The sequence below is a fragment of the Mesoplodon mirus genome, assembly GCF_964341445.2.
Source record: "Mesoplodon mirus genome assembly, chromosome: 11".
NCBI classification, from domain to species: domain Eukaryota; kingdom Metazoa; phylum Chordata; class Mammalia; order Artiodactyla; family Ziphiidae; genus Mesoplodon; species Mesoplodon mirus.
In genome coordinates, this window is record NC_138987.1 from 52,637,773 (window position 1) to 52,781,951 (window position 144,179).

A 144,179-nucleotide genomic window follows, 5' to 3' on the forward strand; every position below is an offset into this window, starting at 1 on the left:
CTACTCCTACTCAGCTTGAAGGTTCTTAGCCCTTATCAGGTTGTCCAAGGACCATTGGTCCTGATGTTTCTCAGAACAGGCTTCTTTAATGCTTCCAAGCTGCTCTGGGGTTTCTGAAAGGTGTTTCCTCACATCAGCTCACTTTAGCTGGTAAACATTCCAACAGATGCGGACACTTTTCTCCTGCCTGCCGCCTTCCTACTCTGACTTAATCTTTCTATATTCCTTCCAGTATCCCCCTACTATTTGTTCTAGGTCAGTTTCTTGAGAGAGTAAACCTTCAGTCACCTGTCAGAGTGCAGAAGAGGTAGCCAGCCAACTATACCAGGTGGAAAGGAACCCAGGTCTAAATACTTCTCATGTAAACGTTCACTAATCCTCCTGGGTCAGCCCTGCCCTTCACCTCTATGTCAGTGGTACCAGGGTCCCTCTGGTTCTAAGCCCTGCTCTGTTCCCATGATTCCTTTTGGTTATCTCCCTCCATAAAATTTTCATTTTCAGTTGTCCCTCTTCTGTTAGATTAATTACAGTGTTTTCACTTACTTTTTATCTTCTAAGATTTTATTGAATCTCTCATCTGTTCTTTTCTCCTCTTCTGTTGTCTTGGTCCTTATGTGCTTGCACTTTTTAAAATTTCTTTGTTGACATTTTGATGTTGTTTAGGGAACAAATGTTCAATCCAACATGTTTTTCTTCACCCTGGAGAACATGCTCTTTCTCTACTCTGATTGTCCTCATAAATACTCCTTCCCTTCTCTTTTTGCCCTGCAAAGCATTCCTTCTCTTTCCTCTTTATCCAATATACCCAGCACAATTTCTTAAATAAGCTCAGGTTTTTACAAAGGCAAGAATTTCCATGACTTCAAGCAGTTTCTGTGTCACCAGCCTGTCCTGGTCCACTCCTGCCTACCCTGCAACGATCCCCAAGGTAAGAAAACCCTAAGGACCAGGCTGCCTATTTAAAGCAGGGGAAAAGGAAAATGTTGGGAGAGGAATATATATATAATCTAAATTCTACAGAGCCCTTAGTTGGACTGCAATACTAGGCTGCATCTAGGCTCTTAATTCTACCATTACAAAAGATCTCACTGCATTTCATACACCCCAGAGAATTAGTTTTATATGCCAGGGATAGGACATGGCATCACAAGAACACCCTCCAGTTATACCTCATAGGTGATTTGTTCGGATCACAGTCAAGAAATTTCAAAGACACCCAAAATCCACTTCCCAGACTGCATACCACTTAAAAAGCTTTCCAGTCTCACAACTGTGATGGCCTCTTTATAAACCATCACCGTTTTTTCCAAATTACTTATCTCGATTACTATTAGGTTTCTGTGTTTAAGGGTTGGAAAGTGATGGAAGTAGTTGCAAAGAAACAAGACTACACACATATCTTGACATTTCAGACAATTTAATCTCAAAAAGGGAGTACTTAATCTGGTTTTCCTGTTGCCATATTAACTGTTGACATCAAATCAGAGACATCTCAACTTTCCTAGAGGCTCTTAGTCCCAGTGTTACATGAATGACAACGAAGCTTCTCTGCTTTGCTGCAGAGACTAAAATAACCTCAGTAGAGTTTTCATCCTAAACATTACAAGCCACTTTGTGAGACACTGAGTATAATAGAAAAATGTGCCAAAATAGTTCCCAAATATCCTAAAAATTCTCCTTAAAGAATAATAAAACTTTGGTGTTAAGGTCATATGTCAGCTTAAAAAATAATCAAAACTCTCTAATCCTAGAAGGAAGTAAATAATTACAAAAGAAAAGGAAACAAAAACAAGATAAATGGCATCATGGGAAATCCTAAAATTCTTGCATGTATTAGAGAATCACATTAGAAGGTATATTACAATATATGATGACCTTCAACATTAGTCTCAAGCACAAAATATAAATTAGATTCTTTCTTATTCTTATAATTTGATGCTTTCTCAATCTATACAATTACTGCCTTTTTGGTCAATTGACAAAATTTAAGAAAATGGATTCCAGAGAAAAAGAAAAGGAGGTTGTCACCAGTACATGCAAAACAGGCAATATGGACAACTTTATATCACTGTCATAATATTTAGGTGGAACATAATTTTAAAGTCTGAACCTTAATGTTGTTCATAACTGTTTTTTTTTAAAGTCTGACTGTATTTTAAAATACTTCTCTCACAATTCCATTCCCAAGTAATAAAAATAAATCACATTGCGTCTGAGTATCTCTCCATGGCTTTATCTATTTCCCCTGACACAGACCTATCTTCTTCCCACTGATCCTCAGAAGCTCATCTCCAAACCACCTCTTGCAGCATGGGATACAAGTCTTAAAAATCAGTATTATTTCTACATCCTATATTTTATAAAACTTATAAAACATATATGTTAAGGCTGATGGCAAATGCCTTGAACTGTCTCAAGTTCTTCATCTTAATGTAATGATGTAAAACCACATGATCTCTGAAGTTCTTTTAGGCTGAGAAATAGGATATGTCTATGATACCACTTACCACAAACACATTGAAGTAGAGTTAGTATGTATGTATTTCCTATCCATCAAAATTATCTGACATCTCACCTTAAGTATTAGAGACCTTAAAGGATTTGGTCTCTAGAAAGCAAGGTGATTGGTTAGGTTCAGGGCACAGAGCTGAGTTTACCAGGGTCCCGCCCTCACAGTGTAACAGTTTGGTGGAAAAATATTAGCTCCACTATTAATGGTGACTGTTAAAATGTCCCTTGAAGAAAACAAGGTGCTGGTCAGGTCTATACAACCCAAAGTAGGAGCCGTTGCTTTCAAGTTTCTCAGTTAACAATATGGAGGTATGCCTATTTACCCCCTCCCAAAACAAGAAAAGAAAGGAAGAGAGGAAAAGAGATTTCCATTCTGCTGCTACTTCTAAAGGCACTGTCACCTTTGAAGGAGTAAGTGATGGCAGCTGCTGAAGAGTCCCTCGTGCACCAAATCATGCCTCATCTCAGAGCAAGGTCAGTGATGGTTCCCTTACCTTCAGGCAGGAACAATTCTCTGGATGCAAGGAAGGTTAATTTCATATGTGTGCACACAGAGTACTCCTCAATGAGCAAAAAGTCTTCTCTAAGGCAAGGAGGGAAAGGAACATTTTCTCATTACCAATTTCTCTCTATTTGGGAATTTCCAGAGGTTACAGGGTGGTGGCAACTGAAATTATTTGCCATTTCAATAACTAATTTATTAAAGAAATATTTATTGGGTGCTATTATGTGCTAATGATCCTAACATTCTCCTGTGGAATATTTTCCTCCTTAAAAAGAAAAGAAAAGAAAAGTAAAGAAAAGAATGTCATGGGAATTCCCTGGCAGTCCAGGGGTTAGGACTCGGAGCTTTCACTGCCGTGGGCCTGGGTTCAATCCCTGGTCGGGGAAATAAGATCCTGCAAGCCACGTGGTGCGGCCAAAAAAAAGAGAAAAAGATGTCGTGCCTTCTGCAAAAATGTCTCCCACTCAGACAATAAACATATTCCTTACTAATGAAGTGTCTTATTTCAGTATACAAGCTTGTCATTCAGAAATGGCCAACTGACAGAACATGATCTGCTTCAAAGCCACAAGATAATTTATAATACCAACTGGTTTTGCCTCATTAGATTATTATGCCTATTATAAAAACATAGAAATTTCAATAATATCTCAGGTGATGACCAAGTCATGAAACAAGGTGTTAAATCTTTGTGTAGTTCTGAGTAAAAGTTCTTCCTTCACTATATCAAAATAACTCACGTTTCCCTTAATTGCTATACATTGTTCTTAGGGTTGTTATTTGAGGCTACATAGAATATTCAAGTTTTCTACTGTTGAAATCATAATTACACTTGGCATTTATTGGGTGTTTACTATGTATAGTGTCTTGTGCTAAATTCTTTATAGACATTATGTTATCTCCTTCTGTAAACACAGACCCCCACCATCCCCTTTTCCACACAGAAATAAACCAAGATCTTACAACTGTTTTTCATATGATTGTTTCCAGACCTTCCAACATTTTGATTACCCTCCTCTGGTCAGCTCCCCTTTGTCAATGCTCCTCTTAAACTGTGGCACCCCATCTAGTCACAATCTTCCAGATGTGAGTTAACCAATTCCAAATACAGAGGGCTATTATTTCCTTGGTCTGGAAAGGCTATTTCTCTTAGTCTGGCCTGAGAAGAAAGGGGGTTTTAGTTTATTTGTTTTGGGGGGTGTTTTTATGGTAAATCACATGACTTGCTCATGTTGACCTTGTTGATAACTAAAACCCTGAGATCTTTGTATAAACTGCATTTAAGCCCACTCTCCACCATCCTGTGCAGTTGGTTTTTAATGTAAGGGAAATGTTTACTCCATCTGCATTTATCCTTATTAAATTCATAGTCTTCAATTCACTGTTTCTTCCAGGCTATCAAGACCTTTTAAAATCTTACTTACTTACTCAAGACATTAACTTCCTTTATAGCATCTGAAAATGAAGTAAGCATGTCTTCTATGTCTTCATCTAAGCCGATAACTGCACAAGTTGAACGGCCCCGTGTGGCATGCCAGCTAAAATTCTTCCACCTAGTTGATAATCAGTCCATTAGTGGGATACCCTACAGGCCTTCAACCAGTTATTAATCTACTTATTATTTTTATCTTCTAGACCCTTTTCTTCATCTTGTCTTCAGTGATACCCAGCAACTTTGTCAGTTGCTTTGCTAGAATCACAATGCATTCTTCCATCATACCAGTTCGGTAACATGCGAACAAAAAGAATAGCTATTTTAAGTTGTTTTTAGTGAACCCATATTGATTGCTGGTAACTGCAATTTTCTTTCTTAACCTAAAAAACAATCTATTTCAAAATTCACCACAGAATCTTGCCAAAGATCTTTATAATTTAGGTTTTTGTTCCTGGAATTCATATTCTTCCCTGCCCCTATCCATACATGCTTTGTAAATATTGGGACAATAAATTACACATTGTGGTTGGATTCTTACCAGTCCACAGGAATGGAATCCAACATTATCTGTTTCCCTAAATTCATTTAAAGCAGTCCATTACTTTTTTTCATTCTCTCAAGGAGCTCGTCTTTTTTGATATTATTTTATCTAATATTTCTTATTTGAATGTGAATATTTTCACAACAACCCAAGAGGTAGGTGGGTCAATTATTTTTATCCTCCTTTCTTTAGAAGTCATTGAGACTCGAAGGGATTGATTGAGCAGTTACTGAGTGGCAAAGTTAGAACTGAACCCAATGGTCTCACCTCCAAATCCAGTGTTTTTTTAACTATTTTTATTGTCTCCTTTTCTTAACTTCCAGGCAAAATATTCCCCTTGTAAGTGGATCTGTATGTTTTGTGTTTCAGAAAAAATTAAAAAGCTATGTAACCTTAAGTTTATCCCCTTTGTTTTTATTCCAGAACACTTAGATCCAAATTTATTGTCTGGTCCCTCAGCTGTACCCCAGAAAATTATCAATTATTTGTTTCTTTCCTGTTTTACTTTTAAATGTCTTACTTAACATGTGTCTCAATCTTTTTAAAAAAATAGTCCATAAACAAATCTTAAATAATTCATTTAGTTTGGCTTTTTTCCTCAGAGAACCTCACTACAGCTACTAAAACGGCACTCCCATTGTCAACTTCTTCCTTCCTATAACCTCAGAGAGAAATTTTATTCTCTACATAGTTAGGGTTGCTGGAATTGCTACCTTAATCCTCAAGCAGCTGCTTTGGCTACCCCATGAATCTGGTCTGTCATTCCTATTGGAAGAAAAAAATGTTACCATCCCTTAATAAAAGCAAAGAAATTTACCTATAAGCAATCAAGGACTGTGTAAAAATAGATCAGACACAAAACCACAAAAGAAGATAAGCTTTATGAATAGTGGCAATGGCTAAAAATCTAACAAATATTTGCATGCATGTAAATGCATGTAAAGGATTTATGCTTTTAATAACACATTATCTTTGGTTTTCATTGGTTTTTCTTTGTTGTGTGTAGATTAGAATTTTTTTGTATTTACGCTTCTTGTGTTTCCTAGACCTTCGTAAATCAGTTGCTTGATTTCCTTCATTAGTTTTTCAAAATCCTCAGCCATTATCTCTCCAAATATTATTTCTGGCCCATTATCTCTTTCCTCTCTTCAAGCCTTCTGAGATTCCCATAATATATATGTTACCTCTTCTCACTGTATCCTCTATATCTTTTAGCCATCCTTATTTTTCTTGATATTTTCTTCCAACCTTTCTTCTAGTTTTCTAATTCTGTGTCTAATGTACAAACACAGTTATTGAAGTCTTAATTTTTATTTTTGTGTTGCTTCTTGTATTGTGTCATATAGTTTCCAGTTTTATTCTTAAATTCCCTATCTTGTCTTATCTCTTTGAACACAGTAAGCATATTTATTGGGTTGGCCAAAAAGTTGAGTCGGGTTTTTCCGTAACACCGTACAAAAACCCGAACGAACTTTTGGCCAACCCAATATTTAAAGTCTGTGACTGATAACTACAATATCTGAAGCACCTGTGGGCCCTTTCCTGTTGTCTGTTGTTTCTGCTGTATTTTGTTCATAACATTTTATCACCTTGTGCGCCTGGTTATTTTTTATTTTGTGCTACGCAATGTATTTACAGAACTGTTCATAGAACTAAGTAGCATACAAAGATGTTTTCTTTCTCCAAAGAGGTTTTATGTATGCTTGCTTATATTAGGTAGCTGGAGGTATGAGCAATTTGAGATAACTTCAATCCAATTTCAGGCATTGAGATTATTTACAACAAAGCTGAACTCTCTAAGAGTTTTAGTCTACTTTGGGTTTACCCTTGTAGTTTGAGTATGAACTTTCAAGGTACAATCTAATCAAGGCAGCTTCACTAGGACCCCCAACAACTTGGCAAGTCCTGGACTCTAATCCCTACCCTAGCCCCATGAAGATCTCTCAAAGGCTCTGCTCAAATTCTCATCACAAAGAAAAAAAGTTTCTTTTTTATTTTTGTATCTATAATGTACGAGATGATGAATATTAACTAAAATTATTGTGATAATCACTTCACAATATATGTAAGTCAAGTCATTATACTGTATACCTTAAACTACACAGTGTTGTAAGTCAATTATATCTCAATAAAACTGTAAAAATAAATAAGCATTAAAAAAAAAAAAAAAAAAAAACCTCTGCTCAGCTTCTCAGGGTCTCGATGTTTCCCACAGAATTGGCAAATGACCCCAAAGGAAAAGTGGCCCTAGCTGCTGGGCTCACCTCCCTATGCATCTATCTCCTCCATATCCCAGACAATAATTCTTTACTATCTTTTAGCTGTCTGATGTTTTCAAACAGATTTTTAAAAATATTTATACAGAACTTTCTGTCCTTTGCAGAAAGTTCACTGAGATTACTCTGTCAGCCATTACTGGAAACAGAGAGCTCCAGGACTTTTGTTTATACATGGATCATGCTAGTCACTTCTGCAGCCAAACATCAGCAATCAGGCTCATATTTGAGTCAATGACCTTTCCCTTGCCAGTGCAACTACAGTGAGAGAACAGTATTATGTAGGTGTACTAAGTTCAACATAATTGCTGTATGCCTACATTCAGCCCACCTTATTTCAGAGAGGAGTCCCTAAGTTTCATTTCAGTTGGCTTTACTTGGTAACACCTCCTCATTTGCTGCTGCTACAGAAAATATTATTAAAGTCAGGATGGTGTAGCAGAAAGAACACTGGAATTAGAGTTAGCAAACTTGGATTTGAATCCGTTTCTACCATGTGTTTACTGCCTTTGTTCCACAGTTTCTGTCACCCACCCCAAACCCTCTATGAACATGCAAACTAAAAAGGTGAATGAAAGTCAGTCTTCGGCCTCTACTCAGTTTCTATAAGCTTTAATATGTTTATTTATAAATTAGGAATAATATCTATCTCATGTTGTTGTTGTAAGGATTAACTAAGGAAATTTAAGTTATAAGCACTGAATTCACAACTAGGAGGCATATTTGTTGAATGATTTCCATTTTAGACACAGTATTTTATGTAACAGGATTGTTTCTGAAAATTTTGTAAATCATGCTTTAAAAGCACTAAGGAAGCTAAATTTTGAAAGGAAATTTATTGAAGATGTGGGAAGAATCCTTCTATAGAGCATTAAATCCACTTCATTTAATCTCTTGTAATCATATTGATTTTCATAAAATTAATATGATCAGAGTACATTATACCTGCAATAAAGACACAAGCACTTCCTCTATTTGGATGGTCTTGGAAGTGTCACAGCACTGATGGCATCCCTTGCTGGGACTATAAACAGTGACCTGGTTCCATGTGTCTATAAGAGCAAAGTGTTGACCTGAGCAGGCATGGATGATCTTAGTTGAATGTGGAGTGTACACAACAAAAATATCTTATGAGGCCACGAGGTTTAGTAAGCACTAGGAAAAAAGCCTTACAATCAATTTCCTAAGGCCATAATCCCAGATATTAATTCAAACATGATTTTTTGGTTCTAAAGGGTGAAATGTTTTATGACATTATTGCATTTCAGAAGATTTCATCTTTTATTATTTACCACTTTTCAACTGTGTCGAGGGAAATAAACTGACCTTCCTCCAAACTCAATTTTGTCATTTGTAAAATGGGAATAAGAGTAATGGTACTCACCTCATAGCATTTTGTGAGGATTAAATAAGATATGAGATAAGAAGTGATTTGCACTGAGCTGGCACAAAGTAAGCACTCTTTAAGTAGTAGTTATATGTGGTATATACTAAAATATGTATTTAATACATAGTTTATGTTAGGAAGGAACAATGAAAGTAAGGGTAGATAACAGATACATATTTAGTCAATATTCTTCAGTCGTAATGCTCAATACTTATGTGTGTCACTTAGCCAATCCATTATATAATTTCAGCAACCTAAGACTTACCATTCAGTTGATTCGCAAATAGACTTACATAGAAAAATGAGACAAGATAAAAGAGTCAAATTCTATCATCAATGTAATTTTCTGTATGAAATAGACCATAGTCTTATAGAATGTAAAAAAAAAAAAAAACTGTTATGCTGCCTCACGTTTCCAACTTGTTCCATATTTAAGCATCTCTCAGGAATAGAAAAATACTTCCTTAATACGATTTTTAAAAATATCACACACAGAGCCACATTAACAGCCAATAGAGACATTCCTACTAAAATCAGGAAAAAACCGAAAGCACCTAATAACATTATGATTATTTAAAATTGCTCTGGGGCTTCCCTGGTGGCACAGTGGTTGAGAGTCCGCCTGCCGATGCAGGGGACGCAGGTTCGTGCCCCGGTCCAAGAGGATACCACATGCCATGGAGCGGCTAGGCCCGTGAGCCATGGCCGCTGAGCCTGCACGTCCGGAGCCTGTGCTCCGCAACGGGAGAGGCCACAACAGTGAGAGGCCCACATACCGCAAAAATAAATAAATAAATAAAATTGCTCTGAAAGTTCTGGACAATGTAATAAGATATGAAACAGAAATGAGATATAACCATCGGAAGAGTGAATACTTTTATCACATTGTAGATTACAATGTTAAACAATGTCTAACTAGAAGAGAACCAGGAGGAGGTAAGGCTCTCATTTATTCAACAAATACTTCCTGAGTATCTATGCCAGACACTGTGCTAATGCTGGGAATACAGTAGTGACATGGCTCCTGCTTTCATGAAGCTTTCAGTCTAACAAGAAAAATAGAAATTAAATAAACTCAAGAAAACTTTTATTAAGTACAAGTTGCAATAAGGTCTATGGAGGAATAACAGACAAAATGGCAGGGGGTGAGGGAGTAGGAGAGGGTATAAAATTTAGAAAATGAGGGTCAGGCAAGTCTGTCTGAAGAAATAATATTCAAGCTCAGACCTGAGGGACCAAGAAAGAGCTGGTCAGACAAAGAGGTATAGGCAGCAAAAGGCAAAGAGCTGGAAACCAAAGACCAGGGAGTTAGGGGAAGAATAGCAGGAGATGAAGTTAGAAAGACAGGCAAGGTCCAGTTTGTATAAGTTTGGGTGCTTTCTGCTGCTAATAATAGAAAGACTAATTTAAAAGAGCTCCAACAGTAAGAAGTTTATTATCTAACATAACAAGAGGAGCAAAGGCACATTGTTACAGGAGTGGATATGTCAGCTGCTCAACCATGGCACCAAGGATGAAGGTTCTTCCCATGTTGCCTCCTGCCATTCTTGAGCTAGATCCTCTTATGATGCTTAGATGGTTGCTGCAGTTCATTTTTTAAGAGCAAATAAACTCTTCCTAGAAGCATTACCCCATCCCTTCCCACCCCTTCCTCCCCCAGCCAGTTTGTAACCATGTCTCCTTAGTCAAATTTGTGTTGTGCCAATGCCAAAAACTAACAATGGTGAAAGGAGTGGAACTACTGTGACTGTTTTACTGTAATTCACCTACTGAGGCCTGACCACATGCTCCGGGAACAGTGATACCTAAATGAAAGAGTCTTAACCTGGGGCCCATGAACACCTTGGGTAAGATAGTATTCAGGGAGATCTGTAAACTGGGATTGGAAAACATTATATTTTTATTTTTTAATAATCTCTAACTGAAATCTTATTTCTTTCAATTATGAAGGTAGGCAAAAAACCCCACACTAGTAATAGTAGTGTCTGTGACTTTATCACACTAAAAATCACAAATATTTTCATATCACAATACAGTTATGGTTACATTGCTTTCCTGCATTCCCTATTTCACCTGTTTTTTGATCAATACATGGAAGGAGGTGAGCCAAAGACAGCCCTACAATTTAATGTTCTCATTCATGCTAAATAGCAATAGCCTTCACACCGATAGATCTGTTAAAAAGTTAAACTTAATTTTAATGCCTATTTTTTTTTTTTTTTTTTTTTTTTTTGCAGTACGCAGGCCTCTCACTGCTGTGGCCTCTCCCACTGTGGAGCACAGGCTCTGGACGTGCATAATGCCTATATTTTAAATTTATAATCTTTTTATTTCATGCACTAATAAAGGGATACATATATTATTATTCTACAAATTTGTTTTTGATAACTGTATTTCAAAATAATTTGTTTTCTTTATAACCTGATATATTTTATATATTAAAAGAGATTATTCTGAAAAGGGGGTCTATAAGTTATACTAGCCTGTCAATAGGGTCCACCCTGAACTAAACAAAATCAAGAATCTTCCAGAAAGATCAAAGCCTGGAGCAGGGTATAAGGAGAGATTACGGTGGGCAACTAAAAGTATCCATATCAAGGAGTGTGAATTTCATATCCAAGGACAACTGGAAATTAGTGAAGTGTGTCTTTAAAGCAAAACTTTTATTGAAGTTTAACATACAGAGAGGGAAGTCTACCAAGGTGTATTTTTTTTTTTCAAATTTCTACATAGTATTCCATTGAAAGGTTTTAAGAAAGATTTGCTTCTTAGAGAGATTACTCTGGCTCAAGAAATTAGACAGGGAAAAATCAGAGGTAAAAAGATGACTTAGGAAGTTACTATAATGGTCCAGACAAGGGCTGACAGCATTTAGATAGGCTTGTGTTAGTTGAAATGGAGATCAGGAGATATATTTTCTATGGTATTTGGGGATGTTTTTACGTAGGGTTGTAGGCAGGAGCAGATCTAAGTTTTGTAGCCCTGAAATTTATACAATTTGTGAATGCTGTTTTAAAAAATTACAAAATTACAAATACAAAAAATATAAACAAAAGTTAGCTACAGGATTTGAAAGGGTCCTAGGCAAGCTTGAACTTAATTTCCTTCACAGTAAATCTGCTTCTGGCTATAGGGGAGGTGGGTAGAAATCCCACCAAGTGCTGCCATTTGTGGATTACTTACTATGGCCAGATTATTTACCATGGCCAGTGTTCACTTTAACTCACTTAATTCTCACAATAATCCTATGAGGTGTTTTCATCTTCTCCATTTCACAGATGAGCAAACTGAGGCTCAGTGAGGTGAAAAATGTACCCAAGTCAACAACTAGTAAGCAGCAGAGCTCATAGTGAACCAGGCATTCAAGTCCTTGATCAGGATGCTACAGTCAATATATAGAGGTCTCAATATATACCTCTCAGGTTTCAGGACTGAGAAACAAATTAGATGACAATGCCATTTATTCATGTAACAAAAACTGCAAGATGAGCAGTTTGGGGGTACTTGGAGAGCAAGAGTTTGGTTGTGAATAAGTTTAGTTTGCAACACTTAATACTATTTAAATTGTGATGTCAAGTAGGCTGTTGATACACAAGTCTAGGCTTCAGAGAAGAGATGCAAATGGTAGATATACACATGGAAGTGGCCAGCATGGGAATGAATGTGGTAACCTAGGGATAGCACACTGCAGAGGTGGAGAGATGTGAAGGAGAACCAAAAAGAGGGTACAGTTAGACAAGAGGAAAACCAGGAGAGGTCAGTATCACAGAAGCCAAAGGAGAGCATGATGAAATATACATATAGAATAAAAGATTGATGACCTTGACTGCATAGTCAAGTACAGACAGAAATGAGCTTGAGAAGAGAATGCCACTATTTAAGAAAATCCCAAACTCCTACTTTTAGGGACCTTCTTAAATAGCAACCAGCGATAGATTAATGAAAAGAAGCCTCTGAGCAAGCACTCTATAAATATAACAAACAGTTCATGGGATGACCCGGTCACTGGCTAGATATGAGGAAATTTTCAAGTTTATTTCAGGCCCAGCACTATTTCGGGAGAAGACTGGGATTCTGGAAGGTGTAGGGAATGCTAGTATACAACTGATCCCCCTTCTCCCCATTTAGTAGACCTTTTTTAAATTTTAATTTTTCTTTCAGGTGCATAGAATGGGATTTAACACAATTCATGTTCATAATGCATGCATGGCCCCAAATAATTAATTATTTAGTGAGTTAGTCATTTTTAATACTGTAACAAAAGCACTCCAAATCCACCACTGAAAACACTGGTCCATTAACCTTGGAAGAAGCCACTCAGGGAGATCTTCTGAAGAGATCTTGTTGGCACAGGGGAGTGCAACAACTAGAAAATCCCTGACTGGAGTTGCAGTTAACTTCTGGGGCTACAAAAGCAAGCCATCTTAAGTCACATTAATAAGACGGTCTGCACAAGGGCAGTAAAAATCCCACTGTCCCATCAGTGGGCACCATCAGTGGGCACACAGTGTCTGGCCTACTGTAATCACTTCTAGGAGTTCTATTTTAAGGGGAATGTTGACAAATCAGAGTATATCCAGAGAATATAATTCAGGATGGTGAGAGAAGGTGATGAATACTTGAAGACATATTTAACCCGAGGTTGAGGGTGTTGGAGGTGGCTGGGCAGTAGGGCAAGTGCATTAGGTGCTCCAGAGCCATTCCACGTTTGTTCCAGAGGGAAGAAAATGGGCTGAGGTTGGTTTAAGTAGGAAAGTTGATTTTAGCTAAGTAAAATGAAGAACTTCCTAAAAATATCTAGGCTTCTATCAAGAGCTCTGAAAGAATAAGCTTTCTGTCCCCAGTGGTATTCATTCAGAGGCTGAGTGACCGGTAGGAACACTGCAGAAGGAAACACCCATGTTTGGGCTAAGATTGGGCCTGATCCACTGATCTTTAGTTTCTCCAGGCTTAGTTTCTTCATCTGGCTCTGCTCTCAAATCCTCTTCATAACACCCTGCCATAACTAGTTGGCCACCTTCTTTTTTTTTTAATTGAAGTATAACTGATGTACAGTATTATGTATGTTACGTGTGTACAATATAGTTATTCACAGTTTTTAAAGGTTATACTCCACTTATAGTTATTATAAGATATTGGCTATGTTCCCCGTGTTGTAAAATATATCCTCATAGATTATTTTATACATAATAGTTTGTACCTCCTAATCTCTTACTGCCATATTGTCCCTCCCCCTTGCTCCTCCCCACTAGTAACCACGAGTTTGTTCTCTATATCTGTGAATCTGCTTCTTTTTTGTTATATTCACTAGTTTGTTGTATTTTTTAGATTCCACATATAAGTGATATCATACAGTATTTGCCTTTCTCTGTCTGATTTATTTCACTTACCATAACGCCCTCCAAGTCCAACCATGTTGCTGCAATTGACAAAATTTCATTATTTTTTATGCCTGTGTAGTATTCCATTGCATATATATACCACATCTTCTTTATCCATTCATCTGTTGATGTATACCTAGGTTGTTTCCATATCTTCGCAATTGTAAATAATGCTGCTATGAACATTGGGGGGTATGTACCTTTTCGAATTAGTGTTTTTGGGTTTTTTGGATATATATCCAGGAGTGGAATTGCTGGGATATATAATAGTTCTATTTTTAGTTTTTAAGAAACTTCCATATGTTTTCCACAGTAGCTGCACCAATTTACACTCCCACCAAAAGTGTACAAGGGTTTCCTTTCCTCCACATTTGTTATTTGTGTTCTTTTTGAACATAGCCATTCTGATAGGTGCGAGGTGACATCTCCTTGTGGTTTTGATTTGCATTTCCCTGATGATTAGCAATGTTGAGCATATTTTCATGTGCTTGCTGTCCATCTGCACTTCCTCTTTGGAAAAATGTCTATTCAGTACTTTGGCCCATTTTTGAATTGGTTTGTTTGTTTTTGATGTTGAGTTGTATGAGCTGTTTTTGTATGTTGGATATTAATCCCTTATGGGTCATATCATTTGCAAATATGTTCTCCTATTCAGTAGGTTGTCATTTCATTTTGTCAATATTTTCCTTTGCTGTGCAAAAGCTTTTAAGTTTAATTAGGTCCCATTTGTTTATTTTTGCTTTTATTTCCTTTACTTTAGGAGATGGATCCTAAAAAATATTGCTGCCATTTATGTCAAAGAGTATTCTGCCTCTGTTTTCCTCTAGGAGTTTTATAGTATCCGGTCTTACACTCAGGTCTTTAATCCATTTTGAGTTTATTTTTGTATGTGGTGTTAGAGAACGTTCTAATTGCCTTCTTTTACATGTAGGTGTCCAGTTTTCCCAGCACAACTTATTGAACAGACTGCCTTTTCTCCTTTGTATATTCTTGCCTCCTTTGTCATAGATTAATTGACCATAAGTGCATAGGTTTATTTCTGGGCTCTCTATCCTGTTTTGTTGATCTATGTGTCTGTTTTCATGCCAGTACCATACTGTTTTTTATATATTTTTAAAATGTATTATTTTATTTATTTTTGGGTGCATTGGGTCTCTGTTGCTGTATGCAGGCTTTCTCTAGTTGCCATGAGCAGAGGCTATTCTTTGTTGTGGTGTACGGGCTTCTCATTGTGGTGGCTTCTCTTGTTGCAGTGCACAGGCTGTAGGAGTGGGCTTCAGTAGTTGTGGCACGCGGGCTCAGTAGTTATGGTGCATGGGCTTAGTTGCTCCATGGCATGTGGGATCTTCCCAGACCAGGGGTCAAACCCCTGTCCCCTGCATTGGCAGGCAGCTTCTTAACCACTGTGCCATCAAGGAAGTCCCTACCACGCTGTTTTGATGACTGTAGCTTTGTAGTATAGTCTGAAGTCAGGGAACGTGATTCCTCCAGCTAGCTCTGTTCTTCTTTCTCAAGATTTGGGGTCTTCTGTGTTTCCATACAAATTTTAAAATTATTTGTTCTAGTTCTGTGAAAAATGCCATTGGTATTTCGATAGCGATTACACTGAATCTGTAGATTGCCTTGGGTAGTACGGTCATTTTAACAATATTAATTCTTCCAATACAAGAACACAATATATCTTTCCATCTGTTTGTGTTGTCTTCAATTTCTTTCATCAGTGTCTTATAGTTTTCCAAAAGACCTGTACTCGGAAAACTAGGTTTGTTCCTAGGCATCTTATTCTCTTTGACATGATGGTAAATGAGATTGTTTCCTTAATTTCTCTTTCCAATAGTTCATTGGTCACCTTCTTTTAACTGTACCCCACTGCCCCAAATTGAGGGTGCTCATCAACTGGTCATTCAGGGCACTTACTTAAAGAGGAAACTCTGGTGTGCCATTCTTCACTTACCTTTCTGTAAATCTCTCTTTGGACTATCAGGTCATGAAGGTTGTGGTTTCTGATTCCTTCTCACCCCAGCCCATTGGACCTTCTGGGACATCTCTCTGAATCTTCACTCTCCCTGAAAGTTACCATTCGCCCTCACTAATTTGCCTTGAAATATTATAGGTCATATTTGTTAAAAAAATTTTCAGGTTTATTTTACATTACTTGGGTGTTCCAGCCCAAAGTTCGAGGAATTTCTATTTCCTTTTTTCAACCCACTACTTTACTACTTCCCCTCAACTACACTTAACTTTCATTTCTTATTCTTTCTGTCCCTACTGCTTTCCATCCCATCCTAGAACCCTTACTCTTCATCTTCAAGTTATATTTTTAAAAGTAGAAATATAGAAGATAAGAGAGTAAAACAGAAGCAGAGAATGCAAAATGTATTCCCTGCCTCTCTCTCTCCCCCATGTTGTAAAAAGTAGGGTAACACCACAGTGGGTCATCATTCAGGACTTGGTCTCTGGGCTGGATTCCACCCCTTGCTAGCAGAGAGCCTTGGGCAATTTACAGAACCTCTTTGAGCCTTAATTTCACCATTGGTAAAATGAAGATGATAATAATAACATCTACATTGTGGATGAAAAAATGCATTTGAAGTGCTTATATGGTGTCTGGCACACAGTAAGTGACTAATGAATGTTTGTTATTACTAGTATCATGTGAGGAAATTATTCTATGACTAAGTACAGGATATGGTCATCTCTTGATTACACATAGCATATGCATGTATCCATTTCTAAAGAGATTTTCCCTGCCCTTGCCCAGCTAAGAAAATTTATTTATTCATGTATTCAACAACCATCTATTAAGTATATACCAAATTTCATTCCTTGTGCTCAGCAGGTAAAATAAACTCCTGCATAATCACACTGTAGAATATGATGCTGCAGTTAAAGAGAACTAGATATATCTATATGTATCTTCATGGAAAGACCGCCAAAGATGTGTAATTCAGTGGGAGAGAGAAGTTGTTGAACAGTTTATACAGAGTGATACTATTTCTATAAAATTACACAAATACACACACACAAAACTGCATATTTTGTATGGATCTATATCTACACATACACATATATATTGTACATTTATATTATATATGTTCTATATAATGTAAATATGCAGAAGAAGTTCTAGACTGGTAGACACCAAACTGGGAAGGGAACTAGGATATGGAGGCAGGGAGTGGTTTAAGGAAATACTAGCCTTGTTTGTTATGTTCAATTTTTACACGGAGAAGGAGTTCATATAATACCTAGATAATTTTTAAAAATTAAAACAAGTAGAGAATCATATGGCTCCTGCCAGGTTTCCTGTATGTCCTATTGCCCCAGACCCCTGGGCTTAACCACACAGAAGATCCCAGCCCTGTCACCGTGTTCTTCAATGTCTTGAAAAATAAGGCAGAGGCATATTTATATAAGCACATCTACATGTAGTTCTAAATTTATCTACTTGGAAAAGTACGCACACAGACAGACATGTCGCCTCCAGGGAGAACAGGGGTCTGGGGCCGGCGCTGCGGAGCAGTGGTGCTGCCCCCCTCCTCCTGCCTGCCCTGCCCCGCCCGGCTCCGGAGACAGCACCTTCCATTCTTTCATCAGCCTGTGTCTCAACAATATCAGCCTGGAGCAAGCACTGAAAAAAAGTCCTGGATGACAGCTTTCACTTCCAGTATGTGGGGTACTGAAGATCCTAAGTTCTAACCTTCCTTAGGTTTGCTTTGTGGTCCTGGCAAATCAGATTAACTTCCAGGCATCGGTGGAGAGGGGTGGGGAGTGGGAGATGATGCAAAATACTGTCAATCCCTTTAAATAGGAAGCTTGGGATTGGCTGAGTCCATAGAAAGCAGAAGGGGCTTCCACATGGGTACAAAACATGTACCTTTGTGAGTTTTTATACATACACAAGAGGTATGTAATTTGCTAACAAGTGATTACATTTATATAAATTGCATATCCTATATTATATGTCAGAGAGCATAAATACTATGTGTATAATTATATATATAAGGTTTCACATAATTTTGTATATATGAACATTGTATTTTATATATTGTGCCCCTTTTAAATGTCTATTAAATGCATACACTAATATATTCACAAAATTTTCTCTCTTGTTAATGTCCCAAATATAAATTCTAATGGGTGTCCATAATTGATACATAATGGCTATCAGCAGAGCATATAGGTATAAACTGCATAATTTATAATTATCCAGTTATGAAATATTTTTATTTAGAATTAGTAGTGTATGATTAAAAAATCAAGGTCAGGACTAGGGTGAAGCAAATGAGGTGCTTAGGGTGCAAAATATGAAGAGGTCTCACTCTCAGGTTTCTGCAGGACCCCTTGCCTCACCCTAGTTGTTAAAGATGCCTCTGTTTTCTCGAGTCATCCTCATCACCACCAGCAACAACTGCTAATTCCTAAGTGCCAGGCATTGTTTTATGAACTTTATTTACATAAATTAACCTATCTAAAGAAATGTCGTGGGGCTTCCCTGGTGGCGCAGGGGTTAAGAATCCACCTGCCAATGCAGGGAACACGGGTTCAAGCCCTGGTCCGGGAAGATCCCACATGCCACAGAGCAACTAAGCCCGTGCGCCACAACTACTGAGGCTGCGTTCTAGAGCCCTCAAGCCACAACTACGGAGCCCGTGTGCCACAACTACTGAAGCCCGCGCGACTAGAGCCTGTGCTCCGCAACAAGAGAAGTCACCGCAATGAGAAGCCCGCGCACCGCAGCAAAGATTAGCCCCCGCTCATTGCAACTAGAGAGAGCCCGCCTGCAGCAACGAAGACCCAACGCAGCCAAAAATAAATAAATAAAATAAATAAATTTTTTTAATGTAAAAAAAAAGAAATGTCGTGACTACAAATAACAGCATGAATTCTAAGTGAATTGCAAGCAACTGTGCCTAACAAGTAAAATGTTTTGAAAACCTAACTAAAACACCCCAGCTAGACGTGACCTTGGATGAGACCTCTTCAGTCAAGTGGTTAGTCCAGATCTCCCCCAGGAGGTCGTAGCACCTGCATTAAAATCCAGCGCTCTTTCCTCTCCACCAGGCATGGTGAGGTTTTTCTTTGAATAGACACTGCATCAAGCGTCCTTTTACTAATCTCTTTATATGCTGGGGAAGTTTGGCAGGCAGTAGGCTTCAAATCTATCTGCCTCGTTGTAATATGATTGACAGATTTCAAAAGGAAGAAGAATACATATTTTCATTTCCTATATTACTTATTACTACTCCTGCTTTGAAAATTGAAGTGAATAATGGAGTTTATGATAGTCTAACTCTACTTCAACAAGGTAATACATTTATATTTAAACTCACACATAGACCAAGGAAGGGGGATTTACACAACACATTATCTAGTATGTAGCTCCAGGTGATTTACTGCTGTGTACTGAGATGGGTTGAAGTACAAGATGGATAGTAATACTATATTGTGGTGTATATCCTGTTCACATCAGACTTTCATAATAAAAACCAAACAGCAATCTACAGAACCTGTCCTAAATCTGCCATCTGTGGTACTGATTGTAAAATAAGATGATCAAAGTGCAGGTTATCTCTATACTGCCTTCCCCTGAGAGAGTGGTATGCAAAGAACTTCTGACTTTTTATTTATTTACATTCAGTCCACAGAAACATAAATTAAATTAAAAACCTTAGTGTTATGTGGACTGAATAAAGCACACCTAATATGTTGCTAAGTAGTTTTTTAGATATTACAGACCACAGCCTGTATTGTACTTTTATCCAGTGTACCTTTTACTACTTACCAACAATAAAATATGCTTATAAAAATAATAGACTAGAATGAATTTTGCAAACCAGCAATTTCACATGCTATAAACCTGCTGAGAATAAACAATTTTTAGTGGGTCTTTATATGTGACACATGAAATCAAGCATTCCTGCAAATTGATTTCAGTTTAAATAATTTCTTGAGGATGCAACAGAATTAGACCAACACAAACAGGTTAACGTTGCATAGAGAAATCACAAATGAATTTTAAGCAAACCTTTTTGTCTTTATAGGCAAGTAATTGTAAGAACATTAAAGGCCAAACTTCCTTATGAAAAGGGATGTCCCTCTGTGCTGTAGAATGTAGAGGGCAGAAAAGTATGAGGTTTGGAGTAAATCATCCTATCTTGTACATGTGTATACCTACACAGACTCAGGTTAAAGTGAAGGGCAAGAGAATCCCTGGCAAGGAAATTAAATATCAGCACTTTGATCACATTTCTGTTACACCCAGAACACTCTCTTCTCCATGCTTCCCTGGCTCCTGACACAAACAACTACTGTGACCCTTGTCTCGATGCATGACAATAATTTGTTTATTATAGATTTCATTTCTGTATATAAATATATATAATTAATATCAATATTAAATATATATAATTTGTTTATTTGTTGTCTTCCCAACCAGACTGTAAACTTCTTGAGAAGAGAAACTATCTTATCCACCCTGTGTCACCAGCATACAGCCCAGTACTTAGCACTGAGTAGGTGCTCTGAAAATGCCTGGAGAAATTGATATTGGAAACAATAACATGAAAGAGTGAGTGAGGAACACAGAAGGGCAAGGGGAAAATAGAGTCACATTTGATTGACATTGTGGAACTGAGAGCTGGTTATACATAGATTTGACCCATGGAGCTTTTTAGGGTCAACTGTTGAACCAGCTCCTTCTCTTACTTGGGCCATTCATTTCCCCCACTCATTCATTCATTCATTTGACAAATTTCTACTGAGTGCCAACTATGTGCTAGGCAATCACTACTACAGTAGCCTGATATCATGAAACACAAGATCACTGTCATTTGTCATGAGTTTTCATGACAGCTATGCCAACGGCAATTCAGAGGTGGACTTCAGGTTTAAGCTCAAGCTAAGCCATGGTACCTTTTGATTTTACCACTTAAGTATACCTTGCCATTATAACTAAGTCATTCTCCTTAAGACTCAAGGGTTTACTCCAGCATACATTTGACATCATAACCAGACCTTAAGATGCTGGCTTAATTTTCCAATTTTGCAGTCATTTGCTAAGTGCCACATAATTATCCCAAAGTGGGCCTCATTTCTTTCAGCACTTCGTATCAGAATCAGACTGGAGATCTGTGGGCAGGGTACTTATTTTTTTCTGTACTTGATTCTCTGCTGAATGTCTTATTTTCCTTCAACAAATAATACCTACCTCTAATATGGTAAAGAGAAAGTGGGAACAAAATTGGGTTATCTTGCATTCTCAGTCTTAAAAGATCATGTTAAAGTGACCACTCACATAATTTATAAAAACATTTGTGGGCTTCCCTGGTGGCGCAGTGGTTGAGAGTCTGCCTGCCGATGCAGGGGACATGGGTTCGTGCCCCGGTCCGGGAAGATCCCACATGCCACAGAGCGGCTGGGCGCGTGAGCCATGGTCACTGAGCCTGCGTGTCCGGAGCCTGTGCTCCGCAACGGGAGAGGCCACAACAGTGAGAGGTCCGCGTACCAAAAAAAAAAAAAAAAAAAATTTGTCTTCTCAATCAATGACAGAGAAAATCCCAGTAAGTGTTTTTTAAAAATCCTGTCCACTAAAATGAAAGCAGATGTCTTTTAAAACTTTATAAAGCCTTTGAGTTCTTTCTTTCTTTCTCATTTACACATAATTTGGGGATTGGGGGTAGGTCCTTCAGTAAAATGTGAATATAGTAAATGATACTACAGTTTTGCTTAAGATAGGAATAAAGGGCTTTTTTTCTGGCCATTTCCCTTATTAAACTGACAAAAACATCTCTTTTAGAATTCTGTTAAAAGCAAGCTTGTTTGCTTATAGGTCAAAGAAGAGGAACAATGAAATTAGAAGTGAAAGAGGCCCATTTGTTCTATCCATATTACTGCCAGCATGATATTACTCCTTTCAGTGGCCTTTCTGGTTATAAATGTCATAAATGACAGTGGAATCAGCATTCACCTAAAAAAGGTGGTTCATAATTGAGCAGTTCTCCATCAAAATAGATAATGGTCTTCGCATTAGTTCAATCAGCACTGTTTGAAATTTGATCTTATGTTTCCCCTCTTGTTAATGAATTCTCTCCTATTTTATCCTGGTATTTGTTTTCCTTTACATGTCAACACCGAAATATGAAGATAAGTATTGTCACGATTTCCAGACTGTACCATGTTGTCTTTTTGGCCACCACTTAACCACACAATGTACTCCATAAATCTTTCTTCATAAGTCAGTTCCTCCTTTCCATTAATCATGTTCATTATTCATCTCTGGGTTCCCTCCAAGACTGTCAACATCGTTTGTTTATTTAGGTGCTCAAAATTAAGTACAGTTGTCTCAGAATAACTTGAGCCATACTTGTACGAGGGACCACAGTCTTCCTCTGCCTTGTGCCATAACACCACCTTGAACAACCCTGCTCTCTCTGTTTTCATATTCACTGGAAACATGTCTACATTTCTCCCAGCCCTTCCTCCTTCTTAGGCTGCTACTAGCAATCCCACTTCTAGAGATTCTCTTCTCTTCTCCAGTGAATGCTTCTGGTGTGATTTGTGCCAGATATTTGTTTGCCTCTTGCTGAGAGCAATTTCATTTTTTTTAATCCCATATTTCTGACTTGTTTTGGTCTTTTTGAACCATACTGCTGTTCATATCTTGGCCATTTATCAAAGCTTGTAACACCTCCCAATTTAGTCTTCTCAGCAGCTGTCATTAGCATTCTGTTCATTCCCTCCTTTGGATTATTAATAAATACATAAAATTAAACTATGGTGACCCTGTAAGAGACAAACCTTCAGAACTTCACACAATGCCACTGTTGTTACCTTTCACAGGTGGCCTTGCAGCCGCTTTCAGCCTATGTAGCTGTGGTATTATCAAGGCTACTTGGAACTAACATATGCAGGAAAATTGTACAGCCTGCTGAATTAAATGCTTTGCTCAAGTCAGAATATAATGCAGGGAGAGACCTTCAAGATGGTGGAGGAGTAAGACGTGGAGATCACCTTCCTCCACACAAATATATCAGAAATACATCTACATGTGGAACAAGCCCTACAGAACACCTACTGAAAGCTGGCAGAATACCTCAGACTTCCCAAAAGGCAAGAAATTCCCCATGTACCTGGGTAGGGCAAAAGAAAAAAGAAAAAAAAGAGACAAAAGAATAGGGACGGGACCTGCACAAGTGGGAGGGAGCTGTGAAGGAGGAAAGGTTTCCACACACGAGGAAGCCCTAGATACTGCAGGTGGCGGAGGGGGAAGCTTCGGAGCTGCGGAGAAGAGCGCAGCCACAGGGGTGCGGAGGGCAAAGTGGAGAGATTCCCGCACAGAGTATCGGTGCTGACCGGCACTCACCAACCCGAGAGGCTTGTCTGCTCACACGCCGGGGCGGGCGGGGCTGGGAGCTGAGGCTCGGGCTTCGGTTGGATCACAGGGAGAGGACTGGGGTTGGCGGCATGAACACAGCCTGAAGGGGGTTAGTGCGCCACGGCTAGCCGGGAGGGAGTTGGGGAAAAAGTCTGGAGCTGCCTAACAGGCAAGAAATCACTGTTTCAGGCTGTACAAGGAGAGGGGATTCAGAGCACCGCCTAAACGAGCTCCAGAGACGGGCACGAGCTGTGGCTAAAAGCGCGGACCCCAGAGTCGGGCATGAGACGCTAAGGCCGCTGCTGCCGTCACCAAGAAACCTGTGTGCGAGCACAGGTCACTATGCACACTTCCCCTCCAGGGAGCCTGTGCAGCCCACCACTGCCAGGGTCCCGTGATCCAGGGGCAATTTCCCCGGGAGAACACACGGCACGCCTCAGGCTGTTGCAAGGACACCCCAGCCTCTGCCACTGCAGGCTTGCCCTGCATTCCATTCGCCTCCCTCCCCCTGGCCTGAGTGAGCCAGAGCCCCCGAATCAGCTGCTCCTTTAACGCCATCCTGTCTGAGCAAAGAACAGACACCCTCAGGTGACCTACACGCAAAGGCAGGGCCAAATCCAAAGCTGAACCCCGGGAGCTAAGCAAACAAAGAAGAGAAAGGGAAATCTCTCCCAGGAGCCTCAGGAGCAACAGATTAAATCTCCACAATCAACTTGATGTACCCCGCATCTGTGGAATACCTGAATAACAACAAATCATCCCAAAATTGAGACAGTGGACTTTGGGAGCAACTGTAGACTTGGGGTTTGCTGTATGCAACTGACTGTTTTCTGGTTTTATGTTTATCTTAGTTTAGTATTTAGAGTTTATTATCACTGGTAGATTTCTTTACTGATTTGGTTGCTCTCTTCCTTTTTTTATTTATATATAGATATACAATTTTTTTTCCTTTTTCTGTTTTTGTGTGTGTGTCTGTTTATGCTTCTTTGTGTGATTTTGTCTGTATAGCTTTGCTTTTACCATTTCTCCTAGGGTTCTGTCTGTCCGGTTTTCCTTTTTTTTTTGTTTGTTTATTTGTTTTTTAGTATAGTTTTTAGTGCTTGTTATCATTGGTGGACTGTTTTTTTAGTTTGGTTGCTCTCTTCTTTCTTTTTTCTTTTTTGTTACTAAAATTTTTTAATTTTTAATAATTTTTTTATTTTAATAACTTAATTTTATTTATTTATCTCTTTTTTTCCTCCCTTTTCTTCTGAGCTGTGTGGCTGACAGGGTCTTGGTGCTCCAGCTGGGTATCAGGACTGAGCCTCTGAGCTGGGAGAGCTGAGTTCATGACATTGGTCCTCCAGAGACCTCCCAGCCCCAAGTAACACCAAATGGCGAAAGCTCTCCCAGAGATCTCCATCTCAATGCTAAGACCCAGCCCCAATCAATGATCAGCCAGCTACAGTGCTGGACACCCTAGGCCAAATAACTATCAAGAGGGGAACACAACCCTACCCGTTAGCAGAGAGCCTGCCTAAAATCATAATAAGGTCACAGACACCCCAAAACACACCACTGGATGAAGTCCTGCCCACCAGAAAGACAAGATCCAGCTTCATCCACCAGAACAAAGACACTAGTCCCCTCCACCAGGAAACCTACACAACCCACTGAACCAACCTTAGCCACCGGGGTCAGACACCAAAAACAACGGGAACTACAAACCCGCAGCCTGCGAAAAGGAGACTCCAAACACAGTAAGTTAAGCAAAATGAGAAGACACAGAAAAACACAGCAATGAAAGAGCAACCTAAAAACCCACGAGACCAAACAAATGAAGAGGAAATAAACAGTCTACCTGAAAAAGAATTCAGAGTAATGATAGTAAAGATGATCCAAAATCATGGAAATAGAATGGAGAAAATACAAGGAACGTTTAACAAGGACCTAGAAGAACTAAAAAGCAAACAATGATGAACAACACAATAAATGAAATTAAAAATTCACTAGATGGAATCAATAGCAGAAAAAATGAGGGAGAACAACAAATAAGTGACCTGGAAGATTAAAGAGTGGAAATAACTACCACAGAGCAGAATAAAGAAAAAAGAATGAAAAGAACTGAGGACATTCTTAGAGACCTCTGGGACAACATTAAATGCACCAACATTCAAATTATAGGGGTCCCAGAAGAAGAAGAGAAAAAGAAAGGGACTGAGAATATATTTGAAGAGATTATAGTTGAAAACGTCCTTAATATGGGAAAGGAAATAGTCAATCAAGTCCAGGAGGCACAGAGAGTTCCATACAGGATAAATCCCAAGGAGAAACACACCAAGACACATATTAATCAAACTATCAAAAATTAAATACAACCAAAAAATATTAAAAGCAGCAAGGGCAAAACAACAAATAACATACAAGGGAATCCCCATAAGGTTAACAGCTGATCTTTCAGCAAAAACTATGCAAGCCAGAAGGAAATGGCAGGACATACTTAAAGTGATGAAAGGGAAAAACCTACAACCAAGATTACTCTAACCAGCAAGGATCTCATTCGGATTCGATGGACAAATTAAAACCTTTACAGGGACTTTCCTGGTGGCGCAGTGGTTGAGAGTTCGCCTGCCAATGCAGGGGACACAGATTCGTGCCCTGGTCCAGGAAGATCCCACATGCCGTGGAGTGGCTGGGCCCGTGAGCCATGGCCGCTGAGCCTGTGCGTCTGGAGCCTATGCTCCAAAACGGAAGAGGCCACAACAGTGAGAGGCCTGCGTACCAAAAACAAAACAAAACAAAAAAAACCTTTACAGAATGGAAAAGCTAGGAGAATTCAACATCACCAAACCAGGTTTACAAAAAATGCTAAAGGGACTTCTCTAGGGAGGAAATACAAGAGAAGGAAAAGACCTACATTAACAAACCCAAAACAATTAAGAAAATGGTAATAGGAATGTACAGATCGATAATTACCTTAAATGTAAATGGATTAAATGCTCCAACCAAAAGACATAGAGGGCTTCCCTGGTGGCACAGTGGATGAGAGTCCACCTGCCGATGCAGGACACATGGGTTTGTGCCCCGGTCCGGGAAGATCCCACATGCCACAGAGCGGCTGGGCCCGTGAGCCATGGCCTCTGAGCCTGTGCATCCGGAGCCTGTGCTCCGCAACGGGAGAGACCACAACAGTGAGAGGCCTGCGTTCTGCAAAAAAAAAAAAAAAAAAAAAAAAGACATAGACTGGCTGAATGGACACAAAAACAAAACCTGTATATGTGCCATCTACAAGAAACCCACTTCAGACCTAGGGACACATACAGACTGAAAGTGAGGGGAGGGAAAAAGATATTCCATGCAAATGGAAATCAAAAGAAAGCTGGCATAGCAATTCTCATATCAGACAAAATAGATTCTAAAATAAAGACTATTACAAGAGACAAAGAAGGACACTACATACTGATCAAGGAGTCAATCCAAGAAGAAGATATAACAATTGTAAATATTGATGCACCCAACATAGGAGCACCTCAATACATAAGGCAAATGCTAACAGCCATAAAAGGGGAAATCAACAGTAACACAATCATATTAGGGGATTTTAACACCCACTTGCACCAATGGACAGATCATCCAAAATGAAAATAAATAAGGAAACACAAGCTTTAAAGGATACATTAAACAAGATGGATTTAATTGATATTTACAGGACATTCCATCCAAACACAACAGAATACGCTTTCTTCTCAAGTGCTCATGGAACATTCTCCAGGATAGATCATATCTTGGGTCACAAATCAAGCCTTGGTAAGTTTAAGAAAATTGAAATCTTATCAAGTATCTTTTCTGACCACAATGTTATGAGACTAGATATCAATTACAGGAAAAAATCTATAAAAAATACAAACACATGGAGGCTAAACAATACACTACTTAATAACCAAGAGATCATTGAAGAAATCAAAGAGGAAAGCAAAAAATACCTAGAAACAAATGACAATGAAAACACAATGACCCAAAACCTATGGGATGCAGCAAAAGCAGTTCTAAGATGAAAGTTTATAGCAATACAATCCTACCTCAAGAAAGAAGAAAAAGCTCAAATAAACAACCTAAACTTACACCTAAAGCAATTAGAGAAAAAGAACAAAAAATCCCCAAAATTAGCAGAAGGAAAGAAATCATAAAGATCAGGTCAGAAATAAATGAAAAAGAAATGAAGGAAATAATAGCAATGATCAGTAAAATTAAAAGCTGGTTCTTTGAGAAGATAAAATTGATAAACCATTAGCCAGACTCATCAAGAAAAAAAGGGAGAAGGCTCAAATCAATAGAATTAGAAATGAAAAAGGAGAAGTAACAACTGACACTGCAGAAATACAAAGCATCCTAAGAGACTACTACAAGCAACTATATGCCAATAAAATGGACAACATGGAAGAAATGGACAAATTCTTAGAAAAGCACAACCTTCAACAACTGAATCAGGAAGAAATAGAAAATATAAACAGACCAATCACAAGCACTGAAATTGAATCTGTGATTAAAAATCTTCCAACAATGGGAACGCATGAACTGATGAGGATGATTATAATGTTTGTGACTTTCTGTTTGAATAAAAAAAAATCTCACAAGGACTCAGAGGCAAAAAATATACAAATCAATTTTAATTGCAAAGTAAAGGAGCTGTTACAGATTACTGGACTGAATGTCAATATTATGACATAGTATGAGTGTGTTTTGTGTTTGGTAATTGCAATCATTGTTGCTTTTGTTGTGGTCATCCATTTACAAAGCTTCGTGTCAGTCTATTTATCTCTTGTAAAAATAAAATAGAGTGTGTGTGTGTGAAAAAAAAAAAAGAGCCTAGTTTGGGAACTGATGGGATCTCTGGATAGACAAGCGCAAAGACATTCATAGGAACACAGGACTCTCAGTATTGCACTGGAATGGCACTTGGGAGAAAGTCAAACCTATATAAACATTTCTGTATTTTTCCTTAGGATTCATTAAGATCTTAGGTTATATCTCCTTAAAACGTTAGAGGCATTTAGTATATTCTTCAATCATATTTGTTTGTTTCTCCAGGCAGATAATACGCTTGTTATATTTTTCCTTCTATATTCTCCTAATATTGTGTGTGTGTGTGTGTGTGTGTGTGTGTATAAATACACTTACAGAATATCTGTAGAATAGGAAAATATAAAGGTGGAAACCAAAAAAAAAAAAAAATCTTCCAACAAACAAAAGCCCAGGACAAGATGGCTTAACATGCGAATTCTGTAAACCATTTAGAGAAGAACTAACACCTATCCTTCACACTTTGAAAATACAGCCGAGGGAGGAATACCCGCAAACTCATTTTACAAGGCCACCATCACCCTGATACCAAAACCAGACGAAGATGTCACAAAGAGAGAAAACTACAGGCCAATATCACTGATGAACATAGATGCAAAAATCCTCAACAAAATACTAGTGAACAGAATCCAACAGCACATTAAAAGGATCATACACCATGATCAAGTGGGGTTTATGCCAGGAATGCAAGGATTCTTCAATATATGCCAAACAATCAATGTGATACACCATATTAACAAATGGAAGGAGAAAAAGCATATGATCATCTCAATAGATGCAGAAAAAGCCTTTGAGAAAATTCAACACCCATTTATGATAAAAAAAAAAAAACCCTCCAGAAAGTAGGCATAGAGGGAAATTACCTCAACATAATAAAGGCCATATATGACAAACCCACAGGTAACATCATTCTCAATCATGAAAAACTGAACCATTTCCTCTAAGATCAAGAACAAGACAAGGTAGTCCACTCTCACCACTATTATTCAACATAGTTTTGGAAGTTTTAGCCACAGCAATCAGAGAAGAAAAAGAAATAAAAGGAATCCAAATCAGAAAAAAAGAAGTAAAGCTGTCACTGTTTGCAGATGACATGATACTATACATAGAGAATCCTAAAGATGCTACCAGAAATCTACTAGAGCTAATCAATGAATTTGGTTAAGTAGCAGGATACAAAATTAATGCACAGAAATCTCTTGCGTTCCTGTACAATAATGATGAAAACCAGAAAGAGAAATTAAGGAAACACTACCATTTACCATTGCAACAAAAAGAATAAAACGCCTAGGAATAAACCTACCTAAGGAGACAAAAGACCTGTATGCAGAAAACTATAAGACACTGATGAAAGAAATTAAAGATGATACAAACAGCTGGAGAGATATACCCTGTTCTTGGATTGGAAGAATCAACATTGTGAAAATGACTATACTACACAAAGCAATCTACAGATTCAATGCAATCCTTATCAAACTACCAATGGCATTTTTCACAGATCTAGAAGAAGAAATTTCACAATTTGTATGGAAACTCAAAAGACCCTGAATAGCCAAAGCAATCTTGAGAAAGAAAAACGGAGCTGGAGGAATCAGGCTCCTGGACTTCAGACTATACTACAAAGCTACATTAATCAAGACGGTATGGTACTGGCACAAAAACAGAAATATAGATCAATGGAACAGGATAGAAAACCCAAAGATAAACCCACGTACATATGGTCACCTTATCTTTGATAAAGGAGGCAAGAATATACAATGGAGAAAAGACAGGCTCTTCAATAAGTGGTGCTGGGAAAACTTGACAGCTACATGGAAAAGAATGAAATTAGAACAGTCCTTAATGCCATACACAAAACTAAACTCAAAATGGATTAAAGACCTAAATGTAAGGCCAGACACTATCAAACTCTTAGAGGAAAAAGTAGGCAGAACACTCTATGACGTAAATCACAGCAAGATCCTTTTTGACCCACCTACTAGGGAAGTGGAAATAAAAACAAAAATGAACAAATGGAAGCTAATGAAACTTAAAAGCTTTTGCACAGCAAAGGAAACCATAAACAAGACGAAAAGACAACCCTCAGAATGGGAGAAAATATTTGCTAATGAAGCAACTGATGAAGGATTAATCTCCAAAATTTACAAGCAGCCCATGCAGCTCTATATTCAAAAAACAAACAACCCAATCCAAAAATGGACAGAAGACCTAAATAGACATTTCTCCAAAGAAGATACACAGATTGCCAAAAAACACATGAAAGGATGCTCAACAGCATTAATCATTAATGAAATGCAAATCAAAACTACAATGAGATATCATCTCACACCAGTCAGAATGGCCATCATCAAAAAATCTACAAACAATAAATGCTGGAGAGGGTGTGGAGAAAAGGGAACCCTCTTGCACTGTTGGTGGGAATGTAAATTGATACAGCCACTATGGAGAACAGTATGGAGGTTCCTTAAAAAACTAAAAATAGAACTACCATGCAACCCAGCAATCCCACTACTGGGCATATACCCTGAGAAAACCACAATTCCAAAAGAGTCATGTACCACAATGTTCATTACAGCACTATTTACAATAACCAGGACATGGAAGCAACCTAAGTATCCATGGACAGATAAGTGGATAAAGAAGATGTGGCACATATATACAATGGAATATTACTCAGCCATAAAAGAAACGAAATTGAGTTATTTGTAGTGAGGTGGATGCACCTAGAGACTGTATTCAGAGTGAAGTAAGTCAGAAAGAGAAAAACAAATACCGTATGCTAACATATATATATGGAATCTAAAAAAACAAAAAATGTTTCTGAAAAACCTAGGGACAGAACAGGAATAAAGACGCAGACGTAGAGAACGGACTTGAGGACACGGAGGGGGGAAGGGTAAGCTGGGATGAACTGAGAGAGTGGCATGGACATATATACACTACCAAATGTAAAATAGATAGCTAGTGGGAAGCAGCTGCATAACACAGGGAGATCAGCTCTGTGGTTTGTGACCACCTAGAGGGGTGGGATAGGGAGGGTGGGAGGGAGACGAAAGAGGGAGGAGGAGATATGGGGATATGTATATGTATAGCTGATTTACTTTGTTATAAAGCAGAAACTAACACACCATTGTAAAACAATTATACTCCAATAAAGATGTTAAAAAAATAAAAAAGAATATAATGCGTATATCCTATCATGTTCCCATCACTTGCTCATCTCTCCTCCATAGATAAATATCTGTAAAAGCTGACCTTGCTTCATGGGAGTTTAGGGGATGTAAGTTGGGTTTACTTTATAATTTTGTTTAGTCTGGAGTTTGTTTGGGTTAGGTTTTTGAGCACCCCTTCCTCAGTGGATGTTACTACTTGATGTGACACATTTCCCGTGTATCAAATGCACACTCTGGGGAGCTCGTTAGAGTACTAGAAATAGCTCTAAAATGTGTAGCAGTAGGTGCATATTCTGGATGCTCTTGTGGTGTCCATGGTCTTGAGGTCAGCACCTCCTTCAATTGACAGATCGGAAAGCCCCCTGCACAGCTGCTGGGGGTGGGGTTTAGCCCTGTGGCTATTCTTAGTGCTTCTATCCTACCAGTTCTGCTCCCAGGGTTTGCTTCAAGGTTTCAAACTCTCTGGGTTTACCTCCCACACTGTCACAAAAATGGCCAGCTTCACGGAGGAAGAAACCTTTGGGATGGACTATCAACAGCCTCGTGCTCCATCTGCAGGGACATTATTCACACTGTATTTTCTGTGATTGATACCCCTGGTTTAGGCAATCTGGAGATGCTCTGGGTTTTTAGATGTTAAGTCAGTAGCCCTAATTAGATTATGAGGAACAAATTGATATAAATGTATAATATGAATTTAAAACCTTTAAGTAAAAAGAAAAAATATAGCTACTTGTCCCAATTTTCTTTCTTTTTTCTTTTTCTTTTTTTGGCAATTTATGGTATGTGGACAAAGACTGTGTTCTTTCCAGCCTCTACTAATCTATAATCTTTCCTTGAACAAGGAGAATGAAATTATAACTATTCTTCAATATATACTCTAATAATTGATTTCAGAATTTCTTGACAGAATCCCTAATAGTTAAATATCCAGTGACTATTTATTTATGCCTTGTCATTTGGGGCTTTTCATTTTTAATATTTGCCGTGGAATTCTTCCCTTCATTTCTTACCATTCTTGCATATCCTTTTAGATATGTCTATGCCATGTTCCAAGCCAGTAGACAATCACACCTACTAGAAACACAGATAAGAATCAGGAACTAATAAAAATAAGAGCTCTAAGCCACTGAAGTAGATATTACAAAGTCCATCCATTAAGATGCATGTATGCCATTCAAAGGTGAGGCCCAAACTCAGGGCTCATTTACACTTTGTATACTGATATATATTAGATAACTAATAAGGACCTACTGTATAGCACAGGGAGCTCTACTCAATACTCTGTAATGACCTATATGGGAAAAGAATCTAAAAAAGAGTGGATATATTTATATGTATAACTGATTCACTTTGCTATACAGCAGAAAGTAACACAGCATTGTAAATCAACTATACTCCAATACAAATTAAAAATAAAATAAAATTTAAAAATAAGCTTTTTATATTGGAATAATTTTAGATTTACAGAATTTTATAAAGTAAAGAGAGTATATCCTTCAGAAAAATGTTACTTGCTATTTTCTAACTGTAATCAATTGGGCTAGTGAATTTGAAATGGAGCAGTTTCTTCCTCCAGGTCAGCATTCTGAGAGGTGTCAATAATAAAACCTACAGAGGAATCCAGAAAAACAAAACTATTAAAGAGTAAATCACTAAATTTAGGAGTGAAATCACTAAATTTAGGACCAACAGCCCTATGCACCTCAAATGACTCTGAATATACTACTGTGACATGCCACTATGTAGTGAGTAAATGCAGTTCATACTGATGATATTGTATTCATATCATTTCCTGGTGAAGTAGGGAAGACTGTAATACATTTTAGTTGAACTTCCATCTAAAATAATTGTTTAATTTTTGTTGGTTAACATAGCTAAGTTATTTTTAAAAGACTGTCTAGAACAACTCGATCTGCAAAAGACATCCAAGCTTTTCTATAAATGGCAATATAATTCTCATGTCCTCCTTGGCATATACAGACCTATGCCCAACCTTTTGAGAATATAAATCCCTCAATAGCAGGATCTGGTTTTGTTCAACTTAATTTGGATATAGAATGGCTATCTGAGCACACAACAAGAGTTTAGAATCCTAGACTTTTAGAGTGAAAGGAACCTTGGAGAGCATTCTGTTCCAATCCATTTTTTTTTTTACAGAAGTGTTAACTATATGCACTAATATTTTCTTAAAGTTGATTTGCCACTTTCCTCCAAAGTTGGACAAAAATGTATGCAGCAAAAATGTCTCCCTCCCAAACAGAATCCCCAGTGCCCCAGTTTTCCTCTTCTAAAACAGCTACTGTTACAAGTTTCTTCTGCAAAAACACTCTGTGTAAATAAAAGTACATACTTAGAGTTTTATAAAATACAAATGATAGCATAAGATAAAGACTGCTTTACAGCTTGCTTTTTTTCATTTGAAATACTTCATATATTCTTAAAAATAATGAATCTGCATGCAGTAATAATTATATAGTAGACACTAGAATTAAGCTCATAATATTACCTAAAGTTTATTACTAATGAGTCATTAGTAAACACGGTGTATACCTAAAGAGTCACTTCAGGCTATACAAGTATTTCCTTTCAATTTGAGGAATGGAATAATCTCCAGAAGGAAGGGAAGAATATATAAAGAGCAAATGTTTCCCTATTAGAATACCCCTAAACCCATGGTCCTTTAACACTTTAAGATGAAGGGTGGGGGGCAGAGACTGTCAAAGTTATATTCTTAATATTATGGTTATTAAAGCTTATTATAGTGTCAGAACTAAGGAAGAAATCCTAAGATCCATTTAATATGGTGTTTGTAAACTGCAGGTCACAACAGATGAGTGGGTCCTAAAATGCATTTAGTGGTTTACAACTGGTATTTTTTAAATGAAATAAAATAAAGAGAAAATATCAGAATGCATTCCATTTAGTAAGGGTAAAAATTGTTTTATAAAAATTCACTGTGTGTGTGTGTGTGTGTGTGTGTGTGTGTGTGTATACTGGGTTGTGATTCCTCGCTGTGGATCAAGGGTGCAAAAGGTTGAAACTCCCTGATCTGATCTAGCCTCTGGCTTCTAATGAGGTATAACTATAAGTGTTCTCAAAAAGTGGCATCTGTGCATTCCTTCCTGTCTTAAAACAAGCCTCTCCCAAAGAACCGTCTTCACTTTGGCTCATTATTTGAAGTACAGTGTCAAGTTCTCTTTTCGTCAAGATTATTGCAGGGAAGGCTTAATTCCAAACTTATTCTCTTTGCAACAAACATTGACCTACTCAAGGGACTGATTAAGACTCCATATAAATCCATCTTAACCATTAGTCATCATATTTATTTCAATTATAGGAGCACAGGGATAACAGGAAATATTTAGCTACATCTGCAAATGGATCTCACATTCTTTGACCAAGTTCCTTTCTTCTCAGAGTCAGTAAGGCAGAGCTTGCTGACCCATTCACAAACCCTGAGGCATGTCCAGAGCACTGACAGTCTCAATTTGGTTAAACCAATGGAATAGTACGATTGTACTTAAAGTCTTAATGAAGAATACATTTTTCTTTGCCACAATCCTTCCTCTTTCTGACAGAAGTAGGATGCAGAAATAGTAATGGAGAGAAAGAAGATATGTCCAGAAACTTCTATACTTTACTGGCTTCTTATTCAAATGAGGAGGCAGTGGAGTTGAGGTGAGGGTCAGGAAATGTGTGTTCTGGGTTGAAGCTGACTTTGGTTGCAATCTGAACAAGTCTTTGAATTGCTTTGGACCTTCATGTCTTCATTTCTAAAATGAGGGACAGTGCCACAGGAGTTTAGCCAGAATAATAATCAAAGCTACACTTCACATGGCACTTACTATATCACAGTCTCTGCTTCAAGCATTTTACACAATTGACTAATATAATCCTTACAACAACATTAATACACAGAAATTTTTTCTTATTTTACAGATGGATATAGATGGATGAGTAGCAGAGAGGTTAAGTAACTTGTCCAAAGTTAGAGAGTTAGACAATGGTGGAACTGGGATTCAAACTCCAGTTCCAGATGCTGTGCTCTTAACATCATGCAATATTGCATCAGTCAAGACTTTTTTTTGTCACCAGTTCTATCCCCAACTACTCTCAAAAGACCATGTTATTAAAGATATTTTCTACTAAATAAACTAGTTACTAAGTAATATTTCATTCATTTTCCCTTTTTATTAATCAAAGATATATTGAATGGTGTAGCCACTTTGGAGAACAGTTTGGCAATTCTTCCAAAAGTTAAACATAGACATACCATATGATCCAGCAAGTCCACTCCTAGATATATACCCAAGAGAATTAAAAACATGTTCCCATAAAAACCTGTAGATAGATGTTCATAGCAGCATTATTTATAATAGCCCCAAACTGGAAATAACCCAAATGTCCAACAACGGACGAATGAATAAACAAATTGTGGTGTCTATATACAGTGGACTATTATTCAGCCACAAAAGGAATGAAGTACTGCTACAGGCTACGACATGCATGAACCATGAAAACATCATGCTAAGTGAAAGAATCCAGTCACAAGAGGTCATCTATCATATGATTCTATTTATATGGAATGTCAAGAATAGGCAAATCCACAGAGGACCACAGGTAGATGCGTGGTTGCCAGGGGCTGGGGGGAAAGGAGAATGAGAGTGACTATAAGGTATATGACATTTCATTTTGGGGTGGTGAAAATATTTTGGAATTAGACAGTGGTGATAGTTGTACAACTTTGTCAATATACTAAAAACCACTAAAATGGTGAATTTTATGGTATGTGAATTATATCTCAAAATTTTAAAATTCAATCTTGATACCGTAGAGGAGGAAAAAGTTTTCCTAGACCTTCTTAGGGTCTGAAAAATAAACTGAGAAAGACTGACAGAAGAAAAGCATACAACTTTATTAAATATAAGTTTTACGTGATAGGGAAGACTTCATAAGAAAATGAAGACCCAACGAAAGAGTTAGACCTATGTTCCTTTATGCTGGGTTCAGTGAAGAGTGGACAGTCTCAGAAGAATATGATAGGTTACAGAGTATGAGTAACTGTAGTAAACTTGGGAAACATGTCCTGTTTGTTAGGATTCTTCTTAATGTCCCTTTGTTTTCAGAGATAAGGATGCTCCTTTCCTCAAAAAAAAAAAAAAAAAAAAGGTGGATTTGTAGTCTCCAGAGGCTGGTGGTCAGGGAAAAACGGGAAGTAACTGTTAATTGGTTTATTTTTGGTGATGAAAATGTTCTGGACTTAGTGGTAATAGTTGCACAACTCCGTGAATATCTTAAAAACCACTGAACTGGACACTTTAGAAAGGGTAAATGTTATAGTATGTGGATTAAATCTCAATAAAGCTGTTATTTTTTTAAAATATGTACCATTTTGCTACCTTGTGGCAGACACCCTTCTAGGCACTGAGGGGATTCAGCAGAGGACAAAGTAGACAAAACACTTGATCTCACAGAATTTGCAATTCTAGAAAATGAATAAACAAATGAAAGTGAACTTCAGGCTTCTGCCAACTGAACCCCGGAGCCAGCCGGAGGCACTGGCAGTATTCAGTTCCCACTCCTGTGGACTCCTGGCAACCTCACCCCCTGACTGCCCTACGCCCCAGCCTCCACCCTCCACCCCCAACACAGCTTCCAGGTGCTCTAATGGGCCCCTGCACGGCACTCCACTCAGGACCTTCCACTCAGGAACTCACTCCTGGCTCAAGGTATTGGAGTTCTTCCCTGACCGACGCTCCTCTCTCCTCCCAGCCTCACTGGCTTTCTTCCAACTCAATTTTACCCTTATTCATTCATTTAACAATGTATTTAACAAACATTTACTGAGAGCTAGATTAGTTAGAATGCTTTGGGCCAAAAGATACAGAAAACTGACTCAAAACTTTTTAAACAATGAGGAAAATTATTACTTCCTGTAACAGGATGTCCAAACTCCAGGCACGGGGCTCCGGCTCTGTTTCTCTGGTGTTCCTTTGGCTCTGCCCTCATCAAGCAGTTCATTGTCATCGTCCTTGGGCAGCCGCTAGGGAAACTAGCTACAACGGGGCAACATGCTTTCTTGGTTACATCTAGCAAGAAAGAGAGAGCGGAAAAAACTATACTCCAACTAGGGGATAAAAATCCATCTGATATGCATAGGTATGAGTTTATCAAAGCCAACTTAGATCAAGTCTCCTTAGATCAAGCTGGCCGTGAAATGTCGTGTGATGATTGACTTAAGCTGCACTCCTAGACCAGTCACTACCAAGGAGACTGGAGTTCCCACAATGGATTTAGGACTGAACCCTGGAGCTGGAGGAGGGGTCAGCATCCCCTTAATCACGTGAACTACATTGGAAGGAGGAAGGGGTTCATTACAAACTGTAATTTACTGTTCATTACAAACTATGTAACCATCTGTTCCTTAAACTCAGACCAGGTACTAAGTGCTTCTCTGTGTGCTAGGAGTAGAGGTAGTATACTTTTTATTTGGTGAGAGACTGTTTTCATAGCTAAAGCTGCCTCTAAATCTCCCCCAAGGAACCATGTGTTACCTCTCCAAGTGGTGGCATTTTAAGATCTATTTCACAGGGGTGGTGTGATGCTTGAGAGCAAATACCCGACACTCCCAATATCACATCCTATAAGCAGCCCATCATTCTTCTATGCTTATGGCCACCCCTACACACATCTCACGAGATCTTCCTAGGCATATGTGCTGTCTAAGGGAAGGTTCTTTCACTTCTGTCCCCATCCATGCAATGTGCTATAAAACAGATGCCAGATTTACTGCTAGGAAGTTCTATACTTCATTCCTGAAAAGCTGAGTCGAGGATAGGTCAAATTATCCGTCTAACAGACCTACTAGAGAATGGACTTGAGGATATGGGGAGGGGGAAGGGTAAGCTGTGACAAAGTGAAAGAGCGGCATGGACATATATACACTACCAAACGTAAGGTAGATAGCTAGTGGGAAGCAGCCGCATAGCACAGGGAGATCAGCTCGGTGCTTTGTGACCGCCTGGAGGGATGCGATAGGGAGGGTGGGAGGGAGACGCAAAAGGGAGGGGATATGGGAACATATGTATATGTATAACTGATTAAATTTGTTATAAAGCAAAAAATAAAAAAAATAAAAAAATAAAAAATAAAAATAAAAAAAAAGAATATAAGCATTAATTCTCAAGTCCATGTGTGCTTAATCCAAATCACAATCTTGTTTTACAATCTTGTAAATGCAAGACAAAGAGACTTGCCAATGTAGCAGGAAGGAGAAAGGCCAGCCGGTTGGAAAAGACCCATAATTCATTGATTAAATTTATAAGCAGCAAATACAGAAACACTGATCTCTTTGGAAAGAAGTTTTCAAAATAATACTGAGACCTAAATCCAACTGAGTCATTATCTGAAATAATGCCCAAGACTGAGAATAAAAGTATTCCAGGTGTTATGCAGCCACCAAAAAACCCCACAACAAACAAACAAAAACAGAGGTGAATAGCTCTGCCCTCCAGAAGTTTAAATTGTAATGAAAATGGAAAAGGAAAGCAGACCCAGCCATATGTTTGGTAGATCATTAGCTAGGCTCTAGAGGATGAGGTGGCATCAGGAAGACAAACAGGTTACTTTTCATAAAAAGTTTGAAACCCAGGTTCCTTGACAGGTAAATGCTGCCCACCCCCTGTAGCCTGGTTCGTGAGCTCTTCAGCAGATGGCTGATTTACCTTTCTTATTTCACTCGTGCAGTTAACCTAAAAGAGGGAGAATTCTCTGTTTCCAAGCCTGATGTGCATGAGTGTTTAACTCCAGGAAAATACACAGAGAAACAGCTGGTGACTTTCTCGTTAGTAGGCAGTGTTCTAGAGATGAAGATTGGGATTTCTTTTTGTAGCTAAAAGATATGCATTTATTCCACTGAAAGGCATCGAAGATTACTAACTTGGCTAAAGGAAAGAAGACTGAAGAATACATGCCACAGAACCAAAACATGTTCCTCCCCAATTCACCTGAACCTCCTGTTACTAGAAAGAGCTGTGAGGTGGGGCAGCTCAGAGTGTGGTGGTTTTTCCTTACAGATATGATCTTCCTTCGATAACTTGCATAGGCTTCCCTTCGAAGGAAGAAGATGAATAATAAATTTAATTAGCCAGTCCTTTTCTTGAAATGTATCTGAAAGCAGATGACAGATCTCCATAATGAAACTACCACCCACGCTTGAATTTTACACTATTTTCTCAAAAGGGGAATGTACTGATTTGTAAATGTAGTTGCTTATAAATACATGCAGTTATTTTTATCTTGTTTTCTATGCTGAATGTTGCTTTTGCCTATATATAAATTAGTGAGAAACAGCTGCCTTTGCAAGGGAAAATCTATAATTCATTGCTGATGTGTCCTACTAATCGCACAGAATAAATTCATTTGCATACTATCAACATTGAAAAAGCCTTCTGCTGGCCCAGCATACATAGCATTTTCATTTTTTGCTTCAACCAACAGACTTTACTGTGTAATCCTTTGGAAATACGTCTAATTCATCTGACCACAAACTTTTGAAAATATTTTAAGGATGTTCTGAGTCCAGCACCCCACTACTTTCAATGTCATGCTATGTACAGTATTTCAAATACAGGATTTCATAATAAAGATGTTATCTTCATCCATCCTACTTACTGTGTAGATAGTTTGACTTCCCCTCACACTACTACAGCATTTACTGGGTAGGTACTATGAGCCAGGTACCAGGGATACAAAAATGCTTAAGGCATAATCTCTCCCCCTCTGAGAGCAAAGTCTAGTCAGGGAGACACAGATGTAAACAAGCAATTACAGATTGCTCCAAGATCCCAGAGGGAAAAGTAAAGTATTTTTCTAGAGAAGCATGTGTGAGAACCTTCATGGGGACGGACATTCAAGCAAGGTCCTAAAGATAAAGCAAACATTCAACATGTAAAAGATGGAAAGACAAGTGTGACCAGAGATGTTCTGGGATTGTTGTGTTTGCTGAGGTTAAAACACAAGGTGAAGATGGGTGTTTATTAATGCCATGTCGGATGTATTTATTAAGACACAACTGTACTAGTCTAGGTTACTTAAGCTGTTGACTATGTCTTCCTTTCCTAAGGAGACTTTACTAATAAAGCACTACACACAAAATAAAAACTTTATTAACAGTCAAAAGGCAGTAAAGAACAGTTAGAAAAGGTAAGTGTTCAATTCAACAAATATTGGTAAGCTGTTAGTATTTTTATTAATTCGGTTGTTTATATAAATAATTTTATATATTTGTGTCTATATATTTACAATATTTAAATGTATGTATGTAATGTATATTCACTGTATAATTTATATATTTCTAATAAATCATAAAGATAAATATATAATAATATATAATGTACATAACAACATAACTATGTAACAAATAATACATAATAAATAAAAGCTGGGTCTGTTTTATTTGGCACCTACTGTATTCCAGGCTATTTCCTAGTCATTAGGGACACAGAGGTAAGCAAGGCAGATGAAACATCTGCCCTCATAAGACATTACAGGGGGATGTGGGCAACGAATACATGTAAGACAATCAAAATAATGTAATGCTTAAGAGGCTTGGGGAGATATTAAAGTATTAATTACAGTAAGAAGTGGGTACATTTGTACTTCCTGCTGCTAGCTTTCCCTATAAAACCAGCCTAATCATTATAAACTTTAAAAACACTGTGTGTGATAGATTTATAATTTCTATAGTTTTCATGGTAAATACATTTTTCTGTATTTATCATGTAAAATTTAATAGCAGTATTAATGATTTTCTTAAAGAAGGGCAGTAATCTGCCATGTGGTGAAGAGCAAATCTAGAAATGAACCATCTCGGCTTATATCTCATAGCTGAGTGGCCCCGAGCAAGTTAATGAACCTCTCTGCATCTCAGGTCCCTCATCTGTAAAATAATAATAATAATAATGATAATCACACCATGGCGTTGCTCTAGTATTAAATGATTTAATACATGTCAATTACTTAGAATAGTACTAAGCACATAATAATCACTCAATAAATTCCACCTACGACTGTTATCAAAACATTAACAAACCTGTGTTAAACAGGCCAGTGTTCGAAATAAGTTTGGGTCTTAAAAAAAAAGTCATGAAAAATTATGTCGTGGAAGACTTTCTCTTGAGTCACAGTATATATGATGAATGGCCATAATGTTAAAAAATAAAAATAAAGAAAGAAAAGGGGAAAAAAACCTCCCAGATGTAGGAAAGGGACATCTTGTCTCCTTTCTAGAGATTTAGAGGTTAGTTGACCAGACTTTGGGAGTTCTTTCCATGCCACTTCTCTGGGCAGATGAGCAAAATCATTCATCTTTATGGTAATAAGCAAAGCAAACTATTTCCTTCTTTCATCCACATTGCAGCTTTTCAAATGGATTTAAACTAGCCCTCTGCAATTAGTAATTGTTTCTCTAGTGGTTTCAAAGCTACTTGATCCTCTTACAGTACTTTATTTCTGTACATTATTCATACATATGTTGAGAAGCCAGCATAATAAGGTAATTGTTCCATTAAGCTTTCACTTAGTCAACTTTACTCATTCAAGTCAATGATTATTTAGTTTTTTCTCTTCCTGGGGGAGTTGGAAAGGTTTCACAGAGGAGATGATATTTGAGTTGGAACTTGAGAGAGATAGGATATAGGAATAAATCTTGCAGAGAAGGGCAGAACATGCAAGTTCAGGAAGTGGTGATAAGTTTGGGGTGTAACATTTACAAGGTTTAAGGCCATATTTCACTTTGAAATGAACAATTAATATCATGGGTCATCTTTTGCTGGCTGTTGCTAATGTAGATAACTTTTCTTCTCTCTTGCCACTGCTTCCCGCACCCCAACGTAGATGTGTACAAATGAACATTCGCACATATTCATAAACATGAGAGATGTGCTTTACATTTGAAAGAAGAAAGGCAGTGTTTGGAGAGGAAGGGGCAGAAAGTGGAGAAGAAAAAAACAAGTAAAAGAATCTAATCCTTTTTAGCAGATGCAAACTATTATATATATTATATAGAATCAATAACCAACAAGGTCCTACTGTATAGCACAAGGAACTGTATTCAATATCCTGTGATAAACCATAATGGAAAAGAATATGAAAAAGAATATATATATATATATATATATATATATATGTATATGTATATGTATAACTGAGTCACTTTGTTGTACAGCAGAAATTAACACAACATTGTAAATCAACTATACCTCAATAATTATTTTTAAAATAATCTAATCCTTTTAAAACTAGTTTTGTGCCCTCCATAGACATGGGAGTGAAGATAATAATCTTATGAATTTATTCAAGAGTGACCTGGGAGATTCTGGACACAAAGATGGACCCTAGAGTCGGGCAACAAAGCATGGCAGAGGACTACAGCCACTCCTTCTTCCCCACTGTTAAGACCTCAGTATGGGGACTTCCCTTGTGGCCCAGTGGTTAAGACTCTGTGTTCCCGATGCAGGGGGCCTGGGTTCAATCCCTGGTTAGGGAACTAGATCCCACATACTGCAACTAAGCCCTGGCACAGCCAAATTAATTAATTAATTAAAAAAAAATTTTAAAGGGGAAAAAAAGACCTCAGTACCAACTGGTACCCAGGGCTGGAAGCTTTGGGAGCTTCTAGCCACTGCAAATAAACAGGACATCTCAGTAAGAGGGATGCTTGCTGTGCAGATGTAGCTCAAGACCATCTCCTGGCCCTCTTCCACCTCAGAGAGCCACCATAATGCCTCTCCTACAAAGAAAGTCCGGGGAAGAAAACAATCTGCGAAGCACGCAGCACAGACAGAACATTGCTCTTTCCCAAAGGCCTTGTTAGCAAGGTGGTTTCCCATGAGCAACGAGTGAGAGGAAAAACAGGCCAGATGCTGAGTGGTGACCACAGCTGGCAAAGTGGCCTGCATGGTGTGAGCACTTGTGAGTCAGTGCATTGGAAACTCCTAGAAACAAATGGGGGTGCACTTTGGCACGTTTTCAGATGAAATGGCTGATGAAGAGCTTGTACGAAGCGTGGGAAGAGTGTTGGTGCTGCAATTTTCTTACCTCTACTCTTATCCTTACACGATTGGTGTAATCTTCAGTATTTTAAGTGATTTGAATATTTTACCAAGTTTGCTTTAACTGAATATAGAAAATATAACCTATATTGTATGCTTATCCAGGCATACATAAATTGCAATCCTTTTGCAATAAACTGAAAATAAACAAAGAATGAGGATGCCACTGTCCTCCCCTTCCACCTGGTGGAACTATCATTCTTGCTTCAGATACATCACATATTATATATGCTCCATGACATCACATCAAGTGTGAGTGTTAGGGTCAATTCATAAGTTGATATTAATAACACTTAATTTCTTATTTTTCATTAGAATAAAATATAAATATTAATGCAAATTCAAATACATTCTTCCAGCCTACCCATAGCTGCTGCTCGCTGAATCTCATGCACCACTGAGAAAGATGCCCTAGCTATGGTACCTCTGTCCTAGAGAAGCAGGGACTGATGGTCCCCACTCAGGCTGGGGTGTGAGTCCTGGGAAGCCTCTTCTGGACTCCACTGAAGGAAGGACTTGCCTAGAATTACAGAGGATGGGGGCCAGAAAAGTGACACAAAGGGTGCTATCCTAGAAAGAAATTAAAACACAAAATAGGGCAGTATGTTCCAAAGAAACTGCCAGTCCAAAGGATCAGGGCAAACATGGAAACATGCAGAAAGAGGTAATGATACAGAAACTGAAAGTAGGATCAATTCTTTGCTGTGCATTTTGAAAAATATCGAATCCCTGAAAGATTTATAGTGTAAAGTTCATGCCAGAAACCCAAGATTTTTGAAGAATTCTTATCAATCAGAGCCAGTTTTCCCCTTCACCACTCATGCCACTCCCACTCCCAGATAAGGTAACCAGTGCACACCTGTGTGCCCCATACTTGCCCAGTTTTGGCTGTGAAGTCCCACATCCCAGGAACCCCCTCAATCTCAGGAAAACCAAGGCAGTTGGTCACCCTACTTCCAGATGAAATAAAAGGTTCACAGACTTGGAATATAGGAGGAGCATCAGAAGGGCAGCAAAAGAATTTGATGCTCATGTGGGTCTGGAAGAGCTGGTCTCTGTAGAGGAAGGATAATGGAAACCTAAACTAGGTTTGGAAAATCCTAGAGCAAAGGGGACTTATGCCCTCACTCCAAGGTAGAACCTAAGGAAGTGACAAGGTGCCTGGGTAATGCAAGGCAACACGGTACAGAACAGTAGTAGAAGTGGGTTTGTGGTAAGTTCATGCTAAGAAAACCTGAGACCACCTGAAAGGGTTTTCTGCTTCCTGCATGACACAGGAGGAAAGCCATATGTTTTCTGCTTGCCCAAAAGGAGCTTGAAGAGTCAGATCCAAGAAGCCTTGAAATTGAGCATAAGAAGGGCACCACAGCACCCTGCATGGACCAGATGGCCAGTGATGTCTCAACAACCTGAATGAATAACCAAGAGCTAGCTGGGTAAATGATGCATGACCCAGGACCCCCTCAGCCCCTTCCCCCACCCTCCAAATCCTGGAATTTAAATGCAAGCCTCGGTGAAGGCAGAGCAGTAGGGGTGTGGGGTGTGTGTGACTCAGTTGACCGAGATTTCTTTTCCCATCATCTGGCATAAAGGGACTTAAAATACAAATTAAATTCAATTATATAAAAATAAAATTATATTTCCTACACACTTGAGTCTGTGGCCTGAAATTTATAATTTTCCTATTTCCCTAAACACACACACACACGCACACACACAGATCTGGAAGAATACACACAAAATGATATTATTTATTTAATTAAACAGTTGTTTATTAGTAAACTCTGGAGAGAGGAGTATTTGTTCATTTTGAGGACAATGTAACTTTTTTGTTTAATGGATTTTTAAAAATTATTTATTTATTTTATTTGGCTATGCCGGGTCTTAGTTGTGGCAGGCGGGCTCCTTAGTTGTGGCATGTGAACTCTTAGTTGCAGCATGCATGTGGGATCTAGTTTCCTGACCAGGGATCGAACCCAGGCTGCCTGCATTGGGAGCACGGAGTCTTAACCACTGTGCCACCAGGGAAGTCTCACAATATAACTCTTTACTCTTTATGATTCTGAATTGTTTAAATTTTTAACAAGAAGAATTTATTTGTCACCTGTATAATTTAAAAATAAACAAAAGAAAGAAAATAGTATGGGTTTTTCCTGCAAGGAAAAATGGCACATACTTATTTTATTACCATTGTACTAATGCACAGATCAGTAAAAGATAAATAGAAAATGAGGTTATATACAGAAGACTCAAACTGAGAAAAGGGGAAAATACAATGAAGAAGGATTGTTAGACTGTGACATGGACTGTAGAAATAGAGAAAAACTGAATTTTTTTGTTTGTTGTGTTGTGTTTTAGGAAACACTTCTGCAGGCTGATAGACTAGAAAGAAAACATAGAAAACTTTTATAGCAGAGAAAAGAATGAGGTTTAAAAAGCAGAGAATGATATGATTCAAAAACAACGTTCAATGGCCCTTAATCAGCTTCATCCTCAGCAGCCTTGGGACAGCATCTCTCCTTCCTGAACTGCTCCTCTCCTGGCTTGCTTGGGGTCCATCTCATCCTTTTCTCTCTCTGGGCTCTCTCCTGTGGCAGCTTCCTTTCAGTCCCACGAGTTTAATGAACACTTTCATGTAGACAATTCCCCAAGCAGTATCTCCAGGGCTGACTTCTCTCCTGTTCACATTCCTCATATATCATACCCTGCTAACATCCCATCCTAGTATATATAATTATAATAGCATATGTAATCCACTTCACCCTCCTGGTTTCCATTCCTGTTAATAATACTGCTATCACCCCCCATCCATGTCATTTTGGGTCAAAATCTCTTTTCTCCTCTTCATCTCTTTCCCCTTCATACAATCAGTTGCTCAGATCTATTGATTCTCCCTTGTGCATCTCTCTCCTCCTTTCCATTTGAGCTGGGCCTGAAATGGTCCCTATAACCTCTCACCTAGACTACTGCAATAGTAGTCTTATTCCAACTTCTGGTTGGTTCCCTCTCCAGGAACAGCCAGAATTCATTTCGCACAATGCCAGAAATCTCCTGGAAGGAAATGAATTTATTCAACACAAACTTATCAAGCACCTGCCTAAGCACCGGGCACTATTCTAGGTCAAGGTGAGTCAGAAGTAATTAAGACAATGATCGTACTCCCTTAGAGCTTGCATTCTTGTGGGAGGCAACAGATAATAAGTGAATGACCAAATAAGTAAACAAGACTTCAGAAACTAAGTGCTATGAAAGAACAGACTAGGATGGTGCATTGGGGATGGAATCGACAACTCCATGTAGAGTGGTCAAGACAAACTTCTCTGAAGAAACTACCATGGGCTGAGACCTAACTGAGCTGAGACTTGTCTCTCAGAATGAAATATTTCAGGAAGAAGAGCTAGAAAGTGGGAGAGGAGTAGCCAAAGACCAGCTCACAAGGGCCTTTTGGGAATCTGGATTTTATTCTTAATGTAAAGAAAATCCATTGGACAGTTTCTGCAGTTTCGTTTGTTTGTTTGTTTGTTTAGGTGAAACTAAGTTTACCTTTACTGCTAAAAATTTCCCCTAAATTGACTACCCACAGTTCCTTCTATTCCACATGTCTCTATTTACAATTACTATGATATTGCACAGATTTCCCACATATTCTTTTCCTATCCCAATTGTTGTTCATTGTGGCTAAGAGAAAATTAAAGAACTCTGCCACAACAGTCTGACATGAGACAGATTTCGAGTGAGTCAACAGAACACGTGCAGTTCCTGAATCTGACACTTCATCTTCCTCACAGACTTTTCTCACTTACCCATCTGAGGCTTTCCCAAGGAATCAAAAACATGTCCAAGGCAACAGGCCACATTCAATGATATTTACTTCTAAAGTTAGCCTACTTTGTAGGACTCAAAATGCCTAAAGGCTCAGGATTGCTTCCACATGTCACCCACTCACAGGCCACCTTCTCCTTTGGAGCTCTTGGTGGGGGCTTTCTATGGCACTGTCTGGTGTCTTTGATGCCTGTTTCAGAGCCCACCACCAGATTATCCAAAAGACCTCCACTCCCCATCCTACTCCTTCAACCAGTCCAGTACTACCTGGCCACTCATTAAGAAGCCAGTGACTGTGTCTTCACTTCCCACAGGTATGCCGTTAGAGAGTTTTCAAAGGTGGACAGATCTGATCCAACTTTGTTTCTTAAAAGGTTATTCTAGGAGGAGTGAGTGCACAGACGTGAGCAGAGGCAGGTGCGAGGGCTGCGTTGCTGAGATGCTGGAGCTCCTTGAAGACCCCCCGTCCTGAGGAAAGGGAAGTTGGAGACTGAGTTGGTCCCCACATTGTGAAACTCCCAGCGGGGGAGCAGCACAGAGACAAACCAGCCAGAAGAACCTAGAAGGGTAGAAAGCACTTTCTTCCTACCCAACAGCTGGGATGAGAATAGGATGCAACTTTACTGGCTGGACACTACTTGCCCCAAAGCAGATGAAGTAAGAGATGCTGGAACACCTGACAGAAGCCAGCAGAATGTGAGAATTCCTACCACATCAGTCAGTCTCCTGGATCTCTGCAAGCAGGGTCTGTTGGAAACAAGAGTGCTGTGTGGCTGGCAGGGTCTTGGTGTTCCAGTCGGGTGTCAGGCCTGAGCCTCCAAGGTAGGAGAGCTGAGTCCAGGAAATTGGACCACCAGAGACCCCCTAGCCCCATGTAATATCAGTTGGTGAGAGTTCTCCCAGAGATTTCTGTCTCATCACTAAGACCCAGCTCCACCCAATGGCCAGCAAGCTCCAGTGCTAGACGCCCCATGCCAAACAACTAGCAAGACAGGAAAACAACCCACACATTAGCAGAGAAGCTGCCTAAAATCATACTAAGTTCACAGACACCCCAAAACAAACCACTGGACGTGGCCCTGCCCACCCGCAAGACAAGATCCAGTCCCACCCACCAGAACACAGTCACCAGTCCCCTCCAATAAGAAGCCTACACAAGCCACTGAACCAACCTTAGCCACTGCAGGCAGACACAAAAAACAATGGGAACTACGAACCTGCAGCCTACAAAAAGAAGACCCCAAACACAGTAAGTTAAATAAAATGAGAAGACAGAGAAATCTGCAGCAGATGAAGGAGCAAGGTAAAAACCCTCCAGACCAAAAAACTGAAGAGGAAATGGGCAGCCTACCTGAAAAAGAATTCAGAGTAATGATAGTAAAGATGATCCAAAATCTTGAAAATAGAATGGAGAAAATATAAGAAACATTTAACAAGGACCTAGAAGAACTAAAGACCAAACAAACAATGATAAACAACACAACAGATGAAATTAAAAACTCTCTACAGGGAATCAATAGCAGAATAGCTGAGGGAGAGGAATGGAGAAGTGACCTGGAAGATAAAATAGTGGAAATAACTGCTGCAGAGCAGAATAAAGAAAAAAGAATGAAAAGAATTGAGGACAGTCTTAGGGACTTCTGGGACATTAAGTGCACCACCATTTGAATTATAGGGGTCCCAGAAGGAGAAGAGGAAAAGAAAGGGACTGAGAAAATATTTGAAGAGATTATAGTTGAAAACTTCCCTAACATGGGAAAGGAAATAGTCAACCAAGTGCACGAAGCACAGAGAGTTCCACACAGTATAAATCCAAGGAAAAACAGGCCAAGACACATATTAATCAAACTACCAAAAATTAAATACAAAGAAAAAGTATTAAAAGTAGCAAGGGATTAGTTGATCATAGGTGTGTGGGTTTTCTCTGGGCTTTCTATTCTGTTCCATTGATCTATATTTCTGTTTTTGTGGCAGTACCATATTGTCTTGATTACTGTAGTAATCAAGTAAACTTTGTAGTATAATCTGAAGTCAGGGAGTCTGATGTTTCCAGCTCCGTTTTTCTCCCTCAAGACTGCTTTGGCTATTCGGGGTCTTTTGTGTCTCCATACAAATTTTAAGTTTTTTTGTTCTACTTCTGTAAAAACTGCCACTGGTAATTTGATAACTATTGCATTGAATCTGTAGATTGTTTTGGGAGTATAATCATTTTCACAATACTGATTCTTCCAATCCAATAACATGGTATATCTCTCCATCTGTTTGTGTCATCTTTTATTTCTTTCATCCGTGTCTTATAGTTTTCTGAGTACAGGTCTTTTACCTCCTTAGGTAGGTTTATCCCTGGGAATTTTATTCTTTTTGTTGCGATGGTGAATGAGGTTGTTTCCTTAATTTATCTTTCTTATCTTTCGTTGTTAGTGTATAGGAATGCAAGTGATTTCTGTGCATTAATTTTGTATCCTGCTACTTTACCACATTCATTGATTAGCTCTAGTAGTTTTCTGGTAGCATCTTTAGGATTCTGTGTATAGTAACATGTCATCTGCAAACAGTGACAGTTTTATGTCTTCTTTTCAAATTTTTATTCCTTTTATTTCTCTTTCTTCTCTGATTGCCATGGGTAGGGCTTCCAAAACTATGTTGAATAAGAGTGGTGAGAATGGACATCCTTGTCTTCTTCCTGATCTTAGTAGATATGCTTTCAGTTTTTACCATTGAGTATGATGCTTGTTGTCAGTTTGTCATATATGGCCTTTATTATGTTGAGATAGGTTCCCTCTATGACCACTTTCCGGAGAGTTTTTATCATAAATGGTTGTTGAATTTTGTCAAAAGCTTCTTCTGCATCTACTGGGATGATCATATGGTTTTTATTCTTCAGTTTGTTAATATGGTGTATCACACTGATTGATTTGTGTATATTGAAGAATCCTTGCATACCCGGGATAAATCCCACTTGATCACAGTGTATGATCCTTTCAATGTGCTGTTGGATTCTGTTTGCTAGTATTTTGTTGAGGATTTTTGCATCTATATTCATCAGTGACAGTGGTCTGTAAGTTTCTTTTTTTGCAGTATCTTTGTCTGGTTTTGGTATGAGAGTGATGGTGGCCTCATAGAATGAGTTTGGGAGTGTTCCTTCCTCTGCAATTTTTTGGAAGAGTTTGAGAAAGTTTGGTGTTAGCTCTTTACTAAATGTTTGATAGAATTCACCTGTGAAGCCATCTGGTCCTGGACTTTCATTTGTTGGAAGATTTTTAATCATAGTTTCAATTTCATTACTTGTAATTGGAGACACAAAAGACCCCAAATAGCCAAAGCAATTATGAGGGAAAAAAACAGAGTTGGAGGGGTGCTTCCCTGGTGGCACAGTGGTTGAGAGTCCACCTGTCAATGCAGGGGACACGGGTTGTGCCCCAGTCCGGGAAGATCCCACATGCCATGGAGCGGCTGGGCCTGTGAGCCATGCCCGCTGAGCCTGCACGTCCGGAGCTTGTGCTCCACAATGAGAGAGGCCACAACAGTGAGAGGCCCGTGTACCGCAAAAAAAAACACACAAAAACCGAGCTGGAGGAATCAGACTCCCTGACTTCAGACTATACCACAAAGATACAGTAATCAAGACAATATGGTATTGGAATAAAAAAGGAAATATAGATCAGTGGAACAGGATACAAAGCTGAGAGATAAATGCACGCTCCTATGGTCAACTAATCTATGACCAAGGAGGCAAGGACATACAATGGAGAAAAGACAGTCTCTTCAATAAGTGGTGCTGGGAAAACTGGACAGCTACATGGAAAATAACGAAATCAGAACACTACAAAGCACCATACACAAAAATAAATTCAAAATGGATTAAAGACCTAAAATGTAACACTGCACACTATAAAACTCTTAGAGGAAAATGTAGGAAGAACACTCTTTGACATAAATCACAGCAAGATCTTTTTTCAACAACCTCCTAGAGTAATGAGAATAAAGACAAAAATAAACAAATGGGACGTAATGAAACTTAAAAGCTTTTGCACAGCAAAGGAAACCATAAGATGAAAAGACAACCCTCAGAATGGGAGAAAATATTTGCAAACAAAGCAACTGACAAAGGATTAATCTCCAAAATATACAAACAGCTCATGCAGCTCAATATCAAAAAAACAAACAAACCAATCAAAAAATGGGTGGAAGACCTAAATAAACATTGCTCCATAGAAGACATACAGGTGCCCAACAAACACATGAAAAGATGCTCAACATCACTAACTATTAGAGAAATGCAAATCAAAACTACAATGAGATATCACTTCACACTGGTCAAAATGGAAATCATCACAAAATCTACAAACAATAAATGCTGGAGAGGGTGTGGAGAAAAGGGAACCCCGTTGCACTGCCAGTGGGAATGTAAATTGATACAGCCACTGTGGAGAGCAGTATGGCGTTTCCTTAAAAAACTAAAAATAGAACTACCATGTGACCCAGCAATCCCACTACTGGGCATATACCCAGAGAAAACCATAATTCAAAAAAACACATGCACCCTAATGTGCATTGTACCACTGTTTACAACAGCCAGGTCATAGAAGCAACCTAAATGCCCATCGACAGACAAATGGATAAAGAAGATGTGGTATATATATATATACCAAAAAAAAAAAAAAAAAAACACACACAATGAGCCAAAACCTATGGGATGCAGCAAAAGCAGTTCTAAGAGGAAAATTTAAAGAAATACACTCCTACCTCAAGAAACAAGAAAAATCTCAAATAAAGAACTTAGTCTTACACCTAAAGCAATCAGAGAAAGAAGAACCAAAAAAACCAAAGTTAGCAGAAAGAAAGAAATCATAAAGATAGGATCAGAAATAAATGAAAAAGAAATGAAGGAAATAATAGCAAAGATCAATAAAACTAAAAGCTGGTTCTTTGAGAAGATAAAATTGATAAACCATTAGCCAGACTCATCAAGAAAAAAAGGGAGAAGGCTCAAATCAATAGAATTAGAAATGAAAAAGGAGAAGTAACAACTGACACTGCAGAAATACAAAGCATCCTAAGAGACTACTACAAGCAACTATATGCCAATAAAATGGACAATGTGGAAGAAATGGACAAATTCTTAGAAAAGCACAACGTTCAACGACTGAACCAGGAAGAAATAGAAAATATAAATAGACCAAGCACAAGCACTGATATTGAAACTGTGATTAAAAACTTCCATCAAACAAAAGCCTAGGGCTTCCCTGGTGGCGCAGTGGTTGAGAGTCTGCCTGCCGATGCAGGGAACACGGGTTTGTGCTCCGTTCCGGGAAGATCCCACATGCCACAGAGCGGCTGGCCCATGAGCCATGGCCACTGAGCCTGCGTGTCCGGAGCCTGTGCTCCGCAGTGGGAGAGGCTACAACAGTGAGAGGCCCACGTACCACAAAAAAAAAAAAAGAAAAGAAAGAAAAAGGAGCCCAGGACCAGATGGCTTCACAGGCAAATTGTATCAAACTTTTAGAGAAGAAATAACACATATTCTACTCAAACTCTTTGAAAATATAGCAGAGGGAGGAACACTCTCAAACTCATTTTACAAGGCCACCATCACCCTGATATCAAAATCGGACAAAGATGTCACAAAGAAAGAAAACGACAGGCCAATATCACTGATGAACATAGATGCAAAAATCCTCAACAAAATACTAGCAAACAGAATCCAACAGCACATTAAAAGGATCATACACCATGATCAAGTGGGGTTTATGCCAGGAGTGCAAGGATTCTTCAATATATGCAAATCAATAAATGTGATACACTATATTAACAAACTGAAGGATAAAATCCATATAATCTCAATAGATGAAGAAAAAGCTTTTGACAAAATTCAACACCCATTTATGATAAAAACGCCCCAGAAAGTAGGCATAGAGGGAACTTTCCTCAATATAATAAAGGCCATATATGACAAACCCACAGCCAACATTGTTCTCAACGGTGAAAAACTGAAACCATTTCCTCTAAGATCAGGAAGAAGACAAGGTTTCCCACTCCCACCACTATTACTCAACATAGTTTTGGAAGTTTTAGCCACAGCAATCAGAGAAGAAAAAGAAATAAAAGGAAGCCAAATTGGAAAAGAAGACATAAAACTGTCACTGTTTGCAGATGACATGATACTATACATAGAGAATCCTAAAGATGCTACCAGAAAACTACTAGAGCTAATCAATAAGTTTGGTAATGTTGCAGGATACAAAATTAATGCACAGAAATCTCTTGCATTCCTATGCACTAATGATGAAAAATCTGAAAGAGAAATTAAGGAAACAATCCCATTTACCACTGCAACTAAAAGAATAAAATACCTAGGTATAAACCTATCTAAGGAGAAAGAAATCCTGTATGCAGAAAACTATAAGATATTGATGAAAGAAATCAAAGACGATACAAACAGATGGAGAGATATACCATGTTTTGCATTGGAAGAATCAACATTGTGAAAATGACTATACTACCCAAAGCAATCTAAAGATTCAGTGCAATCCCTATCAAATTACCAATGGCATTTTTCACAGAACTAGAAGAAAGAATTTCACAATTTTTATGGAAACACAAAAGACCCTGAATAGCCAAAGTAATTTTAAGGAAGAAAAACAGAGCTGGAGGAATCAGGCTCCCTGACTTCAGACTACTACAAAGCTACAGTAATCAACACAGTATGGTACTAGCACAAAAGCAGAAATATAGATCAATGAAACAGGATAGAAACTCAGAGATAAACCCATGTACCTATGGTCACCTTATCTCTGATAAAGGAGGCAAGAATATACAATACAATATATATACTGAGAAAAGACAGCCTCTTCAATAAGTGGTGCTGGACAGCTACATGGAAAGTATGAGATTAGATCACTCCCTAACACCACACACAAAAATAAACTCACAATGTTAATCCATTGTGAGACCTAAATTTAAGGTCAGAAACTATAAAACTCTTAGAGGAAAACATAGTCAGAACACTCTGTGACATAAATCACAAGATCCTTCTGACCCACCTCCTAGAGTAAGGGAAATAAAAACAAAAATAAACAAATGGGACCTAATGAAACTTCAAAGCTTTTGCACAGCAAAGGAAACCATAAACAAGGTGAAAAGACAACCCTCAGAATGGGAGAAAATATTTGCAAACCAAGCAACTGACAAAGAATTAATCTCCAAAATATATAAGCAGCTCATGCAGCTCAGTATCAAAAAAACAAACAACCCAATCCAAAAATGGGCAGAAGACTTAAATAGGCATTTCTCCAAAGAAGATACACAGATTGCCAACAAATACATGAAAATATGCTCAACATCACTAATCATTAGAGAAATGCAAATGAAAACCACAATGAGGTATCACCTCACACCGGTCAGAATGGCCTTCATATCTACAAACAATAAATGCTGAAGTGGGTGTGGAGAAAAAGGAACCCTCTTGCATTGTTTGTGGGAATGTAAATTGATACAGCCACTATGGAGAACAGTATGGAGGTTCCTTGAAAAACTAAAAATTGAACTACCATACGACCCAGCAATCCCACTCCTAGGCATATACCTGAGAAAACCATAATTCAAAAAGAGTCATGTACCACAATGTTCATTGCAGCACTATTTACAATAGCCAGGACATGGAAGCAACTTAAGTGTCCATTGGCAGATGAATGGATATAGAAGTTGTGGCCCATATATACGATGGAATATTACTCAGCCATAAAAGAAATGAAATTGAGTTATTTGTAGTGAGGTGGATGGACCTAGAGTCTGTCAAACAGAGTGAAGTAAGTCAGAAAGAGAAAAACAAATACTGTATGCTAACACATATATATGGAATCTAAAAAAAAAAAATGGTTCTGATGAACATGGGGCAGAACAGGAATAAAGACACGGACGTAGAGAATGGACTTGAGGACATGAGGAGGGGGAAAGGTAAGCTTGGACGAGGTGAGAAAGTAGCATTGACATGTATACATTACCAAATGTAAAATAAATAGCTAGTGGGAAGCAGCTGCATAGCACAGGGAGATCAGCTCGGTGCTTTGTGACCACCTAGAGGGGTGGGATAGGGAGGGTGGGAGGGAAATGCAAGAGGGAGGGGATATGGGGATATATGTATACATATAGCTGATTCACTTTGTTATACAGCAGAAACTAACATAACATTGTAAAGCAATTATACTCCAATAAAAATGTTTTTTTAAAAAAGGTTATTCTAGCAACTATGCAGAGAATGACTTGTAGGGTGCTGGGGTATAGGGAAGACGGAAGCAAAGAGAAATTTAAGAGCTATTGAAGATATGAAGTATTGAAGCAAGCGAGAGATGATGGTGGTTTGGACCAGGGAGACACCAGCAAAAATGCTCAGTGGTTTAGGATGTAGAGCTAAGGGAAATTTGCCAATGGATTTACTGTAGGTATGAAGGAAACCATGGACGTCTCCATGGGTTTGGCCCAAGCAACTGTGTGATGAAGATCTATTAACTAAGGTGATCAAGATTTGATGAGGAAAATGGTTGGAGGGCAAGGACAAGGACATGTAAAGTTTGAGATGAGTATAAGGCATCTGTGGTAAGATATTTTAAGCATGTTTTCATGTAAAATTTCTAATTTTTTATTTTGAAAAATCTAAATATACCCAGAAGAAGAGAGAATAATATAATAGATTCTATGACCTCACCATCTGGCTTCAACAACTATTATTTTTTAGCAAATCATATTTCATCTGTATCCCCACACATACAGTTGCCCCACCTCACACCTCACCCCACTCTACTGATGTCTTTTAGACTACCTTCCAGATATCATAGCATTTTATCCATAAATTCTTTGGTAATATCTAATATTTAAACATTCCTTTCATAACATATACATAAAGCCATTATCAAACTTAAAAAAATTACTATTAATTTCTTTATAACCTCAGCAATCTAGTCATTGTTCAAATTTTTCCAGTTGCTGGAATAGAATAGAGAGCACAGAAATAAACTCTTGCATATGTAGTCAAATGATTTTCAAGAAGGGTTTCAAGAACTTTCAATGGAGAAAGGATAGTCTTTTCAACAAATGGTGCTTGGAAAACTGATATCCACATGCAAAAATATGAGGTTGGACCCTTATTTAACACTATATTCAAAAATTAACTCAAAATGGATGAAAGACCTAAAGATAAGAATTAAAACTGTAAAAATCTTAGAAGAAAACAAAGAAAAGCTTCATGACATTCGATTTGGCAATGATTTCTTAGGTATGACAACAAGAGAAAAATAGATCTATTGGACTTTATCAAAACTTAATGCTTTTGTACGTCAAAAGACTGTATCAACATAGTGAAAAGGCAACTCACAGAATGGGAGAAAATATTTGCAAATCATGTATCTGATAAGGGGTTAATATCCAAAATATATCAATCAAGAACTCATACAACTCAACAACTACAACAAAAAGAAACAATCTGATTAATAAATGGACAAAGGAGTTGAATACATATTTCTCCAAAGAAGATATACAGATGACCAATGAACACAAAGATGCTCAACATCACAAATCAAAACCATAATAAAATAACCATAATGAAATAACACCTCATGCCTATTAGGATGGCAATTATCAAAAACTAGAAAATAACAGTGTTGGGGAGAATGTGGAGAAATTGGAACCTTAATGCTTTGCTGATGGGAAGGTAAAATGGTTCAGCCATTGTAGAAAACAGTATGGCAATTCCTCTAAAAATTAAAAAATAGAGCTACCATATGATCCAGAAATTTCAGTTGTGGTTACATACCCAAAAGAACTGAAAGCAGGAATGCATATTTGTACACCTATGTTCACAGCAGCATTATTCACAATGATCAACTGGTGGAAGCAACTCAAGTGTTTACTGATGGATAAATGGGTAAATAAAATGCGGCTTATTTAGCCTTCAAAAGGAAGTAAGTTCTGACACATGTTACAATACAGATAAACCTTGAAGACATTATGCTAAGTAAAATAACCTGCTCACAAAAAGAAATATTACAACATTTGAAATATTACAATATTACAATAAATATTACAATATATGATTCCACTCATATGAGTAGTCAAATTCGTAGAGACAGAAAGTAGAATAGTAGTTGCCAGGAAGGGGGAGATGAGCAGTCATTTTTTAATAGGTATAGAGTTTCAGTTTGGGAAGATGAAAAATAATTCCGGAGATGGATGGTGGTGATGGTTGCACAACAATGTGAATGTACTTAATGCCCCTGAACCGCACACTTAAAAATGGTTAAAATGGTGATTTTGTAAAAATTGAGCTATAACTAACATATAAAATCAGTTTCAGGTATACAACTAATGATTTGATATTTGTATAAATTGCAAAATGATCACCATAATAGTAAACATCTGTCACTTTACATAGTTCCAAAAATTTTTTTTCTTGTGGTGAGAACTTTTAAGATCTACTCTCTTAGTAACTTTTAAATATGAAATACAGTATTATTAACTATAGTCACCATGTACATTACATCCCCATGACTTATTTATTTTATAACTGAAAGTTTGTACCTTGTGACCCTCGTCACCCATTTTTTCCCACCCTCCTCATTCCTCCCACCTTGCCTCTGGGAACCACCAATCAGTTCTCTGTATCCAGGAGCTTGGTTATTTTGGTTTTTTATTTTTGTTTTTTAGATTCCACATATAAGTGAAATCATATGGTATTTTTCTTTTTCTGTCTGATTCATTTCACTTAGCATAATGTCTTCGAGGTCCATCCATGCTGTCAGAAATGGCAAGAATTCTTTTCTTTTCTTTTTTATTTTTCAAATTCTATTCCCATTTAAGTTGTAACATAATATTGATTAGAGTTCCCTGTGATATACAGTAGGTCCTTGTTGGTGATCCATTTTAAATATAGCAGTGTGTACATGTCAGTCCCAAACTCCCTAACTATCCCTCCACCCCACACCCTTCCCCCTGGTAATCATAAGTTCCTTCTCTAAGTCTGTGAATCTGCTTCTGTTTTGTAAATCAGCTCATTTGTATGATTTTTTAAATTTTAGATTCTGCATATAAGCGATATCTTGTGATATTTTTCTTTCTCTATCTGACTTACGTCACTTACAGTATGACAATCTCTAGGTCCATCCATGTTGCTGCAAATGGCATTATTCCTCATTCTTTTTAATGACTGAGTAATATTCTATTGTATATCTGTACCACATCTTCTTTACCCATTAGAAATGGCAAGGTTTCATTCTTTTTATGGCTGAATAATATTCCATTGTATATATGTGCATTTTCTTTATCCATTCATCCATTAATGGACATTTAGGTTGTTTCCATTAAAATGGTAAATTTTATGTTAAGTGTACACTACCACAATTTTTTAAATTTCCAACTGCTTCATAAATTGTTTGTTTGTTTGAATAAGAATCCAAAGTCCATGCACTGCATTTGATTAACTGGTCTCCTAAGTCTCTATTAACTGATACCAATTCCCTCTCACCTACCCCGTTTTAAAGACACATGAAACAAAAAGGGTAGCCAACAAGGACCTACTGTATAGCATAGGGAACTCTGCTTAATGTTAAGTGGTAACCTGGATGGGAGGGGAGTCTGCGGGAGAATGGATGCATGTATATGTATCGCTGAATCGTTTTCCTGTGCACCTGAAACTATCACAACATTGTTAATCGGCTATACTCCAATATAAAATAAAAAATTTTAAAAAGAGTTACATAAAATAATCTCCTTTGTTATTAAGACACAGATCCACTAATTTGAAATACATGTTTTATTTTGCTTCATTTTGTTTCCAGGTTTTGTGGATTGCCTTATTTGTTGTTTCCATTTTTATCTAATTTTCTTTTAAGATTGGGTGAAAACATTTACATGACTCCAAGGTCAAACTATACAAACTGCATTTAGAGAAGTCTAGCATTAACTTTTCTCCCCACCACCCCAATACCTACCTCCTCACCAGATAACCATTTACAGTAGTTCTTTGTTTATCTTTCCATTGTTTTATTAATATATGCAAATACAAATATATATTCATATACCTTCCCCCTTCTTAGATAAAAACTAGCATATTACAGACAGTGTTCTGCCCTTCATTTTTTTCACCTAATAATTTTTCACAGCATGAAATTGAGATAATTTTCATTCTTTGTAACTACTTCATGGTCCTCCATTGCATGGATGTACCATGGTTTATTTCAACTAGTCTCTTATTGTTGGATGTTTGAGTTGTTTTCTATTTTGCTTTTACAAATTAGTGCCACTAAGAATTGCCTTGTATATATGTCATTCCATGCTTTTCCTGGTGGATCTTTAGGAAAGATTCCTCGAAGTGGGGTTGCTGGGTCAAAGCATAAATACTATGTAATATTGCTAGATATGGACAAGTTTCTTTCACCAGGGCTGTACTCCCATCAGCAAAGTATGGGAGTGCCTATTTTCCCACAGTCTTGCCAACAGAATGCAATTGTTACAGTCTTGGATTTTTGCCAATTTGATAGCTGAGAGATGAAGTTTTAATGTAGTTTTAATTTTCATCCCTCTCATTAAGAGCAAGTTTGAGTACCTTTTTCTATCTTTAAAGTATTATTTGTATTTCTTTTCCTGTGAATTGTGTGTATATAGTTCTTGTCCAGTTGTATAATGTTGTTTGTTTTCTTCTCACTTTGTAGAGTCCTTTAGATATTAGGGATATTAACCCCTTTTCTGCAAGAGAAGTTATAAATATTTCCCCAGATGTCACTTGTATTTTTACTTTGCTTTTAGTGGCTTTTTGCCATGTGGAATTTTTAAAAATATAGCCAAAGTTATCAGACTTTTCACTTAACTTGAGAAATTTTCACTCAGTCACGTGTTATAAAGGATTCACCCATGCTTTCTTCTAGTATTTGTATAGTTTTATTTTTTACATTCAGATCTTTTACCCATTTAGAATTTATACTGTTATATGGTATGCAGATGAATCCATTTTTATCTTTTTCATATGGCTATCCAGATATCCCAACATAGCTTTTTTTAAACTCTGTATTTCTCCACTGATTTCAGACACTGCCTTTATCATGGTCTAAATTTCCATTTGCAGTTAGATTTATTTCTGGATTTTTTTATTTGGTTCTATTAGTTTGTTTGTTTATTCAATTGCCAATATAATATTCTTCTAATTATAGAGATTTTGTAATACGTTTTAATATCTGGTTTAAGATTTCACCCCCCCCCCATTGTTTTCTTTTTTAAAGTTTTCCAGGCTATTTATGTTTAATTGCTTTTCCAAATGAAATATATAATCTATTTGTTTAGCTTCAAGAAAAAAGCCTGATAATGTGTATTATCAGAAAAGATATTTTACAATATTTAGTCTTCCTATTCAAACTGATGGTATGGCTTACTATTTGTTCATGTTTCGTTTCTGTCATTCAGGTATATTTTATAGTTTCTTCATATATGTCTTGGTCATTTCTTATAAATTTATGCTAGGTACTTTTGTTGCTATTTTTGTTGCAATTATGAAAGGGATCTTTATATCTTACAACCAGTTATTTATTTATTTATTTATTTATTTATTTTTGCGGTACGCGGGCCTCTCACTGCTGTGGCCTCTCCCGTTGCGGAGCACAGGCTCCGGACGCACAGGCTCAGCGTCCATGGCTCACGGGCCCAGCCGCTCCACGGCACGTGGGATCCTCCCAGACCGGGGCACGAACCTGCGTCCCCTGCATCGGCAGGCGGACTCTCAACCACTGCGCCACCAGGGAAGCCCCATCAGTTATTATTTTTACATATGAAAACTGTTGCTTTTTATGTATTGATTTTATAACCTGCTATTTTACTAAATTCTCTTAAGTGTATTGGTAGTTTTTTTCAAAGATTTTTTATTTTTCAAATATATAACAATATAATCTATAAATAAAGATTATTTTACCTTTTCTTTTCTAATTCATATGCCTCTCCCTAAGGGCACTGGATGACAATATGAAAATGGTTTTGAATGGTAATAATGATATTGGCCATCCTCGTTGTATTCCTGACTTTGGCAGATGTTTGTTTCCTCATTAAGTAAGGTGCTGGCTTTGGGGATGAGATAACATATAATTTTCTGATGCATTTTTAACTCCTAGTAAATCTCACTCTCTCTTTATTGTGGCTAAAATGATACTTCAGGATTAGAGAAGAAGTCACCAAGAAGAGTCATTTTTCAAATGTTAATGTACATGCAGATCGATCAGCAGGAGATCCTGTTTAAGTACAGATTCTGATTCAGCAGGTATGAGCTGGGAGCTGAGATTCTGTATTTTTAACAAGCTCCCAGGAGAGTCTGGGCTGCTGCTGCCCAAAGTGGACCACACTTAGAGTAGCGATGATCTAAAACAGAGATAAGATTTTCTACTTTGATTTTCAAAATAAACTTTAAAATAATTCAAAGTAGAAGAAATAATCATGAAAATTCTGGCTTTCAATATTAAGAGCCAGACACTTAAAAGAGAATTGAGGGTTTGTTTGTTTTAGAAAATCTCCCAAAGCTGATCTTTTACCTCGCTGTGGACCAAGCCTGGAGAACGAGTGTAGAGGTTTCCTCATTAGACACAGAGTAGACAGATGCAAGATATGACAAAAGGGTGGCTTCCTGCCACATAGGAAGGGGAAGAAAGTACTTTCTGCAGCTGTGGGGAGGAGTCTGAGGAGATAGAGTTGAGATGTGTAGTTCCTGCAGCCTTTGTCAGAAAACCTCCTTAGGGCACCGGGAATAGAAAAGCACAGATAGCTCAAAGGAGAATTCCAGGAAAAGAGGGAATGCAGGATTAGGTCCCGCTTACTAGTACATTACAACAAGAGCCTTACAGGCACAAAGGCCAATGTCCAAAGCCCTCACGGAATGAGACTCTTTCGCAGAGACTAGCCAGGCTCAAAGGACTAAGACCAGACACACCTTTCCCACTGCCAGAAGAAGAATTTACTGTTGGTATTGGGTCTGGATTTCAAACATGAAAAAATATTAAATGAATGTGAAACAGAGAGATTCAATCCATTTATCCATCCATTCATCCACTCTGCAAACTGAGTAATTATTATGTATCAGGCGCTAGGGACAAAATAAATAAGATAGAGCTTTTGACCTCATGGAGCTTAACGTCAATAACATCTAACATCTATTAGCAATGGTACTTTACACAGGGATATATATCTGAAAATCTGCATATCCAAACCTGCTCCTGGCAATCTAATTCGATAGGTCTGGGAAGGACTGGGGGAAGTATATTTTTAAAATGCCCAGGTATTTCTGATGCTCAATTCTAGTTTCAGCACTTATATATCAGTAGAGTATTTAATTTCCCAACTAATCATTTAAAACTACAAATTTAAAGTTATGAGTATGTGGTAGAATATTTTATATTCTTTTTGAGTTCTAACAGACATTTCTGGAATATATGAAAATTATTTTTTAGAAGACTTCTTAAATTAGTCAGACTTTATTTTGAGACAAAACTTCACAATCTTTTAAATTCCTAACAGGCACAAGTCAAGATACAAATATAGAACATTTTTAAATTAACACTGTTTCTTTTAATAATTTAAGCCAATTAGTATTTGTATATTTAGTAATACTGTGAAAAGGAAGTTCTCGGGTTGAAATAGTAATTCTGTGAAAAACTGTTAAGTGTATATATTTTTATATTTGGGGTGTGAATGCATGTGTATGTGTGTATGATTGTCCTATATTTGCAAATTCTAAATCTTGGCATATATTGATGTTCAGAAAATAAAATTATTTATAATATTTTCTTGTATATAAAAATACATATTTTTCCAGTAAAGACATCACTTTAATCCAGACTTCCTCCTGGAATCTTCTCCAAGATCCACTTTCCCATCCACAATCACACCCTAGATTTTGATTGTGCTGACAATGGCAACAATGGTTGTAGCTCTATTGCGTTGCCTCAGCATAATTGCCCAAACAACTCTGAAAGGGAAATTTGATCACAGAGACCTAAATGAAGTCTGATATTTCTAAGACCTTGCTCATATGTTATCCTTCTATTAGTTACCATACCCTATTATACTTCTTGCCACATTACATCATGGCTTACCAGTTTACGAGGCTGTCTCAACTAGACTATAAGGAGAGGTTCTTGATCTTATTTAAGTCTGACACATCAGTAAATCAATAAATGTTTAAGAAATAAATGAATGATTAAACATGCACTTCCCATCTTCCTTAAAGCTGAAATTTAACCACCAGCATTTAGAAAGCCTTCATCTTTTGTGCTCCTAAAATTTGGCTTTATACAAGCTCAATTATATAGGGCTTAGGTCTCTTACTTCCTCTGTGAGCTGTTTCTTTATCCTGGAGGCATAGAACCCACTGGACTAAACAGTGAAAAGGATAGCAGTGGGAAGAAGCCTCTCCACATTCCAGAATCTGCTCTCAGGAAACCAACTAAACCACAGATGTGAAAGCCAGTTAGTGTATCTGTGATATAAGAAAAAAAAATAAAATGGAAACTCTTACAGAGTAGTTGCATCAAGTGTCTTTACAATAGTTCTACACTTACTCATTAAGCCAACATTATACTCTTTTCCCCTGGTCAAGCCTAATGGTTTTGCTTTAAGTTGTCTTTTTTTTTTTTTTTTTTTTTGCAGTACGCGGGCCTCTCACTGTTGTGGCCTCTCCCGTTGCAGAGCACAGGCTCCGGACACGCAGGCTCAGCAGCCATGGCTCACAGGCCCAGCCGCTCCGCGGCATGTGGGATCTTCCCAGACTGGGGCACGAACCCGTGTCCCCTGCATCGGCAGGCAGACTCTCAACCACTGCGCCACCAGGGAAGCCCCAAGTTGTCTCTTTATAATCCAGAGACTAACAACTCTCCTGAGACATCTTTAACTGTTTTTTATCTGAATTGCTTGAGGAAGGAACAATGGAGTTAGGTATACCAAATAAAGTGAAGACCCAAATACTGGAGATATAGAAGGAAAAGAGGCCAAATAGGTGTGCCCAGGTTTTTCCTAAAGCAAATCTTTTCCACAGCCATGAGTAGATTTCCAATTGGTCAGACTCCTTTAACTCAAAATCTTAGAAACAATTAGAGTACTTTTAGAGAGAGTTGAAAAGAAAATGTACATGAGGAAATATTGCCCCAAAAGTCTGAGCAATCCTAGAGGTGTAGGGGGACAAGAATTGAATCCAGAAAAATAAACAAAGGCACGGAAACACAGGAAAGTAAAATTCTCATAACTCTGCACCAAAGTCTGGAAATGCAAAGAGTCAGCAAGAACAACAGAAAATAAAGTTAAATTCTATGCCTTAGGTATGAGCTTGATTCAGCTGGGATTTGGCATCCTTAGACCCTCAGGTGTGCACCATAATAAAAAGAGGGTAGGAGGTGACTGTGGGTGAGCCATTATCCTATTTCAGTACTGGGATCACCAAATGTCACCCCCAAAACATAAGCAACTTAAGAGAGACATCAAGGCTTCTGAGGGTCATGGTAGAGAAGGGATAGTTTAAGTTACAAGAGTGAGTGAAAGATTAATATAATGTATACTGTACAAATACACTTCATTTTTTAGCATTTTTGGCATTTGGTAATGTTTTTTTGTGACATATTTGATATGGAAATATCTCCAGAGCAAAGAAATATTCCTTAGAAACAAATCTGTTTCCATTTTGTGTTTTTATATTGACTGATGTTCTAGAGGAAAACTGTCAGAAAATAACGTTATAGAATATTCTTTGAAGACATTACCTTGGGAAAAGTTTTACAGATGAACTTATTGAAAAAATATTTCTTAGATACAAAAATAGTACCGTATTAACTGGTAAAAAATGAATGTGGAAAGTGTCAGAAAAGAGAGGGAAAGAATTCAATAAGTCAGCTTGATTGGGCCATTGAATGAGAAAAGAATTTGAAGTCTTAAGACTTGGGAACAAGTCCCAGTTCTGCCACTATACTTCTATTTACCCATCCGGGGGAAAATAATGATTATACTACATCACAAAACTTTATGAGAATCAAATAAGATACTCTGTGTGTAGGAGTGATGTCAGCAAGATGGCAAAATAGGAGGTTCTGCCTTCATACTCTCACAGAAACACTAATCTGAAAACCATCAATAGATAAGAGTACCTGCCAAGAGCTCCAGAATCCAGATGAGAGATTACAGCACCATGTAGAGTATAGAAATGAAAAGAGATGCATTGAAGAGGGTAGGAAGGACAGTTGCACTTTACCTGCAACCACTTCTTCAAATGCATCTACACCCACACAAGGTTACAAGGATCATGAAGAATCAGAGAAACCTGAAACCACCTAAGGAACAAAATAAAGCACCAGTAACTGGCCCTAAAGAAATGGAGGTCTATGAACCACTTGACAAATAATTCAGGACACTCATCTTAAAGAAGGTCAGTGATCTACAAGGGAATATAGATAAAGAAGTAAATGAAATCAGAAAAACAATACATGAACAAAATAAGAAGCTTAACAAAGAGACAGAAATCATAAAAAAGAACCAAACAGAAATTCTGGAATTGAAGAACCAATAATTGAACTAAAAAATTCAATAGAGAGCTTCAACAACAGAAGAAAGAATCAATGAACTTGAGAACAAGTCATTTGATATTACCCAGTCAGAGGAACAAAAAGAAAGAAAAGGAGTGAAGAAAGCCTATGGGACTTATGAGACATCATCAACTTAACCAACATATGCATATGGGAGCAGAAACCTTATTTAAAGATATAATGGGGGCTTCCCTGGTGGTGCAGTGGTTAAGAATCTACCTGCTAATGCAGGGGACATGGGTTCAAGCCCTGGTCTGGGAAGATCCCACATGCCACAGATCAATTAAGCCCATGTGCCACAACTACTGAGCCTGTGCTCTAGAGCCCATAAGCCACAAGCACTAAGCCTGCGTGCTACAACTACTGAAGCCCACGCACCTAGAGCCTGTGCTCTGCAACAAGAGAAGCCACTTCAATGAGAAACCTGCACAACAAAATGAAGAGTAACCCCCACTCACCACAACTAGAGAAAGCCCATGCACAGCAACAAAGACCCATTGCAGCCAAAAATAAATAAATATTTTTAAAAAGACATAATGGAAGGGACTTCCCTGGTGGCACAGTTGTTAAGAATCCACCTGCCAATGCAGGGGACATGGGTTTGAGCCCTGGTTTGGGAAGATCCCACATGCCATGGAGCAACTAAGCCCGTGCGCCACAACTACTGAGCCCACGCACCACAGCTACTGAAGCTTATGCACCTAGAGCCTGTGCTCCACAAGAGAAGCCACCACAATGAGAAGCCTGCACACTGCAACAAAGAGTAACCCCTGCTCACTGCAAATGGAGAAAGCGTGCATGCAGCAACGAAGACCCAACACAGCCAAAAACTAAAATAAATACACAATTTTTTTAAAAAAAGAAATAATGGGAAAAATCTACCCAAACTGGGGAGGAAAATGGTTATCTAAATTTGTGAAGCCCAAAAGACCCCAAATAGATTAAACCTAAAGGCACCTACACTGACACTTAACATAATTAAATTGTGAAAAAATCAAAGACAATGAGAATTTTGAAATAAGCAGAAGAAAAGGGACCTTGTCACATACAAGGGAATCCCCATAACACTTTAAGCAGATTTCTTGGCAGAAATTTTGCAGGCTAGGAGAGAATTAGATGATCTATTCAAAGTGATGAAAGAAAAAAACGCTGCCAACCAAGAATACTACACCTGGTAAAACGGTTTTTCAAAAATTAAGGAGAAATGATAACTTTCTGAGACAAAGAAGACCTGTCCTACAAGAAGTGGTAAAGTGAGTTATTTCAAGTTAAAATGAAAGCTAAAGCGCTAAAAAAACAACATGAAAACATATGAAAGTATAAATCTTATAAGTAAAGGTAAATGTATAGACAAATACAGAATAATGTAATTCTGTAAGGGTGGTGCATTAATCACTTTTAACCCTAGTATAAAAGTTAAAAAACAGAAGTATTAAGAGTAACTATGAGCACAAAAATTTGGTTAATGAATATGCAATATAAAAAAAGCAAATTCTGACACCAATAAGATAAATGTGTTGGGGGGGGAATAGAAGCATTGAACTTTTATATGCAATTGAAATTAAGTTGTTATCAGCTCAAAATAAACTATTATAACAATAAGAAGTTGCATGCAAGCCTCGTGGTAGCCACAAAGAAAAACCTACAGCAGATACAAAAAAGATGAGAAGGATCAAAGTATATCACTACAAAAAAATATCATCAAATCAGAGAGAAAGATGGAAAGAAAAGAACAAAAAGAAACTACAAAACAGGAAGCAATCAAGAAAATGGCAATAGTAAGTCCTTATCTATCAATAATTACTCTAAATATAAATGGATTAAACTCAGCAATCAAAAGATAGAGTGGTGGAATGGATTAAAAAATAAGATCCTACTACACACTGTCAAAAAGAGATCCATTTTAGATTTAAGAATATATAATATAGGCCAAAAATGAAGGGATGGAAAATGATATTCCATGCAAATGATAACCAAATGAAAGCAGAGGTGGCTATACTTATATCAAACAAAATGTAAGTCCAAAACTGTTGCAAGAGACAAAGAAGGTCATTACATAATGATAAAAGGGTCAATTCAACAGGAAGATATAACAAATATAAATATATATGTACCCAATATCAGAGTATCAAAATTTATAAAGCAATCAATGACAGATCTGAAGGAACAAATAGACAGCATTACAATAATAATAGGAGACCTAAATAATCCACTTGCAATAATGGTCAACTCATCGAGACAGAAAATCAATAAGGAAACAGCAGACTTGAAGTATTATATAGACCAAACTAATCTAAAAGACATATACAAAACATTCTTCCCAACAGCAGCAGAACATACATTCTTCTCAAGTGCACATGGAACAGTCTCCAAGATAGGTCATGAAACAAGTCTTAACAAATTTAAGAAGACTGAAATCGTTCCAAGTATCTTTTCTAACCACAATGGAACAACACTAGAGTTCAATAAAAAAAAATGGAAAAAAATCACAAATACATGGAAACTAAACAACACACTCTTGAACCTTCGGGTCAAAGAAGAAGTCAAAAAAGGAAATTAGAAAATATCATGAGGCAAATAATTAAAACAAAAAAACAACATACCACAGGCAAATTTATAGCAATAAATGCCTGCATTAAAGAAGAAGAAAGGGTTTCCCTGGTGGTGCAGTGGTTGAGAGTCTGCCTGCGGATGCAGGGGATGCGGGTTCGTGCCCCGGTCCAGGAAGATTCCACATGCCGTGGAGCAGCTGGGCCTGTGAGCCATGGTGGCTGAGCCTGCGCATCCGGAGCCTGTGCTCTGCAATGGGAGAGGCCACAACAGTGAGAGGCCCGTGTACCGCAAAAAAAAAAAAAAAAAAAAGAAGAAAAATCTTTTATAAACAACTTAACGTTACACCTCAAAGGACTAGAAAAAGAACACAGTGACTCCAAAGTTAGAAGAAAGAAGGAAATAATATTAGAGCAGAAATAAATGAAATAAAGAATTTAAAAAACAATAAAATAAATTGATAAAACTAAGGCTTAGTTCTATTAAAAAATAAACAAAACAACAAATCCTTAGCTAAACTAAGAAAAAAAAGAATTAAATAAGTAAAATTAGAAATAGAAGTGGAAACATCCAATGCCATGGAAAATTTTTTAAAAGATAATAAGAGACTATTATGAACAACTATATGCCAACAAATTGAACGTCCTAGAAGAAATGGATAAATTTCTACAAATATACAGCCAACCAAGACTGAATTAAGAAGAAATAGAAAGCCTGAACAGACCAATAACAAATAAGAAGACTGAATCAGTAATAAAAGAACTTCCCAACAAAGAAAAGCCCTTTACCAGATGACTCCATAGGCAAATTCTACCAAACATTTAAAGAAGAATTAATACCAATCTTTCTCAAACTTTTCCAAAAAATAGGAGGGAATATTTCCAAACTCTTTTTTACCAAGCCAGCATTACCGTGATAGCAAAGCCAGACAAAGACACCATAAGAAAATAAAATATAGGCCAATATCCCTGATGAATATGGATGAAAAAATCCTCAAGAAAATATTAGCAAACCAAATTCAACAACACATGAAGAGGGTCATACATCATGACCAAGAGTGATTCATCCCTGGGATGCATGGATGGTTCAACGTATGCAAATCAATCAATGTGATATACCACATTAGCAGGATTAGGGAGAAAATCACATGGTCATCTCAATAGATACAGGAAAAGCAGTTGACAAAATTCACTACTCATTCAGGATAAAAACTCTCAACAAATTAGGTATAGAAGGAACTTAACCTCAACATAATAAAGGCAATATATGAAACACCCACAACTAACATCATACTCAATATTGAAAAACTTAAAGATTTTCCTCTAAGGCAAAGATAATCACTTTTGCCACTTCTATTCAACATAGTACTAGATGTCCTAGCCAGAGCAGTTAGGCAAGAAACAGAAATGAAAGGCATCCAAATCAAAATGGAAGAAGTAAAATTATTTCTGCTTGTAGATGACATAATCTTATATTCAGAAAACCCTAAAGACTCTGCAAAAAAATCATTATAACTATTAAATGAACTCAGCACAATTGCAGGATATGAAAATCAATGTAAATAAGTTGCACTTTTATACACTAACAACAAATTACCCAAAAAGGAAATCAATAATCTCATTTACAAAAGCATCAAAAACAATAAAATACTTAGGAATAAACTTAACCAAGGAGGTGAAAAATCTGTGCACTGAAAACTGTAAGACATGATGAAAGAAACTGAAGAAGACACAAATAAGTGGAAAGATATTCTGTGTTCATGGATTGGAAGAGTATTGTTAAAATGTCTATATTACCGAAAGTGTCTATAGATTCAGTGCAATCCCTATCAAAATCCAAATATAATTTTTCACAGAAATAGAACAAAAAATCCTAAAATTTATATGGAACCACAAAAGAACATAAATAGTCAAAGCAATCTTGAGAAAGAACAAAGATAGAAGCATCACACTTCCTGATTTCAAAATATATTACAAAGCTACAGTAATCAGAACAGTAATGTACTGACATGAATACATATATACACCAACAGAATAGACTAGAGATCTGAAAAATAAACCCATGCATATATGGTCAACTGATTTTGACAAGGATGCCAAGAATAAAACAATGGGAAAGTATATTCTCTTCAATAAATAGTGTTGGGAAAACTGGATATCTTCATACAAAAGAATGAAATTGGACACTTATCTCACACAATACCCAAAGATCAACTCAAAATGGATTAAACATTTAAACATAAGACCATAAAATCCCTAGAAGAAAACAAAGGGAAAGAGCTTATTGACATTGGCCTTGGCAGTTTCTTGAATATGACAACAAAAGCACAGGCAACAAAAGAAAAAATAGACAAGTCACATTATATCAAACAAAAATCTTCTCTATAGCAAAGGAAACAATTAACAAATGAAAAGGCAATCTACAGAATGAGAGAAAATATTTGCTACTCTGATAAAGGGTTAATATCCAAAGTATATAAGGAATTCCTACAACTCAATAGCAAAATAAACCAAATAACCCAACTTAAACATTGGCAAAGGAACTAAATAGGCATTTCTCCAAAGGAGACATATAAATGATCAATGGGTACATAAAAAGATGCTCAACATCACTACTCACCAGGGAAATACAAATCAGAACCACAGTGAGATAACACCTCACACCTGTTAGAATGGCGTGCATATTGGCATGTTCATTGCAGCATTATTTACAACAGCAAAGATATGGAAACCACCTAAATGTCCACTGATGGATGAATGTTTAAAGAAAATGTTGTATATAAATACAATGGAATTTTATTCAGCCTTTAAAAAGAAGAAAACCCTGCCATCTGTGACATAAATGAAACTGGAGGACATTATAGTAAGTGAGATAAGCCAGATACAGAAGAATAAATACTACATTATACCACTTATATGATGAATCTAAAATAGTCAAACTCATAGAAGCAGAGTTGAATGGTGATTGCCAAGGGTTGGGAAGACAGGAAAAGAGGGAGGTAGTAGTCAAAGGGTATAAAGTTTCAATTATGCAAGATGAATAAGTCCTAGAGATCTACTGTACAGCCTAGAGCCTACAGTCAACAATATTGTATTATATAAATAAAAATTTGCTACGAAGGTAGATTTTATGCGGTGATCTTATCACAAAATAATAGTAATAATAACAACAATAATAAAAAATAAGAGGGTGGGAGGAAACTTTTGGAGGTGATGGATAGGTTTATGGCATAGACTGTGTAGGTTGTTTTTTTCCCTTACAAATGTATACTTATCTCCAAACTCATCAAATTGTACATATTAATTAGGTACAGTTTTTTGTATGCAAAAAATTTTTTAAATAAATAAATAAATATGGTAGGGCCACTGCAAAAAAAACTTAAGTTAGTTTTGAACAACTTGGATATATGTCTTTTTTTTCAACTGTACATTTTATGAACTATAAATATGGATCAACTATACCCAATGAAAATTTAGTGTTCTAATTGAAAGGTGTTGTAAATAGAAAATATACATTAGATTCTGAAAGTTTAGTATAAGAAAGAGTGTGAACTATCTTACTGATAATTTTTAATATTGATTACATGTTCAAATGTTGATTAAATAAAATATTTAAAGTATATATATATATATATATATATATATATATATATATATATTTTGGCGGTATGCGGGCCTCTCACTGTTGTGGCCTCTCCCGTTGCGGAGCACAGGCTCCAGACGCGCAGGCTCAGCAGCCATGGCTCACGGGCCCAGCCGCTCCGCAGCATGTGGGATCTTCCTGGACCGGGGCACGAACCCACGTGCCCTGCATCGGCAGACGGACTCTCAACCACTGCGCCACCAGGGAAGCCCTAAAGTATATATTTTTTAAAAGATACTGAGTATAAAATCATCTGGGACTATATTTAGCATATGATAGCCATTCAAAAATTTTCATTTCTTCCCTAGCATTGAAACTTTTAGCCCAGTATCCACTTTGAGTTTTAGTTTTCTCATCTCAAAAACTGAAGTACTTTGTCGTACTACAAATCAAATGAAAATATTCCAAGGCAGCCTGTAAATGGCAAAGCATTATTCAGTTCTTAGTTATTAATGTTGTAAGGGACATTTGGCATTTGGGGCTTTTCAGTGTATAAATCCACATTCTATTTGGGGGAAATCCCAATATAGGAGGGGAGCAGGGCCCATACTTCATGATGGAGGCCAAAGAAGGGTAAATATTCCTGACTCCTGGGAGGTAGAGCAGACCCAAGCAGTGGCTCCTGCCTGGACACTGAAACTTAATGGAGTTGTCGAAGGCACAGGGTCAGAGATTCACTGCAGCAGCTGCGGTGTCTTGGGGTAGTCTCTAGATGGCACACACACAGAGCGGTGTTGCCAGCAGTGGCAGTGTCCAGCGGCAACTGTGCCAGGGGGAGTGCCCTCAACAGAGGGAGCCTACAGCAGGATCTTGGCTATGCCTCATCCTGCTTGGAATCTGCTTGATTCTAGCTCCCCAACCTTCCCCTGAATACTCTTTGTACTTAAGATATGCAGAGGCCATTTCTATTTTCATAATTAAAAAATCCTGATTAGTACACATACCATCACCTAAAAGATTCAATCCCTAAGCCCAAGGAGTTGGTATAGTATCTGGACTTATTAATCAAACTGCTGATGACAGAATGAGTTATACATATTCAGTTATTTAATATGTTGGCTAAAACTCAAAATAATCAAATTTTTTTAGTATCAGATGCCAAAAAAATGGCAATGCCCAAAGTAAATCTTCAGTTGAAAGCTTATATAGTTAGATACCCGCATTTTCTGTAAATTCTATATCAAAAAGCAGTAAAAACTTCACAATTAGAGTAAGTGATTTTGTTCCATCCTCTTCCCTGAATGAACTCTGGCAAAAAAATAAATAAATAAATAAAAAGACAAGCCCGTCCATCTTAGACACCATAGGCAAGATATCTGAAATTAATATCTTCCACAAACTGTTTTCTTAATGTCTTAAGAATAGTGTTTCTCAGCCCTTTTTTTTCTTTTTTCATTATTAACCTCTAAGGAGGGAGAATTTAAATTTAATTTAACTTAACAAGAAAAATTAAATATTAAGGAATAAGATTCTGTCAAATAGGGGTTGGGCCATGGAGGACCACCATGGTTATAGCTAAGGTTTTCTGCCCACAAGAACCAATTTTTGTCTCCCTTAAGAATGCATGCTTTAGAATTATGGTCCTAAACAATAAACTAAGCTTGGAACAATAACACGGTAATTGTTATCTGTACTTCCTATTCAATGCCTAAGTAAATATTTATTTGGGGCCTCAGTCAACTGAGTTTATTACAACTAAAAAATGTCAGGATCAGTTATGGCTTAAGTTCTACTGTTCAAACTTTTCCTATAATTTACACTCTGATAATACATTCACTTGTTTGAAACAATAGGAATTTCTTTGTTCACCTGAGATTGAGTTTAAGTTTAAATTACCTATGTTCTAATAGAGAGAACATAGTGCTTTGTAGGATGGAAAGGATAGGTAAATTGGACTGCACTCCATATCCATCCCAACTCATTCTGGCCCATGAGGGCAGAGGTACAACCACTTTCTTTCCCTATTCTACAAACTCTGCCCAATCCACTTAATCATGCCTTTAGCTTTAACTATGATTAAATTGCTAATCACCCCAAATTTCTATCACTAATTCACATCCCTTTCCTTAACTCCAGATCCATTTATCCAATCTCCAATAAATATATATAACTGGGATTTCCTCCAAGTATATTCAGCTCAGTGTGTCCCAAACTGAATCTACCCTTTTGCTTTCATTTTGTATTACCTAGATCAGGGGACCCCAATCCCCGGGCAGTGCACCAGCACCAATCTGCGGCCCGTTAGGAATCGGGCCTCACGGTGGGAGGTGAGCAGCAGGCGAGTGAGCAAAGCTTCATCTGCCGCTCCCCACCACTCCCCATCATTCACATTACAGCCTGAACCACACCCACACACACCCTGTCCTTGGAAAAATTGTCTTCCACGAAACCGGTCCCTGGTGCCACAAAGGTTGGGGACTGCTGATCTAGATTAATTAATGTTAATCAATTTCCCAAGCCATAATCTGAGAGTCATTCTAGATTTTTCTTCTTCTTTGCTCTCCCTCTATAATTAAACTCCAATTCTTACCAATTTTACCTTTTTTTTTAATTTTAGAATTTTATTTATTTTTTTATACAGCAGGTTCTTATTAGTTATCCATTTTATACATATTAGTGTATATATGTCAATCCCAATCTCCCAATTCATCCCAACAATTTCACCTCTTAAGTATCTCTGCAACCCCCGTTGCATTCCAGATCATCTCTCTCACAAGTACTACCATAGACGCCTAAGAAATTTCTGCCTCCAGTCTTGCTTCCTTTAACCCCTTCTTCATACTTCACACTGGATGTTCTCATTATGGTCAAAAGGGAAACTATGTCCTGACTCAAAACTTTGCAGTGCACATAATCTACATCTTTTTTTTTTGGTCTCATGTTTAAGACACTTCTGCTACAGTAACACATACGTTCTGTTTCAAATGGCCTATCACCCTCTTTTATTTTTTTATTTTATCACCCTCAAATCATAACTCTCATGAAAGCCTGAGTGATTTTTCTGGTGAATTTCAGGGAATAGACTGCTTAGCCTTTCAGACTCAGCCAATGTATTGACATACCCCATTTGCTGCTCATCTGTAGGGTCATTTTTTAAGGGCAGGGTCTGTCCCTTTGAGGAAGGGGTGCGGCAGTTTAGGAGGTAAATGTAGTTCCGGAAGAAGTACTAAGAGTCCTCGTATGACTGCACATCTAAGCTACATCATTCAATCCAGTTTTTATCTGTAACAAAGCTACTTTCCTTTTTTTTCCAGAATACACCAAACTCTCACACTTCCTTCGTTTGCACATGCTATTTTCTCTGCTGCTTTTGCATTTGGAAAACTCTTCATACTTAAAGCTTAAGCTAAAATATTACCCCCAGATGTGCTGAAGAGCTCTTACTTTGTTCCTACTGAAGATTATCTGTGTATCCACAGAGAAATTATCATATTACATTGTAATTAGTTGTTTGCATATTTGACTGTAGCTTATAAATTCCTGCAGACCAGGAAATGTACCTTAATTCATCCTTGAGTTCCTAAAGCTTAGCACTGAATGACATTGTAGGCCATCAGTAAATAATTATTCAGTAAATAGGTAAATAAGCTTACCATGTACTCTCATCCAAAAAAATAGTTTGAATTAAAAAACCTGTTGGCAGTATAATTACATGAATGCTAAAAGTGGGTTAAGAAGTGCCACAGTCCTTTTGATAATATATGCCAACTTTAGTGAAAGGAGAATTATTACTCCTTAGATATGTCTCAACAGACTATCAGTCTAAAAATAAAATCAGCTCTATTTATAATCCCTATTCTATAAACTTTCCCAAGGAAGAAATTATATATCAAACACCTAAAAAAGGAATGTAATTCTTCTAGATAAAATCAGTCTTACAGAAAATTGTACACAACTGATTTTCAAACTTGCATTGTTTGAGGCTTATGGGCTACGAAAACGCTGATCACACCATTTTATGAGATTCGGTCACAGAGAATTGTTTTGGACAAAGCATGGCACTGCTATAATTCCATAGGTTAGTGGTATAGAATGAGATTATAGATATATATTAACATCAAATGTTAACCCTCTCAGAACCACTCCCAAACAAGAACTGAGCTATTTTAGAATAAAGGAATACCAAAACATATTTATACATCATCTCCTTGAAAACTTATTGCAAATAGGCTTCAAGTACTACAGAAATATAATTAAGTAAAGAAATCTGGGGAAGGAAAAATAAGTGTCAGAAAAGCAAGATAAAATCCTCAGTGAGATTAGGACACAAAATATATGCCATTAGGTTCTATAGCCTTTCAGAGGTTGCATATAAATTTTTCCTCAAACAGAGTTTGGCAAATTCCTAACAACTTGCATATTGTACATAAGCATAAACACACTTACTTATTAAGCTCTCAGTTTAATAAGTGCATTTTAGCACATAGCTTATTCACAGCAATGGAATGGGAATATAAATAAAAGACCAATAAGTTATAAATAACCATATGTCATCCTAATATTTCCTTCTCACAAAATGTTAAAAGATCTGTGGTGAGGTGGCCAAGTTTAAAGCCAACCTGCACTTTAAGCACAATTTTTGGTCTGAGAGGCCCAAACTTAGCATTTAACAAGGAAGGTAGTTTGTATTTTGTAAGGAATGTGCAGAAGCCCATAGGTCAATAATTTTAGAGGAGAAGAGGGTTTCTCTCTTCTAAAAGCAGAAAGGTCATAGTCTAACACCAACTTATGACACCATATTCATAACATTAATAGAAGCAAACACATTGTAAAGGATCAAAACTCTTCATTGGGAGATGGTTATCAATCATTCAGAAAGTAGGAAATCCTCTTTGGATATTTTTATTTAAACAATTATAATATCTAGATGTGCATTATCAATATTAACACTCCAGCTAAAACTTGGCATGGGATCTACAAAGTTTAGGGAACTTAATCTTGCTTTGTAAACCCAGAAAAGTGAGGCGCTCAGAGGATGAATGAAATCTATACACAGTTAAGTCAAATTCAGGTCTTTCCGTATTTATTATACCTGATAATATTTTTTTCAGGTAGTAAAAATAAGTTATATTATTTAAGTTCCACAACATCCTAAGTGACCTATTCTAATCAGGTGTGCTGATTCTAGTGCCTCCCAGTGCTGGGATTCACTGCCTCAGAGCCTAGTGGCTATCTTCTGCTGGCCTTCCTCCTGGCTCACAAGCCAATCTAATTAAAAGAAATTACACCATTTTGCCCAGACTCACACCTGAAATGTTAAACGACTGGCCATTGTTGAGAGACAATACCAGACATCAAAATAAAAAATAAGCGCATAAATTGTTGGGACAAATGGGTGACCATGTGGAAGAAATAAAGTTGGATCAAAATCTCACACTTAACACAAAGCCAAACACAGTATGGTCAAAACTTTAAATGTAAAAATGTAAACTAAAAGAACTAGAATGAAACATAGAATACTGTTTAAAGCCTCAGACTAGGGATGGTCTTTAACTATGACACAAAACCCAGAAGTTATTTTTTAAAAAAGTAAATCTAAGCACATGCAAATCAAAAACAACTGCATAGCAAAACACATCTGTCTTAGCCATTTGGGCTGCTATAACAAATGCCATAAGTTGGGTGGCTTGTAAACAACATATATTTATTTCTCACAGTTCTGAAATGTCCAAGATCAAGGCATCAGTTTCAATGTCTGGTGAGGTCAACCCACTTACCCAAAGTCAGACCTCCCTGTCAGAAGAGAGGGCTTTTGGGTAATCAGGTCTATACAACTGTAATCAGACCCATAAAAACCCAGGCTGCCTACCTATACTAATCAACGCAGTTCTTTATCCTTAAATATAAACAGACAACAAAATATTTGAGGAAAACTTGATGCATGAAAGAAAAAGATCAATAAGCAACAAACAACTGATCAAGAAGAAAGAGAAATGATGCAAGGAACAGAAAAGAACTTTCATAAATTAAAAATTGTATTCCCAAAGAGACTTAAGAAGGCATTGCAAGAATAGAACAAGTGGGACTTCCCTGGTGGTGCAGTGGTTAAGAATCTGCCTGCCAATGCAGGGGACATGGGTTTGATCCCTGGTCTGGGAAGATCCCACATGCTGTGGATAAACTAAGCCTGTGTACCACAACTACTGAGCCTGTGCTCTGGAGCCCGAGAGCCACAACTACTGAGCCCGCACACCGCAACTACTGAGTCCGCCTGACGCAACTACTGAAGCTCACATGCCTAGAGCCTGTCCTCCACAACAAGAGAAGCCACTGCAATGAGAAAGCTGTGCACCTCAACGAAGAGTAGCCCCCACTCGCCACAACTAGAGAAAAGCCTGCACACAGCAACTAAGACCCAACACAGCCAAAAATAAATTAAAATTTTTTTAAATTAAAAAAAAGAATAGAACAAGAATTGGCTGCTGTGAAAAAGATCAATAAGAAAGAGGTCTTAGGAACTTCCCTGGCGGTCCAGTGGTTACGACTTCACCTTCCAGTGCAGTGGGTGCAAGTTCGATCCCTGGTCGGGAAACTAAAATCCCACATGCCTCGCAGCCAAAAAACCAAAACATAAAACAGAAGCAGTATTGTAACAAATTCAATGAAGACTTAAAAAAAAAATGGTCCACATCAAAAAAAAAAAAAAAAGAAAGAGGTCTTAAAATGACTGTTAAAACAAAAAACAGTAGAAAAGCTAGGTAACAGAATTGAATGAACAAGGCTAAAGACCAAATTAGTGATCTTGAAAATAAAGTTGCAGAAATGGTAGCTATTACTAAAGAAGAGAGCAGAGATAATGCAAGGCAGAAAAAAAATAATATTAATAGAAAAAAAATATCACTGGGAGAAACTCTAGAATCTTCAGAATGGAACAGTTCACTAAGTACCAACGAGTATGAAAGAAAAACACTATACCCTAGACACATCCTGGTAAAATTTTTGAATTTCAAGTATTAAGAGAAAATGCATAAATATACCAGAATAAAAGACTTGAAAACAGGTCATCTACTTTATTTCTAAAGGAAAGGAAATTAAGCATTTCAATAGCAACACTCAAGTTTCTACAAAACTTTAAAAGAAAATTATTTTGAATCTAGAATTCTATACTCAGATTAACTATTAGTGAAGGGTGAGGAAAAATAATGACATTTTTAGGCTTACTGTAATGGCTAATACTTCTTGAACTCTTCCTATGAACCAGATCAGTTTCAAGCTCTTTGCAATTAACTTATTTACTTAATCTTCAGAACAAGAGCATTAATTTAGCAATATTATTATCCCTGGTTTTCTAAATGAGAAAACAGAGGCACAGAGAAGATGAGAAACTTGCTAAAGATCATGTCACTCAGAGGAGGCAGAGCTGGGCTTTGAATCCATCGAGTTTGGCTGCAGAGTACACACTCTAACTTACTACACAATAATGTCACTCTGTTATTCAGGCACTCAGAAATTTTATGTCCCAAAAAGCCTTCTTGAAAAAAAAATTACTTGAGGACATACTACAGTAAACTGAAAAAAAAAGTTCAGGAAACAATGGCACTGACCTGGAGTCAAGAGGTTTCAGGATCTCAGCTCTACATCATGCCTAGAAAATCAAAATAGAAAATCAGAAAGGAAATTCTATTGTACAAATTGTATGATTAAAATCCAGAAGTTCTGAAGAGCGCTACTTAGACTTCCGGGGAAGATAGTGGAAGAGTAAGATGGGAGATCACCTTCCTCCACACAGATATACCAGAAATACATCTACACGTGGAGCACCTCCTACAGAACACCTACTGAACGCTGGCAGAAGACCTCAGACCTCCCAAAAGGAAAGAATCTCCCCACGTACCTGGGTAGGGCAAAAGTAAAAAGGAAAAACAGAGACAAAAGGATAGGGACGGGACCTGCAACAGTGGGAGGGAGCCGTGAAGGAGGAAAGGTCTCCACACACTAGAAGCCCCTTCGCGAGCGGAGACTGCGGGTGGTGGAGCGGGGAAGCTTCGGAGCCATGGAGGAGAGCGCAACAACAGGGGTGCGGAGGGCAAAGCGGAGAGATTCCCGCACAGAGGATAGGTGCCGACCAGCACTCACCAGCCCGAGAGGCTTGTCTGCTCACCCGCCTGGGCGGGCGGGGCTGGGAGCTGAGGCTCGGGCTTCGGTCAGAGCGCAGGGAGAGGACTGGGGTTGGCGGCGTGAACAGCCTGAAGGGGTTAGTACACCACGGCTAGCCGGGAGGGAGTCCGGGAAAAGTCTGGAGCTGCCGAAGAGGCAAGAGACTTTTTCTTCCCTCTTTGTTTCCTGGTGCGCGAGGAGAGGGGATTAAGAACGCTGCTTAAAGGAGCTCCAGAGACGGGCGCGAGCCGCTCCAGAGACGGGCGTGAGCCGCGGTTAAAAACGCGGACCCCAGAGATGGGCATAAGACGGTTAGGCTGCTGCTGCCGCCACCAAGGAGCCTGTATGCGAGCACAGGTCACTCTCCACACCTCCCTTCCGGGGAGCCTGTGCAGCCCGCCACTGCCAGTGTCCCGGGATCCAGGGACAATTTCCCCGGGAGAACGCACGGCGCGCCTCACGCTGGTGCAACGTCACGCCGGCCTCTGCCGCTGCAGGCTCACTCCGCACTCCGTACCCCTCCCTCCCCGCGGCCTGAGTGAGCCAGAGTCCCCGAAGCAGCTGCTCCTTTAACCCCGTCCTGTCTGAGTGAAGAACAGACGCCCTCTGGCGACCTACACGGAGAGGCGGGGCCAAATCCTAAGCTGAGCCCCGGGAGCTGTGAGAACAAAGAAGAGAAAGGGAAATCTCTCCCAGCAGCCTCAGAGCAGCAGATTAAAGCTCCACAATCAACGTGATGTACCCTGAATCTGTGGAATACCTGAATAGACAACGAATCATCCCAAATTGAGGAGGTGGACTTGGAGAGCAAGATTTATGATTTTTTCCCCTTTTCCTCTTTTTGTGAGTGTATATGTATATGCTTCTGTGTGAGATTTTGTCTGTATAGCTTTGCTTCCACCATTTGTCCTAGGGTTCTATCCGTCCTTTTTTTTTTTTTCCTTAATAATTATTTTTTATTTTAATAACTTTATCTTTTTTATCTTACTTTATTTTATTTTACTTTATCTTCTTACTTTTTTTTCCTTCCTTCCCTCCTTCCTTCCTGCCTCCCTCCCTCCTTTCTTTCTTTCTTACTTTCTTTCTTTCTGCTTCTAATAATTCTTTCTTTTATTTTCTATCCCTTTTATTCTGAGCCGTGTGGATGAAAGGCTCTTGGTGCTGCAGCCAGGAGTCAGTGCTGTGCCTCTGAGGTGGGAGAGCCAACTTCAGGACACTGGTCCACAAGAGACCTCCCAGCTCCACATAATATCAAACAGCGAAAATCTCCCAGAGATCTCCATCTCAGCACCAACACCCAGCTTCACTCAATGACCAGCAACCTACAGTGCTGGACACCCTATGCCAAACAACTAACAAGACAGGAACACAACGTCACCCGTTAGCAGAGAGGCTGCCTAAAATCATAATAAGTCCACAGACACCCCAAAACACACCACCAAACGTGGACCTGCTGACCAAAAAGACAAGATCCAGCCTCATCCACCAGAACACAGGCACTAGTCCCCTCCACCAGGAAGCCTACACAACCCACTGAAACAACCTTAGCCACTGGGGACAGACACCAAAAACAACATGAACTACAAACCTGCAGGCTGCAAAAAGGAGACCCCAAACACAGTAAGATAAGCAAAATGAGAAGACAGAAAAACACACAGCAGATGAAGGAGCAAGATAAAAACCCACCAGACCTAACAAATAAGGAGGAAATAGGCAGTCTACCTGAAAAAGAATTCAGAATAATGATAGTAAAGGTGATCCAAAATCTTGGAAATAGAATAGACAAAATGCAAGAAACGTTTAACAAGGACCTAGAAGAACTAAAGAGGAAACCAGCAGCGATGAACAACACAATAAATGAAATTTAAAATACTCTAGAAGGGATCAATAGCAGAATAACTGAGGCAGAAGAACGGATAAGTGATGTGGAAGATAAAATAGTGGAAATAACTACTGCAGAGCAGAATAAAGAAAAAAGAATGAAAAGAACTGAGGACAGTCTTAGAGACCTCTGGGACAACATTAAACGCACCAACATTCAAATTATAGGGGCTCCAGAAGAAGAGAAAAAGAAAGGGAATGAGAAAATATTTGAAGAGATTATAGTTGAAAACTTCCCTAATATGGGAAAGGAAATAGTTCATCAAGCCCAGGAGGCACAGAGAGCCCCATACAGGATAAATCCAGGAGAAATACGCCAAGACACATATTAATCAAACTGTCAAAAATTAAATACAAAGAAAACATATTAAAAGCAGCAAGGGAAAAACAACAAATAACACACAAGGGAACCCCCATAAGGTTAACAGCTGATCTTTCAGCAGAAACTCTGCAAGCCAGAAGGGACTGGCAGGACATATTTAAAGTGATGAAGGAGAAAAACCTGCAACCAAGATTACTCTACCCAGCAGGGATCTCATTCAGATTTGATGGAGAAATTAAAACCTTTACAGATAAGCAAAAGCTGAGAGAGTTCAGCACCACCAAACCAGCTTTATAACAAATGCTAAAGGAACTTCTCTAGGCAAGAAACACAAGAGAAGGAAAAGACCTACAATAACAAACACAAAACAATTAAGAAAATGGGAATAGGACCATACATACTGATAATTACCTTAAATGTAAATGGACTAAATGCTCCCACCAAAAGACACAGATTGGCTGAATGGATACAAAAACAAGACCCATATATATGCTGTCTACAAGAGACCCAGTTCAGGCCTAGAGACATATACAGACTGAAAGTGAGGGGATGGAAAAAGCTATTCCATGCAAAAGGAAACCAAAAGAAAGCTGGCATAGCAATTCTCATAGCAGACTAAATAGACTTTAAAATAAAGACTATTAGAAGAGAGAAAGAAGGACACTACATAACGATCAAGGGATCGATCCAAGAAGAAGATATAACAATTGTAAATATTTATGCACCCAACATAGGAGCACCTCAATACATAAGGCAAATACTAACAGCCATAAAAGGGGAAATCGACAATAACACATTTATAGTAGGAGACTTTAACACCCCACTGTCACCAATGGACAGATCATCCAAAATGAAAATAAATAAGGAAACACAAGCTTCAAATGATACATTAAACAAGATGGACTTAATTGACATTTATAGGCCATTCCATCCAAAAACAACAGAATACACATTTTTCTCAAGTGCTCATGGAACATTCTCCAGGATAGATGATAACTTGGGTCACAAATCAAGCCTTGGTAAATGTAAGAAAATTGAAATTGTATCAAGTATCTTTTCTGACCACAATGCTATGAGACTAGATATCAATTACAGGAAAAGAGCTGTAAAAAATACAAACACATGGAGGCTAAACAATACACTACTTAATAACGAAGTGATCACTGAAGAAATCAAAGAGGAAATTAAAAAATACCTAGAAACAAATGACAATGGAGACATGACAACCCAAAACCTATGGGATGCAGCAAAAGCAGTTCTAAGAGGGAAGTTTATAGCAATACAATCCTACCTTAAGAAACAGGAAACATCACGAATAAACAACCTAAACCTGCACCTAAAGCAATTAGAGAAAGAAGAACAAAAACATCCCAAAGTTAGCAGAAGGAAAGAAATCATAAAGATCAGATCAGAAATAAATGAAAAAGAAATGAAGGAAACAATAGCAAAGATCAATAAAACTAAAAGCTGGTTCTTTGAGAAGATAAACAAAATTGATAAACCATTAGCCAGACTCATCAAGAAAAAAAGGGAGAAGACTCAAATCAATAGAATTAGAAATGAAAAAGGGGAGATAACAACTGACACTGCAGAAATACAAAAGATCATGAGAGATTACTACAAGAAACTCTATGCCAATAAAATGGACAACCTAAAGAAACGGACAAATTCTTAGAAATGCGCAACCTGCCAAGACTGAATCAGGAAGAAATAGAAAATACGAACAGACCAATCACAAGCACTGAAATTGAAACTGTGATTAAAAATCTTCCAACAAACAAAAGCCCAGGACCAGATGGCTTCACAGGCAAATTCTATCAAACATTTAGAGAAGAACTAACACCTATCTTTCTCAAACTCTTCAAAAATATAGCAGAGGGAGGAACATTCCCAAACTCATTCTATGAGGCCACCATCACCTTGATACCAAAACCAAACAAGGATGGCACAAAGAAAGAAAACTACAGGCCAATACCACTGATGAATATAGATGCAAAAATCCTCAACAAAATACTAGCAAACAGAATCCAACAGCACATTAAAAGGATCATACACCATAATCAAGTGGGGTTTATTCCAGGAATGCAAGGATTCTTCAATATACGCAAATCAATCAACGTGATACACCATATTAACAAATTGAAGGAGAAAAACCATATGATCATCTCAATAGATGCAGAGAAAGCTTTTGACAAAATTCAACACCCATTTATGATAAAAACCCTGCAGAAAGTAGGCATAGGGGGAACTTTCCTCAACACAATAAAGGCCATATATGACAAACCTACAGCCAGCATCATCCTCAATGGTGAAAAACTGAAAGCATTTCCACTAATATCAGGAACAAGACAAGGTTGCCCACCCTCACCACTCTTATTCAACATACTTTTGGAAGTTTTAGCCACAGCAATCAGAGAGGAAAAGGAAATAAAAGGAATCCAAATTGGAAAAGGAGAAGTAAAGCTGTCACTGCTTGCAGATGACATGATACTATGCATAGAGAATCCTAAATATGCTACCAGAAATCTACTAGAGCTAATCAATGAATTTGGTAACGTAGCAGGATACAAAATTAATACACAGAAATCTCTTGTGTTCCTATGCTCTAATGATGAAAACCTGAAAGAGAAATTAAGGAAACACTACCATTTACCATTGCAACAAAAAGAATAAAATATCTAGGAATAAACCTACCTAAGGAGACAAAATACCTGTATGCAGAAAATTATAAGACACTGATGAAAGAATTTAAAGATGATACAAATAGATGGAGAGATATACCATATTCTTGGATTGGAAGAATCAACATTGTGAAAATGACTCTACTACCCAAAGCAATCTACAGATTCAATGCAATTCCTATCAAACTACCACTGGCATTTTTCACAGAACTAGAAAAAATTTTTTCACAATTTGTGTGGAAACACAAAAGACCCCAAATAGCCAAAGCAATCTTGAGAACGAAAAATGGAGCTGGAGGAATCAGGCTCCCTGACTTCAGACTATACCAGAAAGCTACAGTAATCAAGACAGTATGGTACTGGCACAAAAAGAGAAAGGTAGATCAATGGAAAAGGATAGAAAGCCCAGAGATAAACTCATGCACATATGGTCACCTTATCTTTGATAAAGGAGGCAGGAATGTACATTGGAGAAAGGACAGCCTCTTCAATAAGTGGTGCTGGGAAAACTGGACAGGTACATGTAAAAGTATGAGATTAGATCACTCCCTAACACCATACACAAAAATAAGCTCAAAATGGATTAAAGACCTAAATGTAAGGCCAGAAACTATCAAACTCTTAGAGGAAAATATAGGCAGAGCACCCTATGACATAAATCACAGCAAGATCCTTTTTGACCCACCTCCTAGAGAAATGGAAATAAAAACAAAAATAAACACATGGGACCTAATGAAACTTCAAAGCTTTTGCACAGCAAAGGAAACCATAAACAAGACCAAAAGACAACCCTCAGAATGGGAGAAAATATTTGCAAATGAAGCAACTGACAAGGGATTAATCTCACAAATTTATAAGCAGTTCATGTGGCTTAATAACAACAACAACCAAAAAAACCCAATCCAAAAATGGGCAGAAGACCTAAATAGACATTCCTCCAAAGAAGATATACAGACTGCCAACAAATACATGAAAGAATGCTCAACATCATTAGTCATTAGAGAAATGCAAGTCAAAACTACAATGAGATATCATCTCACACCAGTCAGAATGGCCATCATCCAAAAATCTAGAAACAATAAATGCTGGAGAGGGTGTGGAGAAAAGGGAACACTCTTGCACTGCTGGTGGGAATGTGAATTGGTACAGCTGCTATGGAGAACAGTATGGAGGTTCTTTAAAAAACTACAAATAGAACTACCATATGACCCAGCAATCCCACTACTGGGCATATACCCTGAGTAAACCATAATTCAAAAAGAGTCATGTACCTAAATGTTCATTGCAGCTCTATTTACAATAGCCCAGAGATGGAAACAACCTAAGTGTCCATCATCGGATGAATGGATAAAGAAGATGTGGCACGTATATACAATGGAATATTACTCAGCCATAAAAAGAAACGAAATTGAGCTATTTATAATGAGCTGGATAGACCTAGAGTCTGTCATACAGAGTGAAGTAAGTCAGAAAGAGAAAGACAAATACCGTATGCTAACACATATATATGGAATTTAAGAAAAAAAATGTCATGAAGAACCTATGGGTAAAACAGGAATAAAGAAACAGACCTACTAGAGAATGGACTTGAGGATATGGGGAGGGGGAAGGGTAAGCTGTGACAAAGCGAGAGAGTGGCATGGACATATATCCACTACCAAACGTAAGGTAGATAGCTAGTGGGAATCAGCCGCATCACACAGGGAGATCAGCTGGGTGCTTTGTGACCACCTAGAGGGGTGGGATAGGGAGGGAGGGAGGGAGGGAGACACAAGAGGGAGGAGATATGGCAACATATGTATATGTATAACTGATTCACTTTGTTATAAAGCAGAAACTAACACACCATTGTAAAGCACTTATACTCCAATAAAGATGTAAAAAAAAAAAAAAAAACAGCACTGTTTAAAGAGCTCCAGAGACGGGCGTGAGCCGCGTCTAAAAGCGCGGACCCCCAGAGACGGGCAAAAAAAAAAAAAAAAAATCTGGAAGTTCTTAACTGTGAAATGATGGCATAAATTTTCCTTTCAAGAAAAAGGTAAGGCAATTGAAAACTCAATTTTGAGCCATTTTTTGCAGTGGGACAAAAGAGAATGCTTGGAACATTCTCATTCCAAAAGGACAGATTTAATCACACAAACACTAGTGTCAACATGAACTCAATCACACTACTTGCTTCTCCAAAGTATAGTAACATACTCAATATTGTAAATATAGCTTTTTGGTGTTCAGTTTTTAGAAGTAATTATAGGAAAAGAATGGAGGGCTTCCCTGGTGGCGCAGTGGTTGAGAGTCCGCCTGCCGATTCAGGGGATGCGGGTTCGTGCCCCAGTCTGGGAAGATCCCACATGCCGCAGAGCAGCTGGGCCTGTGAGCCATGGCCGCTGAGCCTGCGCATCCGGAGCCAGTGCTCCACAACGGGAGAGGCCACAGCAGTGAGGCCCGCGTACTGCAAAAAAAAAAAAAAAGAATGGAAAACAAGTGTATTTTATATAGAATAGAAAGGAAATAATAGAACCTTTTTTAATATACAAGTAATGGATTAGTTAAAATAAGAAAAAAGGGACAGGGGACATGTATGCAGAGGAAGTAGAGCTGTGCTTATTCTTTCATTTTATAGAGCAAGGAGTTATTAAATACAAATATAAATCATTACAAATTTATAAAGGTAAACACAAAAATAGGTAGAAAATATACCTAACTGAAACTTGGAGGTAGAGGGGGAAAGCACAGCAGAGATGAATATAAGTGCACTGAATTCTTCACCTTTCATAGCATAAAGCCAATAGGTACCACTCAAATTTGTTAAAGCAAGAAACAGAGGTATAATTAGAATGTATAATGCTATCTACTGGAATAAAGTTTAAAATGGCTAAAAGGAGATACATCTGAAGAGTGAAGCCTGTTTTGTTACTATTTTTTTGTTTGTTTTTACCATGTGTATGTATTACCTTTAAAACAGAATTCGGTTGATGGATGAAAGGAAGTAAATAGAGAGCTGCACTATTTTCTGGAAGAAGAGAGAGTTAAGTAGAAACCTGGAGAAAGAGTAAGATTTATTGGAGTTCCCTGGTGACCTAATGGTTAGGATTTGGGGCTTTCACTGCCATGGCATGGGGCTCAATCCCAGGTTAGGAAACATCCCACAAGCCACGTGGCCAAAAAAAGTAAGAGTTATCTAAATGAGGAGAAAGAGGAAAGAGTATTTCATGCAGAGAGTCCAGCCCAGAAAGCAGTTCACTAGCTGAGAAATGGAGGAGAAAGGGGAAATTGAAGTGAGTTTGGAGAGATAGATAGGAGACAGGGTTTGTGAGCCAGGTTATGGAGTTCAAGGTAAAAGCTACCCAAGCGTCCTAAAAAGGAGAGCATGGTAACCACGGGAATGAGATCTACACAAGGACACCATGGCATCAGAATCACAATCTGTAACAATTATCCACACCTGCTGCTCTCCAGCCTCCTGCCTCAACTTGATAGGACACAAGCGTTAAAAAACTATACCCCCAGAGGCCTATAACTCTTCTGATTCCCGGAAGCCATGAACGGAAGGTGGCCTTCAGAACATGCTTAATCCACATTGAGCATATCATAATGGCGTTTGGTCTATGAAATAGTCACACTACCTTCCTCTTAGACTAAGAGATAGTATCTGGACTTAACATTTTATGAACTTCTTATTTGAGACCTGGTTGAATCCATCTCAGCCTCTGCTCCAGCCATCTAAGACAGCACACTGGATAAAGATGAGAACTGGGAATATTTCTGATAAGAGGATCTAGTAAGCTCTAATACCCAGTATTCAGTCTGCTGGTTGATACACCCTGAAGGGTAAGCTTGGGAACTTGTATCTCCTTCAGAATGTCACCGAGCAGGTCAAACCTTTTTTAAGCAATGGAGAGTGGAGTGCCCAAACCAGTTCAGAATGCTTACTAGCTGTCTCCTTGCCCCAAGAGCTCATATATTGGAATCCATCAGGAAATTTTAAAAGAATATTAATGATGTAGCAAAATGCCCTGGGTATAAACCTAAAAAAAAAAAAAAAACTAGAATAAAAACCTCCATACAACACTAATCTTATGTCTAAAACACACACACACACACACACACACACACACAATATACTCCCCCACAATAACATATAGTATATATACATATGTATTATCTTAACAGCACCATCTCAGGATGGCAGAATTATAGATATTTTTACTTTCTTCTTTGTATTTTTATATGTCTTGTAAATTTTATTAATGGACAAATTTATGTTTAGAGAGTTTAATTTTAAACACTAAGATATTAAATACAAAATAAATACAATGAAAATTAAATGAATTAAAAAACCATAAAAACTCTAAAAATCAAGAATTTTAAATAATAGAGTCAAAATAAATAGAAGGTAATCTATGTATAGGAACCACAGTTAAAAAGTTAAAACATTAAAGTGATACAAAGCAAGAAAACATTTTAGAATAAAAATCAGAAAATAAAATATGAGTATAAAATGGAATGAAAAATTCTTAAAGTCTAGAAATGAGGATGTATTGTGAAGTTAGGCAAGTGAAAAAAGAAGGCAAAAGGTTAAACAGGTAGAAGGTAAATGAAGAATAGAAAAACTCAAATATGTACAGTGTGGGGACTATAATCAATAATTATATAATATCTTTGTATAATAACAGATGACAACCAGACTTATGCTAATCAGTTTGAAATATATAGAAATATGGACTCACTAGTTGTGTGTAAGGAACTAACATAGTGTTGCAGGTCAATTATATTTCAAAAATAAACAAACATAGAAAAAAAAGATTAGACTTGTGGTTATCAGAGGCAGATAGTGGCAAGAGGGTGACTTGGATGAAGGAAGTCAAAAGGTACAAATTTCCGGTTATAAGATAAACAAGTACTAGGGATGTAATGTACAACATGATAAATATAATTAACACTGCTGTGTGTTACATATGAGGGGTCCCCAACCCCCGGACCTCAGACTGCTACCGGTCCCTGGCCTGTTAGGAACCAGGCTGCACAGCAGGAGATGAGCAGCAGGTGAGCAAGTGAAGCTTCATCTGTATTTATAGCCGCTCCCCATCGCTCGCATTACTGCCTGAGCTCCGCCTCCTGTCAGATCAGCAGCGGCATTAGACTCTCGTAGGAGCTCGAACCCTTCTGTGAACTGTGCATGCAAGGGATCTAGGTTGCTGCTCCTTATGAGAATCTAATGCCTGATGGTCTGAGGTGGAGCTGAGGCAGTGATGCTAGCGCTGGGGAGCGGCTGCAAATACAGATTATCATTAGCAGAGAGATTTGACTGCACAGAGACCCTAATAAATCAATTGCTTGCAGACTCATATCAAAACCCTATCAGTGAGTGGCAAGTGACAATTAAGCTGCATCTGATGGCAGGCTTTAAGTCAGAATGCGACACTTATTTTAGTCCATGCATGGCCCGCCCATTATTTAATTTACCACTTCCATTCGGGCTTCTTTCCCACACTGTACACTTGTCTCAGTCTGTTTTGGTAAGCCCACAAGCTAACCGTAGTCAAAATGAGTAAAAAATGAATGTTGCTGGAGAGCTTCTTTTAAAAGGGGGAAAGATCCACTGATGAGACAGCAGAAGACTCTAAGACTGCCAACAAAAAGAAAGCTGCATTTAAAAGAAAACACCAAGAGTTCTACTTAAATTACAGGTTCATTGCAACAAGTTATTCACATTCTCCAAGCCCGCTTTGTATATGTGGCGACCGGCTATCCGACAAAGCTATGAAACCTTCAAAACTGCTTTGCCACATGGAGACCAAGCACTCTGCATTAAAAGACAAGCCTTTGGAGTTTTTCAAAAGAAAAAATGTGAACACGAAGAACAGAAGCAATTATTGAAGGCCATCACTTCATCAAATGTGTCTGCACTGAGAGCATCATACTTAGTGGCTAGTGGCATTGCTAAAGCTAAGAAGCCCTTTACTACTGGTGAAGAGTTGATCCTGCCTGCTGCTAAGGACATTTGTCGTGAACTTTTAGGAGAAGCTGCAGTTCAAAAAGTGGCACGTGTTCCTCTTTCGGCTAGCACCATAACTAGACGAATTGATGAAATAGCAGAGGATATTGAGGCACCATTGTTAGAGAGTATTAATGAGTCACTGTGGTACGCAATCCAGGTTGACGAGTCTACCAATGTTGACAACAAGGCAACAATGCTTGTTTTTGTGTGATATATTTTTCAGGAGTATGTGCATATGTTATGTGCACTTTTGTTGCCAACCAACACCACAGCTGCAGAACTATTCAAGTCTTTGAATGATTACATATCAGGAAAACTGAATTGGTCATTTTGTGGCGGTATATGCACGGACAGAGCGGCTACCATGACTGGACGGCTTTCTGGTTTCACTACTCTGGTCAAAGAGGTCGCTTCTGAATGTGAGTCTACACACTGTGTCATCCATAGAGAAATGCTGGCTAGCCGAAAAATGTCACCTGAACTTAACAGCGTTTTTCAGGATGTGATTAAAATTATCAACCATATTAACGTACATGCCCTTAACTCACGTCTGTTCGTGCAGCTCTGTGAAGAGATGGATGCAGAGCACACACATCTTCCTTTACACACAGAAGTGAGATGGCTTTCTAAAGGTAGATCACTGGCCAGAGTTTCTGAGTTACGAGAGCCACTCCAGAGATTTCTTTTAGAAAAACAGTCACCACTGGCAGCACATTTCAGTGACACAGAATGGGTCACAAAACTTGCTTAATTGTGTGACATATTCAACCTGCTCAACGAATGCAATGTCACTTCAGGGGAGAAGGACAACTGTGTTCAAGTCGGCAGATAAAGAGGCTGCATTCAAAGCCAAACTGGAATTATGGGGGCAATGAGTGAACACTGGGATTTCTGACATGTTTCAAACATTAGCAGAGATTTTGAAAGAGACTGAGCCAGGGCCTTCTTTCTCCCAGCTGGTGAATGATCACCTATCTCAGCTTTCAAAAGAGTTTGAGCATTACTTCCCAAGCACAAAAGACCCCCAAACTGGGAAGGAATGGATGCACGACCCATTTGTGAATAAGCCAGGTGAATCGACTTTGTCTGTGCTAGAAGAAGATCAACTGCTTGAGACTGCAAATGACGGTGGCCTTAAAAGTATGTTTGAGACAACTTCAAATCTCCATACGTTCTGGATTAAAGTCAAGGAGGAATATCCTGAGATTTCCACAAAAGTACTGAAAGGCCTGCTTCCATTTCCAACATCCTATCTTTGTGAAGCAGGGTTTTCTGCAGTGACAGTGACCAAAATGAGATGACAGAGTAGAGTAGACATAAGCAACACGCCTTGGGTGTTGCTGTCTCCCATCACCCACAGATGGGACCATCTAGTTGCAGGAAAACAAGCTCAGGGCTCCCCCTGATTCTGCATGATGGTGACTTGTATAATTATTTCATCATATATTACAATGTAATAATAATAATAATAAAGTGCACAATAAATGTAATGCACTTGAATCATCCCGAAACCATCACCCACTGCCCTGGTCCATGGAAAAATCGTCTTCCACGAAAACAGTCCCTGGTGCCAAAAAGGTTGGGGACTGCTGTTATATATGAACGTTGTCAAGAGAGTAAATCCTGAGAGTTCTCATCACAAGTAAACACAGTTTTTTCTATTTCTTTAATGTTGTATCTATATGAAATGATGGATGTTCAATAAACGTATTTTTGATAATCATTTCATGATGTCTGTAAGTCAAATCATTATGGACTGTACACCTTAAATAGTGCTGTATTTCAATTATATCTCAATAAAAGAAATAAAGAAAATAAAAAATCAAATAACAAGCATCATGGGAGCATGAAATTGTTATATAAAGCCAGGATGATGAGCCAGTCAATAGAGTATGTCTTTAATAAGACAGGTAAAGAGAAAAGAGCGAGAAGAAAGCAATAAAGAAAACCAACTGTAGACCAGCAAGTGGCCTCAGTCCTTAGTAAAGTTGTCTGGTTGAAGAAACGTTCTTGGAAAAAATCTCCTCTGGTCCTATAGTGTTCTTTATTGACTCAAACCTCAGGGAAGGGAGCCACAAGACACCCTCCTTCTCTCCTCTTTTGGCCACAGCTATATTTTTACCAAGTCCTTGGAAGAGGGCCCAGCTCTGACAGAAAGCCATCTCCACCTTTCAGAAGCTTCATCACCTGTGACCATTCAGCCCTGGAACCTGCTGGCCTCTTGCATGACAGAGCAAAGGAATATGCTTCCTCCAGAATGCACATTTACAGCTTAATTTCATTCATTTATTTACTGAGCACTTATAGCCTACTGTTAACTGACTTACCACTTCTTCAGAGCAGTCTTCCCTAATCACCCAATCTAAAGAAGTTTCCCTGTATCACTTTCTCTCTTGTAATATTCTGTTTTTGACCTTCATGGACTTTTCCTGGTTTGCAGTAATTTATGTATGTACTTACTCTCTTTTTTTTTTTTTTTTTTTTTTTTTTTTCTTTTTGCGGTATGCGGGCCTCTCACTGTTGTGGCCTCTCCCGTTGCGGAGCACAGGCTCCGGACGCGCAGGCCCAGCGGCCATGGCTCACGGGCCCAGCCGCTCCGCGGCATATGGGATCCTCCCAGACCGGGGCACGAACCCGCATCCCCTGCATCGGCAGGCGGACTCTCAACCACTGCGCCACCAGGGAGGCCCTGTACTTACTCTCTTAATACCTATTTCTCTTAGAAGATGATAAGCTTCACAAGAACAGAGATCACACTGTTTTGTTTACCATTAGAGAACACAGTATTGGCACTTAGTAGGCCCTCAAAAGTAATTATTGGATGAATGGATGGATGGAACTAAGGAAGGATCATTGTGTAGGCATACAGATGGATATGTGAATATAACAAAGCCCTAGGCTATTTATATTATCTTTGTAGCCCAGCACCTCCCATAGTGCTTTGTGTATAGTATGGACCTATAAATTTGCTGACCATATCCTAGGCACTAGGGATGAAAAATTGATAACAGCACTGTTCCTGACTTTCAGAAGCCAAATTTTAGATAACAAAACATATAACTGACTAATTGCAGCAATGTGAGATGTATGGTATATTTGAAATACAAACATGGCATTGTGGAAGCACTAAGAGGAATGTACTTAACTGCCTGCAGAGTTCAAAGAAGCCTCCTGAGGGAGGCTGTACTTGAGCAAGTCTTAAAGTATGCCAAGAAATTTCCTGAATAAAGAACAGAGGGAGGATTTCCCTGGTGGAGCAGTGGTTAAGAATCTGCCTGCCAATGCAGGGGACATGGGTTCCATCCCTGGTCCGTGAAGATCCCACATGCTGCGGAGCAACAGATCCCATGCACTACAACTACTGAGCCTGCGCACTGCAACTACTGAGCCCCCTGCACCGCAACTACTGAAGCCTGTGTGCCTAGAGCCCATGCTCCGCAACAAGAGAAGCTAACACAGTGAGAAGCCTGCGCACCGCAAAAAAGAGTAGCCCCCGTTCTCCACAAGTAGAGAAAGCCTGCACGCAGCAATGAAGACCCAATGCAACCAAAAAAAAAAAAAAAGCAGATGGAAAGCATTCCAGAAGATGATACGTAAAGATAGAGGATCTTTTGAAGAATCATGAGTCATTCAACATGGCTGCAAAACACAAGATGCAACAGAGTCTCAACAGATGAGGCTGGAACAAGGACAAAGGCCAGATTGTACTAAAAAGTTTCAGCTTTGTCTTGTAAATGATGACAAGACTTGGGATGACAAGTGTGAGAATGACATGATCAGAGTTGCATCTTAGAAAGGTCACTCCAGCCATAGCATAGCTAATAAATTGGAAGGGCAAGGAGATGTGGGCACCAGTTATAATTCATGTGAGAAATGACAAGGGCACGAATGTGACAGTGGCACTGAAAAGGAAAAAAGAGAAATTCAGAGGATATCAAAAAGGTAGAAGAGACAGAAGGTGATAGTTACCAGAGGGGTGTGCTGATAGAGAGGGGGGTCCTCTTGGATGATTGATAGGTTTTTGGCTGGAGCACCAGGATGAACTATGGGTCCATTAACCAAAAATTGGAAGGGGAGAGAAGAGGAGAACACTTGGGGATATGTGGCCTTTGAGGTTTCCCAATCTAGAATGAGACAGTAATTAATAAGTTAAGTCTGTAACACATGACAGCAGTCAGAGGTGAGGATGAGATCTAGCAGTGATCAGTTCCTGGATGAGAGTTACAAATATGGGTGGAGAATTGCCCAGGGGAACAAAGAAGAGAGAAGGGGACTGAGTGCGGAATCCTGTGAAATATATGCAATTCATTTAATATCAAATTATGTCTTATTTGGTGTAAGCCAAACTTCTTCCACTAATTTTATTTATTTATTTTTATTTATTTATTTGTTTATTTTTTGGCTGCATTGGATCTTCATTGCTGCACGTGGGCTTTCTCTAGTTGAGGAGAGCAGGGGCTACTCTTTGGTGCGGTGCACGGGCTTCTCATTGTGGTGGCTTCTCTTTGTTGTGGAGCACGGGCTCTAGGCACGTGAGCTCAGTAGTTGTGGCTTGCGGGCTCTAGAGCACCGGCTCAGTAGTTGTGGAACACGGGCTTAGTTGCTCCGCGGCATGTGGGATCTTCCTGGACCAGGGCTCGAACCCATGTCCCCGGCATTGGCAGGCAGATTCTTAACCACTGTACCACCAGGGAAGTCCCTCCCCTAATTTTAATAACTTATTCACTCTGGTTAAAGAATCCCACAACTTAATCTTAGTAACATGTATGTAGTGTTGACACTGTTGCTATTTGACAATAACTCACGGCTAATAGTTTAATTTTTTTAATGTTTTAATTATTTGTTTGTATAACCAAAACTTCTGCTGCACAAATCATGGTCATTTTATATCTTTGGTTTAATTAAAAAATAAGCATGTAGATACAGACAAACCTAGAAACGGTTTCCTCCTTGCCTCTTCCTTCTTCTACTTGTCTACTGTTGTTTGTATTATTCAAATATTATCACAACTGTGCCCTGCTCTTGAGAGAGAGAAAGTCACTTGGCAAATTGCCATTTCAAGATTCTTAAAGAGATGCTGAAACAAAAGTCCACAAAACAGAGCAAGTTAATAGTTATTAACATATTCATAAACTGAGATAAAAAGCCAAACTCAGTATTTTCATTCCAAAAAGTCACCTACCTATGTCATTGATGATGCTCTTTGTTCTATAGCCAATAGATCAATGCTTGTGTGATTTGAATAAATTTTCAGAGGCATTTATGCTTTAAAAAATAAGAACATCCAGAAGAAATATTTTTTTTTTATTTTTTTTTTTTTTCTATTCTTTTTGCGGTATGCGGGCCTCTCACTGTTGTGGCCTCTCCCGTTGCGGAGCACAGGCTCCGGACGCGCAGGCCCAGCGGCCGTGGCTCACGGGCCCAGCCGCTCCGCGGCATATGGGATCCTCCCAGACCGGGGCACGAACCCGTATCCCCTGCATCGGCAGGCGGACTCTCAACCACTGCGCCACCAGGGAGGCCCCAGAAGAAATATTTTTTAGTAGTTAAAGGTACTCAAAATACTGCATGGATTTAGGCAGCTCTGTAGACTTCGGTAGAACAATCTGTTGTCTTTTAACAGCCTCATAATCTCATGATGAAAACTTCCTTCCATTCATTGATATGTGTAATAAAAATCGTGGCATAGTATCATTAAAATATGCAAATTACCATTGTCTTTTATACTGAGAGTTTTCAAAGAAGCACCGGGACAGGGGAGGATTTCTTTAGCAGGATATTCATCAAAAGACGCAAAACACCTCAATGTTAGTCTGTAGAAAAATTATGAGAAAATTCATGCAGCATTTAAAAATTCTCTCGGACACTGAAAATCAATATAACATGTACACAAATATCAAAAGGCAGGGATATTTTGTTTATACCACATGGCACTTTCAGTTGCCCAAAATTTAGGCAAAGAGGTAGCCACTTAAAGATTTGAGAATCAATTGTATCTGCCTGATTGGAAAAAGGGCTGATGGGAATGAGACAGTGGTTTTTCTACTGTTTCAATTCTTGAGTCCCGGCTTACCCTGAGATAAGTCACCAGTAATGGCTGGAAGTCTTTTTCTCTCCCCCACTCTGATAAAGCCTAGTCCCTAAAAAGATCCTTTGTGCCTTCATAAATATAAACTCTTCCTCCCCTGTTCTTTTATGCTATTATCTTCAGTAAAACAGGATTTTTTTCCCTTAGAAAAATATCAAGGCACATTTATTTCTAAAAATGGCTTTGACTCCCAGACACATTCCCCAAACATCCCAAGTATATTTCTGTCTCTACACTTTGCATGTGTTTCCCTATGTGTCTCTATGTCTCTTACTACCTTCCAGCATCCAGTATCTCCCCATTCCCAACACTCACCTCCATCACTTAGGGCCAACTTGAATGTCATCACCTCTGCGCAGCTAATTTCCGTTCCCAATCCCACCTCAAATCAATTACTTTCTCATAGGATAGGTGATCTCTTTCTTAGAATGGGGTTATTGTGAAGATTAAATGAACTAGTCTGTATAAAGTACTTCAAACACTGCCTGGCATATAGTATGTATTAAATGAGTGTTGGCTGTATCACAATCATCATGTGTTTCTGAAGTACTTTCTATAGACCTTCACTGTAACATGACTTTTATCCTATCACTTAACATTTCTCCTTACTTCTTACTCAGATCACCTTCTCTATGATGCCTTCCCAGCCCACCAATCTAAAATTTCAAAACCACCCCCCTTAAAATCCTTTTTCTGCTTTTTTAAATCTTTAGCACTTCCCACTATATACATTTTACCTCATTATCTTGTTATCTTTTTTATTGGATGTCTCATCAGAATGTGAGTTCCATGAGAGCAGTAAATAGTTGTTCAATAAATGAGAAAATTAGTTTGTATTTGGTTTCACCATATCCCCTGAGAACCTAATAGCATCTGGCACTCAGTACCTCCAGGAAAGCTCTGGAATCCTGAGGCCATTTTAGAGGATGACACATCTGAATGGAACACCCCAGTGAGAAACAGCCAATTACATCATGAAGGCACTGAATGTTAGGAGGAGAGGAAAAATTCTCAACATGGACACTACAGCTTTACATCCTTTTCTTGACAATGGTTACTAGGGAAGGCTCTGGGTCCTAGGCACATTGTTTATATTTGATAACAGATTATTTATAAAGATTACTGATGCATATTTGGCAAAGACAGATAAAACTGACATATATAGAGTTTGCTTCAAAACAAATTTAAGGTTAGATGAAAATTCTCATATTACAACACTGCATGGTGGGTACAGTTTTTTAAAAGCACAATCCAAGGCTATTTTTCTCATTATACCATATGGTGTTTCTGTATTGAAATTATCTCCAAGATCATACTGTAAAATATTGTGAAAATGTCATATGTGGGTAATGCAGGGTCATTTTTAAATAGGGAATCACTTTGAATGCCCATGTAACGTAACACTTTCTTAATAATTGTAATCAAAGTATATCAGGGAATTTGGGAAGGTGTCACAAAGTAGCTGCTGAGCAGGAATAGTATGGAAAAAAGCAGGGTTTGTTAACTGGAATAAAATAAACCTACTTGGTGGGCTTTCCTGGTGGCGCAGTGGTTGAGAGTCTGCCTGCCAATGCAGGGGACACAGATTCGTGCCCCGGTCCGGGAAGATCCCACATGCCGCGGAGTGGCTGGGCCTGTGAGCCATGGCTGCTGAGCCTGCGCGTCCGGAGCCTGTGCTCCGCAGCGGGAGAGGCCACAATAGTGAGAGGCCCGCGTACATACGTACATACATACATACATACATACATAAACAAACAAACCTACTTGGAATTTGGAACTCAAAATCCCAGCTCACTTGCATGGTGTCTGCCATGCGCTGCTCATGTAGGGTACATTCCTAGCCAGGAATGTCAAGTTCTAAATAATTCTATCCAGAATGACATAGAAACTGATCAAAATAACCTAACAGCTATGGCAGACCAAATGTCCTATCACATAGATCAGAAAGTTTTGTATCTCATCCCATTTAGTGGCTGTGTGACCTCAAATAAGAAACCTAACCACTCTGAGATTTTATGGCTTCATCTCAAAATGATGATAACACATTAGTGCTGACTTACTCAGTTGTTGTAAGGATCTAATAAAATTACGCAAGCAAAAACATTTGGTAAACTCTGAAGTGCTGTGCAAATGTAAAATTTGTGTGTTTTAGAGGTCTTTTGCACCCAATCCTTGCCTCAATAAATGACCTCTCTGTCCTCAAGCTTGCTTTTGTTTGATTTTACACTGCCCCAAGATTTAATTTCTTACCCATTGAAGTTATTTCTTTAGACCTTCTTTAGACCTTGCCTCTGCACATCTTTTTCTTGGACTACTAGAACTTAACTACTTTTCTGGCTTCCACTTGACTCAGCATTTAATTTTAAGCCTACACTGAACCTTTCACCATAAGAACTGAGTGTAAACTAAGGGCACACTCTCCTGTCTACTGTAATCCATCTAAGTAATATGCAGTATTTGAGGGTAGAAGACAAGGTAGCAAGGAGTTTCACTTCTCTTTCAAAGAATTAAACTAACTCCTTATCTTTAAGGAGACTTACTTGAAAAGACTGCCAATTCCTCCTCATGAAATAATGTAGAAACCATTATTCTTTGTCTCTCCCTTCAGCATTGAGCCAAATGCACTTATAAACTAAAAGTAGAAGGCATTCTTGTTTGCAAAAGTCTTTAATAGGAAACCAGAGCTGATGGCTAATGCTAGCAGTAAAAGTCTATGCCCTAGTTTCTTCTTCATAAAAATAATATCCAACAGATATAGCACTTACTATGTGCCGGGGTCTTTATGTATATTATCTCATTTACTATTCTCAACATCATCCCTGTCTTACAAATGGGGAAACCAAGGCACACAGAGATTAAGTAGTTTACACAGAGTCAAAAAGCTAGTAAGTGACAGACCTGGGATTCAAACTCCAGAGTCAGGCTCCAGAGTCTGTAGTCTTAAGTCTATGTTATACTGCTGATAATATTAATAGAATTTGTAATATTATCTATTGTTATAGAACAAATTATCCCAAAACTTACAGGCTTAAAATATCACGGTGTCTTTGGGTCAGGAATCTGGGTAAACTTAGCTAGATCCCATTTCAAGATCTTTTGTAAGTTGAAGTCAAGGTGTCATCTGGGGCTGTAGTCATTTCAAGGTTCAACTGGGGAAGGATCCACTTCCAAGCTCACTCACAAAGTTGTTGATAGCATTCAGATTCTTGCAAGCTGTTGGATGGAAGCTATCTTAATTCTGTGTCAACATGGCAGTTTGCAAAGTGTACAAGCTGGGAGGGCAATAGAGACTCCAGCAAAAAGTAAGTCACAGTCTAGTGTAATGTAATCACAGAAGAGACATCCTATCACTTTTGCCATATTCTACTCATTAGAAGCAAGTCCCTGAGTCCAGCCACAGTCAAGTGAAGGGGATTACACAAGTGCATGAATACCAGGAGGTGAGAATCGATGGAAGTCATGTCGGAAGCTGCCTACCCCCATAATAAGTAATAGTAGCTAAGGTTTACTGAAGGCTTACTATGGGCCAGGTAATAATCCAAATATTTTACATTCATTAATGCTCAGAACAAACCCCATTCAACAGATGAATTAGTAACAGAGTAGGAAAAAATGAAGAATACCATTTTCTGGTACTCCAACAGAAAAAAGTTTTTAGAATGCTTCAAAATATTGTCACAAACTGACTTTACCACTACCATATAATGAGCCTTCTATAACTAATGGCAACCAGTACTTTCTCAAAGTACTTCCCCTCTAGCTCTACCAGTCCTGGGGTTGGGGAAGAAGAATTATCCTTAAAAAAAAAATCACTATTTCTCAATCACATTGTTTTAAAAATGAATATATCTTTATACTAATTCAGTTTTCAAAACTGAACTAATAATCATCATCTTAAGCTTTCTATATGAAAATCTACCAAGTATTCAAGATATCCAAATGAATTACAGTTTTAATTCTAAATTTGTTCAGGTCCTGTTTCTCTTCAAAAAGTTGAGATGGCTGGCTCCCAGATGGCCAACCTTAAAGAAAGATAAGAAAGAACAAGTATTTCCTCTGAAAGAGTCCAGGCTCTACGGAATTGGGTGGAGGGGGGCACTGAAGCACTCAGACTCTCTCTCTGCAGCCCTGCCCTCAAAATTAGAGGCCTGGGGAAGAGGCAGAATCACTAAGGACAGGAGGGGCTGGCAGTCGTCTTCCCTGTTTTTAATAGGGACTAAAGCAATTGCTTATTATGAGAGTTGCGTGGAAGATATCCCAGATTCCTAGGCCACTGGGTGTGTGTCTATTTTCAAGCCTCTGATATTTGCAATGACACATCCTTTAAACATCTAGAACCAGTTCCTGGTCAAGTTAAAAATATCAGCAAGTGAATATAGATTCCAAATCCTAAATGTGAGCAAATGAAATTTAACTGTTTCTCATTAAAAGAATGACATTTACCAAGAAGGGTTATGTCAGTAATGTAGGAAGGATTATTAATATGTTAATGATTTGGGACTTCTCTGGCAGTCCAGTGGTTAAGACTCCTCGCTTCCACTGCAGAGGGCACAGGTTTGATCCCTGGTGGGGGAGCTAAGATCCCGCATTCTGTGCGGCATGGACACCAAAAAATTATATATATATATGTATGTATGTTAATGATTCATCACATTTATAAGTCAAAGGAGTAATACAATCTCAATAAAAGCCAAAAAGGTATTTGCTAGAATGTGACAGCTATTCATAATTAAAGAAAAAACATCTCATTAAACTGGGATAGAGGAAGCCTATTTTACCATAACAAAGAATATTTATCTAAACTAATACCATATTTAACAATGAAACACTAAGAGAATTCCCAAAAAGTCAGAGTTTAGGCAAAGATGCTCTTCATTACATTATTTTTTAAAGCACAAAAATGAAAATCTAAATGTTCAGTAGTTGAGTAAAAAATAATTTCTGATACACCTATAATATAGAATTATGCAGCTGATATAATCATGCTGTACATTATGTATACATGTGCATGCATGAGATCCATAGACACACAATACAGTTGACCCTTGAACAGCAATGGGGTTAGGGGCCTGACCCTCACAGTGTTGAAAATCTGCATATAACTTTACCAACCTATCCAAGGTTCCACATCTGCAGATTCAACCAACTGCAGATCATGTAGTACTGTAGTATTTATTGAAAAAAATCCACATATAAGTGGACACACACAGTTAAATTCTGTTGTTCAAGGATCAACTATATATATAGATCTATACATATGTAGATACTATATGTTTGTAAATACAAAATATATTTATTTTCATAAAGCTTTTGGTACACAATTAATTTCAAACAAACTGTTAATAGTGGTTCCTTTAGAAGAGTGGGATTGCTAGACTTGAAGGAGGATTAGAATGGAAAGATCCTATGTAAAGAGAATCCTGTGTAAAGAGTAATTCTGGGGCTTCCCTGGTAGCACAGTGGTTAAGAATCTGTCTGCCAATGCAGGGGACACAGGTTCGAGCCCTGGTCCAGGAAGATCCCACATGCTGCAGAACAACTAAGCCTGTGTGCCACAACTGCTGAGCCTGCGCTCTGAAGCCCACGAGCCACAACTACTGAGCCCATGCTCCACAACTACTGAAGCCTGTGTGCCTAGAGCCCGTGCTCGGCAACAAGAGAAGCCACCACAATGAGAAGCCCGCGCGCTGCAACTAGAGAAAGCCCGCATGCAGCAACGAAGACCCAACGCAGCCAAAAATAAAAAATAAATTTAAAAAAAGTAATTCTGTACCGTCTGAAATTTCCATTTAAAAAACAAGAGTATGTATAAGACATACTAATACATCAAAAAATAATCCAAATGATATACCCCAAATTTTGACTTTGGTTGTTATTGTTGTATGACAGAATTATGAATAATTTTTTCCTTTGCTTTTTGTGTTTTCCAAGTTTTATTAACTATGTATTCATTTTGTAATTAGAGAAAAGATTCAAGAAAACTATGGCAATGTTTAATTTATAGATTACACTAAATTATTACAGAGTTTATAGGAAAATCTGTTTATCATAATCTGGTTTCTAGAAGGGTCATGATGCCTCCTAACTCTGTCATAATCTTATAAAATGATTGGGAAGGCTAAATGCTTCCATTTTATTAGGAAGCCAGCTCCTTTTTCTGGGCTTAATTTGGTCATTTCTCTGAGGTTCAAACCTTAGAATCACTCTTCATTCCTTTCCCTCTTTTCCATCTGCAGTTATTCATTAAATTATCTTGATGAGCCGTCCTTCATTTCACACAGCTCTTTTCCATTCTGATCTCGTACCACATCCTGGTCTAAGCCTTCATTACCTCACACCTGGACCGTTGAGATATCACTTTGAGTCTCCTTGCCTGCCAAGATTGTCCCGTCTATTTACACACCTCCCTGTCTTCCCTCACATCCTTCATTGCCTATGTGCACCTTTTATACTATCCAAGTACCCAAGTCCTTGTTTCTCTAACATGCTACATTCCTACCTCCACATCTGTGCTCTTAATGTGGCTCCTTGCAACAAAGAGTGCCCAAGCTTCACTCTTTCTTCCCAATTACCCCCACCCCCATCATGGTCTCTCCTCCTCCCTCATCCCTTTATATTTCCAATCCTTTATTTGTACACATTTCTTAACCATATACTATATACCAGACATTGAACTAGGCACGAGGAGTACTGACTGGTTTTCTACCTTAGTGACTGGACCGCAAAGGGTTATGGAACTCAAGTTCACAGCATTTTCTGCTTCAACAATATTTTATCATGTTCTCCAACAGAGACAGAGTTCTCTAAGAGGCCCACAACTCTCTGCTTCCCTCTGACTCTAGTCTCAAGAAATCTTTCTTGCATTCAACAGTTAATACGTGCCTCACATATACTAGGCTTTATGCTAGATTCTAGGAATTTACAGGAGAATAAGACCCGTTTCTAGTGGGAAGCTGCTGCATAGCACGAGGAGATCAACCCGATGCTTTGTGATGACCTAGAGGGATGGGATAGGGAGGGTGGGAGGGAGGCTCAAGAGGGAGGAGATATGGGGATATATGTATACATATAGCTGATTCACTTTGTTGTACAGCAGAAACTAACACAACAGTGTAAAGCATTTATACTCCAATAAAGATGTGAAAGAAAAAAATGACTTCTGAGTTTCTGGCTTAAGTTATATAGATCTCAGGCAGAAAATATAGTAGGAATTGATGCTTTGTAGGAGAAGTGTATATAAGTTTGAGCTGCCTGTTAGGCATTGAGGTAGAAGGTCTTGGGGGCTGTTGGTTATATATGTCTTGAGTTCAGGATTTTGTTAGAATTAGAGATTTTGAAGTCAGAATATAGACAGTGTTCAAAACCGTGAGAATTTTCTCACGAAAATTCTGGGTAATACTACCCAGAGAAATGTATGTGATGACAACAGATGCTAAAGACAGAGTTCTGGGGAACACAAACCATTAGGGGGTCAGAGTACAGTGAACCAGGAAAGGACCCTGGGAAGAAATGGTCAGAGAAGTAGGAAGAAAACCAGGATAAGCTATTGTGTGAGCTTCCTAAAGCTGCTGTAACAAATAATTCCAACTTTAGTAGCTTAACACAACACAAATTTATTATCTTACTGTTCTGTAGGTTTAGAAGTCCAACACACATCTCCCTGGTCTAAAGTCAAGGTGTCTGCAGAGCAGCATTCCCACCTGAAGACTCTAGAGTAGAATCAACTTCCTTGCCTTTTCCAGGTTCTGGAGGCCACCTGAATTCCTGAGCCTTTTCCTTCATCTTCAAAGCCAACAACAGTGGGTCCAGTGGGTTTCATATCACATCACTCTGATCTTGCTTCTGTTGTCACACACCTTCTTTGACTCTCTCCTTCTGCCTCCTTCTTCCACTTTTAAGGACCCTTGTGATTATAGTGGGTCCACCTGGATAATCCAAGCTATTCTCCCTATCAGCTGATTAGTCATCTTAATTCTATCTGCAACCTTAATTCCCCTTTGCCATGTAACCTTACATACTCACAGGTTCCAGGGATTAGGAAATGGTGGGGGTGGGGCAGGGGGAGGATTATTCTGACTATCCCAGCTGGTCATTTCAGAAACCAATCAACCAAACAAAAACACTAAAGGAATATAGGAATAGATACGGGTGATCCAGGACAAATTAGTCAATCTCTCTTTCTCCCTGTGTTTATCTACAAAATGGAGATAATAATGATACCTACCTCATAGGATTTTTCTAGGCTTAACTGAGCTAATATTTATAAAGTATGTAAAACTGTGTCTGGCTCATAATTTTTAAGAAAGCAATTAGAGATATAAGTCAAGGACTTAAAACTGGCCATTGGGTTTGTTAATTAGGCAATTAGTGGTCTTTATCATTGCAGTTGCAGGGATATGGTGGCTGTAGTCTAATTATGGTAAGATAAAGGTGAGAAATTGGAGAACATGAGTAAATACAATAATTTTGAAAAACTGTTTAGTAATAGAAGGAGAAAGGAGGCTAGAATAATCTTAGCTAGAGGCACGTGGGAAGTTACAGGAAATCTGAACACACTTCCGTACTATGGGGAAGAGGCTAGTAGATAGAAAGACTGAGTATATGAGAGCAAGAATACAGGAACAGTTGATGTAGTAAAATCCCAGAGGAGATGAAATAGATGTGATCAACAGCTCAGATGTGGAAGTTAACTGTGAACAGAAGAAACAATTAATTCTCTGAGTCTAGAGGGAAAGCTAGGAGGGTGAATCCCAGGACTTAAATATAGTTCCTGGGCTTCCCTCGTGGTGCAGTGGTTGAGAGTCTGCCTGCCGATGCAGGGGACATGGGTTTGTGCCCCAGTCCGGGAAGATCCCACATGCCGCGGAGAGCTAGGCCCATGAGCCATGGCCGCTGAGCCACGGCTGCTGAGCCTGCGCGTCTGGAGCCTGTGCTCTGCAACGGGAGAGGCCACAACAGTGAGAGGCCCACATACCTCAAAAAAAAAAAATAAAATAAAATAAAATAAAATAAATATATATATATATATATATATCAGTGGGGTTTAGCTCTTTCCACAGAAAGTTTCTATTGAGTGTTCAAGTTTAGAATTAGCCAGTGAAAATCTCCTCATTTTTTTCAGGGTGGTTAACTTTATAAACAATACCTGTCCCTTTCAAAAGATGTGTCTGACCAAAGTATGTATACTAAACTGCCCCTCAATCATTTTCTCTATTTTTCTAATAAAAAATGAAGACAGAGAAAACCAGTCCAATTAGGTATAAGTTCCTGTTAACAAACAAGCCTTCTTTATTTATTTTTAACTTTTCATCACAGAAGTCTTCAAACATACACTAAAGAAAATAATATAATTAACTTCCCTTACCCATCATTTCAATAATTACAACCTATAGACAATTTTGTTTCATCTATAATCCCCCCTCCACCCCCAGTATTTTAGAGCAAATAGGCTTCCTTAAAAAGTAGAACTTTTAAACTTACTGATTATACACTTCACGTATCTGTTTCTTTTTCATCACCTCACCAAGATACTAGATACAGTGTGGAACCACTTTATGCAAATTTGAAGTAGCACAACAAATATATATATATATATATATATATATATTTTTTTTTTTTTTTTTTTTTTTTTTTTTTTTGAGGTACACGGGCCTCTCACTGCTGTGGCCTCTCCCGTTGCAGAGCACAGGCTCCGGACGCACAGGCTCAGCGGCCATGGCTCACGGGCCTAGCTGCTCCACGGCATGTGGGATCTTCCTGGATCGGGGCACGAACCCATGTCCCCTGAATCGGCAGGCGGACTCTCAACCACTGTGCCACCAAGGAAGTCCCGAGACTGAGGAGTTATTGTTTAATGGGTACAGAGTTTCTGTTTGGGAAGATTGAAAAGTAATCTGGATATGGATGGTGATGATTGCACAACCATGTGAATGTACTTAATGTCACTAAACTAAACATACACTTAAAAATGATTAAAATGGTAGATTTTATGTTCTGTGAATTTTACTACACACATTAATAAATGTAGTTGGTGTCTCCTTGACCCTCTCTTCTTTGTTCATTTCTCTTCCTGCTGTTGGAATGCAGATGTAATGGCTGAAGGTGGAACAGTCTTCTTGGACCTCACAAGTTGTGCTTTGCACAACTCTAAGGGTACCATTTACACAGAATATATACACTTTTACATAAAAAAGAATATTTTGTCTTGTTTAACTACTGTTCTTTTGATTTCTATTACTTGTAAACAAACCTAATCCTAATTAACACAATAGATTCTATCTATATATATCTTATAAGACAAGTATTCATAAGCAATAACCTTCAGAGTCCAGAGGTATACGGACTGTTATAATAAAGTGAACAAATTCCAAATGTATGCCTAATCCTGAACATCAGACAATCTGACAGGATGAAAAAGCAATACAATAGTACAAAAATCCAATTTTTCAATTTATTTAGGTAATTACCTTATAAATAGTGACATTGTAAAACTATGAAATGGTTCGTAATGGATAACTAATGCAATTGTTTTGCAAATACTATGCAATTGTTAAAAAGAACAAAGCAGATGTATATAGAAGCAAATGTCAGAATTGCTTATATTGCTTTGCACCTGTGTAGAAGAAAAAGCTGACATACGTGATTACATATGTGGGAAAGAGACATAAAAATAGCTAACATTTGCAAAACACACATTATGTGCTAGCCTCTGTCCTAAAAGCTTTGCTTAGATTATATCCATAAATTCTCTAAACATGCCTGTGAGGTATGGAAATTTATTGTCCCTGTTTTACAGCTGAGGAAACCGAGGCACAGACAGGCAACATACCTTGTCCAAGGTCACATAAATAGTAAATGTTGGAGCCAGAATATTAAGCCTATCTGCCTCTGATGATTGACAGTAATGGTGAATTGTAGTGAAGGTAATGATTATACTCTTCAAGCCAGTTTGATTTTTTTTATTATGACCATGTATTACATTTATAATAAGTACTTGGGGGTGGGAGGAAAAATGTTAAAGAAATATAAGGTAATAAAACCATGATTAGGGCTTCCCTGGTGGCGCAGTGGTTGAGAGTCCGCCTGCCGATGCAGGGGACGCGGGTTTGTGCCCCGGTCTGGGAAGATCCCACATGCCGCGGAGCGGCTGGGCCCGTGAGCCGTGGCCACTGAGCCTGCGTGTCCAGAGCCTGTGCTCTGCAATGGGAGAGGCCACAACAGTGAGAGGCCCGCGTACCGCAAAAAAAAAAAAAAAAAAAAAAAAAAGCATGGTTATACCCTAGAGAATCAAATAGGGTTGAATTCAGAATACATATTTACAATGTCTACAGAGAAAAAAAAGAAATCAATAGAAACTTTTAAAGTGCATTATATGTCAAAAGTCAGGATGGTAGCTCTTAATACATTTAGTCCAAGCAGATAGTATTGTATAATGCAACATTTGTCAAATAATACTTGGACATTGAACACTGTCAGCCACCATAAAAAATAAATACAATATTTAATAACTTGCCTAGAAGACACAAAAGAAAAAAAGGAAAAATTAGATTAATGACATGGAATTAAAATATCAGACTAAATAAAGTTAAACATATGCACAAAGCACCACATGCTGTTGTAAGAGCTATATCTACCCAACTCTAGGGGATTGTAGCAGACTCCATAGTGTTTAGGCCTTTTGTTGTGTTCTGGGCAACTTCTACTCTCAGTGTCTGAAACCGCCCTTGGGGACTCCTTTCCTCCATTCCCCACCCCATCCCAGGACGACAGAAAGCACCAGCCCTTGCTTCCAGCAGGCCAAGGTATCAAGGAATCAACACTCCCACACCCACCCTAACAGTCGTCATCCAATAACTCATCTCAGCAGTTGGTGTATAAACACTACAGCTTCCTCACCCCAAAGTTGGGACAATTCTGAGGCATGCATGTTGAACCATTTCCCAGAGTTTTCCCATGGAATTAAACTTCAGCCACCCACTGGAGTAGCTGACTTCATAGTGCACCCTTTATTAGCTATCTTCCTTTTTCCTGGTGTCACTTCCCCACCTTCCTGCCCTATTGTTTTCTCCACTTTCTAAATAAACTCTCACTCTTAAATCCTTGTCTGAGGGTCTACTTTCAGGGGAACCCAAATTATGACAGAGGGCTTCATTCATATTGTGGTCTATATGAATAACAGCCCCTGGAGTTGTGCATTGGTCAACCTGTGAAACCGTCCAAGACAGCTCTGTAAATATGTTAACATCTTCATTTCCACAGCAACCAGAACAAGAAAGAAGATGAAAAGATGCCATGTTTTGGTCATGAATATGATAAATGCAATTCACTGTTTTAAATTGAAGGCTTTAAAAGAATAAGGAATTATAGTAAATAAGGAAAAAGCATCCACTGGAAACTCAGGAGGAAGACAGTGTGATAGGTCATATTCAATAGAGTAAATCTTACACCACCCATTTTAACATTCTTATCAAGTGCAATATTTATTGAGCACCTATGTATAACTATGCACCTGACACTGTAATTTGAATATTTAGTTATCCACATTCATGAGTTCACCTATGGAATTAGGACAAAAAGGAACAAATAAACGAAAAACACTTAAACAGTTAAATCCTATCTGAGTCTTAACTTTGCTAAACCATTTTGTTCATCTGAGGGAAATGTGAGTGATAGAGCGTTACAGTGGCCTGCTCTATATATGCCACTATACAAAATACAGAAATCTTTGGGGTTTGGATGTCTTGTAGAATCATAATAAGGACTCTGATGTTTTAAGTTGAATGTTTTGAAAGAATTGTTCCAAATACAGTAAATAAAGTCAATCAATAAGCAAGTAAAAAGAAACATACCAGAGGTATGTAAAGCAAGTGAAAAGAAACAGGCCTCTATCACAGACCTGCAGATTTAGGTATTTAACAAATAGTAAGCACCTACTCCACATGCAGTATTGTGCTGGGGTGGGGGGCAGTCTGTGGAGAACATAAAGAACAATACCATATATTCCTTATCTTAAAAATACTTAGAATTCATGTTATTTTTGTTAGGAATAATACCATTGTAGAGCCTCTTTCTTAGAAATTATGCAAGCCAGATCAACATGCCAAATTCTTACTTTTTAAGAGAAATCAGTTGCTAACAGACACTCTTTATGTGCCTATAAAATTTAATGTGCAAGTCAAATCAAATACTGTATTTTTGTGTATTTTTAGGTCTCAGTAGATTTAAAAAAAGGAAATATATTTTCATCAGATACCCTTTGTATATTAATGTGCAACTTCCCTTCAAATCTCATAGATCTAATGTGATGACTTGTTTCATACTTGACATCATCAGGGATGAGGATGAAAGTAGAAGGAGCAGATTTTGTGTTATTAGTTTGTGATATTGGGCCACTAAATGGCCATTTTCAGTGACTTTTCCCCCAACTTCTCCTGAGTCTGTGGAAAAGAAGGAGAGAATTTCCTACATGGCAGCAGGTTTTGGGGCTGTGTGTATGCACTCCTGCAAGATATCAAGTCATAGCTACTATGAAGGAATCCTTCAAATGCCAAACCAATGGTAAGGAAAGACCAGAGATGTAATTAAAAGATCATAGTGAAGATGTAGAGTTTCTTATGATACATTCAAAGTTTGTGTGTGTAAACTTCATATTTTTATGTTCATCTTTATTAGACATTAAGTTAATTTTTATTAAAATTGTATTAGAACTCAACTCTTTTTGAGTATCTTTTTGGGGCACTTTATTTTGTTGCGTTTTATACAAAATGCTACTTTTAAGCTATTCAAGGAGGCAAGACATATAATACAAGCTCTAAAAATTAATATTTATTGAGCATTTCCTTAGTTTCATATGTAAAGCTCTATGTATCAAAATTTTGTTTAAACTAAAATGAGACACTGTATTGTGGGTTTATAATGTATGTAGACCTAAATAATATATATATAAGTTTAATATGCATATAAGAAAACATATTCAGCAATTATATAAAGGCCTGGAGGGGAGAAATGGAAAGTATACTATTGTGAGCTTTTCAATTTATTATTTCTAAAAGGAATAATAAGAAATAATCCTATTGATATTATGCTGACCCTAGAAAATCCTAATTTTAGAAAACCTCTACTTGGCATTGGCCCTTTAAAGCCAAGAAGAAGGCCATTTATGATAATCCTGCAATATACCTGAAATGTATCCTATTAAGATGAAAAATAAGGATTAAAATGGTATTGTAGAACACGTCAACCTCAAATACTGGCTCACACTTTATTGAGAGCTACACATACTAAGGAATTAATCTTATACATTGAGCACACACACAAAAAAGGATTTAGGAAAGTAAGATATAAACCTGTTTGTCCCCCTAAGTTCTTACTAGTCAATTGAAAGCATGACACTGCCTTGGTTAACATAGAAGAGGAGGAAGATAGCTCCTTGCCACGGTCATGTCCTTAAATAAAAGGACCTGACTTGATCAACAATGTTGGCTCTGGGTCCAGGCTGCTGGGGTGGAAATCCCAGTTTCAGGTGATGGGAGTGAAATACTTAACCATTTCTCAGTCCAAATTCCTCATCTGTACAGTGGGGGGATAATTACCATATCTCCTTCATAGGGTTGTTGTGAGGGTTAAATGAGAAGATTAATGTAAAGTACTCAACACAGTGCTTGCCACATGGTAAGTGTGCAATAAATATTAGCTTCGGTTACTATGTTTATTGTACAGATGGGCAGACTTGATGGAGCAACAAAAAACTCTCTTTGATGTAGAAGAAGAGTTTGGTATAGAAATACCAATGTTCTTACAGGGTCAATGGTGACAGAGCTTTCAGTCACAATTTTCATTATTTTATGTCTTGCTAATCCCTTCAACCAAAACTTGAAGAGGAAGAGAGAAAAGTAAGGCATAGCAAAGTTAATATCAATAATAAAACCAGTACTGTGCACTCTTCACCTTCTCCTTACAATTACACTACATAGGGAAAGGCAAAGAACTTTATTTCTTTTTTTAGGCAACCTCTCTGTCATTGAATTGTTACATTTGCCCCATTTAACAAACATTTATTGAGAACTTACTTTGTGCAAAGCAAAACTCTAGGTTCTGGGGAAAATCTGGGCAAAAATCTAGGAAAATTTGCCTTTACTAGAATAGGAACATATTCTATAAAGTTAAAACACTTAGAACTTACATTAGTTATACCAAGGTTTGGTGGGCTTAGGATCTAATCTGCAGCCAATGTAATTCAAAGTCTCAAAAATGCAAAATTAGTATACTTTACTGATCAGTATAATACACGTATCAGTCCAATAATGTATCAGTACATTATTTGGTTCTAAAATAGAATTAAAAAATTTAAGCTAGCAACCAAATAAAAATTTGTCAGATACAGCCAGTTAAACTGGGAGAAAAGGCTTAAGATGCATGTTTTAGAGATAAGACATAAACCTAAAATATATATACCCAATATTTAAAGTGTTACTAAAAGATACCAAAGGAGTGTTGATAACAATTAGGATATTGGGAGTTGAAAGGAAGGGGTTTTGACCTGAATAGTATTCTGATACTCTATCTTAGTCATCCATAAACTTTGAGGTAGAGGAAGTGGGGGCAGACCCTCATGTGAATCAAATCAAAACTATGGATCCTCTTTCCAGAAAAATGTACATGAAGCATGCACCAAAATATTCACATACAATTAAGTTTATTACACTGAACATTGATTTCCCTTATACAACAAACATTTAAAAAATCTTTACTAAGATTTATGTCTTCTTTGTTTTTCACACAAAAATTAACAGCTTCATTCTGAAAAAAAAAGTGTAAGTAAACTGGAGAAAACAGAAAGTTAGCTTTAATTCTGCTCAAAAGAAAATTTCATTGAGTAGATTGTGTTTGTTTTGACCACAAAGTTGACAGTGAGGTGTGGTCTTCGCCGGAGCAACATACATGTTATCTGGAACACCTGGAAAAAATTTTAAAATTATCAGGGGAAGTAATCATCAAAGAGTTTTATAGTGTTTCTGTTTTTTTGTGGATTATTGCCTACAGAAAAATTGATAAAGCTTTATTATTTTATTTTTTTATTACCTTAATTAATTTTATCAAAAAAATTGAGAGAAACATGATCATATCAATAAATGCAGAAAATTATTCTGATAAAAATTCAATACTCATTTACTAAAAATTAAGTAAAATAATAAAAGTAATTTTTAAATATGATGAAGATTTTCTAAAGTAATAAAATCAAACTAAAGCCTAAAATTTGAAAATTGCTTTGATATTATCTGAAAACTTAAAATATATATATATATATATTTAGCATCTTTATTGGAGTATAATTGCTTTACAATAGTGTGTTAGTTTCTACTTTATAACAAAGTGAATCAGCTATACATATACATATATCCCCATATCTCTTCCCTCTTGCATCTCCCTCCCTCCCACTCTCCCTCTCCCACCCCTCTAGGTGGTCACAGAGCAGGAGCTGACCTCCCTGTGCAATGCAGCTGCTTCCCACTAGCTATCTATTTTACATTTGGTAGTGTGTATGTCCATGCCACTCTCTCGCTTTGTCCCAGCTTACCCTTCCCCCTCCCCGTGTCCTCAAGTCCATTCTCTACGTCTGTGTCTTTATTCCTGTCCTGCCCCTAGGTTCATCAGAACCATTTTTTTTTTTAGATTCCATATATATGTGTTAGTATATGGTATTTGTTTTTCTCTTTCTGACTTACTTCACTCTGTATGACAGACTCTAGGTCCATCCACCTCACTAAAAATAACTCAATTTCATTTCTTTTTATGGCTGAGTAGATAAAGCTTTATTAAATCCGTCTACCTATCCACCCCCACTTCATTTGTAAAAGTACTTCCTCCATCACATGGTTATTTCTCTCAAATATCCTCTCTCACAATCTTAAGCTACATTAAAAAATTTACTTCAATAATTTACCAAAGGATAATACATGAATGGACTTTTTCCTCTAGGTACTGTTCTGAGAATGGGCTTTTTCCCCCCAACCCCACCCCCACCCCCACCCCCACAATAACCAAAGCAAAATATTTGTCTGTCCGAAATTCAATGAAGCTCTTCAAGACTGCTCTTGGGGAAAGTCCACCAATTTCTGCGTAGTTGAGAAGAGTGTCAAATACTCACATTTCTTGACAAAGTTCTTTTAAAGGGCTCACTGGCCTTCCTGGCAATAGGCAAAACTATTGTTCGCTGAGGCTTTGATGACAAGGCACCAAGAATGAGATTCACTGATGCATGGAGTTTCTTTCTTCACCAAATATCACATATATTCTGGAGTAAAGCATCATTGCCTTTGTGCCTGAATGGGTTACTGGTGTTCCAACACATTTCCCTTCTATCCTTGGAGCAACTGGACAGGGACAGTCTCCTCTGTGAGCAACCATTTGTCCTATTTTACCATACAAAAAAGATACTATTTTCTGTTTGTGCCAAGGACATAATGGAAAACGTTGGGGAGCAGAGTTGAAACTTTGCTTGACAAAAAGGTTTTCACCGTTTCAAAGATATTGATTGCTTTTAAAGTTTCCAAAAGGGGTTCTGTTTTTGTTTTGTTTTGGTTTTGGGGGTTTTTTAAATGAATTTATTTATTTTATTTATTTATTTTTGGCTGCGTTGGGTCTTCATTGCTGACTGCGGGCTTTCTCTAGTTGAGACGAGCGGGGGGTTACTCCTCGTTGTGGTGCGTGGGCTCCTCGTTGTTGTGGCTTCTCTTGTTGCGGAGCACAAGTTCTAGGCACGTGGGCTTCAGTAGTTGTGGCTTGCGGGCTCTAGAGCGCAGGCTCAGTAGTTGTGGCGCATGGACTTAGTGTCTCCACAGCAGGTGGGATCTTCCCCGACCGGGGATCGAACCTGTGCTCCCTGCATTGGCAGGAGGTTTCCTAACCACTGTGCCACTAGGGAAGTCCAAAAGGGGTTCTTAAAATAGATGTGCTTTTGTTTTTTAGATGACATGGTATGCACATAATAGATGGAAACCAGGAGTCGGCTGCCCTCAGACCTGTCAGTACTAGTTTCATTTAGTGGTATGCTAAAGGAAACTGCAGTAGCTGAAAATTCTTCCATGACCTGCTTCAAAATAGCAGAAAAAAATGCCAGCAACTTTGGAATGGATAACATCATTCAGCAGAGATATTACTTCTGTTTTCTTCCTCTGCTTCAAATCACGAACTAGGTTTACCATTTCCAGGGCACATGACTTCTCCAAATTTTCTGCAGTTGTGTGTCTTCTTTTACTTCAAACCCTGTTGATCCTTCAGGAAAAGTCTCTTTTGTTCAGGGTAGAAGCCAAATTTGATAAAGTATAAGTCTTTTCTCACTCCCTTTAGTTTCTCTCTTTAAAAAACAGGCATAATTCTTTGTTCTGTTTTGTGCGGGCTTTATAAGAGCACTTTCAAACACTAACATGTTAACTTGGTGCTTAGCTAATTAGGAAATTGTAGACATCATCATTTTGATTTAAGAGGGGAAAGCAGAGGCATAAAATGGTAATGGCTGTCCGAAGTAATGGTTAATGACAAATATTTATCAAGCACCTCTGTTCTTAGTATTGTGTTTGATACTATATTATATGTATCAGAAAACATAATGATGTTTCCTGCCTTCTTAGCCAGGCCTTTATTTAGAGACTAGTTTGTCTATTTTTCAAATTAAGAATATCTTTATGAAATGAGATGATATGTTAGTTTCTATTTACTGTCAATTTGGCTTTTAAAAAATTTCCAACTATATTGAGATATAAGTGACAAATGATTATATATGTTTAGAACGTACAACTCGATGCTTTGATATACATTGTGAAGTAATCATCACAATTAAGCTAATTAACATATTAATCAAGCATATTAACTTTATTTCACATTGTTACCATTTTCTTTTCTTTTTTTAATTTTGTGGTAAGAACACTTAAGAGCTATTTATTTAGCAAATTTGTAGTACACAATATAGTTAACTATAGTCACATTACTGTTCGTTACATCTCCAGAATTTATTCATCTTGCATAACTAGCATTTTGAAACCCTTGATCAACATCTCCCCATTTTCCTGTCCCAGGTAATGGTCCCAGGTAATGGTCATTCTACTGTCTGCTTCTATTAGTTTGACTGTTTTAGATTCCACGTATAAGGGAGATAATGCAGTGTTTGTATTTCTGTGTCTGGGTTACTTCAGTTAGCATAAGGTCCTCTAGATTCATCCATGTTGTAACAAGTGGCAGGATTTCCTTTCTTTTTAAGCTGAATAATATTCCATTGTGTGGCATGTGTATGTGTGTATATATGTATATACACACACACACATATGTCACATTTTCCCTTTTTCTCCAGTTTTATTGAGATATAATTGACATACAGCACTGTACAAGTTTAAGGTATAGAGCATAATGACTTGACATATATATAGTGTGAAATGATTACCGCAATGAGTTTAGTCAACATCCATCACCTCATTTAGTTACAACCCCCCCCAAAAGTATTTTTTTCCTTGCGATGAGAACTTTTAGGGTCTACTCTCTTAGCAATTTTCAAATATCCTATACATTACAGTGTTGACTACAGTTATCATATTATACATTATCCTATACACCAGTGTTAACTACAGTTATCTTATAACTGGAAGTTTGTACCTTTTGACCACCTTCATCCAATTCCCCCATCCCCTACCTCCCTCAATACTGTTCATTGTAAACACAATATATGATATCCCAGATCTTAAATTCAGAAGGATCAAAGGAGTTGACTTTTGCTAGTACCTTGTCAAGGAGCCCAAATAATAGTGGCAGCATGGGCCAGGTCTGGAATTTGAAAGAGTATCCATTTCATTTTTTGAACATTGCTGCTCTATACCCATGTTTTAATTTTTCTACCTACTTTGTTAAATTCCTGAGCCTCTTACTGTTGCTACTAGAGCATTGAAAGCTTAACCTAGAATCTTCATTGATAACGCTAGGACAAAACTCTGTCCCATGATATAATATCAGATGCAGTGTGTATGCACCCTGTCACCGTAAAACATCTCCAGGCATCACATCCAAGTGAAAGAGTAATTGTATATGAGATACAAATTTATCTTTGTGTATATCCCCCCTCTCACTAAGATATGCACATAACTTCAATAATAAAAACCGGAAGCACATTTTTGGATTCTTCCTCACATTTTACAATCCTTTGAGAAAAGGTATCCAGCAGAAAACCCTAGAAAGTGTCCAATTTAAATTCCAGCTGAGTGAGCAAAATAGTTTTTGCTACTACAAAGAATTATCTAAACACATTACTAGATGAACAAACAGCTAAATGTTTTACTAATACCAAAATCATTGAATATCTCAAATGGAATATCTATCACCATTTTAAGTTGAAATCTTGAACACAACTATTCTGTAAATCTACTGGGACAAATTTGGAATAATTTTCCTGAGTTATTGTGGTGTGTATTACTCCCAATTGCTTATGGATCTGGACTATAGATTTTACTTAGTGTTCTACAAAATTAACATTCTACATTTTTATTGATCTAATATACATGCAGAGATGTTTAAAAGAAAGTATGGTAGGCTCCAAAAAGAGACATGTGACAGAAAAAATTATTGTAGGGAACCTTTATCTTGCACAGTAAAGTTTCCTCTTCTTTTCCATTTTACCATGGATTTTAGAAGCTAGAATAATTCCTGACTTCTAGCTGGTATCATTACAACCTAAGTATTACTTCTTTAAAACAAGGATTCTCAATGTTAAACCTTCAGCTATTTAAAAAGGACAGTTTAATTTTTAATATTTTAATTATTTGCTTGGCCATATATAAAAGGACACATGCAGGGATATACCTGCTTTTATTTTTTGTATATTTTGTGCTCAAAACTTTTAAATTATAGTGTCAAACTTACAAGACCTATAGAAAGAAACAGCAAAGTAATTTGTGTCCCCCATGCTTGGTTGGTTCATTTTGCTATTTTCACATTCAATGTTTAAATTTGTGTACATACATACCAATTTCTCTAGATATCATTTCTACTTGCATCTCAGACTTTTCTTCCAGAAATGCATCCTTTCAGAATTCTTAGTAGGGTTTGTTGATTATAAGCTCTGTTTTTCTTTATCTGAAAATACATTTATTCCACTTTCATTTTTGAAAGTTTTGCTGTGTACACAGTTCTATGCTGAAAGGTATCTTCTGTTAGTACTTTGAATATATTATTTTACAGTCCTCTGGTTTCTATTGTTGCTGTCTAGAAGCCTGCTGTTAATCTATTTGTTGCCCTTTTGAAGGTGTGCTTCTTTTCTCTGGCTTGCTACCAATGTATCTATTTGTTTGGGGAGTAATGCAATTTCATTACAATGTCTAAGTGTGGATTTCTTATTAAATTTACCCCATTTGGAACTCACTGGGCTTCCTGAATCTGAGAGAGAATGTTTTCCTCAATTCTGGAAAATTTAATATTTCCTCTCTCCATTTTCTCTATTCTCTTTCTCATTCTATCCTATTTCTTTACTTTTCTTTCATATTTTCCATCTGCTTAAAATTCTGATTCATTCTGGGTAATATCTTTAGGTTTATCTTCCAATTCATTAATTTTCTCTTTTACTATGCCTAATCCACTGTTTATCCTCTCTATTGCTTTTTTTTTTAAGCTTTTTGTTTTACGTTGGAGTATAGCTGATTAACAGTGTTTTGTTAGTTTCAGGTATAGAGCAAAGTGATTCAGTTATACATATACATGTATATATCTATTCTTTTTCAAGTTCTTTTCCCATTTAAGTTGTTAGATAACATTGAGTAGAGTTCCCTATGCTATACAACAGGTCCTTGTTGGTTATCTATTTTAAATATAGTAGTGTGTACCAAATGTAAAATAGATAGCTAGTGGGAAGCAGCCATATAGCACAGGGAGATCAGCTTGGTACTTTGTGTCCACCCAGGGGGGTGGGATAGGGAGGGTGGGAGGGAGACGCAAGAGGAAGGATATATGGGGATATATGTTTATGTATAGCTGATTCACTTAGTTATACAGCAGAAACTAACACACCATTGTAAAGCAATTATACTCCAATAAAGATGTTAAAAATATATATAGCAGTGTGTACATATCAATCCCAAACTCCCCTCTCTATTGCTTTCTAAATTGCAATGATTATATTTTTATTCCTAGAAGTTTTATTTGGTTCCTTTTAAAATCTGCCTGTTCATATACTGATAGTTCCTTTTTTTCTTATGTTTTCAGTTCCATCTTTTACTTAAACATTTCTTATTTACTTTATATTCTGCACCTCATAATGCTAATATCTCAAGTCCTTACAAGTCTACATCTGTTGTTTGCTGTTTCTTATCCTTGTGCATGCTTAATTTTTTCATGGGTGAACTCATATTTGGCTGAATTTATTTTTAAGAAATCCTGAGGGGTTTAGATTAAAAGATACTTTCCTGCAGAAAAGATTTCTGTTTATTTTTCCTGGGTGTCAGGAGATGCTACTAATCTGTAGGCATTTTAATTTCCTGGCCCCAGCCATGAGGAATGTATAAATTTCAACTCCATACTCATGTGATAGTAAGTTATACATTCCATTATTTTTACTGTTTTACTCTTAAAGCTATGGCAATGATAAATAGGCTTTCTTATTTGCTTATGTTACTGCAGGGGATTTTCTCCAGTTCACCCATTCACTGAGACTGTAGTGTTATTCAGTGTTGAGAGGTGTGGCAGGTGTCTCACATTTAGCTCCCCCCCAAATTTGTATGGACCTTGGGACATACCTTCTTGGACCCCTGAATGCTGAATAATACCCAAGACTCTAGGCTCCTGATCTTGGCATAAGCCCCCAAAGTAGCCACAATTTCTCATTTAATTACCTCTCTGTTTTCAGGTTGCTGTTTTATTTTATTTATTTTTGTTGGGGGGTGCGTAGAATCTTGAGGATTTTCCTTACTTTCTTGCAAGCTCCACAATGCATTTAAAAGTATATTTGTGTATTGTACTTTATCCAGTGCCTAGGTGGTCAGCTAGACAGTGGATAAAGTATCTACCTTACTATGCTGCCAGCAGATAAGTCATAAATAGTTTAACTTTCAACCCTTTTTTTTTTTTTTTTTGCCGCTCCATGAGACATGCACATCTTAGTTCCTTGACCAGGGATCGAACATGTGCCCCCTGCCCTGGGAGTACAGAGTCTTAACCACTGGAGTGCCAGAGAAGTCCTTCAAATGCTTTTTTTGTTAAAAAAGAAAAAAAGTCAAGAGTTCTTACCCAGTGCAAAAACCTTAGTGTTAGTGATTTGTAAATTGTGAAGATAACAAAAATAATGGTAGGTGAAATTTACTGTGTATCTAACTATTTGCCAGGCACTGTATATATGTTACCTCAGTTACTCTAGGAATTAAGTTATAGAATCTCTAAGCTACAGAGACCTAGGATTTAGAGAAGGTGAATAACAGGATTTGTCTGATGATAAATTTTTGTCTGTTATTTTTTTTTTCACTAAGCTGGATTGCCTCTCTATTCAAGCTCTGCAATCGTAGAAGATGAAACTATTTGAAAAATGTTATCAGCTATATTTTGTTTTAAGGTGGCAGCCTGATCAGAGATCATCTCTTAATAGTGTATCAAATTTGATCAAAATCTGGCAATCTCTTTAAAATATCATGCATTGAAGAAATAGACAAAAAATGGGAAACATTAAACACTCAAGGTAAAAAAAAAAGAGCTGTTTTACAGTCATTCAAGAATATCAGATAAGTTCTAGAAGTAATATGTTTGTTTTGTCCTTCTTTGTTCATATCGATGTCTCAAAAAGAATTCAAGATAGGTGACAAACATGCATAAAATTCAAGATATAAATTAGAAATAGGTGAGAAAAAAAGGAACAAGAAGAAACAAAAAGGAAAAACAAAGGAATGAGATTAAAGTAAAAATATATATTATTGAGCTTGTTATGAGGCAGATGGCAAATTTGACCCTAAGCTTTCTAAGGTCAACTGTAAAAGGGTTACTTGAGTAGTTATGAGTCACCATGTGTAAATAATAAAAACAACCCAATTGCTCAGAAGAAGCACAGATATGACTGATCACCATGAACAGGATCAAAAGTTTCTCACAAAACCTCATAAAAAGGGCACTGTATAATGAAAAGAACAACATCGAGATCATGTAACTGTGGCAATTTTTGACAGTGAAAGGGGAACTAGTAAACATTATAGTAGGAAAACGTGTAAATTGGAACTGTCTCCTCAAAAGCAAAATGTACACTCATCCCACTTATAGCAATCACAACTATGTGTTTTATGAAGATATTTTATTATTGTATCCCTCAGTACAAGCCAATGATTGCACACAAAACAGCGATTCAGTAAAAGCAGCTCTATTTGAGGTTAATGTAATACAATGGTTAAAACTTTCAGCTGATCTAGTTAACACATAGATTTTAGAGCATGGCCCAGCAGGAGTAACAAACTCAAATGGGTCCAGCGGTAAGGGAATTAACACCTGGTCAAGTGGCCAGGTGTAGGATAATAGGGAATGGTTAGAGAATAAAACATTCTAAAACAATATTTTGGAAAACAAAATCCATCTATGGTTTAATCTAGCTTCCAGCTAAGTGACTGACAGTTGGGAATAATGGCCTATGCATATAGTATGCTTATTTGATGTCTATGCCATCTGCATTCAACATTACATAGATATTTTTAAGCATTCACCAGACCAACTAATTTTTCAACTAATTTTTTCTTGTGTCTGTCACTATGTTGAAAATATTTAGAAGGGTTTTCATTTAAACTTGAACAATTTCAGAATTAATTCTTGACTTTTATAAGTCGCTCATTCTTTGGAACAGTAACCATTACTGACTCTGGCTTCTGGAGAAATGCTTTTTCTTGGTCTTTCAGTATGAAAGAGTTGTTAAAAGTAGCTCATCCAATCAGAGGCTACATTAGTAAAAGTATAAGATTCCAAACAAGGGAACTGACAGTTGAAGGGAGACAGTAGTCTCACCTTACACTGTGCTGGGCAGACCCCATCTAGTGCAGAGCATTGTGGGTGTCTCCACTACCACAGGGAGACACTGACAAAGCACAGGGACCAAATGGCAATGCTGCCATTTCCCACACTTTGTAGGTTTCTCCTCTTTTCAAGGAACATTTTCAAGTTCCTGCACCTCGGTCCTGCTGCCACTCCCCTTATCAACTTTCAAAAGATGACTTGGCCTCAGAGATATCATCAAACAATTCAGGTCTACTCTCTGTTTCAGATGTACCTGTGTCCACAGGTACATCTTGTGGGTGGAAGAGGTGTCCTTTCTCCTGTTTAAGACACTTTTCTCCACAGCATGTCACCTATTCTGGCTTCTCAGGCATCCTTTTTTTATTATTTATTTACACTGTATTCTATATCTTCAACTCTCCCTTTCTCCAGGCTCTTTTCTGTGGACATAAAAACGAGGTCAGGTATTTGTGATCTTTAAGTAAACCAGACCCTGACCTTCATCTTCTATCTTCTACATTATCTCTCTTCCACTCTTTACAGCTTCTGAAAAGGGAGCCTCCAACCATCATCTTCCTCACTCACTTCCTATCCACTCCACAATCTCCGGCAATCTAGATTCTGGTCCCTTCATTACTTTGAAACAAATCTTATCCAATGACTTCTTAGTTGCTTAATTAAAAGAACAATTTTCTCTTATCCTCTCAGCATTTGTGACTGTTGACTTTTAAAAAAATTCTCTCCTCTCTTAGTTTCTGGGATAGTGCTCTTTCTCAGTTTTCCCCTAATATGCCTGGAAAGTCATTCTCAATCAACATTAAGAGCTGTTTGATCACCCCTTAATGTTGGCCATCCTCTATACAATATATACATGGTGGCTTCAACTAACACCTGTCAACAAATCCCAAATCTGCAGGCCTAAACCAGTCCTAGACTCCTGATTTGAAGAGTCAAGTGCCTAGCCTTCCTGAAACTCAACATGTCTACAGTTGAACTTATCTGCCCCCAACCATTCTCCCTATAAACCAATGTCATCACCTTCCATGCAGTTACTCAAGGCATTCATTTAAGAATTATCTTTGACACCTTTTCTTCCTCTTCTCCTATAGCTGCATTTCATTGGTCATTACATTCTCTCTCTTGAATTAGTCTTCTAGCCAGTCTAAACAACTGAAGTAACCTGAATACATCACGCTCTCTCCTCTTTCCCTATGCCCTTCCCATCCCCACTGTTTAGTCCTGCAGTATGGAGTTCAGATATCTCCTCCTGGAGGATGTTTCCCTATCATCTCTTGCCAAGGTTAGGTGTTCCTCTGGTGTATTCCCGTAGCACCCTATGTTTACTTCTGTTAGGGCATTCATATCAACCCTGCAACTGTTAATTTACTTATTGGGATCCCCCTTTAAACATAGGAAAAACAATAGCTCACATTTGTTGAAAGCTATGTACCAGGCCCTGTATAAAGTGCATTACATGTATTATTCATTTAATCCTCACAATGATCCTAAGAAGTAGGTATTAATACTACCCTCAATTCACAGAGGAGGAAACTGAACTTAGGTTAAGCAACTTCCTCAATGTTGCAGAATTATGTCCTAAACTTGAGGGCAAGGGTCATATCCTATTTGTCTATGAAGAGAACCTGGCACATTATGGAACATTGCCAAGTTCCCCAAGAAATGTTTATGGGTCAAGTAAATACATGAAGAGCTCGGTGGACAAAACTGGGATCAACTAATAGCTATTCAAAAGAGGCAGATTTTAGTTTAGTCTAAAAAGGACTTTATCTTAGCTAGGATTCTCCAATGGAATTGATCACTCAAAAAAAAACAGTTAACATGTGGCACTTATCACACTGAAGAGTATTTATACATTTGCATTTTCCCCCTTGTGAATAGGGGCTATATCTTACTTTGTTTTCATTCCTCAGAATCCAGCCAAGGGCTAGAGATACTCAGTAGGTGTTAGTTGAATGAATTGAATTGAATTGAAAGGCCCTGTAAACTAAAAAGTGGATATTTGTCTTAATACCATTCACTGGAAGTTAGATGCCATTGTTTTTTATTTCTTCCCATTATTCTGCTTCTTCTTTCCAAAGAGCTTTGAGATTAAAGAAAGACTAGGGAAAGAGTTTAGAGATGCCACTTATTTGTAAAGTTCTACCAGACTGTAAGCCCTGTGAGGGTATGGAATGTATCTTTTATCACATTTTATCTATAGCCTAGCACATAATTGTTTATTTGTTGGATGAAATACAGACACAGAGACAGACACACACACGCACACAGGGACACAAACCAACAGTATGCTCTTAATTCTTAGAAGGGTCCAATGGAACAATATGCCACGTAAGGAACTCCTGCGTTAGGTGGGAGATTGGACCAGATCAGTGTTGTTACACTGAAAAACTAGTGAAATTACATACTTTGGATCCCAAATGTGAGAGAAATGGAGAAGGGAAGAGAGGAGAAAAGCACTAAATCACAACTGTCATTCCTAACATTGAGGTAAGACTCAGAGTAGTTAAAAATCTTCCTCAAAGATCCGTAGACAGATAATAAACAGTGGGCTGCATGACCTCTGAGGTCCCTGCTAAATTTAATATGATTTGATTTTCATTTATTGATCCTAAATATCAAATTGAGAGGCTATATTTCAAGACACTGATGCTTAGATCTAGAATTCATTTATTAAACACTATTCTGGGCACTGAGGATAGAGCTGTGAAAAAAGAGAGACAGAAATTCTTAACCTCACAGCGTTTACATTCTAATGGAGAGTGAGTGTGGGAGACAAATAATACTTCAGCTAGTGTCCAGAAAAGGTAGCAAGAGGCCAGGAAGTGGCAAAATTAACGGGACAGCATTACAATGCTTGTATCTTCAAGGGCTGGGCTGGGTCATAGGTACTACTCAAAGGGCCTGAGGGGAATTCCTGACAGTAATCCTTTAACAATTTCCTTTCTCAATGTGCTATTATCTAAATTCCCCATCTAAGTTATTAGCAACTGCTACCACTTTCTCGTGGGCTTCCAGCTTTCCTCTCTGTGCAGATAAGAAGCTACCAACTAAAAATTTCTCTTAGGTATTACATAGACCTTTTATTCTTTTTAAAAACCCTCGACAAATCTATGAAGAAGCCTAGGTCAATTTTATCACCTATCTAATTTTCTTTCCTGCCTTTAGCTCTCTCAAGTCTATTGCAAACTCTTCTAACACTTCGTTAGTCTTTCTCTGTCGTTCCTTTAATAAACCAAAATAATCTCTTTCCATGTTTTCCAAGCAGTCTTTATCTCCTGGTTTGAAACATCCTTATATTTTTTCCTCCATAAAATTTTTCCTAACCTAGTATAAATAACGTTAAAGACCACGTATTAGCAATTTTACTATTACATCAGGATTAAGAAATAAAACAGCAAAATACGAAGAAAAGGATTATACCCGAAGTTTACATGTTTTATATTCATATTGGGTTACCAATGTTTATTTTTCTCTCTAAGTGTAAGACCTCAAGAAATCAGACTGTTTTTTGAGTTGTGTTCCATGCTTTCTAACACAGGAACACAAAGGCTCTAATTAACTTTTTTTTTTTTTTTTCTTTTTGCTGTACGCGGGCCTCTCACTGTTGTGGTCTCTCCCGTTGCAGAGCCCACGCTCCGGATGCGCAGGCTCAGCGGCCATGGCTCACGGACCTAGCCGCTCCGCGGCATGTGGGATCTTCCGGGACCGGGGCACAAACCCGTGTCCCCTGCATCGGCTGGCGGCCTCTCAACCACTGCGTCACCAGGGAAGCCCCTCTAATTAACATTTGATGTCCTGACAGTCTTCAGATTCACATGACAGAGATGACTTGTCTGCCATCGAGGAGTCAATACACGAGAATCACACACAAACACCCATGTTTTTATTTCTCTCAAAGAACTAGAAAGACCAACATTTGCTTTTAAACATACAGTTCTGAAATAAAGGGTTATCACTCCTAGCAAAGGAGTATTTTTTTAAAGTCCTATGAGGTTGAATGTCTTTATGACTGCCTTTTGTATATCTTGCAACCTAAAACATTTCCCTCTAGGATATACTTTTAACAGTTATCACTTCAAACTCATATAGTACCTTATACCTAGGGTTCTCAAACAAGTAATCTATCATAGTTGGAGGAGGTCATCAGGAAGACATGACCATAGGTTGGCCCACCAGCTGGACCCAGGCAATTGGAGGCTCTTCACCTCCTCCCGGTCCTTGGAATGTGCATTCTGCTCGTGGTCCTGATCCCAGAAACTGCCCCAAGGATCCAGTCTTGAGATAGTAATGTGATGATCAGACTATCTAGACTGAGTACATGACTGAACCCAGTTCAGGCCTCTATATAAACTTTTAAGATACTGGTGGGCTGGTGCCGAGATCTACTTGTCTTGCAGCCGCCCAAGACAAGCTTTTTAAATAAGTTCCCTTGCTTATTAAACCTGCCAGCTACCAATCTGGAGTGGGCTGCCTCTTTCTTTGGTCTTTCCCTGCCCTCTGCGTACAGGGGCGGGGGGATGCGGATGGCAGTTTCAGATTTCACCCGGGAAGCTCCTGAGGTTTTGAATTCAGTAAGAAATCTTTTCCTTATTTAAAAGAGAAATGAGGTTAGACGTATGAAGTTGTTCACTCAATGTTTCAGAGTAAACTAGTGCTACAGAGCTTCCCTGGTGGCGCAGTGGTTGGAGTCTGCCTGCCGGTGCAGGGGACACGGGTTCGTGCCCCGGTCCGGGAAGATCCCACATGCCGCGGAGCGGCTGGGCCCGTGAGCCATGGCCGCTGAGCCTGCGCATCCGGAGCCTGTGCTCCGCAACGGGAGAGGCCGCAACAGTGAGAGGCCCGCGTACCGCAAAAAAAAAAAACAAAAAAAACCCAAAGCTAGTGCTACAGCTAGTAAGATCCAGAACTCCTATTTTAGTTTTGGACTATTCTTGTATATTTAAACACTTACTATTGCTAGAATTATTATAAATTATAATAATTACAAAAGGAAGCGTTCAAGCTCTAGGGTTTGATCATATTGAAAGAAATATAAATTTATTCACTTTGCCCAAGGAGTGTATGAGGAATATCCAAATGTTTTATAACATTTTCTTTTAAATATAATGACCTTGCTGGAAAAATAATTATTTTATAGTGCTGGGTCTCAAGGAATAATAATCTCAATCATCTGTGAGTGACTAAATGAAATCTCCCACATGGACATGCCTGGCTCAGGACAGGCACTCTGTGCACATGGTTGGATCTGAATCTAGATCCTGTTCTTTAGGAAAAGTCACATGATCCAGGATTTCCCCTGCTCAGATACCTAGATGCCATGACTGAATCAGGACGTAGTAGTTAGAACGAGACAGCAAATCAATAAACGTCCAAAAGTGTTTAATGTTTCTCACCGCTGCATGTGTCTGACCCAACCCTCAAACAAATATATGCTTTCACTTACTATTTTTAAATTGTGGGTGATAGTTGGTTGCAGTTAGTTTCTGCAATACCTACATTTTATCTGGCTTTGAAGTTCATTAAAAAAAATATAGCTGTTGAGACTGACGTTTTAATTTCAAGATAAGCCGTAAGCTTACATGAATTCATAAATAGTTGGGATCTCAGTTATAATGCTTTAATACTTCAGTTATGGTCAACTGAAGTGGAGTCTTGTCAAAATACTTTTAAGCTAAACAAACACTGAATTTAGCAAATGACATCAAAGAGTTTCTATAATGTATTTAAAATTATTTTCCTATGCTATTCAGGTCTTCCAGGTAATGAGACAGAAAACAGAATGACTCCCTATACGTCTTCAGTGGCACTTGGTATTTGATATTGGTTATCTTTGTACATTTTTTACTTTCATAAGTGTAATGTAAACTTCTTGAAGGTAGTACGTAATGGGCAATTAATATTCATTGAATGAATAAACGGACAGGAATCCAACGAGGCTATAGGAGAGGACAGGTAAGTGACAGATTTGCTTCTATGTGCATGGTGTAAGGTACACATTTGTAAAAAGTAATCCAGCTACGCTTACACAATGACTGGATACACTGAAAAATTCAGTAGTGACAAAAAAGATACCACTTAGGTAACACATGAGCACGGGTGTGTGTGTCTGTGTGTGTGTACAGATTACAAACAAATGCAGAGAAAAGTGCTAATAGAACATATATCAAAGTGATAACAGTGATTACTGCCAAGGAGAGGACCGTGATTCCAGGTGCAGAGAGGGCCTTGCACTATGATGTTTTAACTTTTAAAAAGAGGAATATATCTTTATTATATTACCAGGAACAAATATTGAACTGCTTTTGAGCTCCTTTTTCACATTTATAAAATGTGCAGGTAGGATTAGCTGATCTCTAAGCTCTGTATTTCATGATGTACTGTGAACTATTATAAATCATTGCTTGAAACCACTAGACCAATGGGGTATTAAAATCTAAATACCAGCCAAATTGTTTAGCCTTCAGAATAAGAAACTAGAAAGCTTTATTCTATTCTTGTACCAAAGTATGGTATATCTGCACAAAGAAAACAACAGGCAATTTCAGGTGTTGCATTCTTGAAGGACAACACAGAGCTGGAATAAGTCTATAAAGGGGATATTAGGAGAATCCAGATGAAAAATGGGCCTCTGAATAAGGAAGAAAAAAAAATCAGTACTAATGTGTTTGGAAAAAAGAAGGTAACTGAAAAAGTACATGACATTCTAAAGTATTCATTTTGATTCAAAAGACATTGTGAAGATGCCTAAAATGTTGTGCTTTTTGATTTAACCAAGTATTCCAAGTATGTGTGCAACAGATACTCATCCTCACTTCTCTAAGGTGTACTTTATCTTTTAAATTCAGAGGTGGAGAGAAGGATGAGATGATCAAGGATAGGGAATATGAAGGCCAGGACATTTGTTGAATACTTGTTCATTAAAAAAAAAATGTGTTTTTAAGCAGCTGTTTCAAAGAGGCATGATCCCATTTAAAACAGCTACAGGAAAATGTCCTGTTTTAAGGGAGCACCGGGGTGAAGTAATGGTCATAGCAGTGTGGAGGCAATTGTGGCATAGTAGATAAGTATAGAGTGTGTGTGTGTGTGTGTGTGTGTATGTGTGTGTCTTGGATGAGTCTTGGAAATTAATCTAGTCCTCACAATTTACTTTTGCACTATTTCTTGAATCCATCCTCTCTCCTCTCTATTAATGAAGCCCTCACTTCCAGTCTCCTATTATGTTGCGATAGTAGTTTATCTACATTCCTCCTGTTCTCAACCTATGTCAAGACAACTGTTTTTACCAGTTGTGCACAGTAATAAAGTCAAACATATGTTTAAAAAGTCAAATCTGTATCTGTCTGTAATTATAATAATATCCTTTTTTGTATTCTCATATGCTTGAATGGGATGGAAATGACTGCAGAAAAAGCTAGGGCCTAGGAATTGTACATATCCTTGTATACATGTACATCTATCATTTATGTGACAAAAGAAAAATGGCTGAGAATAACAGCTTTCAGGGAAAAAGTCCAAAGTCTTTAACGTCATTAGATGCCTCTCCCAGACTGGCCTCAATATAGCTTTGTGGCCTCTATTCCTTTTCACCGTCACCCCTGCAAAATGGACTCATTCACAGTGGGCTAGTCACCATCCCCCAAACATGCCACACGCTTTCATGCCTCTAAGTCTTCCCCACCACCAACTATGAACATTCTTATTTTAAGATGCACTCAAATATTCCCTATTCCATAAAGCTCCCAGACTTCTGCAGGCACAGCCAACACCTCCATCAAACTCCTTGATCATATTGTAGAATTCTTTGTCCACTCTTCCCTCCCATCACTCATGAACTCCAAAACTTTAAGGGAAGCCTTGTACCTTCTTCAACCAGCTTCCTAACTTAGCACTTCTCCTTGCCTGGATGATAGTTTTCCATCAGTGGTAGTTTGAATGGAGATAAAAGAAAAAAAGAGCAACAAAACATCTGGTTCTAAAGGACGTTAAGGGACTCCCCTGTTATTTACAAGATAAGACATTCATTTATGCTACTCTATGAATATTTCCTATTTTAAAAGGACTTCAAGGAGGGAAATCTAATTTTTATCAGGAACACTTCTGTATCAGTCTCTCACACAGGAAATTCTTACAAAATCCTATAAAAAGATACCTAAACTGTCAAAATACAAATTTCACACTATTAAGGGTCCTCTAAAAAGCATAATCAAATTGAGAAAACGTATGTTTTGCATGTGTCTATCTTAAAAGTGAGTTAATGATTAGATAAGTGTATTCTTTCCTTTTTTTTTTAATTCAAAGAATTTGTTCATATATTTTTCCTTTACCTATTTGCTCCTGATATCATATTATGGCTATGGTCTTTAATATCAATTAAATATCTAACTGAAATCTACAAAAGTCTTTGAGGGCCTTAAAAGCCCCTAAATCTCCAAGGAATCCCCAAATTTCCCTTTCTCCTAATATGAAAGGTGGCAAAGTTCACTGGATTCCTATAAATATGCATCATTCTTTGTAACTGAGAGTCTCCAAAACATCCTTCCTTCAGTGGTCTGAGGATCTATTACTACCTGCACGAAGTCCCTTCATTTTGATATATGTGTACTTAACACTTTTTAGTACATCCAGAAAATCCTCAAGAACCCCAAGGAGCCTCTGGTAGATGAGGCAGGAAATCTGTGGGAAAACACTGGTAGAAGATCTATAATACGAAGCAACAGTAAATGGATCAAGGGATTCCATGAATTCTGGGAAATTATATGGACTCCAAAAAGAAATGGGAACATTGACAAATTGTCTTCTTGGGAGGTACGAGTGAAGAGTGAAGAGTGAAGAAGGAGGATATGAAAAAAGTTTTAGATTCCCAGAGGAATGTTCGGGTGAAATGAAATGAAGGTACCAGCGAATTCTCTGATTTCTGTACCTAGCAATTTTGAAGTGCTTCATGGTTTATTAACAGATCTAGTATGTGGTTAGGTCTACATCTCTTCAACAGAGATTAAAATAGCTGGTCACCATCCTAAATATAAAACTACAAAATAAACCATTTAAAAAAATTCTAACTCTTCTAAGTACGGAGAGGAAAAAAATAACACACAATAAAATACATAAGTTATTTTATAATAATTAATTTTAGCAAATTAGAAGCTTAATTAGGCTTGCCTTTAAAAACAAACTTTCAAGTTACTAGATGTATATTAACTTATTCAATAATATATACTAAGCATTATATTGGTTATATGCAATATGGGATTACAAAGAATAAGTAGGGGTCCTTGCCCTGAAAGAACTCACACTCTAGTGAAAGATTAGGCACCTTTTGTTTTAGACATATGTATTCACTTTTTAGCAATGTTTAGACCAGCACTTTCCGATATTTCCCATGGAACTATCCTAACAGAAGGCCACGTACATTTGGAAAATGGGATATACATAGAGGATAACATAGGAGGATACAGAAGGCCCTAAGAAGTCTTACAGAAAAAAATTTACCTTAACTTGGCATTTCACAAAATTACGTAACTGCATCATTTTTCACCTAGCACCTATAAACAGATCATGGCACTTTAGAAAATGTTGATTTGGGCACACAGTTTAAAAAATGTATTCCTATATATTTCCTAAGGCACTGAAAACACAAACTTTTAACACTTTTCACATTTTCAGAAAATACATGAAAGAGTAAGTTTACAAATTCTTGGGAATTATAAAAATAATTTGAGGGATGGGGTTAAGAGGTAGGAGGGAGAATAAAAAACAGAATAGCTTTCCCAGACCATGGAAAACTATCTGTAACTGTAAACTATGGTCTATAAAGACTAAAAATATCCATACAATTTAAAAAACAGGTGATTTAAATACATAATCATTTTACCAAAATCTATGTTCAGTGAATACACTGTTTAGACTGTTTCAAACAAACATAATTTAAACTGCAATAAACTTTACTTATATTCTTAATTACATGTACAGGCAAGACATTACATGCTCCATATTCCGTTTGTTAACATTCATTATCTTTCCGCCCTCTTCTGAATTTTAAGTTTGTAACTGATCTTCTCTCTTGATCTAGCTAATGGAATTCCGGTATTTAGGCACTTCTAACTGCTGGTTTAATAGAAGAATCCTAGCAAGATTCAAATGGGAACATATACCCTCTTCCTTATAGCTGGAGAAAAGCAGGTAGAATTCTATTCTATATCATAAAATTGCCTTTGCAAATACTATTTTTAAAAAAATAGTACTGTCAGAACCCGGATTCAGTGTTGCTATATACTTTGAAAATAACGTAACTTTTAATTAAAGTCTGTAATTCTGACTGTCTGATTTAATAATTTGTGGACTTGTTAATAATATTTAAAATAGCATTCTGATTTCTGAAAGTCTCTTTGCAAATTTATTTAAGCTGAGGAAGAAAATCATTGGCACATTCCTTTTCTTGCAAATATATGGTCACATACACATACACACATCTGGTTATGTATGATTTCTTCTTTAAAGGAAGAGTTTTCACTCTCTCATCTTGTTTAAATTAGTAACAGGTGCTGTGACTAAAACAACACTTGCATATAATATTGAAGAGGGAACTGGCAGCTCAGAGAAAAAAAATAAATTGGTCTCTGGATATGCAGTCTCTTTTTAACACCAGGTAGTAAAATTTTGCTTTCTCCATATTTTCCCTAGGTGGCAGAAAGTGTTATCCTCACCTGAGATTGTACTTTTACTTCTCAAAAGTCATGAACTTACTGATTCTGCTCAAGCTTTTGGGTAGTTCTTGTAGGCAACTGCAAAAACAATAAAGGTTTCCTCACTTCTGGAGGGGCTAAGCTATCTAGCAGCCCTTAGAGTCTCTTCAGCTGTGGCTATTACAAAATGTTATTCTCACTAAAGTAAAGCTGTGGTGATTTCTCGTTCAAGGCATCGTTGTTCTTATCTTTATTAACCAACTGGTTTCCTCTGCTAACTCATTCAGATGTTACTCTTTTTCAAGATCAGGCAGCAAACTAAATTTAAAAATAGAATGAATGAATGAATGAATGAATGAATGATAAAATAAATAAATAAATCAAATTCATCCCCCTTGGGAGCCCTCCGCAAATATTCAGGTTAATTTTATATATGTGTTGTTCATAAGAATATGTTTTAGTGATTATGTGTACCTTTGCAGGACAGATAGTAACATACACAGGAGCTGACATGACTGTTTGGCAGTCTTTAACATTATAACCTAGAAATAGCATTTTGATAATAATCAGGGAATACACTTTTTCACATAGATTGTAAAAGGAATTTATACAGTCCTACAGACTTTTCAAAGCCTTTGCTGTCCCTCCATCTAGAAACAATAGAGACAGTGTAACATGTAGATGGGACTCTAAAGAAACCGAAGCAAAGCGGCCAGGCACACACTCCATTTTTCGAAAAAATTTTCGGCAAGCACACTGGATTTTTTTTAATTCACAAAATATTAATGGTCTATGAAATTTCCAGGTATCCACCCCACCTCATATTCTCATCTAAGGTTCATCAGTGGAAGACATAGCCTGAACCTCACTTAAGGGGGCCTTTTCAAGTCTCCCTGACTACTTGCCAGGCACAAAGTTCTTCTGTGTTGGATCTATGCTTTATGTTTAAGAAGATGACTATCTCACCCATCAAACAATTTATTGTTAATTTTTGGTTTCTTGTGGACACAACGTTCCAGAAGAAAAGTTACTTGGGCATTTCCCACTTGAATCACCAGACTAGTAGTGGCAATTTACAATGAGCTCCTGGCAGTGCTGGGTCTACCTGACAGCTGGCGGACCCTCTGTCCTAACCCTGGCCTGCTAGTGGGGAAAATCCAACCTCATGTTTCAGATATGTCCAAAAACCATTCCAGACCTAGTCTAAGAGAATCCGTGAGGAAACAACTAAAAGCTCCAGAAGACAGCACTTAACTTTCCTGTCAATAGGGGGGTCTTGCCTCTGACTTCATCTGATGGTTCTTAACTGGATTATAATTTGTCTCCTTTAAGTACAGCCCAACTTTTGCTTTCATGCTTTGAGGTTTGGTCCTGGCCACTTCTGAACTGGGTCCAAAGACTAAAAAACTTCTAAGGCAGGTTTTCTGCTCTGAAAATCTTTCTGCAAGGAACCTATTTAATCACTTTTCTTGGAAAATAAATCTTTACTTGAGACCTGTCCGTCAACACAAGAGAAACCAGGACTGCTCATTTCTCTTTCACCGAAGAAGACTGGCAAATGACCACTAGAATGACAGGTGCATGACATTGAGCAAGCACGGTGAGGGTTACTACTTGCTACACTACCCTTCCTGAACTTTCTGGTTTGATTATTGTCTCAATTATAAATTGAGGAACATCTATTACCAGACTAAGTGAAACTAACTTTACAAAAAACAATAGACCTGTACCTAGGTATTGCTCTTATATTCTTGGCTTTGGAAACTCAAAAAATACAATAATAATACATTCCTTAAATGCTGTTTGTTCTCAATTACCACAAAACACTAAGGGAGAAACTCCTTTGATACCAGTGTCTTTTACCTGAATAATATGTGCCATGTTTGGACAACTAGAGGTAAAAATCTCCTTTAATGTTCAGAGTATAGCACTGGTTTATCACAATAAAATTTGTGGGAAAATATGCAGGTCCTTGCCTTATATTTAGCAACTGATGTCCCTTAGTTTTTGTACTATGTTGATGGGAAATGAGCTGCTTATCCTAGGCTAATAAAAAAATGCTATCTGGCTCTCTGATTCTGTGTAAACCTCCAGCTTTAATCTGTGAGTTTAAGAAAAGGAGTATGATAACTTGCAAAGATACTGATTTCATTTGTCAAGCTTACTCACACTCACGGTCAACACATATTTGCCCTGGCTTTGTATCTTCCAATATTTCCCAGGGGAAAACAGTCACAACATCTGTGAAGCACAGTGGTTTAGAGAAATATTATTCCCAAGTGAGGTTATATACAATCTCAGAAAGATAAAAAATTATTAAAATAAGGTAACAATAAGACTACTTCTCTAACTCTGCTCACTGAGTGATGGCCATTGCACTAAGGTCATATACAACAGAATCCAATGGCTCAGATCTCACCTTAGCCAGCAAAGAAAGGATGTGTACTCTCACTGGCAAGGAACGATGCCCCTATGTTCCTGGCAATTCAAGCTATGTCAAAAAGATGCCAAGCTGCACCAGACTGAGAGCTAGGCTCTATCTACACGGTGTAGATGAAAAATGTCCTGTCAGTAAACAAAGGATGTTGCAGCCATCAAGCCATTAGGCACTGCAGCCACCCCCGACTGTGTACCTTGAAAGGATTGGAGAAAAACAGAATACTAGCCCTAGATAGTTAAGGTGTATATCAAAGGAATGATTTCAGTGAGCCCAGACTCTCGCATCTTCCCATACATAGAAAAGTACTAAATTCATTAACTTGAGATGTCTGGTTTTTCTTTAATTAACAGTAATCTTTTGATGTTCCGACTACCTGCTTTTTGTTGCAAAAACTCCTATATATTCTGGCTTCTCCATTTCCTCTTTGGAACAGTCCCTCAGAAGCTGAGAAGCTGTCTCTTGGGCTTAAGTCCTCAGCAAGTCCACCAAATAAAACATAATTTTCAACTTTTATGTTGTGCATTTTTTTTTCCAGTTGACAATGGGCTGATAGCCTTTTATAGGGCATTTAGCAGTTATAAAATTGTACAAGGTATTATAGTGAGGCTAAAAATATTAGTCTGTATATAGCAGCAATATTTATAAATATGTTATATAAGTTGTAGCTTTAAAAGACTCATTACAAATGTTCTTACCTGGTTACTAAACAAGTAGTGTTCATTGGCAAAGAAAGTCTAAGTGATAAGGGGAGTTCCTGTAGATTCTAATTTAAGATAAAGTATTGCCTAAAAAGTCCCAGACCTTATGTTTGAACTCACTTTTCCTAATAATTCCCTAAAGAAAGGCCTTTTAGCTTATTCTACCATAATTCCATTTTGATTTTGCTTATTTTCTGTCACTTTCACTGATCAATGACTTCTGTTTAAACTTTTATACACTACTCTTTAAATAATAAGTGATTCGGATAAATTTATGGTTTTATGCATATTTGCTTAGCAATTATGATTCTGTAAATTGGATTTTATTAGCAAGACAGAAAGAATGTTTAGTAGAAAAAGCACTGATTTGTGAGCCAGGAGACTTACTGTAAGACGTTTACCTTTTAAGAATGAGCTCAATGTATGACATAAATCAGCTGCATCGGCCTAATTACTGAAGCCTGAGTAAAGCACATGTTTTCTTTCAAATATGCTCTTTCTCTCTGATTCAGCAGGGAGTGGGCCAAAGTCTTAACGTATACATATATGTAAAACATGGGGTGGGGCGATAACCTTCCCCCTCTCTCAAAGACAATGCACGGAATTGTGGACTTTGAATAAGTATGCATACAATGATCTACATACCAAAAACAGGCAAAGAAATAATTAACATATTATAATATCCATTGAGCAATTTGGAGTATGGCTGAAGTAGTTTAGCCTTTTTAAAAAAGGTTACGCTGAACTGCAATCTGCGGTTAGTAGTCTTAAATTCCAATTATCATACATTGGGCCCTCAGACAAGCTAAAAGAACCTGCTGTGGGACAAAGTAGCCCCGATGAAAGATCCTTATAAAAGCAAGGTCTGGGCCAACTCCTAGGTTCATTCCTCAGAAACTGCAGCAAAGAGCAACACAGCAAGTAAGCACAAAGGAAAACAGGAAGATGGCAGTGTGACCTGGCTATATCATTGGAAAGATTCTGATCAATGTCACCCATGACCACTAAGCACATACTACCATGCTCACAATGGTAATAAATTCATATATATCCACAGGTATTCTCAATTAGTTAGTTGAAGAATTATAGTAGGGGCCTATTTTGAATAAATTTAGTCCCTTATCCATACATTTTCAATAGAGGACAAACTGAAAAATGATTAAAAGCATTTAAACTTTCTTTAAAAATCTACTGTAGTTCTTCCTTAGAAATAGTAGATTTTTGCTTGCTTGCTGTAATTCTTACAATTTGATGAACTAAAATATTCCTTAACTAAACTTGCAAAATGCCGTTCTCTAGATGCCAACACACACAAAATAAAAACCAGCCCCTGCTGAGGTGATCCTCTAAACTTACTACCTGTCTTTAGAAAATAGAGCTTTAATTTTTCGAATATCACAGGTCCCTTTAAGATGCCCATGCCTGCTGAGACCTTCTCCCTAAAAAAATGCAATAAACACATCTTGCTTCACGGGGATTGTGGACTCCTTGAACACTATCAATAGCCCACAAGTTAACTCTCTTATCTAACTGGGAATATACTATTATTTCAAGACTCTTTAGAAATTGACACTGAGAACAAAGATAGGGTAGGAAGGAGAGTATCAGCTGTGAGCACAAACCCACCCAGGGCAGTGTATTCCTGATAGTACTACTCCTATTTTTGGTGGCCCCCTGCATCAGAAAAAATAACTGAGGTAAGCAAATGACAGTGTAAAGGATGGATTTAGTTCAGTGGGAAGAGCGCAGATTCCTCCATACCCTAAAGAGGGAAGCTTCTTTTCTGTTTCCAGAGGAACAGGAAGACCACCATTTAGCTGCTGATTAACCCTGAGGAAATCTGTCTTTAAATGCGGTTAAAATGAATAGATATAGGAACAGGACCTAATTTCCTATTTATTTAGTAATCACTAATGGCTGTTATTAACATTAATATTGTTAATAAGAGGGAAATTTGGTTTTAAAAATGTAGCACAATACTCTTAAAATTTTCATCTTTGTTTTAAACATCTGGAAGCATTGCAGCTAACTGCAAAATATTGTCAGTTATTCTGTACCCCTGAAGAACGGTTTATAAGTATTTCTCATGTACATTATCACACAATGATAATGAGGATTCTTTTGAGTTCTACATACTACAAATTATGTCAAAGAACCATGGCACTTTAAAAAAATTGTTGCCACTGAACTATTGGTTAGAATTTCCCTTGATGTTTAGTAATAAGCCTCAACAATTTACCCTGGTCCTGGTGGTTTTCAGTTTTGATGCTGTACATGAATAGTTTGTGATATGTTTTCAGAGAAAAACCAAAGCTAAATAAATTAAATGATTAAGTTAATACTACTCTGACTCCTATAGTTATGAAGGAAAAACTGTATATACTTTAATGAAAACTAATATTACATAGTTTTGCATTTCAGCTTAATTCCTATTTTATTGTTTCGCCAACAAGACTGCCAACTCCTTAAGCTTTACAGCTAGTCAAGAATTAAATCTGCATTAAATACAGAATTAATGTGTCTTTGGGGTTTAATTTTTTTTAATTAATAGCAAAGTCCAATGTCAGAAGAGTCAATGTACCAAAAAATTGAAACAGAAAATCAAAACTCATTAAAACAATTCCTGTTTGCTCAGCAGTGTATTTTTTACATTCACTGAACATCCCCTCGCCTTTCCCATAATTAAATTTGACTATTGGAATCATGTTTTTTGTGGATCTGAATTTTCAAAGAATGTGATTTAAACGCTGCTAACAGTTTTACCACTTTGAGTAATACTAATCCTAACATCGATGCTAACAAATGTAATGCTGTTTTGTACACAATTATATTCAACTGTTTATATTCTAAACAGAATTTTGAACGTAAGTCAGTGCTAAACATCCTGCTTAAGTATTATAAATAAAGAACCCTATGGTCTGAATATTTCAATATAATCTTTTAAAGGTACAGTTAAGGAAAACCTACTACTGGAGGTTTCCTTGAGGGCCAAGTCAATTTCTCTTCCCTCACCTTTTGCCCAAGGTAGGCATTCAACAAATATTTACTCAATGATTTAGTAATCTGCATTGATAAAAATAAACAAATATTTCTTTGGTTTAGTATTTATGCTCTTCTAGTTTTCAGAAGTTACTAAATACCATAAACGAATGCTAAACTACTAAAAACGGTGATGATACTATAATAAGCACAGTTATTTTGGGGTCTACTTTTCCTTTCAGTGATCACAATAGATGAAATAAATGAGAATACACAAGTGAACACCTTAACAATTTTAAAAATTCAAGATTAGATAATTGACCTAAATAACCAATGAGACCAACTCCCTCAAAAAGCACATTTGGGACTGCCTCTCCAAAGAATATTATAATTGGCTAAAATTTAATTTTCTAGCTATTATGTCTTATTAAAAAGTCTTTTTTAGTTGAAAATTATCACTTTCTTTTTTTTAAGTAAATTGCACTGAATTTACGTACAAAGCATAACCTCTAATATATATTGAAAAGAAACAACTACAAAAAATCCTCTGAAGCACCAGACCCTACATGGATACATCATTCAGTAATCTGTCAATAGCAGATTCATATCTACATTCAATATCTACATTACAATTACCCTAATCTGCAGCAGAATAAACTATTACCTCATCTTTTAAAAGCTTATTACCAGTACTCCTTTAGTCATTTGAAGGAAAGTCCACATCTACTATCTGGTATTGTAATCAAATGTTCAAATAAGACAAGTTAGTCCACATAAAAAAGTACAGCAGTAGACACAGCCTTAGAGCAGCAAGTGGTGAAAGCGTTCTCACATCTTACCAACAGTTCCTTTCCTAAGATTATCTTTAATGAAATATAAACTTAAGTTCAATAGGCTTCTTCAACCAATTCTTTTAAACCTGGGAGTAACCTAAAATCCAAAATTAATCCAATGAATCAACATACCAATTTCTCAATTAAGTTATTTCAGCTGTTGTAATCATACCTGACATGCTTGATTTGAAATCTGGTATAGTATTTTAAAGCTACTTAAATGAGGGAATTTTAAACCTCACAATTTCTAAATAATACTAAAACTGATAATACTAAAACTGATAGGGATCACAGATTTCGAATAAAATAACAGAAACCTCTAATTATGGTGTTCAGGGTTTGCAGTTACTATTAAAAACAACTTTGCATTTTTTCACATCAAAAGGGCTTTGTCAACATTTCTCATCAGAACAGTAAACTACACTGAGTTTCGACATTTCCACTATTATCGGTAATTTTTATAGGACTATTTCCATTAATGCTTGAAAACTATGAACTACATTTTATTTGTATCTTATCCGATTAGAGAATATCTATTGTAAAACTGTCACAGACCTCTAGCAACTTCTTTTTCAGGATCCAACCTGCTCTATGCTGCCCACTATAGGAAATGCAATATGGTGCAGAGAAATGTAATACTAGGCACTAGGGTTACCATTAGTGCGATCCTATTAAAAAAAATTTTCTCTGGGTACTTGGGTACTAAGATAGGGTATTCTTGCAACAGATACAGACTGAGTAGTGGTATCCAAATTTATTAACTTTAAAGAACATCAGTAGGAAGAGACAGCACCAGAAACTATATCTTGGTAATGCATGCTCCAGGAGTAGCAAGCTGGTGCAGCAGGCGATGGGGCATGGAACTTACTGAGGCACAGTCTGCAGAAAGATGCAGTTCTGTACTAGAGAGGGAATATGAGGGTCCAAATCAACATAAAACACCTCAAAAAATGTCATGCAAAATACAAATGACTGCAGTAACTTGAAAAAAAAATTTGGAATAAACTATTCGTGTAATGCATACTTAAGTTTCATAAAACGAATCTCCTCTTTCCTTAAAACTTTACATTCCTCTTACAAGCAAATACCATTAATAGCTTACTTTGGCCTTACATTTTTCTAGTCTTGGGGAAATCGAACCATGTTGTAACCTGATAAACATCAAGTTTTATATTGTTGTTTTCTCTGACTAGAGCATATCCAAAGTGTTCTGATTTTAAATTCTATCCATCAAATATCCTTTAGGACTCCATTTTGAAGACGACAGCTTCTCCTTTTTTCTCAGAGTCGACTGCCCCGTTACACATCACATTTTAAATGTTAATAAAAAAGGCATTAAAACGTTAGAATCACACTCCAGGTCTTTAGCCTTTTCTATCTGTACTGCAAAGCAAAACACATTATTGTATACACGTGTGTATACACACGAACACACATAGACAGCAAGCAGTCAGTGGCTCAAAAGTGGCAATCTCCCCTTGACAAACAAAAATGTAAAATGTCACCCCTCCATTCTGCCCTTCGAATGAGAAATAAGGCAACCAGGTTTGCCCACTGCAGAGCTGGATACTGAAAAGGCATTCTAACGTTTAACCTGAGACATGGTTAAAACATACAACCCTAGGTCCCGACTCGGACGACTTAAATTTCAGTGTACGTGCCTTCGTTCCCACTCCTGCCCCAGTAGCACCATCCAGGGCCCGGGTCCCGACGGCGACCACCCGGCGCGCCGGGGCTGCGGGCAACCGCGAGGACCGCCCGCTCCGGACAACCGGGCACCCGGCTCCGGCCGACCGCGAGGCCCCGGAGCAGGGGCGTCCGGGGCTCCCGATGCCCACGACTCAGGCGAGGGGTCCCGGCGGGGCTGTGGACTCTGGCATTTAAAAACTACCGAAAAGTCTCGCTGCACAAGTGACGCGGCAGAAACCACCGCCGCCGCTTCGCGTCGCCCGGTCCCCTTCCCCTCGGAGCGGGCCGGGCGGCCCAGGCGACCCTCGGGGAGATAGCTGTCAGCTGCCGGGAACGTGGAAGAGCAACCAAAGCCACCAAGGCGCCGCGGCAAGTCCCCGAAGCAGTCAGCCGCAGTTTTCCCTTCTCTCCTTAGTTACAAGTCCCCCGGCAGTTTCGGGCGCTTTCTTCAGGAAAATGAAAAAGGAAAAAAGCGTGGAGGTGCTATAAGTCGCTGACATTTTCCGTCGAAGGGGATCCCCTCGGCTCCATCCGTTAAGCAGGATTTCCAAACTCGGATGCATCCTCAGCGGAGGCATTCCATGTTGACAGATCTCTCGCCTCCCACAAAATGGGGCGGAGGAGGTGGCCGCTGTCTCCTGTATGGGCGCCGCCATTTTGTGAGGCGGTGGCGGCGGCGGCTGCGGCGCGGAGGCAGGAGCTCGGGGTGTGTGTAATGGTTGAATAGAATGACCCCCTCTAGGGAATCCCCGGCGCTGACAGTTACGTAAGGGGCTGTGCGCAAGTGCGGCGTTTAGGGAATCCGCACAGCTCGGGCCTCGCGGCTCTGCGGCCCACATCTCCACCACCCCTAGGAGGACCGGTGGGGGAAGGGAGAGATGAACTGGTCTCCCTCCTGCCCCGCCCCGCCTCGCCTCAGGCCCCGGCCTCGCTTCTCCACTCCCCCGGCTGGGTCTCCGCCCCTCACAGGCTTCCGAGACACTTAGTGGCCCTTGGGTGTCAGGAACTTCCTAGCCACAGCCTTATTCCGACCGCATTTAAGAGACAAACTTTACTTGGGAAAGAAATCCGTTTCCTAGAGTGAGCACCGGAAGCATGCAGGACTGTATTACATAATTCTTTTCACCACCAAATAAATGGAATCACTACCTGAAATAAACCAGCCAGACCTTTACTAGCCTGTGACCTTGGTGACTTTGCCCGTAGTGGCCATCGCGGAAATGGGAATAATGATACGTTTCATATCTCGTGAAGCTTAATTAACATTTGTAGCAAAGGGCTGACTGCAACACCCCTTGTAGATGCAAACTTGTGGTAGTATTGAGATGTTGCGTCTCCCATTTAAACAGCCTTTTTTAAGATTCAAAAATATCGCATTTAAGACACGAGAGAAAGCAAAAACATAAGGTTTTATTCAATATTTGTTTTAAGCGCACTATCTTTAAGATACCTTAATATAAAAATATAAACGTTAATTATTATCGTCAAAGTTCAAAAGATTGCTTCCCAACCTGTTTAATTACTGTTTGCATAACTCAACACAATAATCTTGTCTGAGAAGTGAAACCAACCAAAGTCAAGATGAATTAAGAGCATGACTCTATTTCCACAGAACTAGGACAGGCAGTTCACATTGTATTTAATTTATAGTTTGCTAAAGTTAGTTCGTGGATAATTCATGGAAAATGTGCTAACCAGGCCCCCAAATACTAGCACAAGGCTCAGAAAAGCCGATTCTTTTAGACCTTAAAAAAAAAAAAAAAGGTGACAGATTGACTTTATTCCGATTAGTGAATGATGCGTAGCGTGAGGAGCTGCCCCTCTGGGATTCCTTTCCCTCCCGAGCGCCACACCGGTTCTGTCGGGCGGGCGGGGATTCCGAGGCGGCCCTTCCAACAGCCGGGCCAGGGACGCGAACATCGCCTCCACCCCTAACCCTGGAACAACCGGTAGTGGCCGTTTCCCCGCGCCTCCCCCCTTTCCGCCGGCTTTGTGTGCGTGTGAAATGTGCGGCACATTGCAGATGAACCCTAAGCCCGGCGAGCCGAGTCTATTGTTCCCCGCGAGGAGCTGCCGGGGCGGTGTGGAGCCAGGCGCAGTGCCGCGGCCGGCCCTCGGGGGTCGCTGTGCGGCGCTGGCTGCCCGGCCGTGGCGGCGGCGCCGGAGACGGCAGAGAGGGAGGCTGGCGGGGAGGGAAGCAGGCAGGCGGCTGCAGCCGCCGGTGCCTTCTGCCCGGGGACGCCCCGGCCGCGAGGCCGCGCGTGAATGTGTGCAAGGGCCCCGCGGAGCTGCGGCCGGAATACACGCTGTCACCCCGCTTTCCACAAACCACCACACAGACCTCCCCCTCCCCACCCCCAGCCCCGCCTGCCCCAGCCCCGCCGCCGCCGCCGCCGCCGCCGCCGCCGAAACTCCCGGGCCTCCGGCCGCCCCGGCCCCTCACCGTCGGCTCGCCTTTCCCCTCGCCCGCTAGCGCGCCCCCGGCAGCAGCACCATGTTGAATCGCGTCCCCGGGCCGAGCCGCCTGGGCCGGCGGCGTTGAGAGGCGGGCGAGAGCCGGGCCGCGGGAGGGAGGGAAGGAAGGGGTGGGGGCCGCGCTCGCCCCGCGGCTTCGCGCGGATCCGGCAGTCGCCTGCCCCTCT